This window comes from Budorcas taxicolor, chromosome 18 (assembly GCF_023091745.1).
Source record: "Budorcas taxicolor isolate Tak-1 chromosome 18, Takin1.1, whole genome shotgun sequence".
In the NCBI taxonomy this organism is placed as follows: Eukaryota; Metazoa; Chordata; class Mammalia; order Artiodactyla; family Bovidae; genus Budorcas; species Budorcas taxicolor.
The window spans coordinates 63,823,164-63,962,472 of NC_068927.1; the positions used below are offsets into that span (position 1 = coordinate 63,823,164).

At 51.9% G+C, this 139,309-nt stretch overlaps 6 protein-coding genes across 9 annotated transcripts in view; 5 read left to right on the forward strand and 1 right to left on the reverse strand.

The window, feature by feature from the left end:
• The first annotated feature begins 5,745 nt into the window (after positions 1 to 5,745).
• MYADM (myeloid associated differentiation marker) lies at positions 5,746 to 12,109 on the forward strand. Of its 3 annotated transcripts, none has more exons than XM_052655419.1 (3): positions 5,746 to 5,825; positions 7,818 to 7,895; positions 9,775 to 12,109. In XM_052655419.1, exon 3 carries the CDS (start codon positions 9,777 to 9,779, stop codon positions 10,743 to 10,745), a length of 969 nt encoding a protein of 322 aa, XP_052511379.1. In that variant the 5' UTR covers positions 5,746 to 5,825; positions 7,818 to 7,895; positions 9,775 to 9,776; the 3' UTR covers positions 10,746 to 12,109. The 3 variants fall into 3 exon arrangements, with proteins under 3 accessions (XP_052511379.1, XP_052511382.1, XP_052511380.1); XM_052655422.1 differs by lacking the exon at positions 5,746 to 5,825 and adding an exon at positions 5,935 to 5,972; XM_052655420.1 differs by lacking the exon at positions 5,746 to 5,825 and adding an exon at positions 7,556 to 7,602.
• A 5,611-nt stretch (positions 12,110 to 17,720) lies between these two features.
• PRKCG (protein kinase C gamma) lies at positions 17,721 to 36,262 on the forward strand. Its single transcript, XM_052655676.1, has 18 exons — positions 17,721 to 17,890; positions 18,267 to 18,298; positions 19,281 to 19,363; positions 23,516 to 23,627; positions 23,794 to 23,925; positions 24,689 to 24,845; positions 25,450 to 25,584; positions 25,890 to 25,977; positions 26,503 to 26,532; positions 29,968 to 30,120; positions 30,437 to 30,625; positions 31,620 to 31,711; positions 31,803 to 31,865; positions 32,001 to 32,139; positions 33,141 to 33,221; positions 34,346 to 34,453; positions 35,832 to 35,972; positions 36,074 to 36,262. The coding sequence occupies exons 1-18, from the start codon at positions 17,721 to 17,723 to the stop codon at positions 36,260 to 36,262; spliced, it is 2,094 nt and encodes a 697-aa protein (XP_052511636.1).
• Positions 36,263 to 41,196: 4,934 nt separating this feature from the next.
• Positions 41,197 to 55,985, forward strand: CACNG7 (calcium voltage-gated channel auxiliary subunit gamma 7). The gene is made up of 5 exons (XM_052656597.1): positions 41,197 to 41,392; positions 42,327 to 42,413; positions 42,964 to 43,104; positions 54,984 to 55,129; positions 55,728 to 55,985. The coding sequence occupies exons 1-5, from the start codon at positions 41,197 to 41,199 to the stop codon at positions 55,983 to 55,985; spliced, it is 828 nt and encodes a 275-aa protein (XP_052512557.1).
• A 15,316-nt stretch (positions 55,986 to 71,301) lies between these two features.
• CACNG8 (calcium voltage-gated channel auxiliary subunit gamma 8) lies at positions 71,302 to 85,482 on the forward strand. Its single transcript, XM_052656516.1, has 4 exons — positions 71,302 to 71,584; positions 81,646 to 81,729; positions 82,869 to 83,009; positions 84,716 to 85,482. The coding sequence occupies exons 1-4, from the start codon at positions 71,398 to 71,400 to the stop codon at positions 85,480 to 85,482; spliced, it is 1,179 nt and encodes a 392-aa protein (XP_052512476.1). The 5' UTR covers positions 71,302 to 71,397.
• Positions 85,483 to 91,783: 6,301 nt separating this feature from the next.
• CACNG6 (calcium voltage-gated channel auxiliary subunit gamma 6) lies at positions 91,784 to 107,156 on the forward strand. Of its 2 annotated transcripts, XM_052655573.1 has the most exons (4): positions 91,786 to 93,340; positions 97,885 to 97,959; positions 99,664 to 99,801; positions 106,744 to 107,156. In XM_052655573.1, exons 1-4 carry the CDS (start codon positions 93,007 to 93,009, stop codon positions 106,980 to 106,982), a joined length of 786 nt encoding a protein of 261 aa, XP_052511533.1. In that variant the 5' UTR covers positions 91,786 to 93,006; the 3' UTR covers positions 106,983 to 107,156. The 2 variants fall into 2 exon arrangements, with proteins under 2 accessions (XP_052511534.1, XP_052511533.1); XM_052655574.1 differs by lacking the exon at positions 99,664 to 99,801 and having other exon boundaries at positions 91,784 to 93,340.
• A 24,522-nt stretch (positions 107,157 to 131,678) lies between these two features.
• The window catches only part of LOC128064071 (V-set and transmembrane domain-containing protein 1-like), an 18,377-nt gene continuing 10,746 nt past the window's right edge, over positions 131,679 to 139,309 (reverse strand). Inside the window, exons 3-6 of the mRNA XM_052656880.1 lie at positions 134,936 to 135,028; positions 134,620 to 134,697; positions 134,483 to 134,514; positions 131,679 to 131,798 (exon numbers count right to left, since the gene is read on the reverse strand). Coding sequence (XP_052512840.1) covers positions 131,679 to 131,798; positions 134,483 to 134,514; positions 134,620 to 134,697; positions 134,936 to 135,028 — 323 coding nt within the window. The remainder of the gene's footprint in view (positions 131,799 to 134,482; positions 134,515 to 134,619; positions 134,698 to 134,935; positions 135,029 to 139,309) is intronic.

Here is a 139,309-nt window from a genome sequence, read left to right on the forward strand (position 1 = left end):
GCCTTCTTTGGAGGAATGTCTATTTAGATATTCTGTATTCTTTTTCAAGACTGGGGTAATAAAAAGACAGAATGGCAAAGGAGAGTTAAATATCCTAGTGTGAAAAGAGGGTCATTGAAATGATAGGCTGTGGAAGCATGTCTGAAGAGGAAAGCAAGGAAAGAGCATGCTGATGGACTGGGGGCTCCTATCAAGTTAAGACAATATCACAAGTGGCTATTGCTAAGGAAGTAGGATGGAAGGAGAAATCGTTGATGTCTGAGAGGCATGGAGAACCCAGTGGAGAGGTGGATGCTATGGTGTGGAGGGTGATGTTCGCATAGGTCTTCTAAGTCAGTGCCTCCCAAACATTGTCACATCGTGGGGCAAATAGAAACATGACATTATTTTCTGCAGCTCATGGAGATGAACAAGAGGAGCCTGGCAAGAGCCAGGGGCAACCAGGCCACTCTGAAGGCAAGGGGATCCGTGCAATCTGTTCATGGCGTATCTATCTAGAAGGATGCTCTTTAGAGAATTTCAGGAAACTATGTGGGAAATGAGCACAAGGGACCAAGAAGTCCAAAGACACCAAAAAGGTGATAGTTACGGCCAGAGAACAGACTAGGGGGAGATGTCGATCTCAGTAAAGGGAAGAAAGAATACAGACAGTCCCACACGTAGGATGGCTTGACTTAACTGTTCAGATTTATGATGGTGCAAAAGTGATTTGCACGCAGTAGACACTGTACTTCCAATTTCGATCTTCTCCCAAGCTAGAGATATGCTGTATGATAGTGCTCCAGAATCACCAAATTGTCCACCAACTTCTGCTTTCAGTGCGATATAGACTCTGTCCTGGCCCAATCGCAATGCTGAGAAGACCAGGAAAGCAGGAGACAACAGACAACATACTTCATATGTCTTACTAAAATACACATGCCAGAGCATGGGAGATAAAACCCCATAAAAACTGGAAAGTTTGTCACTCAGGAACTTTCCTGAGAATCCAACAGTCTGAGGACAGTGGGACTATCCCTTCCAAGTAAAGGAGTTATTACTCCTTGAACCCTTTCTGACGGTTTAGTTGCTCAGTCATGTCCAACCAACTCTGCGACCCCATGGACTGCAGCCCACCAAGCTCCTCTGTCCCTGGGATTGTCCTGGCAGAATACCGGAGTGGGTTGCCATTTCCTTCTTCAGGGGATCTTCCCAACCCTGGGATCGAACTGGCATCTCTTACGTCTCCTGCGTTGACAGGCGGGTTCTTTACCACTAGCACCATCTGGGAAGCCCTAGTTAGCTCTGAATGAGGGCTGGTTGCCCAAGGAACCAATTGTGTGATTGGGGATTGAAACTCTCAGCCTCACCTCCTGACCTCCAGACAGGCTCGGGAGATGGAGCTTGTGCACCGATGGTCAGTGATTTCACCAACCATGCTTCCATAATGGAGCTTCCATAAATACCCTGAATAACGGGATTCAGAGGGCTTCCAGGCGGGTAAATGCATCACGGTGCTGGGCGATGACATGCCCAGAGAGGGCCTGGGAGCCCTGCATCCCTTCCCCATATCCTCCCCTGCGTATCTCTCCTGTTTGGTTGTTCCCAAGTTGCACCCTTTACAATAAATCAGTAATACCCTGGTGGCTCAGATGGTAAAGAATCTGCCTGCAATGCAGGAGACTCGGGCTCAAAAGATCTCGGGGTCGGGAAGATCCCCTGGAGAAGCGCATGGCAACCCACTCCAATATTCTTGCCTGGAGAATTCCAAGGACAGAGGACCCTGGTGGGCTACAGTCCGTGGGGTCACAAAGAGTCGGACCCGACTGAGTCTGACTTGCACGTTCAGTACCAAGTGCCTCTTTGAGATCTGCAAGCCATTCTAGCAAATGATGGAAGCCAAATCCTGGGAACACCCCAATTTCTAGCCAGTCGGTCAGAAGCAGGGGAGGCCTGGGACTTGAGGCTGGAGTTTGAAATGGGAGCGGTCTTATGGGACTGAGCCTATTACTTGTGGGGTCTGACGATAATTGCAAGAGGTTAGTGTGCCCAGATTTGGAGAAGGCAATGGCACCCCACTCCAGTACTCTTGCCTGGACAATCCATGGACAGAGGAGCCTGGTAGGCTGCAGTCCATGGGGTCGCTAAGAATCGGACACGACTGAGCCACTTCACTTTCACTTTTCACTTTCATGCATTGGAGAAGGAAACGGCAGCTCACTCCAATGTTCTTGCCTGGAGACTCCCAGGGACGGGGGAGCCTAGAAGGCTGCCATCTGTGGGGTCGCACAGAGCTGGACACGACTGAAGCAACTTAGCAGCAGCAGCAGTGTGTCCAGATTCAGACACTCATCAGACACTCAGTTGCTGTCTGAAATTAGAGAATTAGTGGCTGATGTGGAAAACAAACACATGGGCGCTTGTCAGAGGTGTCAGGAGCAAGAACCAGCTCATAATCTGTCCCCAAGGGTTTCCTGGGTGGCTCAGTGGTAAAGAATCTGTGTGCCAGTGCAGGAGACACGGGTTCCATCCCTGGTCCGGGAAGATGCCACGTGCTGCAGAGCAAGTAGGCCCGTGTGCCACAACTATTGAGCTGGTGCTCTAAAGCCCAGGAGCTGAAACTACTGAGCCCACGAGCTTCCCTACCACCAGAGAAAAGCCTGAGCCGCAACGAAGACCCAACACAGCCTAAAGAAAGTTTGTTTGTTTTTTAAACCTGTACCCAGGTCTATTCTCCCCCCAAACCCTCCATTACAGACAGTGCTAGTAAGACTTAAGTAGACCGGATGACCACCCCGCGGCTCTCGGTCAGCTTCTCCCGATCCCCGCCACCCCCGTCTCCCCAGTGCCTGCCTAACGTTCACCAGTACCTGCTGATGGACAAAGCAGCCGTGGTGGTGGGCCTAACGTTCACCAGTACCTGCTGATGGACAAAGCAGCCGTGGTGGTGGGCCTAACGTTCACCAGTACCTGCTGATGGACAAAGCAGCCGTGGTGGTGGGCCTAACGTTCACCAGTACCTGCTGATGGACAAAGCAGCCGTGGTGGGCTACGCCTGGATCTGCCTCATCACAGCTACGGAGCTTCGTCACGGCTGGAGGCCCACCTTGCTGTCGTCAGCAAGCAGTGTTGGGCCCCCTGATGTGCCATGGTTCTCTCGGGAGATCAGCCAACACCTGGTCACCCGAGGAGCACCTTGGACCTCTTCCATCGCGGACTGGGTGCTGACCTTTTCCTGCCTGGAATAATGAACTCTGGGTTCTGTTTGCTTTCCTAGCCACCAGCAGCATCTGGGTACAAACTGAATGGCCCCATTCACCGGCAGGTTAACCCACGCAAGACTGCTCCTGATCAAAGGGCCAGGTTTGTTAGGAAGTTAGGGGGCGGGTCCACACCCCAGCAGCAGAAAGCAGCTGCTCTCACTAAGAGAGGCACAGCCTGCTGGAGGCTGGGTTTCAGTGCCCGGTGGCGTCTCTGGGGTCTGGGTGCTGTCCTGGCAGGATGTGGGTAAGCACTCTGAACCAGTGGCACATACCTTTTACCAGCTTACACAAGACCCAGGAGCCCTCCAGGGCCACGTCTCAGGATCGCACCTGATGACTCACTGTTTAAACGTTTGCTTCCTGTTCCTGCTACCCTGCACTCTGCTGTTTTGAGGTTTCAGTGTCTTAAAGGGGGGGGGGGGGGGGGAGTACAGTGCCACCGGAGAGCACACCGGCAGTAAACTGTGACCGGTGACGGCCTCTTTACTAATTGGCGGGCGCATCTCAGGAGTGCCCTGGTGGCTCAGACGGTAAAAGAATCCGCCTGCAACTCGAGAGACCCGGGTTCTATCCCTGGGTGGGGAAGATCCCCTGGAGTAGGAAATGGCAACCCACTCCAGTATTCTTGCCTGGAGAATCGCCACGGACAGAGGAGCCTGGCAGGCTACAGTCCATGGGGTCGCAGAGTTGGGCACCACTGAGCGACTGGCTTCATGGCTTAGAGTGCCACTTTGGGGTCAGGCAAAGATCTGGGCAAGAAAGGGGTAAGAGATGCTTCTTTACAGAGGGTCAAGGAGGTGCGTCCCTGGAGATCCTCCAACGAATACCTACCTTGTCCTGGCTTCCTGGACATCCCCACGCGGGGCTCCTAGAGACCGTTCCCCTATGCAGGGCACATAAAGACAGACAAGGTCTGCGGCCTTTGCAGGACACGAAAGGGGGCGTACAGGCTCCACAGCCTTTCAGCCCCCACCTCTCCCCTCCCCAGCTGCAAAGCGCACAGCGTTCAGGTGCCCCCCCAACCCCTCCCACCTCCGTAGAGCACGCAGCCCCGGGCTCCGAGCTCCAGCATCCTCTCGGACCCCTCCCTTCGCGACGCGCTCGGCTCCCACCCTAGAGCTCGGCCTCAAAGCCTCCTTCCTCAGTCGTCGGCCTGGAAGACACCCGGCGGCGGCGGCGCGGGCAGCGCCCAGGGTAGCGCGGCGTCGCGGAGCAGCCGCAGTCCCGCCGGGCCCCGCCCAGCGGCAGCCGCGAGCCAGGCCGCGCCGGGGACCAGTGCAGAGCGCGGTGAGTGAGCCGGGCCAGCAGGGAGGGACCCGGGAGTCCCGGTCTCCGCTCCGCCCCAGCCCCAGACCGAGCATCCCGACCTTCAGCTCCTGCTTGCTTCTGGCTCTGTCCTTTCGTTTCAGGGCCCCGAAGCGGACCCTAAAAAAGGACCCCGCGCTCCCCCAGCCGCCACACTGGGCCCCGGGCAGAGCACTCCCTTGGCCCCCTCCCTCCCTGCAGCAATCAGGAATCTGGCACCCCCAGCCCCCAGCCTCGCCCTTATTAAGCTTCTGAGCCCCTCCCTTATTCCAGGAGCCAGGAATGCAGGCCAAAAATATCTCCCGCTTCCAGATCCAAGAGGCCCGGCTTGCAACCCCATCTGCTCCGAAAACCCGGGAGTCAGCCGTAATTGCTCCTAGGAGCCAAGAATCTGGGCCCACAGCCTGGGGCTCCATGTCCCCGTCTCCCACCGCCTTGATCCCAGAAATCTTGCTACCAACAACCCCCACCGACACATGGGACTTTGGGGTCCGGCCCATCCGTCCCTTCTTGCGCGAACCGCATTATAGATAGAGGATTAGGAGGGCCCACTTTACTCCTCCCCAAAATTCCTTAAACACTGCAATCCAACCACTGTTCTTTTGGGGACCCAGGAACCCCCTAAAGTCTAGGGATCGGCACATTTCCGATTTCGGGGATCCGGGAGACCCTAGCAAACAGACCCCAGTAAAGAGAGGCCCGCTCTCCCCAGCCGCTTTGTGACCCAGATGTCCAAGATTTCATCCATCCTGGCAGAGGAGGGAGACGAGGAGGGAGGGGGCTGGAAGGGGAGAGGGAGAACAGACCGAGGTGAGACTGGGGTGGGGACCCGAACTGGGGGGGAGGCGGCTTTGCCCTAAACAAAGGCCAAACACACGGGTTGCCATGGCAACGGCCTTCCCGGGCCGGCCCTGGAGAGTTCTCCATCCAGCGCCGGGGTGAGGAGGGCAGCCCTTCTGAGCCCAGACCCCTCCAGCTGTTGTGTCTTCCTGTTTTGTCACCACGGAAACAGTGACCTCAGCCCTCCGCCCCACCGCTGGCGGGGCGGGACCACTGCGGCGCGGTTCTTCACCGGAGGGGGTGCGGCCTTGCCTCTGGCCCCGCCCTCGGGGCGGGACTGGGATAGCCCTGGCCAGGGAGTCCCTAATCCGGCTCGAGCCCGGAGTTCCGGCCCCGCCCACCCTCACTCCCCGGCCGGCCAACCCCACCCAGACCGCAGACCCTTCTAATCTGCAGCTGTCGCCTCTGCTTCAGCCGCTGCGGTCGCTGGCCTGTAAGGTGAGGCTGCGGGAACCCCCAAGGGTGGGCGCAGCGTCCAGGATTCTGGGTGCGGAGGGATTCCAGTTGTCTCAGTCCTGAGAAAGGTGGTTTGGGTCAGGACTCGGGTCCTGGAGAGGAGACGGCTGGGGGCCTGAACTCACACAGGTCGTACATCTGAAAAAGGAGGTGGGGTGGGGCCTGGACTCCTGGATCTGATGGAGGAAGGGCTGGGGGCCTGGACCTCTGGGTCTGGGGGAGAAGGGGCTGGGGGACTGGAGCCCTAGGTCTGAGGGAGGAGGGCTGCGGGTCTGGACCCCTGGATCTGAGGGAGGGGGGGCTGGAGTCCTAAACTCATACAGGTCTTACATCTTTAAAAGGAGGTGGAGTGGGGCCTGGACTCCTGGATCTGATAGGGCAGGGGGCTGGGGAGCTGGGAGGCTGGGGGTCTGGACTCCGGAGTCTGATGGGAGGGGGACCGGGATTCCTGAGTTTGAAGGAAGAAGGGCTGGGGACCTGGACCCCCCGGTCTGAGGAGGAGGGGCTGGGGACCTGGACCCCCAGGTCTGAGGAGGAGGGGCTGGGGACCTGGACCCCTGGGTCTGAGGGAGGAGGGGCTGTGCTCCTGGAAGAGCTCGGAGTTGGGAGTCCTGGGTTTGACAAGGAGAGTGGCTGGGGTCCAGAATTACGGACCTCCTCTCCATCCAGGGGGTAGAATCCGAACTTTGGACGCAAAAGGCCAGAGAGTGAGCTTCAGTACCCATGCTGCCAAAGTGAAGATGGAGCTGGTTCCCAGGGGGTTGAGAGGACAGGTTGGGGTTTCAGGGCACGATTCTGAATTTTGGAGTGATGGGGTGTGGTGTTCGGCGCGGAGGTGGGGACAGGACTGGGGCGTGGCCGGGGACGTCCTGAGCTGGGTTCGGAAGCCAACAGGGCGTTTCCTCTCCCTGCTTGGGTCTCCGGCAGCTCATTCCTGAGCTCTGACCTGGGGCCAAAGCTGGGGGTTCGGAGAGTGGGGACGGACCCCACTCCTCCAGGTGGTCCGCGCACTAACTCCCCTTCCCGGGGAGCCTCACCGAGGCCCCGCCCTCTGCCTCCTGGGCGCGCCCCACTTCCTCCTAACGGGTCAGGGGAACGGGAGGTGGCAGACTCCTGCGGGGCACCTCCCAGGTGGCCTGGGAGGCCCAGCTCCGGGCGGGGGAGACCAGCTTTCCGGGAGGTGGCGGGAGGTGTGGCCAGTGTCTCCGAACTGGCTTCCAGTACTGTGCAATTTCCCGCCCCCATCCCTACCCCGAGATGCGAGGCGTGCACAAGGCGAACCCAGGGGTCCAGGTACCCAGCCCCTCCTCCTGAGGCTCCGGGCTCCCGGCCCGCCTTTTAGGGACCCAGAATTCACATTTAGAAGGACCCAGGCATTCGACCTAGCAGCTTCTCCTCCCGGGACCTGGAGTCCGGGCTCCACACTACGCCCTCCGCCCCCAGCATCCCTCCTTCCCTTCACCCTTCCCCTCCCCCGCCAGAATCCCAGGAGCAGGGCGCGGGTCGCGGCGCCGCCTCCCGGTCCTCGCCACATTCCGAATGGCTGGGCCGACTTGCAGCCCTTATAAGGACGGAGACGCGGCGCTGCCCGGGCGGCCCGCCCCGGCAGCCGCCGCCCAGGGCCCCCCCGCCGCCGCCGGCCTCCCCCCAGCCCTCCCCTCGCGCGGCTCTCGGGCCGGAGCAGGATTAAGATCACAGCCCGCCCCCGCCCCGCGGGGCAGGCACTTTTCGCCGCTTCCCTCCATTCCCGCCCGCGCAGGTTTTTTGGGGGGGCGGGGGAGGGGAGGAAGGAAGGGGCGGGGCTTCCCTCGAGGTCACCGTCCGGGATTCCCCGGCCAAGTCCCCGCCCTGGCTGGGAGGCGCGCCCGGGGTCCACCACACCGCCTCGCCGCGTGCTCTGGGCCAGCCCGGGCGGCGGGTGGGCGGGGCAGGGTCTGAGCTGGCCGCTGACGTCTTCCTCCTCCCCTTGATCAGCCCTTTTCCAGGTATCTGACCCAATCCGCCTCCAGGGCCGGATCTCTTTCTGGTGGGGGTCCTCCGCCAAGACCGCTGGTGAGTGGGGCTGGGGGTCACAGACTCTTGGGTCCGAGCCGGGGAGGGGTTCAGGGATCTGGACTCCTGGATCTGAAGGAGGAGGGGCTGGGGAATTTGGCCGCCTAGATCCTGAGACCTGAGGAAGAAGTATGTTCAGGAACTGGTCTCCTGTGTCCCCAGGAAGCTATTGTGAGGGACAGCTGGGCTGTGACCCTGCCCTCCTACACTGGAAGGAGGAAGTTTTATTGCCCGGGAGTTGAGAGAGGCCTTTTGAGCTTGCAGGGGGTGCTTCCCTGGTGGCTCAGTGGCAAAGAATCCGCCTGCAATGCAGGAGACGTGAGACTGAGATTCTATCCCTTAATGGGGAAGATCCCTTGGAGGAGGGCACCGCAACCCACTCCAGTATTCTTGCCTGGAGAAGAATCCCATGGACAGAGGAGCCTGGCGGGCTACAGTCCATGGGGTCGCAAAGAGTCAGACGTGACTGAAGTGGCTGAGCAGCAGTAGCCGAGAGATTAAATATTTTAGGGCCTGAGTGAGGATCTGGACACCTGGTCAGGAGATTGAGGCTGGGCCTTCATTCCTGAGTCTTTGGGACAAGGACGCTGTCTTTCTGAACGAGAGAGACGCAGAAATTTCAGTGGCCTGGGTCAGGGGAGGGGGCTGAGGTTCCTGGAAGTTGGGGACTAGCTGGCTTGGTTCCTGGAGGGGCCTGGACCTTATGTTGGGGAAGGGGGAGAGGCAGGAGGAAACTTAACTTCCTTTGGGTTGAACTTCCCCAGGCTTCTTAGGTGGGTGCAAGTTCCCCAGGCTTCCCAGGTAGCGCTAGTGGTTAAGAACCCACCTGCCAGTGCAGTAGACCCCAGTTGTATCCCTGGGTTGGAAAGATCCTCTGGAGAAGGGCATGGCAACCCACTCCCGGGTTCTTGCCTGGAGAGTCCCATGGACAGAGGAGCCTGGCGGGCTACAGTCCATAGGGTCACAAAGACTTGGACACAACCGAAACGACTTAGCACACAGGCACCCCAGACCTAAATCCCTGTGGCCACAGGAGGCGTGCTGCTGACGCTGGTAATACCCAGTTCCAACTGGGGACAGACTACCCTTCAGTGAGAGGCGACAGGCTGGAAGATTGGGAGCTCTGATCAGATGTGAGTCCCTGAGAGGGTTCCTGAGTGATGGCTAGACTCTTGAATGTGTCTGGAGGCTGGAAATGTTTGTTAGATCAAAGAAAGTCCTGGCTGCAGATCCCTGGGTACCCAAAGGGAGGAAGTTGCAGCGGTGGGGTATTTAAGAGATCACAGAAGACAGGGTCTCTTCTGATGGGGGGTGGTGGGAAGGGCACAAGACCAGGAAACTTTAGAGCAAAATCTTTTTTTTTTTTTTTGGCTGTAACCCAAGGCATGTAGGATCTTGGTTCCCCAACTAGGGATTGCCCCCTGCATTGAAAGTGTGGAAAGTCTTAACCACTGGTCCACCAGGGTGGTCCATAGAGTAGAATCTTGAGTGGCTGGGTTGCTGAGTCCCTGGGGGAAGGAGAGCAGCTGTGTGTCTGGAGTGAAGGGGGGAAAAAGAGACGTGATTTTACAAGAGTTGGCTTTCAGGGCAAAGAAAGAAGGGTCCTGGGGAAAAAAGAGACAGGGTACCTACCCTCCTGAGCTCTGACATGAGGCTGAAGGTGGGGAGGGGCTAACATCTGGACCACCGGCATCCCTGTAGGCCTGGGACTGGGCCGGTTTGAAAACTGAAAGGCCCAAATCCTGGGTACCCCTCCAGCTAGAGTCCAGATTACACCGTCCACAACAGCCCCTCCAGGGAGGCAAGCGCCCCAGGGTAGGGGGCACCCTGGATCCTCAAATTTGAAATGTTCTTAGGATCTTCTCTCCCCTCCCCCCAGCCATGCCGGTGACGGTAACCCGCACCACCGTGACAACCACAATGTCGTCATCCTCCGGCCTGGGCTCCCCGACCATCGTGGGGTCCCCTCGGGTGCTGACCCAGCCGCTGGGCCTCCTCCGCCTGCTGCAGCTGGTCTCCACCTGCGTGGCCTTCTCGCTGGTGGCCAGCGTGGGCGCCTGGACGGGGCCCATGGGCAACTGGTCCATGTTCACCTGGTGCTTCTGCTTCTCCGTGACGCTCATCATCCTCATCGTGGAGCTGGGCGGGCTCCAGGTGCGCTTCCCGCTGTCTTGGCGCAACTTCCCCATCACCTACGCCTGCTACGCCGCCCTTTTCTGCCTCTCCTCCTCCATCATCTACCCCACCACCTACGTGCAGTTCTTGTCTCACGGGCGCTCCCGGGACCACGCCATCGCCGCCACAGCTTTCTCCTGCATCGCCTGCCTCGCCTACGCCACCGAGGTGGCCTGGACCCGGGCCCGGCCCGGCGAGATCACCGGCTACATGGCCACCGTGCCTGGGCTGCTCAAGGTGCTGGAGACCTTCGTGGCCTGTGTCATCTTTGCCTTCATTAGCGACCCGGGGCTGTACCAGAACCAGTCGGCCCTGGAGTGGTGCGTGGCCGTATATTCCATCTGCTTCATCCTGGCGGCCGTGGCCATCCTGCTGAACCTCGGCGACTGCACCAACGTCCTGCCCATCGCCTTCCCCACTTTCCTGTCAGGCCTGGCCCTGATCTCCGTTCTCGCCTACGCCACGGCGCTGGTCCTCTGGCCACTCTACCAGTTCGACCAGAAGCACGGCGGTCAGCCACGACGGCAGTTGGATCCCGGTTGCAGCAGAAGCCACGTCCACTACGTGTGTTTCTGGGACCGCCGGCTGGCCGTGGCCATCCTGACAGGCATCAACCTGCTGGCTTACCTGGCTGACCTGGTATACTCAGCCCGCCTGGTTTTTGTCAGGGTCTGAGCCTCGTCCCCGGGGTGGGGCTCTCCCTAACTCCCCCTTCTCGCTGGAGGCCCTTCGCAGAGCTCTGGGCGCCCCACCCCGGTGTGCTCTTCCCGGCCCTTCCTTCCCCCTTGTCTGTGTCCCTCGCGCCTCCTCCTGCATTGCCTCTCTTCCTGTTCTGTTCGGTTGCCACATCCTGTTTTACTTCTGCCTGCTGTCTTTTCCCACCTTCTCTGCTTTGAGGCTCTCTTCTCTTTTCATCCTGTGTGTTTCCACCTCTGCCTCCCTTCCTGACCCCTTGGGAGCTCTGAGCCTTCTTCCTTCTCAGCCCCACCAACCCCCCATCCCACCTCCAAAGGTGCTGAGCTCCACTTCACACACCCCCTTTTGCAGCTGTTCATACCCTGGGCCTCTGGAGGGGCCTCCTTGCCAAAGCATGCCTGCCCGCCCTGGCTGTGCCTTAGTTGATGTGTGTGTGTTATGTGTATGTGTGTGTCTGGCGGCGGGGGTCGGGTGGGTAGTTAGGAGTTGAACCCCCTTTCTCCTAGTGGGGATGGGGGTGTGTACAGTGTTCCTCCCCTTTAAGTTAAAAAAAAAAAAAACTCTGGAGGTCAATAATTTCCAGTGGGCTGGAGGCTTAAAGCATAGACCCTGGGTCCCTAGGCCCCGCCTGGTGCTCAGCCTCACCTGAGATTGGCTCCAGAATTTTTGCCAGGCTTATTAAAAACCCACTGCCTAGAGGCCATCTTAAAGGAAGCAAGAGATAGACGTATTCCATCCCAAAGACTCTTTGCAGAGTCTTTGCAGCAAAGAACCACAGGGTCTTGAAGACAACTGTCTCAGGTATTTGTGAGGGACAGGGATGTGGCCCTCCAGCTTCAGTGTTAAAAATAGCATCTCCTGCCTTTGCTAGGAAGAAAAGAAAATGGCCACTGCCAGCCTTCAAGGTGATGTTAGCCTGGGTTTGTTTGTTTTTTTTCCTGGTCACAAGGGCAACAATCACTGGTTGGCCCTGTTGTTAAAAGGGAAGTTTCTTAAAATTTTTTTTTTCCTGGAGGGTGGGGTGGGGGGATGGGAATTGCTACTATGCCATAGTCAGAGGAATCGCATTGCACTGCTTCAGTGTGTGTGGTGCACACACGTGTGTTTCTGTGTGCTAATTGCTTCCTGCTGCAGCTTCCTGCTTCTCTGGGACTCACGTGTATAACATGATCTATATAAATGTACAAATATATTTTTTATTTTTTTTTTAATTCCCCGGAGCTTCTAATTCCCATCGGCCCCTGCTGTCAGTCAGTCACGGGAGAGAAGCCTTGTCCCTTCTCCCACATCCATAATGTTCATTCTTTTTTTTTTTAAACCTCAATATAAAGATAAAAGAAAGACTTGTGCCTGCTTTATTCACGGGGAGGGCTCCAGGAGAGAGGGCAAGACCCAGATTTCTGGGACTGGTAGGAGAAAGAGGCTGGGATCACAACAACCTTGGCCTCATCAGAAAAGAAGTGAGTCTGGATCTTCCAAATTTATCCCTCAAATGAAGGGAGCTAATTAGGATAGACATGAACAAGATTTCTCCCTCTTTAGGATTTCCCTGATGGTTCAGTGGTGGGGAATCCACCTGCCAATGCAGGAGAAACAGGTTCTATCTCTCATCCGGGAAGATTCCACATGCCACAGAGCAACTAAGTCCCTCTGCCTTGACTACTGAGCCCGTGCTCTGCAGGGAGAGAGGCTCCTGCAGGGAGAAGCCCCTGCTCCCCACAACCAGAGAAACTGAGTGCAGCAACAAAGACCCAGCACACACAAAATAATTTGTAAAAAAGAATTTTTTACAAAAAAGGAACAAAGATCCTTCTTTGGAGTCCCACAAGCATCTGAGAAATACCATGTCTCATTCTGAGTGCAGCAGAACCCAGGCACCACTTCTTACCATCTCCCCTCTCAGTCATCACACAGTTCAGTTCAGTTCAGATGAGTCGCTCAGTCGTGTCCGACTCTTTGCAACCCCATGAATCGCAGCACACCAGGCCTCCCTGTCCATCACCAACTCCTGGAGTTCACCCAGACTCACGTCCCTCGAGTCTGTGATGCCATCCAGCCATCTCATCCTTGGTCCGTCCCCTTCTCCTGCCCGCAATCTCTCCCAGCATCAGAGTCTTTTCCAATGAGTCAACTCTTCCCATGAGATGGCCAAAGTACTGGAGTTTCAGCTTTAGCATCATTCCTTCCAAAGAAATCCCAGGGCTGATCTTCAGAATGGACTGGTTGGATTTCCTTGCAGTCCAAGGGACTCTCAAGAGTCTTCTCCAACACCACACTTCAAAAGCATCAATTCTTCGGCGCTCAGCCTTCTTCACAGTCCAACTCTCGCATCCATACGTGACTACTGGAAAAACCATAGCCTTGACTAGACGGACCTTAGTCAGCAAAGTAATGTCTCTGCTTTGGAATATACTATCTAGGTTGGTCATAACTTTTCTTCCAAGGAGTAAGCGTCTTTTAATTTCATGGCTGCAGTAACCATCTGCAGTGATTTTGGAGCCCCCCAAAAATAAAGTCTGACACTGTTTCCACTGTTTCCCCATCTATTTCCCATGAAGTGATGGGACCGGATGCCATGATCTTCGCTTTCTGAATGTTGACCTTTAAGCCAACTTTTTCACTTTCCTCTTTCATCAAGAGGCTTTTTAGTTCCTCTTCACTTTCTGCCATAAGGGTGGTGTCATCTGCATATCTGAGGTTAATGATATTTCTCCCAGCAATCTTGATTCCAGCTTGCGTTTCTTCCAGCCCAGCGTTTCTCATGATGTACTCTACATATAAGTTATATAAGCAGGGTGACAATATACAGCCTTGACGTCCTCCTTTTCCTATTTGGAACCAGTCTGTTGTTCCATGTCCACTTCTAACTGTTGCTTCCTGACCTGCATACAGATTTCTCAAGAGGCAGGTCAGGTGGTCTGGTAGTCCCATCTCTTTCAGAATTTTCCACAGTTTATTGTGATCCACACAGTCAAAGGCTTTGGCATAGTCAATAAAGCAGAAATAGATGTTTTTCTGGAACTCTCTTGCTTTTTCCATGATCCAGCGGATGTTGGCCATTTGATCTCTGGTTCCTCTGCCTTTTCTAAAATCAGCTTGAACATCAGGAAGTTCACAGTTCACGTATTGCTGAAGCCTGGCTTGGAGAATTTTGAGCATTACTTTCCTAGCATGTGAGATGAGTGCAATTGTGCAGTAGTTTGAGCCATTCTTTGGCATTGCCTTTCTTTGGGATTGGAATGAAACCTGACCTTTTCCAGTCCTGTGGCCACTGCTGAGTTTTCGAAATTTGCTGGCATATTGAGTGCAGCACTTTCACAGCATCATCTTTCAGGATTTGAAACAGCTCAACTGTTTTCAGGAGGAATTCCATTACCTCCACTAGCTTCGTTTGTAGTGATGCTTTCTAAGGCCCAATTGACTTCACATTCCAGGATGTCTGGCTCTAGATGAGTGATCACACCATCGTGATTATCTGGGTCATGAAGATGTTTTTTGTACAGTTCTTCTGTGTATTCTTGCCACCTCTTCTTAATATCTTCTGCTTCTGTTAGGTCCATACCATTTCTGTCCTTTATCGAGCCCATCTTTGCATGAAATTTTCCCTTGGAATCTCTAATTTTCTTGAAGAGATCTCTAGTCTTTCCCATTCTGTTCTTTTCCTCTATTTCTTTGCATTGATCACTGAAGAATCCTTTCTTATCTCTTCTTGCTATTCTCTGGAACTCTGCATTCAGATGCTTATATCTTTCCTTTTCTCCTTTGCTTTTCGCTTCTCTTCTTTTCACAGCTATTTGTAAGGCCTCCCCAGACAGCCATTTTGCTTTTTTGCATTTCTTTTCCATGGGGATGGTCTTGATCCCTGTCTCCTGTACAATGTCACAAACCTCATTCCATAGTTCATCAGGCACTCTATCTATCAGATCTAGGCCCTTAAATCTAATTCTCACTTCCACTGTATAATCATAAGGGATTTGATTTAGGTCATACCTGAATGGTCTAGTGGTTTTCCTTACTTTCTTCAATTTGAGTCTGAATTTGGCAATAAGGAGTTCATGATCTAAGCCACAGTCAGCTCCTGGTCTTGTTTTCGTTGACTGTATAGAGCTTCTCCATCTTTGGCTGCAAAGAATATAATCAATCACTGTATTCTTCCTAAATCCGACAGAGGATGAGATGGTTGGATGGCATCACTGACTCAAAGAACAGTTTGAGCCAACTCCTGGAGATGGTGAAGGACAGAAAAGCCTGGCAGGCTGCAGTTCATGGGGTCGCAAAGAGTCGGACGTGACTTAGCAACTGAACAACAAAATCCTGTTTATGTCTGTCTCATTCTCTAAGTTCCTTTAGTTTTGCTTCACCCAAGCTATTGTTCCAGCCTACTCCTTGGACTACCCTACCTGCAGCCCACCTTGACCCAGGAGGGTGCCTTGCTTTCAACATCTGGATCTGGTCCTGTCCTCCTGTGCTCAAATCCTTCCATATTCCGCTCCACATTGCCCAAAGGTAACACCAAAGCCCTTCCGTCAAGGCCTTCAGGATCTGACCCTGCCTTAATTCCCACTCTCAGCTCCATTTTACCCTTAGTGCTAAGCTGCCTGACACACATGGTCAACTGAAAACTTCCAAGAAGATCAAATGAATTACTCCTGCCACGAATCTCTATGCCACAGAAGGTCATCTTGTCAGGTTTCTCCAGTACGATCACAAATACATAAGTAGCATGATTTGGGGGAAAATTCAAGGATCGTGCAACCCATTTTTTCCACCTACAGCCGCAAAAGCAATTGGGAAGAGATACTGCCAAAAGGGGGAAGGGTCCTGTTGGAGGCGGGGGAGGGCTATCTAGAGCAGGCTTACGCCCTTTTGGGGAGGAGAAGCCTCCACTGTCCACCCCGGAATTCGGACCTAAATCAATCCCCGCCTTCTCGAACGGCGTCTCCCTCCCCACCCGACGCTTGGCCCTCTTCAGGAATGCATCAGAACAGCTGTAGGACTAAGGGTGCTATGCTGGCAATTCGAGAACCCAAGCCGAACTAGAACAGAGCGTGGTGGGGTTCCTAGGTCCGTTTTCGGGGCCACCCCCGCACCCTATCCTCTATCCTGGGGGACGGCGGACGCCTGGAAGCGGCTGGAAAGCCAGTGACCCCCACTTTTGGGGGTTTAATACTCGGATTCGCTGACTCCCCGACCCCCACGAGTCCCAGAGAACGTGCAGTGGGCATCTCGCGCCCCCGGCTCGCCGCAGCGCCACGCCCCATTTCGCGGAGCATGCCGGGAAAGAAAGTTCTCAGCCGCCATGCCAGAACAGCCGATCCGCAGGCCCAGACTACAAGTCCCAGAGTGCATTGCGCCTCGCAGTCCGGCCCGGCCGTGGTTGCCCTTGGTAACAGAACCTGCCTCTCCTCCCCTCCCACCCCCAAGGAGCCGGAACTGGGAAGTGCTTTGAAGCCGGGGGAGGGACAGACTGCCACCAGAGAGAGGCAGAGACTCCGGTGGGGAGACGGAGGGGAAGACAGGAGGAAACCTGACCGGGCCAAACGTTCGGAGAGACCCTCCCAACCCCCGGACGGCGATGCCCAGGGTATTTCAGAGCCGGCGGGGGGCGACAGACTGAATCAGTGAGACATGGAGGGAGGGAAAGACCTCCCACCCACCCCCTCGTCCCCGAGCTGAGAGGGATTCACAGAGACAGAGAGACATACAGAGTGGGTGAAGAAGGGACAAAAAGATAGAGCTGGAGAGGAGAGAAGGAAAAGGAGAGAGATCGGCTTAAATATTCAGAGAGAGACCCCCAGCAATGGATAGAGACTCACAGTCAGAGAGTGGTCAGAGAGAAACAAGCACAGAGGAACGGGGAGGGACAGAGAGAAAGCATCTGCAAAGACCAGGGGAGAGAAATGCAAAGAACCAGAAAGAAGAGAACATAGAGAATGAGACAGGGAGAGAGACACGGAGTAAAGCGGAAACAGAGCTCCACAGAGACAGAGACGGAGGGAGAAGAAGAGATTCAGGGAGACAGACTCGGAGTGAGAGAGAGACACACCAAGACCCAGGAGGGGGGTGGTCCACAGGAGGAGTGACAAACGTAGATGGAGACACACAGCGAAGAAGAGAGAGAAATAAAAACAGGAATTCTCAGAGACAAGAGAAGGAACCCAGACCCAGCCAGAGAGACAGAGAGAAAGCTAGGGATACAGGAACAGAGGCCGAGGGAAAGGGACACTCCCGGAGGGAGACACAGACGTACAAAAATCACAAGAAGCCCAGAGGGAGAACTCGAAACTTGGGTGATATCCGAAAAAGTGAGACGTCAAGACTCCCTCCTGCTCACCGTTGGATCTTAGCATCAATACAAAGTTTGTGCAATGAAACGGAGACACATCAGACGGAGATTCTAGCGGAGTTGCGGTGGGCTCACAGGAGTCGCCGCGGCACCCTGAAGGGGGTCGGGAAGGGGCCGCGCGCCAGATTGGGGAGGGGGCAGGACACAGCTCAGAGGATGCCTCCCCCCCTTCACCCGGCCTCCGGAGTGGGTGTGCGCACGTGTGTGTGTTGGAGACGTAGGGCATAGTCCCTGGGCTCTCCAGGAAGGTGGGGGGACGCCTTTAAGCCGAAACCCCGCCCCTCGGTCGTCATGGCAACGCCTCCCCCCGCCCGGGGCTCCCACATTTCAGCAGGTGCTGGAGCCGGAGCTCCCACCACCGCCGCCGCCCGTGCCTCCGGCTCCTCCACGCCCGTGCTCTCGGCTCTCGCTCCCCCTGGCGGAGCCGGCGCGCCCCGGGGCTCCGCTCCTGGCCCCGCGCGCTCGGCTCCTGGAGGTGCCTCGCCCCTCTCACTCCCACCGCGGCATCTCCCGCCGGCTCTTCTGTCCTGCCGAGCCTCCGGCTAGTCGCCCTTCCACCTGTTTCCCCAGACAGGCAGGATCCCGGTCCCTGCTACGTTCCGGGGGTCATGTCCGGCCTGGGCCCCGGCGGAGGCGATTCAGAGGGCGGACCCCGGCCCCTGTTTTGCAGAAAGGGGGCTCTGAGGCAGAAGGTGGTCCATGAGGTCAAGAGCCACAAGTTCACCGCTCGCTTCTTCAAGCAGCCGACCTTCTGCAGCCACTGCACTGACTTCATATGGTGAGGGAGGGGGCTGGGGCCCCGGGGGATGCGGACCCTTAATGAGCAGGAAAGAGGGGGCTGCGGCCCTGCCTCCTGGCCCCAGGCTGGGCACAGGTTAGGGGCCGGCACTCCTGGGTCAGAGAGAGGGAGGCGGGGGTCCTGGCCTTCCGGGTCCGAAGGAAGAGGCTGGGGGCCTGGGCTCCTGGGTCTGAGAGAAGAGGGACACGGACGAAGGGGGCAGGATTTTGGGGTCCTGAGAAGAGGAGGCTAGCTGGGGTTTAGACTCCTGGGTCCGACGGGAGGGGGTGGGAGTACGCGGGCCTCCCACGACCCGCAGAGGAGAGGGGGTCCAGCGCCCTTTTCTGCACTGACCTCAGATCCTTGACTCTCACAGGGGGATTGGAAAACAGGGTCTGCAGTGTCAAGGTAAGAGCAGGGGACCTGGACTCCTGGGACCCTCGGGAGGGTGGAGGCTGGGGACCCGCAGCCTAGGCTGCTTGGCACGCGCGTTCGCTGGTCCCCAGAGAGGCGCGGGGGAGCCCGGGGAGGGGGGTGTGGCAGAGACACTGCCTGCAGTGGGGGGGGGGAGCTCTGACGGCGGGGCCACCGCGGAGGTGGCACTGGGGGCCCCTCCCTCGGCCGGCTCCAGGTGGGGACAGATATTTGGAGAATCTGTTGCCATGGGAACAGGGAGATTTGGAAAAGGGGAGCTGAAGGGGGGCTGGAGATGCAAAGTCAGAGCCCCCCCCAGACTGCCGTTGCCATGACAACAACACCCGTCCTAGCAAGGGGCAGGCCGGGTGGGGTCACCGATGGGCGGGTGGGGGCTGGGTGGGGCCGGCAGATAGGGGGCTGGGGGAGGGGGGCGAGTCCTAAAGTGCCAGCTGCTACTGCTGAGAGCAGACTGAGTCAGGGAGCGGGGCGGCTCCGGCGTCGCCCCTAGACTCACTTCTGCCCAAGTTGATGCTCTCCCTCCGTTCTGTTGAAGGACCTGTCTGTCTCCTCCCTTCTAGTCTGCCTGCCTCTCTCTTCACTTTCTAATCTCTGTCCGTGGATCCTGCTTCCTCTCTGTCTCCATCTCTTGCCCTCTCTGTGTCTCCCTCTCTGTCTCTGCCCCTGTGTCTCTGTCTCGTCTTTGGCTGTGTGTAGGCACTGGGCGCTCTGTCTTTCTCTGTTTCCGTGATTCTCTGCATCTCTGTTTCTTTCCCTGGGTCCTCCTTTAGAATCTCTGTCTTTCGGTGTCTCTCTGTCTCTCTCTGCCTGTCAGGGTCTCTTTGATTTTCTCTGTGTTGAACCCTATGGAGATCCCTCTCTCCTGGGTTTCTTTCTGTCCGGGTCTCCCCTCTTTCTGATTTTCTGTCCACTGGGGTCTCTCTCCGCTCTGGGTTTCTATGATTTTCGCCTTCAGTCTGCAGTTTTGTGGTTCATCGACGATGCCACGAGTTTGTGACCTTCGAGTGTCCAGGCGCTGGGAAGGGCCCCCAGACGGACGTGAGTGCCCAGACACCCGGTTCTCCCTCCTCGGGCCGCGCCCCCGCCCTCACCCCCTCGGCGTCCGTCCCAATTTCTCCTGCTATTTTTAAGGCTGGGAGGGGAGGGGGGCTGGAGAGATAGGGAGAGCTAGTCTGGCCCAGATTCCCTGCCCTTGGCCTGGAAAGGGGGAGTGAGAGGGGACCGAGACTGGCTGGGGACCCAGGTAGGGGACAGAGAGGAGGCCGGGTGAGGGGACCTCGGCGCTGGAGGAGGTCGGCTGTGATCCAGGAGTCAAGAGATTTAGAAAACAGAAGGATGAGGGGCAGAGAGAGAGACAGAGAGAGGGAAATTGATGCAAGCACTGAGATCCTGAGATAGGACAGAGAGAGAACGCCCAGAGATGCAGAAAAAAAGAGACCCAGCCAGATTGGGGGAGGGGGGAGAAAGCAAGAGCAGTGGAACAGAGTCAGCAACATGGGAGGAAGGAAAAGGGAACCCAGAAAGACTGGGAGAGACAAACTCAGAGACGGAGGGGCAGACACTCAGAAAGGGAAACTAGGATAGAAAATGGTAGATACAGGAAACTGCTTAGCAGGTACTGAGAGAAGGAAGCCCAAGAGATCTTGTCATATACACGCACACACATATGTGCACTTATAGACGCCCCCTCTGGCACACACAGACACCCATGTGCACACACATATGGATGCATATTAGACCCCTGTGCACACACAGACACACACACAAATTCCCCCATGTTGCACACTCATATGTGCATGCACACGTCCCCCATATACACACACACAGATACAGACAACCATTCTCTCCCTCCTCTCCACCCCCAACATCAAGGGGCTAACAAGAACTGTCCACCCTCCATGCCCACCCCTGATCCCTCCTTCGCTCTCTGTCTGGCCCTGGGGCTTCTCTCTGTGAGCCTCAGTTTCACCCTCTGTAAAGTGGGGCTGTCCATCTAGTGCTGACCTGGAGAACTTTCCAGCGTGATGGAAGCATTCTGTATCTTTGTCGTCCAGCTGCCAACCACCATAGCTAGCGGCCGAGGGTCGGTAGTTTAAAATCCTGCTTGGTTTAGTCGCTAAGTCATGTCGGGCTCTTTGCGACCCCCTTGTACTGTAACCCGCCAGGCTTCTCTGTCCATGGGATTCTCCAGGCAAGAATACTGGAGTGGGTTGCCATTTTCTTCGCAAAAAAATCCTGCTTAATTTGAATTAATAAATAGCCACCTGTAGGATTTCCCTGATCCAATGGTTGACTCCACACTCCCACTGGAGATGGCGCAGGTTCAATCCCTGGTCAGGGAACTAAGATCCCACATGCCACGCAGAGCAGCCAAAAAAAGAGAAACAGCCGCCTATAGTTAGGGCTCCCGTGTGGGATAGGCATCAATCTAGACGCCCCCAGGCTTGTTTTGACAGTTTCGTGAAGTCAGGCAGCATGAGACTAGCCCAGGGTTTGACACAGAGTTGGAGATGGTTTTATGGTTAGCAGATGGAGAAAGAGGCGGATTGAGAAAGAGAGAGAGCACACCACGGAAGTCCATGAGGCATTTTGCCAGCTTGTCAGGTCAAGAAAACTGAAGTTTACAGGACGCGACTTCCAAGAACATAGATTGAGCTCCACTGTCTCCCAGCACCTACACGTATCATTTGCTGCCTTCACTGTCCACCTCCAGCACCACCAAACACTTCATCTGATTTACCCAGGGCTCATTGCATGCACTTAACAGGGATCTTGTATATAGCGTAAGAATGAATCTTCTCAGCAGCTTATAAAGTTAGGTATTGCTCCTGGCCCCATCTAACGGAGGCTCTTGGGCCGGGACACCTGGGCTTGAGTCCCACCTACATCGCTTGTTGGTTCTGTGGCCACCTACATCACGTGTTGGTTCTGTGGCCTTCCAGAAGCTAATTTACCTCTTTGCACCTCTGGAGTTCCTTGTCTGTAAAATGGGGTTTAATAACCATGCCCTTATCTGGTAGGATTGTTTTAAGGACCGAATAAGCCAACTCCTTGGGTATGAATACCTGGTATGTAGCAAAAGGCAAAATACTAATTTTTATCATTGTAAAATTGTTACTATTCTCGGTGAGGAAACGAAGGGAAATAGTGTGGACAAGGCCTTTCCTCTGAATCTGGCTTTCTTTTTTCTCTGTGAAGCATTAAGCTTTTATTCTTGTCAGCAACACAGATCAAGGGCTTAAGAAGTGCTCAGGGCTCAAGATGCATGATTGCATTCCGTTTGCACAAGAACCCTTTCAGGGAGGACTCACGGTCCCATTTTATGGGGAGGCTCCCTGAATTTCTCAAAAGGGTGGTGTGAGGGAAGATCACACAGCCGGGTCGTGGGCAGAGGCAAAATTTGAACCCTAATCTTCCTAATCGGAACCCCAGCACTGTCTCCTTTTTTATTAGCTACTTTCACCCTGAGAATAACCACAGCAGCTCCCATGTCAGGTACCCTGCTGGGAATTTTCAGCCACAGCATCTCATTTTGTGTGGCAGGAACACTGGGAGCTCGGGCCAGCTGAAGGTCTTTAGAGGTTCAGAGCACACAACTGCCAACACCTTTCCTCACCCAAGTACAATTCAATCCCCACTAAACTTCAAAATAAAATCCTAAGAAGATCTTGAATTTTCACCCTATAAAACTCTTGCAACGCACTCATAGAAAATCGAATCCGGGTCTCCTGCATTGCAGGCAGATTCTTTACCATCTGACCCACCAGGGAAGCCCCAAAGTGTTCATCACTCATTTGTGTCTGACTCTTTCCGACCCATGGATGGTAGCCCACCAGGCTCCTCTGTCCATGGGACTCTCCAGACAAGAATACTGGAGTAGGTAGCCATTGCTGTCTCCAAGGGATCTCCCCCACCCCGAAATCAAACCCAGGTCTCCCGCACTGCAGGCAGATTCTTTACCATCTGAGCCACCAGGGAAGCCCGCTTAGAAAAACGCAAATATCAAATTATTTCATACCCAGACATTGCTGAGGGTGGAAAGAGGAATGCTTTTCCTGGTGTCTTAAATTCATGCTTAATTGGAATTGAGCTATAAGCACTGCTTCAAGATACAGATTGTTTATTTCCATTAGGCAGATCAAGACACTGAGGCTCAAAACTGGGCATGTACGTGAAATCACACAACTGGGAAATGGCCCAGCTCTTGATTAAACCCAGGGCTATGTGGGGACCGCAATAAAATCGCTAGCAATAACCATGGCAGTAATGATGGTAGTAACACTACCAAGCACATTTAACCAGACCCTGCACATACCAGACCCTGCTGTGTGGTTTACACTTAATCTTTGGGATACCTGGGTCCCTAAAACTGACCGGGCATAGTCTGCATCCCACAAGGGGCTCAGAGAAGGCTGGTCATCATTGGGCAGACATTGAAAGAGGCTGACCGTGAATAATCCGGGGTTCATGGTGGCCCACAAGTCCTCAGAGAACCGCTTGTGGAAGACTATGGGGTAGGGACTGTGGGATCTTGGAAGCCTCCACTTCCTTCAGATTCTTCCCATATTCCACCTTGTTGGTACAACCTTCCTTGATCACTCTATTTCACATTTCAATCTCCCCCGCATCCCTGATAATGTGCATCCCTGCTCCATCTTTGTCCAGAGCACCTATATCCATACCTCACACTATATATTCTAAGATTTTTTTAATGGGGGCTATTTGTTAAAGTCTTTATGGAATTTTGTCACAATATTGCTTCTGTCTTGGGTTTTGATTTTTTGGCCCCAAGGCATGTGGGTCTTACCCCGCCTCCACCCCCCCCCCCCCCCCCCACCAGGGATGGAACAGGCACCCCCTGCACTGTAAGGCAGAGTCTTAACCACTGCACCGCCAGGGAAGGCCCTATATATTTTATTTGTCGTGTTCATTTTCTGTCTCCCTCCAGTAGAAAGTAAAGTCCACACAGACTGCAGTTTTTATTGGCTTTGCTCAGGGGCTGGGTCGTCGCACCAAGAAAAGTGCCAGGCACACAGTAGGTGCTCCATAAATACTGGAGAGTGAATGAGTGAAGCGGAACAGCAGGAAGCCTGGGAGAACAGGGCTGAAGAGTTGGAGGGGGGGTGCTTGTTCAGGACCCCCTCTGGCCCCCGCTTCTGACCGACTCCTCCCGACCTCCCCCAACGCCAGGATCCCCGGAACAAGCACAAGTTCCGTCTGCACAGCTACAGCAGCCCCACCTTCTGCGACCACTGTGGCTCCCTGCTCTACGGGCTGGTGCACCAGGGCATGAAGTGTTCTTGTGAGTCTGCGAGCCCCGCGCTTCGGGGCCCCTGCAAAGGCGCAGAGTCTGGGTCTCAGTAACGCGCGTGGTGGTGGGGGGAGTGGAGGAGGGGAAGTGGATTCTGGAGTTAAAGGCGAGACCCACAGTCCCACCTTCCAGTTCTGTCCCCGCCCACCCCAACCAGGCTGCGAGATGAACGTGCACCGGCGCTGTGTGCGCAGCGTGCCCTCTCTGTGCGGCGTGGACCACACGGAGCGCCGGGGGCGCCTGCAGCTGGAGATCCGGGCGCCCACTTCCGATGAGATCCACATTACGGGTGAGACCCCGCCTCCTCGCCTGGCCCCGCCCCTTTCTTCCCAGAGACTGGGTCGAGTCCACCCGAACTGTCTGCCCACTCTCACCGATCCAGGAAAGCCACGCCCCCTCGCGAAGGTCACGCCCACACTGCTGACCCCGCCTGCACAGGCTGAGCGCCACGCGGCCATGCCCCTTTCTGCTCGAGGCCCCTGGTCTCCAGCCTTGCCTCTCGTGATGGCTGTTCTAGGCATCACGGTCCTGGGGGTGGAGGCGGGTGCAGAGGAGTGAATAACTGGTCCCAAGTGAGGCTCCGGTTTACTATATGGCTTCCCAAGTGGTATGGGAGACACAAGAGTCCCGGGTTCCATCCCTGAGTTGAGAAGATCCCCTGGAGGAGGGCATGGCAACCCAATCCAGTATTCTTGCCTGGAGAAACTCACGGATAGAGAAGCCTGGCGGGCTACAGTCCTTGGGGTCGCAGAGTCAGACACTACTGAAGTAATTTAGCATGCATGCACTGGTGATAGGGCCAGGATCCTAAGGGAGCCAGGGGCTTTGGATTTGATTTCTGGGTCACTGGCTGGGGAAAGGGCTTCATACCCCATCTTCTGGGTGGAGAAGTAAAAGATTTTTTAAAAAAGAAAAAGAAAAGGAAACAAAACACATGGGTCACGGAAGAGGAAGTTGAGAGATTGGAATTGGTGACTGCTGGCCGGGGGGAAGGCTCCGGGGCCTCTCCCTGGATCTTAACCCCATCTGCCCTCCTTCACCTCCCCCCTCAGTTGGCGAGGCCCGGAACCTCATCCCAATGGACCCCAATGGTCTCTCCGATCCCTATGTGAAGCTGAAGCTCATCCCAGACCCTCGGAATTTGACCAAACAGAAGACCCGCACGGTGAAAGCCACGCTAAACCCTGTGTGGAACGAGACCTTTGTGTTGTGAGTCTCGGGTGCAGGGGAGGCCCGGTGATGACTAACAAAGAACGATCTGAGAGTCCTAGTGGCCCACAAGACTACAGAGGGCAGGTGTTAGGATAGGAGGAGTCCTGCAAAGGGAGAAGAAGGCGGTGGGCGGAGAAAATGAAGTGACTGAGGAAGAGGGATGAAGACACAGAAGGTGAGCTAAGACAGAGATCAGAGAGATTAGGCAGACCCTGAGACTCAGAGAAAGAAACATAAACCCAGGGAGAGACACAGACGGCATGGGGCGGGGTGTGATAGGTGGGCGGCAGGAAGAGAAAGAGAAGCCAGCTAAGGGAAAGACAGAAGGACGGTTCTGGAGGGAGAATAGGAGAGATCCGGAGAGAAAAGCCCAGAGGCAGGGATGCGGAAGACCAGGGAGGGGACTGAGAAAGCCGTCTAGGTTGACTTTGGCCCCAGGCAGGGAGAGGGAGCCTCTTCGGGAGGACCAGGGGTGGGAAGACACTCGGCAGAGCAGGAAAGGGGCCCCAGCTCAGGAGGTTCGCGGGCTCCTCCAGCATCCAGGATGCGGAGGTCGGAGAGCCACGAGCTGGCCCCTCACTGCGCCCCGCTCTCCCCGCAGCAACCTGAAGCCGGGGGACGTGGAGCGCCGGCTCAGCGTGGAGGTGTGGGACTGGGACCGGACCTCCCGAAACGACTTCATGGGCGCCATGTCCTTCGGCGTCTCGGAGCTGCTCAAGGCGCCGGTGGACGGCTGGTGAGGGGCGGACGGGGGCGGGGCTCGGCGCCGACATCCGCGCCTCCATCCCGGGGGTGTGGTCCCTCTCCGCCCAGACGCCATCATCTCGGCCTCCCTGGGCTGTTTTATCCTCCCCCCCCCCCGCCCCCCCGTCCCCCCGTCCCTCCTTTCTTATCTCACTGTTTCTTTAGCTATCTGCGTCTCTCCATCTCTTCCCCCCTTCTGATGTCTCTGCCTCTCCCTTGGGTGCCCCCCCCCCCCCGCCCCATCCGTCTTCCCAACCTCCCCCCTCCCTCCCGCTCTGGTCTCCGTCTGTATGTCAGGTACAAGTTACTGAACCAGGAGGAGGGCGAGTATTACAATGTGCCGGTGGCTGACGCCGACAACTGCAACCTCCTCCAGAAGTTCGAGGTACCCAGACCCCAGCTTCCCCAGCCTCCAAACCCCGGGGAGCGCAGCCTCCCACAGTTCAGAGCTGGCCTTCCCCAGACTCCATCACTGCTTGCCCACTGGTCCGGGGACGAAAATTCCCAGAAGACCCTGGAGTCCTTTCTGCTTTTCTAAGGGAGTGCTAGGAATTAGAATTCCTATCCATCCCCAGGACTTCCGGGTGGCGGGTGGCGGGTGGCGCTAGTGGTAAAGAACCCTCCTGCCAATGCAGGAAACAGGAGAGGCGGGTTCAATCCTGGGTCGGGAAGATCCCCTGGAGGAGGACATGGCAACCGACTCCAGTACTCTTGCCTGGGGAACCCCATGGACAGAAGAGCCTGGTGGGCTACAGTCCGTGGGGTCACTAGGAGTCGGACACGACTGAGCAACTAACACGCACACACATCTATCCCCATGGCTTGGGGGTCGGGGGGCCCCTCTCCCCTGCTTCAGGGCCGTCGCCTACCACTCCCAGGAGGCTCTGACTCTGACTTTCTTCTCCCTCAGGCCTGTAACTACCCGTTGGAACTATACGAGGTGAGAAGAGCCAGAGGCTTGGGTTGGAGGCAGCTTCAGTCCCGTGGTCTGTATCTCATCCCTCTCATATCTGTCTGCATTTCCACACGCGTGGGTGGAACGCATACCATACCTAGGTCTTGTGTTTGCTGAGTAATCGGAGCACTCTGGAGGTCAGTCTGACCCTCAGGCAACTCCCCAAGGTAGGGACAGCATCACAGATTCCTTAGATTCAAGGGCCCACAGTCCTGAGGCTCTGGGGCCCTGTAGCTATCAGTTCTGGGTCCTGTGTTTCTGGCATTCCATGGACTGTGGGGCCTGGCTCTGGAATTCTGTGGCCCGTCATTCTGGGCCTGTGGTTCTCGGATTCTGTGGCTACACTTCTGTTTCTTCCTGGCCCTGGAGGAGGAGCAGAGCTCTAGGGGATACAGATCCAAAATAGGGTCCTCTCTGCCACCTGCAGCTCCCAAGGCAAGTGTCTTTATGCCGATCGCATTGCAGTCTTCAGTGTTACTGTTGTGGGGGATGGTAGGAGCACAGCCAATGGGAGGATCCCGGTGACCCTGCTGCTACTAGTACCCTTGGGGAGCTTCCATCGTGCCCTGACTCCCCTCTGGGCTGAATCAACCTTGGGGAGCAAAGGTCAGGATCTTACCAAGGCCTTACCCAGCCTCTGTGACTCTGTGTCTAGTGACTTGTGTGGAACCATAGCATCCGGTGCTCTCTCAGCCAAGCCTTGTATGTATGAAGTGAAGTCTTCCAACTGGCCTTGGATGGGCCCACAATCCCCCAGCCCCCCACCCCACTGTGCACCTCTCCATGAGGCGGCCAGTAGCATCTGTCATTCCACCCTGGAAAGGTTCAGGAAAGGGGCTCTTGCAGACCCAGGCCCTTCTCTGTTCCTGACTTTGTGGGTGTGTCCCCCCGCGAGTGGCCCCTAAGGACCCTCTCTTGTTGGATGAGGACCGTGCAGGGCCACCCCCAGAACAGAATCAGCCTGTGAACTGGAAAAGCCAAAGGCGGCTGAGGAATTCCCAAGGGCATGGCCGAAAGAGCCTGGTGTGTCTGCGGGGCTTTCAGTTTCACAGGTTTCCTGCCCAGGACAATCCCTGGGTCGGGAAGATCTCCTGGAGCAGGAAATGGCAATCCACTCCAGTATTCTTGCCTGGAGAATCCCATGGACAGAGAAGGCCTGGCGGGCTACAGTCCCTGGGGTCGCAAGAGTCGGACACGACTTAGCGAGTAAACTACCAGGGCACCCAAGAAGCACAGAGGTTAACCCAGTCTGGCAGGGCCCAGGGGAGGTGATCAAGGAGGATTTTCCTGAGGAAGGGACACCTGAATTGCTCCTTGAGTTTTTCTGTCCATTTCTCACTGTGGCCTTTCTCTCCTCCATTGTTTTTTTTTTTTTTTTCACTTCCTGAACACCTATTTCCTGAAGTTTTACATAAGTCAAGCCCTATTCTGGGAGTAGAATCAGGCCATTCCCTGGGGAGCTCCTCTTTCAATGAAAGTTACAGATAGAGAAGGAATATATTCGATCATGGAGATGGCCTCGGGCACTGGGGACTCCTAAACCTCTGGCAAGACCTGAGAAAGTCAGAGAAAAACTTCATCAACGGGAAGTACAGGATTCCCAGGGTAAAGGAGAAGGAGGACAGATTTCCAGGCCAAGGAAGGAACACGTGCCCTCTCTCTCTCTTCCCTGGTCGCTCAGACAGTAAAGAGTCTGCCTTGCAGCTCAGGGGACGAAGGTTTGACCCCTGGTGGGAAAGATTCCCTGGAGAAGAGAAGGGCAAACCCACTCCAGTATTCTTGCCTGCAGAATTCCACAGACAGAGAAGTCTGGCAGGCTGCAGTCCACGGGGTCCCAAAGAATCGGCTATGACTGAGCGACTAACATTTTAACTCTGTCATTGCTTCTTTCAAAACAGCATATTTTTACTTGAGCCCTCTGTGTACCAGGCATGGTTCTAATCACTGGGGATATAGCAGCAAACAAGAAGAGAGGGGGGAAAAGAATACACTCCTGCTCTCCTGGGAGGAAGACATTAAACAAAATAAAGGCGTTGATGATCCTGTGTTAGACAATGATGAATGACTATGGAGAAAAACAAGCGCTAAAGATAGGGAGTGCTGTTCTGTGAGATTTTACAATAAGCGGGAAAGGCTTTACCGAGAAAGTGACCACTGGGCAAAGACATAAAGGAAATGAAACAGTGAGCCGTAAGGATAGCGGAGAGCGTTCCCAGTGGAGGGACAGTCACATGCAAAGGCCCTGAGGTGGGAGCAAGCCAGCAATGTCTGGGTTCAATCGCTAGTCGGGGAACTAGATCCCATGTGCCGCAGCTGAGACCTAGCACACCTAAATAAGTTCATTTTTTAAGTAATAAATAGACCGAGTGAGATGGGAGGCCACAAAAGGTGGCCCGAGATGGTTTTGGTTTGGACACAAGGACTGCCTCTGTGTCGAGAGCTGACGGGAGGAGGAGGAAGAAGGCGTCGTGGAGGTCGAGGTGAGTTCCTGGTGGCTTGGCCCAGGGAGGCAATTATGGTAAGCGTGTTCAGGTGCTGGATGTGCTCTGAAGTTAGAAGTACAGGACCTGCATTCAGCACTCGGCTCCAGACCCAAGCCACCTGCTGGGTGATGGTGGAGAAGCACAAAGGAGGGAGACAGTCGCTGGCATTAATGAGTTTTGATTGCTGGCTCTGCTTTTTACCTGCTGCGTGACTTTGGGCAAGTTACTTAGCTTCTCTAAGATGGGAGATCGGGTGGTGGTGCTGATGGGGAGGATTGATGGCATATAGTAAGCTGTCTAAGTGCTAGCTGAATACCAAACTCTCCAGGCAAGCGTGCTGAGTCTCTTCAGTTGTGTCTGACGCTTTGAGACTGAAGCCTGCCAGGCTCTTCTGTCCATGGGATTTCCCAGGCAAGAATCCTGGACCGGGTTGCCATGCCCTCCTCCAGGGGATCTTCCCGACCCAGGGATCGAACTCACATCTCTGATGTCTCCCACATTGTCAGGCAGATTCTTTACCACTAGTGCCACCTGGGAAGTCTAGTGTTAACTGTTCAGTCATGTCCAACTCTGCGAACCCATGGACTGTAGCTTGCCAGCCCCTTTTGTCCATGAGATTTTCCAGGCAAGAATACTGGAGTGGGTTGCCATTTCAGGGGATCTTCCTGACCTAGGGATCAAACCCAGGTCTCCTACATTGTAGGCAGATTCTTTACTGTCTGAGCCACAAAGAAAGCCCAATAAAACCTGCAGGCTATGGGAAGTCAGAAAAGTCCCTAAACCAAAGATGGGTGTGGAAACAGCATTTCTTCTTTCTCCATCTTTCCATTTGTCTCTCTCCCCTTCCCTTTTTTCCCTGGATGCTGTCTCTCTGAGGGGCACCCCCTTATCCCCTTCCGGGGTCTGACTAACTCTGCATGTCTCCCCTTTCTCGCAGAGGGTGCGGACGGGTCCCTCTTCGTCTCCTATCCCCTCCCCATCCCCCAGTCCCACCGACTCCAAGCGCTGTTTTTTTGGGGCCAGCCCTGGACGACTGCACATCTCCGACTTCAGCTTCCTCATGGTTCTAGGAAAAGGCAGTTTTGGGAAGGTTGGGTTCCTGGGGCTCTGGGGGAAGGGGTGGATGTCTGGGGGAGGGGTCAAGTTTCTTAGAGATGAAATCAGGGTTGGGGGGAAACTAGGCTTCTGAGCCCCAAAGATGGTTTGATGGGGCCTCTTGAGTTCCTGGAGAGAAAAGGCCTAAAGATGTGGATACTTGCCCTGAAGGAGTGGCTGACGACATCAGGTCACCTGGTCCCCCGAGAGTGAGAGGGGGCACCCGGGATTCTGTTTCTTTGTCTGCTTGAAAGGGAAGGCTAGGGACCAGCGCTCTGGGTTCCCAAGATGGACTAGGCCTCTGTCCCTAGGTGATGCTGGCCGAGCGCCGGGGCTCCGATGAGCTCTACGCCATCAAGATCCTGAAGAAAGACGTGATCGTCCAGGATGACGACGTGGACTGCACCCTGGTGGAGAAACGTGTGCTGGCCCTGGGGGGCCGAGGCCCCGGAGGCCGGCCGCACTTCCTCACCCAGCTTCACTCCACCTTCCAGACCCCGGTGCGAAAGGATAGGGCCCCAGGCTGGCTCAGGGGCCCTGCCTCATCTTCACCCCCCACCAGCCCCCTAGATGCATTCAGCACTGGATTTGAGAATCTTGAGTTTGGGGGAGGGCAGAAGAGCTCGGTGGACTCTGAAGGGGCGTGGCTGGCTCCTCAGTGGGTGTGGCCAGCACGCAAGGGGCGTGGAGGGCGTGGCCAGAGGTCTGGGAGCCTGAGGGGGCGTGGCCTGAACTCCCTAGGGGTTGAGTGGGTGTTTCTGGAGTAAAGGAGTGCGTGGAGAACGTCTCCTGAGTGAGCTTGCCTACAACTGGGCTCTGCGTGATGAGGCTGTCACTCGTGGGTTCTTAGTTAAGGAGTCATCAGAAATAAGGCGTTTCCGAAGACTGAAATGGGACAACAAGTCAAAACTGTCAGAGGTTAGAGAGGGCGTGACTCTACTTTGAAGAGCTCTGAGTGGGCGTAGCCAGCTTCCTGGATTTTTTTTTATTTTAATTAGTATTGGGAATTCCTTTCTGGTCTAGTGGTTAGGACTCCATACTTCCACTGCAGGGGGCCTGGGTTCGATCCCTGGTTGGAGAATTAAGATCCCTGCAAGCCGGCAAGGTGCAGCCAAAAATTAAAAAATAATTTAAAAATTAGTATCATTCGCAAGTGAAGCCTGAACAGCTTTGGTCCCTAGCAGGTGGCCAAGACTGCATGTGTGAGTGAGTGGATATGGAAAGAGGTTTCAGTTTCTCTGAAATTTCAAGCAAACGGTGGACCTCAATCTTAAATCCGGGAAAGGGAGGAGGGGAACACCCGACAGTTCAGAGTAACAGAGGATGGAGTGGGTGGACATTCTGTGATGGCGGGTAGGCGTGGACAGTTGCTCTGGAATTCTGATTGCATGGGCCCAGAGCCTTCCACGTTGGTCTGGAGTGGGCAGTAATGGACGTTTCCCTCCCCTGGTGGGCGTGCCCTTGCCTCTAAGCCCCCGTCCACCCCCTCCCCAGGATCGCCTGTATTTTGTGATGGAGTATGTCACCGGGGGCGACTTGATGTACCACATTCAACAGCTGGGCAAGTTTAAGGAACCCCACGCAGCGTAAGTCTTGGCCAAGAGAGGTGGGTGGGGGTAAAGCGGAAGGGAGCGGTGTCCTGCCTCTAGCCTCCTGACCCCCCGTCCCCTCGTCCAGGTTCTACGCCGCAGAAATCGCCATCGGCCTCTTCTTCCTCCATAACCAGGGCATTATCTATCGGTGAGCAGTTCCCGGGTTTTCAGTGGAGGGAATCAGACCCCCTAGAAGGGAAGGGATTCGAACTTCACGGCTCCAGGCTGCTGAACTCTTCCCCTTCCTGCAATTCCTACCCACTCCACCCCAACCCACCCGCAGGGATCTGAAACTGGACAATGTGATGCTGGATGCCGAAGGGCACATCAAAATCACCGACTTCGGCATGTGTAAGGAGAACGTCTTTCCTGGGAGCACCACGCGCACCTTCTGCGGGACCCCGGACTACATAGCCCCCGAGGTAGCCCCACCTCCGCTGCTCTTAGCGCTTTCCACGCTCGCTGCGTGGATAATGCCTGGGGGGCTAGTGTTCGTAATGTGGGGAACTGACCCCGGGGTCTCCACGGGAGTCATGGACTGTTCCAACTGTGTGAGTGTTGTAAGTGGGCAGGGCTGGGTCTCTAAATAGGCAAAGTGGGCAGGACTTGTGGGTGAATGTTCTGAAAGAGCAGGACCCCCTTTAGGGATTCTGGAGAACAGGACCTATTACTGGACCGTTCTAAGAAGCTGGGGGAAGAGTCCCAGTGTACTCTGAGGGGGTGGGGCCCATCCCACTAGAACATGAGGCTTGTGGAGGCTGCCCCCTGAATATTTCAAGTGGGCAAGAATCTGCTCGTTGTTGGGGGGTGGAGCTAATGGTCTGACTGTATATAAGCAGAGGAAGAGCAGGTCCCGACTTTTCTCCCTGGGAGAGGTGGGGTTGATGTTGGTGTCTCTGATCTTTCCTGGTGACTCGGTGCTACTGCCTGAGTAACCAGTGCCAATGGTCTCAAAACATAGCTGCTGATCAGCATCACCTGGGAAGATTTTGAAAAATACACACACCTTCCTGCCTCTGACTCTGGTCTGTTGTGGCTGGAATTCTTCAGGGCTGGCAACAACTATCTTTAAACAGTCAAGAATCTGGTATGTGTCCAGATTTAAGACTCTGGTCTCTGAAGCTCTGTGCTGTGCACCTGACATTGTAAGGAGAGAGTTCAATTATCTAGATATTCTAGAGGGTGGGCGGAACTTGCAACTTAGTGCTTAAATCGTCTTTATATTGGAACCAGAGGAATGTTCTGAGTAGGTAGAATCTGCTTCTCAAACGTTCCAAAGGATGGAGCCAAAGCATTCTGAGTGGGAAAAGTTTGTGCTGAAACCATTTAAAGTTGGGTAGGGTTTCCAGGTGGTGATGCTAGAGGGGCCCACTTGTGTTTCTTAAAACATGAATGACAGTTTCTCACCTTCCTCCCTTTCTAGATCATTGCCTACCAACCCTACGGGAAGTCTGTTGATTGGTGGTCCTTTGGGGTTCTGCTCTATGAGATGTTGGCGGGACAGGTAAGAGACGCTGGGGAGAGGCTGGTTTGGCTAAAGGCAACACGGAAGGGTGCCGCCTGTTACATGGCCTATCTCAGCAGGAGCAGGTCAGGAAGGGATGTCTTTAGGCTGAGTGTAGGAAGCCATGGGGAAGGCCGTCAAATAGAAGAGAGCTCTCCATGGTTCTGAAACAGTAACTTTCCACAGGCTAGGGGTTCTTTCCCCCTTTTGTGTCTTGGATCTTTCTCAGAACAGTGCTTTTAAATACATGAAATAAGACAATAGCATTACATAAGAAGTCAATGATATTGAAATCTGGCTATCAAAATGTTAAAGGCTTAAATGAATCTAATTTAACCACGTAAATGAATTTAACTTAAATGTGTATGGTTGTCTAAGGGTATTAGAATATGGACTTACATGTGATTTCCTACTAATGACTTAAATGGTATTAAATAGTAATATCTCACAGGAATAGGAAGTGGAAGGCCTGTCAGTAATTTTAAAGTAGAAATGACTGGTTGTTTTTTTTTTTTTTTTTTTGAGATATCTGCAACTCTTATATGATAAGAAAATATCAGTGATTTCCATCAGTGATAAAGTCACAACTACTACTGCTGGGGTTTCTTTCCTACATTTATAAGGCTGAATTTCAATTTTAGATTCCAAAAAATAAGGATGCGCGTTTTTTTCCCATCCAAATTCAAGGACGCCCCACTCAGTTGTAGAAACAGACTACCTAGACCCCACATTAGAATCTGTGTCTGGATACTGCTTTTCCAAATCCGAGAAGACTGGAGGCCACTCATCCAGCCAAGAAAGTGCTTTTACAGCTTTTTCCTACAGTTTTTCTCTCTTCTATTTAAATGACACATTGCCTAATTAACACCTTGCTGATTTACATAGCAGATGAAGAGAGGCAGACCATCAAAGAGGTGCAGGGAGCTGAAGCATCTGAGATAGAAAACAAGAGCCTCTGAGAGTGGGAAAGACATAGCTTTGGCGGTCTGGTCACCTTTTTCTCTAGCAATTGCCCCCCCCCACCCCCCCGCCCGGGGCAGGCTCTGCTTGTGGTGGGCAGTGAGGGCAAGAAGGTGGGGCCGGGTAGTCAGGCCTCTGACGCTTTAACGCCTCTACTTTCTTAGCCCCCCTTTGATGGAGAAGACGAGGAGGAGCTGTTTCAGGCAATCATGGAACAAACTGTCACCTACCCCAAGTCGCTTTCCCGGGAAGCTGTGGCCATCTGCAAGGGGGTGAGAGCCCCCTGACTTCCAGATTCTCCAGGCCCAGCACCCACACACCCCACGGCTGCCATTCAGGACTGCCCACGCAGTGTCTCTGCACATTAGGAGAAGGCTCCCACTCCTCAAGTCGTTTTACTCCCATCTGCTGAAAAAGCTTATATAGCACACCGATCTTGTTAGAACAATCACACCCTGCCTTGCTGCCCCAGGCAGTCCAAGGGAGGCCTCTACCCTGTCCTGTGTTTCCCCCCGCCGCCCCACAGCTCGGGGCAGGCAGCGCTGAGCCAAGCGGATCAGTCGAACCTAACTCCTGCCACGTTTCCTCCTGTGGGATCTGGGGCAAGTCACCGAAACTCTGGGAGCCACCGTCTCCTCCTCCGGGGTTGGGGCGCTAAGGCAGGGGAAGGAACCTAGCCTACAGCAGATGTTAGCAGGCTTCTGCTTCGAGCTCCTGTCTCCACGTCTCGCTGACCACATCTCTCTCTCGGCTTTTGTCCCATTCCCCTGCCTCCATCTGCACATGATGGGGCTTTCTGTGTTATTGCCTTGTTTTTTTCTTTTTCTGTGTCTTTCGGGATCTCTGTTCACCTTTTCCATCTTCGCCCTCTTCTTTCTGGGACTCTATTACCTTCTCAACAAACCCCCTTCACACACACACACACACACACACACACATACACACACACACAACCCTCCTTCTGGGTCTCTCTCGTCTTCTTTCTCTGGGTCTCCATCTTCCCCTTTCTCTGAGTCTCCTCCTTCATATGGGGTCTTCATCCCTCTCTCTGGGTGCTTGTTTCCTGGGTCTCCACCCTCCTCTCTTTGTGGGCTTCCGTCTCCCCCACACCTTCCCATCTTCTCCCTTCTCTCTCCTCCTATCTCCTCCTTCCTTCTCTGTTCTCCCCGCTGAGTCTTTCCCCTCTTTCTGGGTCTCTGTTCCCCCTTTTCTCTGGGTCTTCTCTCTCCCACCTTCTCCTTCTCTGCCGCTTTCCCTCTGGGATGTTTTCCGGATCGTCTTCCTCTCTTTCTGGGTTTCTCTGCCGCTCACACCTTCACACCCCGATCTTGCTCCTTTCTTTGTCTGTCCCTGGGTCTCTGGGTTTGAGTTTCATCTACCCCATCTCATCTATCCCCCCTTCTCCTCTTTCTCTCTCCCTCTCTCCATCCCACCCCATCTCTGCACCCTCCCCCCCCATCTCTGCACCCTCCCACCGCCCGCCCGCCCCCCCCCCCCCCCACTGTTGGTTCTTCTCTTTCTGGAACTCTGTGCTTGTCTCTCCCTATTCCTCCTTCCTGGTCTTCCCCCCCTCCTCCACCCCCGTCTTTCTCTGGGCCTCCTTGTCTGGGACACTGTCTGTCTGTCCGTCTCTCTCTGTGTTCCCTGCAGTTCCTCACCAAGCACCCGGCCAAGCGCCTGGGCTCAGGCCCCGATGGAGAGCCCACCATCCGTGCTCACGGCTTTTTCCGCTGGATCGACTGGGACAGGCTGGAACGATTAGAGATCGCGCCTCCGTTCAGACCCCGCCCGGTCAGTCCCCTCCCGGGAACACCACGCTGGCCCCTAAGAGGGTGGATCAGCCACGCATTGCGTTCTGACTCTTCATGTTTCCCTCCCGGTGTTTCCCACAGTGTGGCCGCAGCGGCGAGAACTTCGACAAGTTCTTCACTCGGGCGGCCCCGGCGCTGACCCCCCCTGACCGCCTGGTTCTGGCCAGCATCGACCAGGCCGAGTTCCAGGGCTTCACCTATGTCAACCCCGATTTCGTGCACCCGGATGCCCGCAGCCCTATCAGCCCAACGCCTGTGCCAGTCATGTAATCCCACCTGCCGCCACCAGGCGTCCCCACGGCTCCCTCCTCCACCCCGGCCTTGGCCTTCGCCTCACCATGCCACCCCCCTTTCCAATTCTAGATCTGGCTCCCCGGCGTTCTGGCCTCTGCCCCACCCCCCGGGTTTTAGCCGCCCCGCACAAGCGTTCCTGGCATTCCGTACTCCCAATGCGATCTCTAGAGCCTTACCGTGTGCTAGATTCTGCTGCTGTTGAGCCCTAGATTCTGACCTGCCTGAGCGTCCTGGACTCTGTTTCATCAACTTACAGAACCGTCAACACCATCCCAATTCTCCTTTTTCTGTTTCGTTTTGTTTTTCCTTCTTCTTCCTGGGAAATAGTCTCATGGGGTGGGCTGTTCTAGACTAGGATTCCAGAACATCCCCCCACCTCCGAGGCCCCACCCACCTCCGCTCCAGTTCCGGAGTAAGTGGGAGGCTGTGCCCCCTTGCTCCAGTGCTCCTGTCCTGCGCTCTAGGGATTCCTGGGACGTATGGAAGATATTCCCCGCCCCTGTTCTCCGTCAGCTTTTGTCCTAGGCTCCCCCACCCCTAGACCCATCACCATCACCGCATGGCTCCTCCAGTCCTGCTCGGAACCCCACCTCTACCCAAATGCCTGCCACTCTCGGGACTCTCCGTGCCCCTTCTTCCGCCCGGCCACAGCTGCTGGAGAATAAACTTGGGATGCTGATGCTCAAGTGTTTGGATGTTTTTCTTCTAAGCTTGGAGAGTGAAGGGGGATGGAGGTGGGTCAATGACTGTACATAGAAACACACACACAGAGAGAGAGGCTGAGTAGAGGGCTGCAGGGGGGGGGGGGGTGGGAAACGCAGAGGCCCATCAAGTGAGAGAAGACACAGCATGTCAGCAAACAGCAGAGACCCAGAGAGAGGACCAAAGTGGACACGTGAAGGAGCAGGCAGTTGTACGCACAGACAACCGAGCGTGTCAGGCAGAGACACAGGCACGCACCCATTTGCCCAGAGCAAGGTAAAGCTCCCAGGCACACACAGGACACGCTGAGACTCAGAGGCCGGGAAGTCAGAAGAGGGAGGAGGAAAGGCAGCCCTGCCATTGAGAGACCTTACGACAGAGAAACCTGTCAGCTTAAGGATCCGCGACGTGAGGAGAAGGGCGGACGGACGCACCCTGAGGGCCTCTTTCCCTTGACCCACTTGCGAGTGAGGGGCGTGGAGAGGACAGTCCCAATAGACTACACTTCCCAGCAGACCCTGTGGCAGACCCTACCCCCCAGGCGCGGCCTCCGCCGCCGCCAGGACTGATGGGAACTGTAGTTCCTGGATGGGGACAGGCCCGCGGAACGGTGTGCTTCTGTCTGCGTCTGGAGAGGACTGAGCGCCAAAGCTTCACAGGCTCCCTCGGGGTGCTCCGGTGTCTCCTCGTCCCCGCAGACTCCTGGGTTCCCGAGACTCGGTCTAGCTGGATGCTGAGGCTCCCCCGGACTCCCCCCCAGCACAGCCGCGGGGCCCCCATCCGTGCCCGCGGCCCCCAACCCTTGCTCCGACCCTCGGCGGGCGGCCTGCCCCTTTAAGAGTGGCCCCGCTGACATCACGGCGGGGGTGGGGGGGTGCTGGCCCGGCTCCCGGCTCCGCGGCGGCTGCAGGACGCGGCTCCGCTCTGCGCCCGCCCGCTGCTCAGGGGACCCCCGGCCCGGGACGCCCCCTCCCGTCTCCTCCAGCCGCCCAGACCCCAGGCTGCGCCCCCACGCCTGGCCAGAGCCCCAGTCTTCTCAAGGGACCCCCAGGACCACCCCTGCTGTCTATCCGTCTCAGGGTCTCTCCTCTCTTTCTCTGCCCCTCTCTCTCTCCCTCCCTGTCTCTCTCTCTCTCTACCTCAAGGTCTCTGGGTCTCAGCATCTCTCAGCCCAAAGGCCTTTGACAGTCTGCCTGTCTCTCTCTGTGACCTCTCCACTTCCAGGAGCCCAGAATCTCTGAGCCTGGGGGAAGAGGGGGCCTGCCTAGATCCGCTTTCTGCCTCTCCATCTGTCTGTCTCTTCCAGGCCATCTCTGTGTCTCCTCTAGTCTCCAGACCCGGGAGTCTCAGAATTTCACAGCCTCCGGGTTTCAGTTCTGGGCAGCCTCTCTGCCTCCCCGTGCGCCCCTGCCCCTCTCGGGCTCCCCTGCCTCTGTTTCTATTCTCTCTCGCTCTCTGCCTCCCCCATTCTCAAGGCCCATCTCCCTCCCTCCCCGCATCCTATCCCCCCTCCTCCTTTCCTGCCCCTCCCCTCCTCCGCAGTAGCCAATGAGCGACCGCCGGTCCCAGCTCCCGGCGTCGTCCGCCGAGTGAGGCCGCGGGCGCGGGGGGGTGGGGGGTGGGAGGCCGGGAGGGGGCCGGGACGCCGGGCTCCGGGGCGGGGGCGGGGGGCGCGGGCACCGGCGACCCCGGTGGCGGCGGCGGCGGCGGCGGCCGGGGGAAGCCGCGGGGCCGGTCATGCGGCTGCGGGGCCCGCGGCCCGGAGCGTCCGCCAAGCCCTGAGCGAGGTGAGCTCGAGGGGAGAGTCCGGGAACCAGATTGCGGCGGGCGGGGGGCGGTCCTCCTGAGGCGGCCGGGGGTCTGGACTAAACGGGGCTGAGTGGCTCCTGGGGATGAGATGCCCGCGATCGGACGCCCGAGTTCGGGGGGCAGTGGGCGATGGAGGGGCGTTTAGGCCTGAGGAACCCCGGGGGTACGGGGTCCGAGGGTCCCAGAACGGGGCAACCATACTCTCAGTGTCCGAACCTCGGAGACCGTGGGCACGGGAGAGGGTGAGGGCCGGATCCTCGAGGGAGGCGGTCCTGGATGAGGGGGGAGGGCCCAGGACCGGTAAGGGCCGGCCGTGAGTCTGAGAAGGGGGTCCCCGGAAAGAGAGCGCACGTCTCCCCAAGATTGAGGGCCTATGGAGTTTGGACTTGGGGCTTGGATAATGGGGACCCCCGCGGATCCAAAAGCCTATATCCAGGAAAGGCGGGGATAAAGAAGGATAAGAAGGTTTTGGGCCTGGAGAAGGAGGGGGGGGGGGGGGTCCCAAAGGAGGAAGGGTTGGCGGTTGGAGGAGAATGAGGAGATCTGGGCGGGCCGCTGAGAGTGTGGAGGAACCGAGTGAGGAGGGAGGGGCGCCCCAAAGCGGGAGTGAGAAGGGTGCCGGTGGGCCACGTCCGATCGGAGGAGCCAGTGGGGGGAGCTGAGGTCAGCTACCTGGGATGGAGGCAGCCCGGGAGACGGGGGTTCTGACGCTGGTTTCTGAGATGAGCGGACTGGAAGGAAAGCAGGCAGCTTGCAGTCAAGCCCTGGAGCCATGGGCCGGGGGATGGGAGCAAGCGGGGTCCGGAGCTCTGCCAGTCTCAGACTCCTGAATCCCTCAGGAGGCGGGGAGCAGGGCAGGTGGGGTGGAGGCCCTAGAGGCTGGGGTTGGGGGCGTCGCTCAGACAGGGATGAAGGTCGTCTCAAGCTCCAGGGTTCTTATTGAGGTGGTGTCGAGTTTCCAGAATTTCAATTTCAAGGCTCCAGGAATTCTGGTCAAGGAGAGTGGGGGCTCAAGTCTTGACTGCATTGTTGGTGGTGGGAGGGAGTGCGGGTTAGGGGGTCTTAACTGTCACTGTTAAAAAGGTGATGAAGATCGTGGTATTCAGGTAGGTTGAGGGCTCCGGTTGAGATAAGATGGAGATCCCAGTTTGAGTCCCCCAGATCATGAGACTGTGTGGTTTAGGGAGTTCTCAGGAAAGGGTGAGTGTGGTGGCTAAGGGATTAGGAGCACCCTGGAAGGAAATCTCCAGATTTAAGATTGGAATTTTGGAGGCCACAGCCATGAACTTGGGAGCTCTCTTGTTTTGAAGGTCCAGTGTTAGGGGGATCCGGGTTCCAGGTTGGAGGTTGAAGAGGGTCTATGATTAGAGGTCTTAGCTGGGGGAGCTGGAGTCCAGACTCTCTGGGAGGGGATTTGGGGATCTTGTAACGAGAATAGGGATTGCAGACTTCCTGATGTGGGTTTTAGAGTTCAGAGCCCTGATTCCTATTGAAGACGGTCACTTGCTCTGAATAGGATACTGAGAGGTGTGGGGGGTGGGGCGGGGGTGGGATTCCCAGATCATGGTTTGGACATTCTGAAGTCTCTAGCCAAAACCCTGCTCCAGGTCTCTAGGCCCCAATATCCTGGGAGCCAGCGGCCTGTGATGGAGTTCTAGCACCCCAGGTTCAGAGGCTTGCAAGGATTTGGGATGGGGGTGGTTAATGTTCTGGAATCTTGAATCTGGGTCGTGGTCCACGATTTCAGATTAGGATGCCAAATTGAGGTCAAGGCACCATACCAGGGTTAGAAAGTCAAGGTCTTGCATTAGAATTGGACATTAAGTGTCAAGAGAAGAGTCCAGGGACTTCTCTGGTGGTCCAGTGGCTAAGACTCTGTGCTTCCAGTGCAGGGGGCCTGGGTTCAATCCCTGGTCAGGGAACTAGATCCCACGTGCCACAACTAAGTAGTTTGCAAGCTGCAACTAAGACCTAGGTCAGTCAAATATATATATATATATATATATATTTAAAGAGTCCAACTAGATATGGGAGGCTTGAAGTCAAGGCCAAGGTACAGGGTTAGGGTCCTTGGTTAACGACCCACTTGGGGCATTTCTGGTTCCCATTAAAAGCTCAAAAGAAAGGGGTCAGGGTGTCAGGTCTGGGCATGGAGTCGGGATTGGTGGCCTAGGTTAGGATTTCTAGACAAGTTACTGGTCCAAATCCAGGCTGGAGTCACGGGTCAGGACCTAGGGGGCAGATAGGAGAGAGTTCCGTTCGGGGGGTTGCTGGTTCTGGCCCAGGGCCGGTGTCCCCCGTGGCTGTATGCTGTCTGGGGGACCCCAGCAGCCCCAGCGGGGCTCTCCACTGGAGCTCCCGGTCCCTCAGGCCCCGCAGGGCGCCCCCCGCCGCTGAGGATGAGTCACTGCAGCAGCCGCGCCCTGACCCTGCTGAGCAGCGTGTTTGGTGCGTGCGGCCTGCTCCTCGTGGGCATTGCCGTCAGCACAGACTACTGGCTGTACATGGAGGAGGGAACCGTGCTGCCGCAGAACCAGACCACCGAGGTCAAGATGGCGCTGCACGCTGGCCTGTGGCGCGTCTGCTTCTTTGCAGGTACAGGCCTCACCTGCCCACCAGTCAATTGTCCCTGCCTTTGCATGGCACCCGAGAGTCTTCATCCATAGTTCCCTCCCATGGGTGCCCGAAACCCAGAAATCAACCCCGTTTCTCTCCTGGACAGTCACATGTCTACCTGGAGATTCCATTTCTAAGTTTTGCCCGGTGGCTGCATTGCGGAAAGAATCCGCCCGCCAGTGCAGGAAGACGCAAGAGACGTGGATTTGATCCCTGGGTCGGGAAGGCCCCCTGGAGAAGGAAATGATAACCCACTCCAGGATTCTTGCCTGGAGAATCCCATGGACAGAGGAGCCTGGAGGGCTACAGTCCACAGGGTTGCAAAGAATCAGACACGACTAAGCAGTGGAGTCGTGTGTGGACACGTGTCCACACACACACACACACACACATTCAATTTCTAGTGCTTTAGTCCCTGGATCTAAGAACCCCAATGATCACACAATCTCCAGGTCCCTAATCCCCAGCAACCCCCTGGAGCTCCCAGACCCAGAGAAACACTAATCCTAGTTCAGAACTTGTCTCCTGGACAGTTCCAGTGTTGAATGGGAAGGATAAACAATATCTATGCCTCCCAGCTACTACGGACAGCGCTCCTTCTAGGAATCCTTTCCCACCTCAACCCCCAGACCTTTCCCTCTTTAGGGATCCAGGAGACCTGGCCCATAACCCCTTCTTACTTGAGACTCTGGCTTCCAGCTTGTCTTCCTCCATCCAACGGTCTCTAGGGCAACTTGCAATAGGAGCTGATAGACTCCTGCCCATACCCTTCTGTAACCCACTAAGAGGAGCACAAACATAGTACAGAGTAATACAGAGTAGACAGACACTAATCCCCGGGACATTCCCATCCTGGAGTCTCTTGACTGTGCGTCCTGCCCCTGACCGCCCTGCCTTCTTATCTTCCCCCCAGGCCGGGAAAAGGGTCGCTGCGTGGCCTCAGAATATTTCCTTGAACCAGAGATCAACTTGGTGACGGAAAACACAGAGAATATTCTGAGTGAGGGGAAGCATGGGGCTGGGAGGGTTAGGCAACCAAGGGGCAGGGTGACAGGGCAGGTCCTGGGGAAAAGGGCAGGCCAGTTGGCGGTAGTGGTAAAGAACTCGCCTGCCAATGCAGGAGACTTAAAGAGATGTGGGTTCATTCCCTGGATAGGGAAGATCCCCTGGAGGAGGAAATCGCAACCTGCTTCAGTATTCTTGCCTGGGAAATCCTTTGGACGGAGAAGCCTGGCGGGCTACAGCCCATGGGGTCACATAGAGTGGTGCACACAAGACAAGGGATGGAGTGGAAGGGAAGGAGTGCAGGCTTGAAAGCAGAGTGGGCGCGTGAGGAGGTGGGGCCAGGTCGAAGGGGCGGAGCCCGAGAGTGGGTGGAGTCAGGAGCTAAGGGGTGGGGTCACACAAAGGGGGTGTGGCCTGGGTGAGGGGGCGGGGCCAGCAGTGGAAGTTTCAGAAAAGGGCGTGGGGGTGCAGAGATGAGGAGGATTCAGAGGCAACCCCCAGAGAGTACCCCCTCACCTCCGTCTTTCTTCCTACCTTTCCCCCAGAGACAGTGCGCACAGCCACCCCTTTCCCCATGGTCAGCCTCTTCCTCGTGTTCACCGCCTTCGTCATCAGCAACATTGGCCACATCCGCCCGCAGAGGACCATTCTGGCCTTCGTGTCCGGCATCTTCTTCATCCTCTCGGGTAAGCCCAAGGAAAGGACTGACAGGCTGCAGGACCATTTCAGGTGCCAGGAACCTGGGGCTCTTCCTCCAATAAGACCACTACTTCCTTGCTGGGTAATCCTGAAGGAATTGCAGAACCTCTCCCAGCCCCACTTTGCTGCTCTGTGGAATGGAGCATTTCTCAGCGAGCTCTTCTTGGGTGCTAACTGGGTGCCAGGCTCTGTTCTGATACAACAACCTTGTGAGGCTATTAATAACCCCATTTTACAGTTATGGAAACAAACACTCAACGGATTGAAGTTAGGGCCATACAACCAGTGAGAGGCAGAGATGGGACTCAACCACACACATTTCGCCTCCAGAGGCTGTATTTTTAACCACTCCTGATATTTTAGCAATTAACAGTTTGCAAGGCTCTTTATGTTCTGTGCAACGTATTACTGGAACATTTTTCAAACAGAAAACTCGAAAGAACCCTGTACCCGCCACTTAGAGTTGATCATTACCATATCACGGGATTTGCTTTATTCTGTTTCTGTCCATCTATCTATCTTTCTACACATCCATCCATCTATTTTATTATCATTTAAAAATGAATTTCCGAGCAAGCTGCAGGCATCAGTACACTTGACTCTAGATTCTTTACCATGCCTGTCATTAGCTAGAGTTCAATGTTTCTTTATAGTTACCTTTTCTTTTGAGATTTAAGTCTCTTTAGCATGAGCAATCTCGTAAACTTCTCATAACATCTCTACCCGGGAGTTATTATTAGAACTAATTTGATAAAATAGGGATACCGGGTCTCGAAATTGTGCAGGGAGTTGCCTGAGATACCAGTGTAAGCTGGTTCCCCAGAGACTCAAGTGTCCTGAGCTCCAGAGGAGAGCTCTTTCTGAATTGTTCCCCTCCTCCAAATTTTAGTTCAGTCCAGTCCAATTCAGTCCAACTCAGCTCAGGTCAGGTCACCTCTGCTCTGACATACTTAACTCCATCAATCTGGCCCAACTGACCCCAATCTATTCTGACTCAGTTCTTCAGTTCAATTCGAATTACTTCAACATGATTTAATTAAACTCCATTGGGGCCCTTTTAATTCAGTAGATATCTTATGAACAGAGCCCGCTGTACGTCTCGCTCCCGTTACATCCCCTGGGGCCTGCACTCGGCCACCTCTTTGGAGTCTGCTCTGCAGATGACTGGAGATGGGTCTTCAAAAATCCCCTCCCCCAGTCTCCTCCCCGCCCCTCACCCAGCTTTCTCTGGGCTAAACCTCCCCCATGCCTCCAACCTAACCTGACAAACCTCTTCCCCAGGAAAGCAGGGTGCAACCTCCGTGCAAACTTGAATCACAGCATGCAGAGCCAGACACCAAGCTAAAATAAGACATGTATCATATCACCATTTCAGAGTGTCAGATGGAAAAATTGTAGCCTAGAGAGACAGAAAGTGGGGCAAGGGTAGGGAGCATGGGGACTTTGATTCAACCCACCTGAAATGTTCGAAGGAAAATCCTATTGTTTGTGATTTACAGAAGTGAAAACCAAAGAGGCGATAAAGCTGATAAATGAGTGCTGAGAACACTCAAGGGTGTTCTCATCCCAAAAGCCATTCTTATACCAATGCATTAGGACCTGACTTCCCAAGGTCAAGTTAAGTATCAGCTGGTGCGGTCAGGGCTGGAAATCAGGCCTCTGATGTAACAATAGAGTAATTTAGGGGGATTGAACCCCACTTCCTGAACTTCATTTCATAAACTATGGTCTATGCACCCTACGCAAGGTAGCCAACGTTGCAGCCTGTAGTGGCTGAAGGTTCATGCTGCTATGAACCTAGAAAGACCTGGGTTAAAATCCTGCCACTTACTGTGTGAGCTTCAGCCTTCCTTTCTGGAGCTGTTGACTGGGCAACCTTGGTCAGGGGTGGGAAAACTTTTTGCTCAGGGCCAGAAAGTAAATAGTCTAGGCTTTGTTGGAGTGCCAAAGCAACCAGAGGGGAAGCAGTGGGCCTAGCTGTGTTCCAATAATCCTATTTAAGGAGCCTGAAATTTGAATTCAATCTAGTTTTCATGGACCATGAGATTTTATTCTTCTTTTGCCTTTTTTTTTTTCCTGACCATTAAAAAAAAATGTAAAAACCACACTTAGTTTGCAAACTGTACAAAAACAGGCAGTGGGACCAATAGTAGTTTTCTGACCCCTGGTCTAGATCATGGATGTGAAGGCCCAACCCAGGGCCTGGTTTATAGCAGTAAGTGCTCAGCACGTGGTCATTTTAAATAAATAAATGCCTGCTCCCATATGTCCATGAATAGTAGTAGTAGCGACAGCAACCATAATAGAAAACAGTTAATTGAGTGCCACAGTTTGGGGAAGTTCTAAGTGCTTTGTGCAAATTAAGTTATTTCTTTTTTTTCACCTCCTAAGGCAGATGCTATTTTTATTCCCATTTTCCATTTGAGGAAACGGAAAGCACTCAGAAGTTGAGCTGCTCCACAGTAGAAGCAGGATTCCAGACTGGTCTTTCACTCTGGCCTTCTACTGCCCCACCACAATTAAAAGTCATAAAGACAAAGGGGATTAAGAGAGGAGAGGCTGGGGACTTCCCTGGTGGTCCAGTGGCTAAGACTCTACAGTCCCAGTGCTGGGGGCCTGGGGTTCCATCCCTGGTCAGGGAACTAGATCCCACGTGCCAGCAATGAAGATCAAAGATCCCACATGTACATCTAAGACCCAGCTAGCCAAAAGAAAGAAAGAAAGGAAAGGGTGGAAATAGTACCAGTTGGAGTGGAATGCAGTAGTGCAACCACCTCATGTTCCCAGTGAGGAAACTGAGACTTAGAAAGAGACAAGGGTTGACCGAGGTCTGGTAAATGGTGAGGTTGACATTCAGTTTTGGAGAAAGTGGCGGGAGGGCTGGGGAAGGAAAGGGATAGGGTGTTGATGATCCCTCAGGGACCTGTGTTGGGAATGGACTAAAAGGAGAGATTGGAAAGGGAGGAGGCTTATGCATTGGCCCAGGCAGGAGCGGATAAGGTTCTAGCTGGGGAGGGAGACGGGAGGATAAAGGTGACTGGATGGCTTTGAGAAAGAAGGATGTTGACAGAAGAATCAATAGAACCAGATGACTGGGTATGATTGGTGAGAGTAGGGGGAGGAGGCTGGAGTGACATTGGTTTCCTTTTTCCAGGTCAGATGAGGCAAGCTTCCCGTGCCTGGCTCATATTAACCCCTGCTCCTCAAACATGTTCCATGTGTCTGCTCCTTCATTCATTCACTCATCAAACAGTTGCAGAACCATCTTCTATGCCATGTCTTTACTGAGCACTGGTGACATGCTGAATCTTAAATGGCAATCTTCATGCAGTCAGCCACAAAACAGCTCCCAGCTGCATGCCCATCAATGCTGGTCACACAACACTTAAATCCCTTCAGTGTCTCAATGCATTTCCGTTGCACTTAGAATACATCCCAACTCCTCACGCTGACTTACAATGTCTTACATGATTTGACTACTGCTCAGACTTCTGGTCTCATTTTTTGTAACTCACTAACACTCTCTCCATTGCTGCACCACCTTTGAAAATGTTAATGTCAACCTCACTTTTACAATCATTAACCCTCCATGCTTGGAAGTCTCTTTCTCCTAATTCCCCAACTTTCCCTCTTCAGATTTTCTTTCTCTGACAATGGTACCCAATGTTTCTTTGCCCCCACTGTACTACCCATCATCTTCCCTATTTGATATTTGCTTCATAGCACTTATTGCTAGTGTCACCTTATTCATTTTCTGCCTCCTTCTTCCAGAATGTAAACTCCAAAAGGCAGGAAGGGACTTTCCTGGTGATCCAGCGGCTAAGACGTTACACTCCTGGTGCACGGGGCCTAGGTTTGATCCTTGTCCAGGGAACTAGATCTCACAAGCTGCAACTAAGAGTTCACCAGCTGTAACTAAGGAAAGAGCCCACGTGCCACCAGTAAGACCCAGCGCAGCCAAATGAATAGATAAATAAAAGGCAGAGACGTGCCCATGCTTGTATCTTCAGAGCCTAGGTGAGTTGCTGGTACAAAGTCCACAATGAAATATTTGTAGAAGAGATCCCTGATAAAGAAAGTTCAAGGCATCCTGAGAAAAGGGAAGATGCTTTAAGCAGACAGAGTAGGGTGCTGGAGAGGGTGGGAGTGACCAGAATTTCAAGAGCAGGTGACATCTAAATTGATGCAGAAAGGGCGAGGGGGAGTTTTTCAAGTAAAGAGAGAAAAGTGCCTGGTACAGACATGAAATTCACAGCGTGTGTTAAGACTCTAGAAAGCGGTAAGACTGAGGGAGCCGCCCATGTAGCTCTCCATGGTCCTGAAATTCTTTGTTCTAAATCCAGGTTGTTCCTATTCAGCTTGGAATGTAGGTGATTCTTGCCTTCTGTGCTCTAAGAATTCTGAAGCAGATGTAGTGGAGTGGGGAGGGAGAAGACTGGATTACAGAGAAAGAATGAGGGGCGGGAGAGAGAAAAAAAAGGGGGAGGAGAAAAAGGGCAAAGAAGGTTATTTTTAGAGAACCAGAGTCACCCTAAAATGCCCAGGAAGGAGAAATAATGACAAGAACAGCTTCTGACATTGTGTTTAGATAACTTTCAATCACTAAAAACAAGAGCAAAAGCAACAACAAAAAGCTCCTTCTCTTCAGAAGCATTTGTTCCCTTCTCATCAACCCTGCTCCTGACTCTCTGTAGGGAGAATGTTTGTCTTATAGAACTGAAATGTGAAACAAGGGACTTGAGGTGAGGCAGGAGTGGTTGGCACGTTTTCAGATCAAAACAGCTTGGATAATCAGACTGAGGAATGAATACTTTCTCCCATGGTTACCGGGGCACCGAGAAAGGATTTTGACAAGAGATGGACAGAGTCTGATATGGGTTTTATTTATTTAGGCCAGGGATGGAACCCAGGCAACTTGCAGTGGTAGGGCAGAATCCTAACTACTGGACTGCTAGGGACCTCCCTGGTATGGGTTTCTAGAAAGAGCCAGTATCTGAAACAAAACAAAAACGTACAGGACTTCCCTGGTGGTCCAGAGGTTAAGACTCCACTTCCCAGTGCAAGGCGTGTGGGATCAATCCCTAGTTGGAGAACTAAGATCTCACATGCCTTGAAGTGTGCCAAAAATAAGAAAAGAAAGAAACAACAGTTTCTAAAATAGGAAGACAGGTTTGAAGGCAACAGGACAGGCACAGGGAATAAGCCTCAGCTGTATTAGAGGACTTGGGGACAAGAAAGGGATTTTAGATTTATGAGAGATTCGGGAAGGAAAATAGACATGACTTGATAACTGACCATCCTTCTTGGATGAGGGGAGTGGGATTAAAAGCACTCCCCTGGGCTTCGCCAGTGGCGCTAGTGGTAAAGAACCCACAGATGGAAGAGGCGCATGTTCAATCCATGGGTCAGGAAGATCCCCTGGAGAAGGAAATGGCAACCCAGTCCAGTATTCTTGCCTGGAGAATCGCAGGGACAGAGGAACCTGGTGGGCTACAGTCCGTGGGGTCTCACCGAGTTGGATATGACTGTAGCAACTGAGCACACAAGCCCTTTGTTTGCTTTAACTTTACCATTTGAAAGGAAGTTGCAGGCATCACTAAGCCTTTTAATATGCATCTCTTAGGAGTAATGCCATTTTTCTACATAACTACAAGACCGTTATTAAACCTAGAAATTTTACAGTAAGTCCATAATACAATCCATTCCATTTTCAAACTGTCCTAGTCATTCTAAGAATGCCTTTTATAGCTTTTCCCCCAGAACCAGGATTCCATCTAAGTTTATGCATCGCATTTAGTTAATTTCCCTTTTAGTCTAGACTAGTTCTCATACTATATTTTTTACAACACTGACTTTTAAAATATATTTCATTATGAAAATGTAGAAAGGGTAGTATAGTGTGCCATGTACCCTTCACTCAGTTTCAACAATTATCAACATATGGTGAGTCTTTTTTTAGTCAAACTTGCCATATCTCCCTGCTGCACTTCACTACAGAATTTTAAAGTCAATCTCCAGCATTAAATCATCTTCTCCACTAATATTTCAGCACATCTCTGAGAAATTAGTACTTTGTTATTTAACAGAACCACAGTGCCATTATCTGCCCAAATAATGAAGAATAGCCGCTTCATATAAATTAATTTCTAGCCAGAGTTCAACTTCCCCATTTGTCTCATAAATGCCTTTAAACAAATTTTTACAATTAGTGTGCTGGAAACCAGGATCCAAATTCCACTTGTGCCTTTAGTTGATAGATCTCTGAAGCCTCTTTTAATCTCTAATAGTCCCTTTCCTTCTGTTTTTTTCTTGCCATTCATTTGAAGACATCTAGTCATTTGCCTTATATAATCTCCACACTTTTGATCTTTCTCTTGTGTCTTTGTGTTGTGATTATAATATGTCCATCCACTGTGTGTTTTCCTGTAAAATTGTAGATCAGATGCAGGTTTGACTTTGGGAGTGGGGGGCAAAAATACCTCATAGATAGGCGGTGTTATTAAGTCCTATTGCATTGCCTCAGGAGACATAATACTATCTGTTTGCCTCTCTTTTTGAGATGTTAAGATCAATCACTGGCTTAAGTATTATAACTTGGCTCGTAACATTGTCCTTTTGAAATCTATGAGACAGGATGTCCTGTCTACACCCCACATCCTGCAATCTGTTTGCTTGTTTCCTTGGGGCATCATTTGACTTCTTCCCCTTCCTTTGTATTTTCTGTAACCGGCAATTATGCCCAAGGTAGAGACTTGATTAGATTCTAGTTAAATAGGTTTGGTAAGATTTAGAAGTGGTGCCGTATTCTTTATAGCCCATCACTTCAGGTAGCAAATAATATCAAGTTGTTCCCACCAGGAGTGGGAAAATGTTTGACCCCTTGGTAAAGGGGGTGATCATTAGTGCTCTCCATTGGGAAGGCACATTTTTCTCTTTACCATGAATAAACCATTTGCAGGGTAACACTTTTGAATCTTCGGGGGGTGGAATTCCTGTTTGGGGATGCCTATTTTATTTAAAGTTTGTTGTTTTGGCAAATTTTTAAACGTACAGAAAAGTTGCAAGAACAGCACAAAGAATTCTCACGTTTTTCACCTGGACCAGTTTTTAACACTTTGCCACTTTGTCTTTTTCTCTGTATTATGTGTATATCAGTCAGTTCGGTTCAGTCACTCAATCATGTCCAACTCTTTGCAACCCCATGGACTGCAGCACACCAGGCTTCCCTGTCCATCACCAACTCCCGGAGTTTACTCAAACTCACATCCATGGAGTCTGTGATGCCATCCAGCAATCTCATCCTCTGTCCTCCCCTTCTCCTCCTGTCCTCAGTCTTTCCCAGCATCAGGGTCTTTTCCAGTGAGTCAGTTCTTTGCATCAGGTGGCCAAAGTATTAGAGTATATGTGTGTATATGGGTATATATCTATATATTATTAATACATTATATTACCATAGATAACCACTTGAACATAAATTGCAAACACCTCACCCTTTTACATTTTTTTAAATTTTTGCAATGTTGTGTTGGTTTCTGCCATACAACAATGACAATCAGCCATAATTATACACATATCCCCTCCCTTCTGAGCTTCCCTCCTCTCCCCTCATCCCACCCCTCTAGGTCATCCCAGAGCACCAGGCTGGGCCCCCTGTACCACACAGCATCTTCTCACCAACTATCCATTTTACACACACTAGAAACACTTCACTCTTAAATAAATCAGCATCAGATATCTCCTAAGGACAAATATATTTCCTTTCCTAAGCATAGCTGCTGCTGCTGCTAAGTCACTTCAGTCGTGTCCGACTCTGTGTGACCCCATAGATGGCAGCCCACCAGGCTCCCCTGTCCCTGGGATTCTCCAAGCAAGAACACTGGAGTGGGTTGCCATTTCCTTCTCCAGTGCATGAAACTGAAAAGTGAAAGTAAAGTCGCTCAGTCGTGTCCGACTCTTCGCGACCTCATGGACTGTAGCCCACCAGGCTCCTCCATCCATGGGATTTTCCAGGCAAGAGTACTGGAGTGGGGTGCCATCACCTTCTCTGCCTAAGCATAGCACCATCATCCAATTCAGGAAGTTGAACATTAATACAGTTTTACAGCTAACTTCAAATTTTATCAATTGTCTGCACACTGCCCATTTTGATATTTTAAACATTTTTGGCTTCTCTCAGTCTTGGTTGCCGCTGGAAGGCTTTCTCTAGCTGTGGCAAGCCGGGGCTCCTCGCTAGGTGCGGTGCACAGGCCTCTCAGTGCCGGGGCTTCGGAGCATGCGCTCTAGGCTCTCCGGCTTCAGTAGTTGTGACGCACAGGCTTAGTTGCCCCACAGCACCCACACTGCCTTTTTTTCCCCCACTGGCTCCACCCCGGGGCCTGTGGGACCCCAGTTCCCTGACCAGGGATCGAACCCAAGCTCCCTGCAGTGGAAGCACAGAGTCTTAGCCACTGGACCATCAGGGAAGTCCCCACACTGCCTTTTATAGTCCGTTTTTCCCCTGATTCGGGATCCAGGCTAGGATTCCCCTCTGCATTTCCTTGATGTGTCTCTTTCGTCTCCTTTCATCTTTTATATAGTTCCTATGCCTTAAAAAAAAATCTTTCATGTTGACGTTTATTTTTGAAGAATGCAGCCGGTGTTTGTAAAACGCCCCACATTTTCTCCTGGAGTGGATCCAGGTTACACATTTCCAGCAGGGACACTGCATAAATGAAATAGTGGCGCGATCCCATCAGGAGGTCGGGGTGTCCGTTTGTCCCACTGTTGGTGATGTTAGCTTCAGGTACTTGGTTCAAACGGTGTCTTTCAGGCTCCTTTATTATATTTCCCAAGTATCTTTGTAACGAATAGATATTCCACGAGAAGATTCTGTCGTTCAGTGTTTTAACGACCGCTTGATGATGCTTGCCTGCATCCTAATATCATTGTGCCCGTGTGTGCTAAGTCGCGTCAGTCTGTCTGACTCTTGGGGACCCTATGGGCTGCAGCTGTTGCTGGGCACAGGCTTTCACTAGTTGCAATGAGTGGGTGCTCCGCTCCAGCTGTGGTGCTCAGGCTTGTCACAGCGGTGGTTTCTCTGGTGCAGAGCACGCACTCTGGGGCCTGGACTCAGTAGTCACGGCACACAGGCTTTGTTGCCCCGTGGCATGTGGAATCTTCCCAGGTCAGGGACCAAACCTGTGTCACCTGCATGGGCAGGTGGATTCTTCACCACTAAGCCACCAGGGAAGTCCTGATCTACTTTCTCTGTCTACGGATTTGTCTATTTTGGACATTTCCTATAAATGGAAGCGTACAATATGTGGTCTTCTGCATCTAGCTTCTTTCACTTAGCATATTTTCTAGGTTCCACCATGTGGCAGTATAAATCAGCACTTCATTCCTTTTTTTGGCTGAATACTATTCCTTTATATGGCTATACCACATTTTGTTTATCCATGCAGTTGATAGACGTTTGGGTTGTTTCCACGTTTTGGCTATTATGAATAATGCTGCCGCAAACATTCCTGCACAAGTTTTTGTGTGAGCATATGTTTCCAGTTCTCTCGGCTAAATACCTAGGAGTGGAACTGCTGGGTCATATGGTAATTCTATCTTTAACGCTTTGAGGAACTGCCAAATGAAATTCCGATACTTTTTACGTGCCTCAAAATACTCTTCTTTCGATTTTTTTTCAACCACTTAATCATGTAAAAGTGATTCTTAGCTAGTAGACCATACAGAAACAGGAGGTGGGCTGAATTTAGCCCTGGGTAGGGGGGTCGTTTTTTTTGCTAACCCCTTTCATAGGCAATGGAAGGAATTCAGATTTATTCTGGGTGTGATGGGCACACAGATGTTTGTTTGTGTAATAGGATTCTAGGGGAAGGTGCTAATGAGGATTACGGAGATTAATTTAGGGCTGGGGATTTTACTGCCTCCGTAAGCCACCTTTAACAGATTCCTATGTGGGACAGCAGTAAAGAATCCACCTGCCAAGGCAGGAAACACAGGAGACACGAGTTCAATCCCTGGGTCAGGAAGATCCCCTGGAAATGGCAACCCATTCCAGCATTCTTGCCTGGAAAATCCCACGGACAGAGGAGCCTGGTGGGCTACAGGGTTGCCAAGAGCCAGATACAACTGAGCACACACCCATTGCAAGCCACCCTTGTATGGCTACTGTTTAAAAGAAAGTTCACCTTGGGGCTTCCCTGGTGGTCAAATGGTTGACTCCAAGTTCCGATGTACAGGGCATGGGTTCAATCCCTGGTCAGGGAACTAAGATCCCCCATGCCGCTCATATAATATATATATGTTTATTTTATACACATATATATGTTAGAAAAAGAAAGTTCAGCTTGAGGAAGTAATACTTGCCTTTTAAAAATTCTCAAATGAGACTTCTTCTCTCCATTTTCTCCCTGTACCTCTGTATCCTCAACTCTAAACAGAGATAAAAATGGTACCTACTTGAAAGTGTATTGTGAAGTTTGAATGAGTTAATGCATATAAGACACTCAGAATGGTGCCTGGCACAGAGCAAGACCTACGCAAGCAGCTGGCATTATTGTTGTTGATGTTATTATCTATACAGCCTTAGTTCTGCTTCATCCTCCCCTGCCTTGGGCCTATCACAGCTCCAGCATTTCTTCCCTCCAGTCCCTTCCCACAACCCATCAGCCCCCAAAGGATCTTCCAACACTGCAGTCTGGCCTTGCCCTCCCTCTGTTCCCAACATTCCATGGCTCCCTAGTGCCCTTGCCATCAATGCCAAGCGCATCAGACTGGCATTTGAGGCTCATCATGGCAATGCCCCTGCCCAACCTTCTCTGGCATTGTTTCTGGTGGCTGTGGGCCATGTTTTTGAGCTGCATGGATGGGTCAGTTCCGCGTTCCCCCTCCAATTCTGGCTGGAACAATGCTAGTCCCCCTGCCCTGCCTGGGGTGGTGTCAAGGTATTCCTGCATTCTTCCCTGGGCCTCATCCTTGGGGATTTAGGACAAAATCCAGCTTCCAGGAAACTTTCCTTGACTCCTCCACCCCTGCCCCCAGGCGGCTTTGGTGCCTTTTCTGGACCCATGGAACTTTATGCTACTATTTCATCTGCAAATTTTTTTTTAAATTAATTTTTCTGGTGCACCACACAGTATGTGAGATCTTTGTTCCCTGACCAGGGATCAAACCAGCAACCCCCTGCAATGGAAGTTCGGAGTCTTAACCACTGGGCTGCTAGGGAAGTCCCTGTGCCACCATTTCCCTTACGGTACTGTCACCATGGATGTGACTGCTGACCAGTGTCCATATTTGCCTTCCGCAACTGCACTGTGAGCCCCTGGATGGCAGATTAGGGATGCAGGGGTGGGGGGAGGGAGGAGGAGGCTGTTGATTTATCTCTAGACTCCCTGCACCCAGCCCAGGACCAGCCCACAAGGGACTTCAATTGATGGGAGCTTCCCAGGTAGCTCAGACTGTAAAGAATCCACCTGCTGTGCAGGAGACCCCGGCTCAAGAAATTCCTCTGGAGAAGGGATAGGCTACCCACTCCAGTAGTCTTGGGCTTCCCTGGTGGTTCAGACAGTAAAGAATCCACCTGCAATGTGGGAGACCTGGATTTCATCCCTGAGTTGGGATGATCCTCTGGAGTGGGGCATGGCAACCCACTCCAGTATTCTTGTCTGGAGAATCCCCATGGACAGAGGAGCCTGGCGGGCTACAGTCCCTGGGGTCACAGAGTTGGACACAACTGAGTGACTAAGCACAGCAGAGTCCAGGATAGAATGGGATGGGGGTTGGGAGGAGAAGATGGCAGCGGGATTCAGGGGGCCTGGGGCTGGGGCAAGGGGTCCACTGCCAGTGGACCAAGGCCATCCCTCTACTCCCCCAGGCCTCTCCTTGGTGGTGGGCTTGGTTCTTTACATTTCCAGCATCAACGACGAGGTCATGAACAGGCCCAGCAGCTCGGAGCAGTATTTCCACTATCGCTACGGGTGGTCTTTTGCCTTCGCAGCATCCTCCTTCCTACTCAAAGAGGTGATGTCTGTGGGGCCCAGACTTCAGAGTTTTGAATGGGGACCGATGGCAGGGGCGTGCGTGATTCCTGGGTCCAGGAGGAAGAGGAGGCTGTGGGTTAGACTGTGGATTAAAAGGAGGTGGTGGCTGAGGTCCTAGCCCCCAGGTCCTGGAGGAGGAGGAGGGTCTGGGAGCTCCAACTCTTGAGGTCCCAGGGGAGAAGGGGCGGCCTGGACTCCCAGATCTCTGGAAGGATGAAGCGGGGGACTCTGACTCCTGGGGTGGGGGACAGTGGGAAGGGAGGAGGAGGCCGGGCCCCTAGTCCCCGGCTTCTGGGAAAGGAGGAAGCTGGAGGCCTGGACTCCCAGGTCCTGGGACAGCGGGGCTTGCGGGCCTTGGCGGGAGGGGGAGGGGGGAGGGGGGTGCGCCCGGGGCCAGCCGCGGGGACTCTGGTCTTGCACTCCCGGGTCCTGGGAGGGCGGGGCCTCGCCTTGGGGGCGGGGCCCGGGGCCAGCCGCGGGGACTCTGGTCTTGCACTCCCGGGTCCTGGGAGGGCGGGGCCTCGCCTTGGGGGCGGGGCCCGGGGCCAGCCGCGGGGACTCTGGTCTTGCCTTGGCAGGGAGCCGGCGTGATGTCCGTGTACCTATTCACCAAGCGCTACGCGGAGGAGGAGATGTACCGCCCGCACCCCGCCTTCTACCGCCCGCGTCTCAGCGACTGCTCCGATTACTCGGGCCAGTTTCTGCAGCCCGAGGCGTGGCGTCGGGGCCGCAGCCCCTCCGACATCTCCAGCGACGTGTCCATACAGATGACACAGAACTACCCTCCCGCCATCAAGTACCCCGACCACCTCCACATCTCCACCTCGCCCTGCTGAGGCCCCGCCCCGGAGCGCCCTGCCCCTCCTCCACCTCCTCCTCCTCCTTCTCCTCCACCTCCTCCTCCTCCTTCTCGTCCTCTTCCTCCTCACGGGTCTCGTCGCCACCGCGCGGCTCCAGCGCAAGTCCCGGGGACACCTGGTCCCACGGGGAGGAAACTGCGCGCGAGTTAGCCCCGCCCCGCCGCCATAGCCCCGCCCTCTTTCCACGTCCAGACTCCTCCTCCTGGAAGACACGCCCCTTTCCCTGGGCCCCGCCCCCAGTCAAAAGACTCCCAGGTTCGCGGGTTCTTCGCGCGCAGCGGCCGAGGGCGCCCACCTCCAAGCAAACCGCCCCAGTTACCTTTCACCTCGGCCGGGGGCTCTGGGCTGGAGAGTAGGTTCTGGCAGCCGCCAGGAATGCCAAACATCCTCTTCTCCTCTCTGCCTCGGCTAGCCTCTTACTCGGCCCAGTCTCACCTCCAGACCTTCGTGGTCCTTGCGTGCAGTGAGTGCAGCGGGGGAGGCCCTTCTTACTCCACCCCACACCCTCACCCCATCTCTAGGGTGGGGTGGGGGGCTGGAGGCCCCGGGTATGGTTAACCTGGCCTCCCCCGCCCCCCCTCCCCACACACGGGAGACCCCGTTCTGTCTCACCTGCTGGACACGTCTAGGCCTTCTGAAGGCTACCTGCCTTTTCAAGGGCGCTCTTTAACGGATTTTCTAGCTCGCTCTCTCTCAACTGACCTTGGCTTCTTTTTCCTTCCTCTTCCTCCCCTGTCTCCCGGCCTCCTCACCACCCGCTCATCCAAAGCCCTCCTAGGAGTATCCAGCCCCCCCACACCACGAGACAAGAATGGAGACCCTAGGGTGGAGGAAAGTCCTCCACGCCAATTCCACGCCTGTGCTCGCCTCTCGCCCCTCGAGGCCCCGTCGTGGGAGGGAGAGGCAGTAGCGGGGGTCGACACCCCCCAAACCTCGAAGTCTTCCATTTTCTGGCACCTCCCCCTTCATTGAAGTCCCCCTCCCCATCTCAGATCCCCCAACTCTGGCCTTTTTCAAGGGTCCGTCCGCCTCCTAGGACAGACTGGGATGGGGGGTGTGGGTTCACCAGAAACTCACCCACTCCCTTATTAGGGGCGGAGGGGCGAGGTAGCACAGTGTTGTACACGGAACCAGAAAGGCCCCCTGGGTGGGGGGAGGGGGGCAGGGGAGGGATGGGGGGTTTTTAGTTTGCATCTTAGGGGGGAGGGGGGAGGGGGACCGCAGCAGCTAACCTGTCTTTACGCAGCGATTTTTAACGAGGCTGGGGGGAGGGGGGCTTTGGAGATGGGGGAGGGGTGGGGGGGCCTGGCTCTGTTATCTACCGTGTATCATATGTAAATACCGACAGAAACGTCAATAAACTTTATTTCAAACACGTGTCTGGCTGTCGGGGGTGGGGACGTTGGACACAGAGGACAAGTCGAGGTCTCTAGAGGGTACACCTGTGTGTGCGGGCGGGCGGGGGGCTGCTACAGAATCAAGTTAGTTGTTTTCTAAACTGCTTAATCGTCACAGTTATTAACAGCCGCACTTTATAATTCAGTCCATGTAAAGCGTGTAGGACAGCAAATGACACAGGTCAGGATCAGTACAAGTTAACTCTTGATGTCACTGGCCAGGGCTTCCCAGGTGGCTAAGTGGTGAAGAATTCACCTGCCAATGCAGGAGCTTCAGGAGCCATGGATTTAATCCCTGGATTGGGAAGATCCCCTGAAGGAGGGCATGGCAACCCACTTCAGTATTCTTGCCTGGAGATTCTCATGGACAGAGGAACCTGGTGGGCTATAGTCCACGGGTTGCACAGAGTCAGACACGACTGAGCACACAGCACACGTGATAGCGACCACTTACAGAACTGTTACTATTACTCACTTTTCTTGCTTCGTTTTTAAAAGGTTGTTCTTTTCTTTTGGTTGTGCCCCAGTGCATGGGGGCATCTTAGTTCTCCACCAGGACATGCTCTCTGCAGTGCCCTGACCAGCAGATGGCCAGCCAGAGCATTCCCTGCTTCATTTAATTTCCTCCCCAAGCTTGCACATTGGGTTTATTGGATTCCTTTTGCAGCTGGGTCCATAGAGGTGAAATGATTCACCCAGGGTCACACAGGTGGAAACTGGCAGAGCCGTGAGTTGGAACTAGGTTCATCTGGTTCCAAAAATTAAGCTTCCTTCCTTTTGCACCAAGGAGCAGGGGCTTTTCCTAATGCTTGGTGACGCTATTGAGAGATAACCACTATCATTTGTTGTATCTACTCTCTATGGAAAACCACATACTTTGCTGTCATCCCTGATCTCAGGAGACATTCCCAGCAGCCCTTTAGGTAGGGCACAGACACACAGACACTCACATTTTACAGGTGATGGAGGGAGGCTCAAAGTGGGCTCCAAGGTCTGTGATCCCACCTACTACACTGAGGGATTGAAAATAGCCTAAATGCTTGATAAGCTTATTCTTGAAATGCACTGAAAAAGAAACACAGTTCTAGCACTTGGATTCCTCAGCTCGCCTACATTTAGCCTCTAGGAGATAATCAGAACAACTTCTGCAGCCTCTACCATATCCTATAGTGGCCACGACCCCATTGATCAAGCTACCATTAGGTGTCAGATGCTGTGCGGAGCCTTTTCATTTATCAGCTCATTGGTTTCTCCCAGACATCCTCTAAGTGAGGCATTCCAAAGAGCCCCATTTTGAGGATGGGGAAACTGAGACTCTGAGAGGTAAGGTCACCCAGCTGGAAGGATGCGAGGGAGCATTCACACCCAGTTCTGCCAAATTCCAGCATCTACTCTCGAAGCTGCTATATTTTACTTCAAATTTGATGCAAACTCATTCTGTGACCTTGAGCGAGTCTTTTAATCTCTTGGGCTTCGGTTTCTTTTTCTGTTTAAAAAAAAAAAAAAAAAAAAGAGGAGTAGGGGTGGGGTAGCAGAACTCCAAATCCCAAAATCCCTCGGGAACAGAGACAGTGGTGGGAGTAGGTTAGCAGGAGAGACTTAAGAGTCAGCAGGATCAGACTCCCCGAGGGAAATACTCTGAGTCATTTTCAATGATTTCAGGAATTTCTGGAGGTCATGCTCAAGAACTGGGAACGGCAAATGCGTTTTGGCTTCTTCGTCAAGATGAGTTGATTCCTAATGGCCACTTGGAAGCACAGTGTTGAGAAGGATTTGCCCAGTGGGAAAGACTGACCCCCATCGATTGGTGCTGTCTGCCATCCTGTTCGTTTCGTGCTGTCTGTCTTGCGTGCAGGATTAGCCGTTGTGGTGCAAGCGCTGAGGTATCTGCTGAGTTTTGTCTGGAACTTAACAACAACAAGTCCACGTTCGTTAAAATAAAAAACTAAGCTAATGTTTTTAGTGGTTCAAATTTGACATTTGAAAAATACAATAGGACTCCATAAAGATTTATTTTTTTGAAAGGAATACTGTGAAAAGTCTGTCCTACTTCTGACTTCTTGACATCCAGAAATACCCTTCGCCCTAAGGTATTATCATCTCTTACTGTGTAATTTCAAGAATACTATATGCATATTTAAGCATATATATCGTTGTTGCTGTCTAGTTGCTCAGTCATGTCTGACTTTTTTGTGACACCATGAGCTGCAGGCTGCCAGCTTCATCTATCCATAGGATTTCCCAGGCAAGAATACCAGAGCAGGTTGCCATTTCCTTCTCCAGGAGAATCCTCCTGACCCAGGGATTGAACCGGCATCTCCTGCTTTGCAGGCAGATTCTTTACCACTGAGCCACGAGGCGGTGTTTGAGTCCTCATACAGGTGAATCTGTGGGCCAGTGGCAAAGAACCCGCCTGCCAATGCAGGAGACCAAAGAGACATGGGCTCAATCCCTGGGTGGAGAAGATTCCCTGGAGTTGGAAATGGCAACCCACTCCAGTATGCTTGCCTGGAAAATTACAGGGACACAGGAGCCTGGCGGGCTACAGTCCATGTGGTTGCAAAGGCTCGGATACAGCTGGGCTGAGTGAACGCAAGTATTCATGATAGTTATTTTTCACTAAAGTAAGTTTGTTTATGCTAGCATGCAATGAATTTATTATTTTACTTAAACAATACATACTTTAAAATCTTTTGAACTTGAATTTTGAATATGCTAAGTGTTGATAGACACAAACAAAATTTTTCTTCAGTGTCTGCTACAATTTTTAAGGGTAGAAAGGGGTTTTGAGGGCAAAAGTTTTCATCATTGTTGCTGTATGCCATGGAGGCAATATATCAGATGCAGAGACTGGCCTTTTTTTTTTTTTTCAAAGGCTGTGCAGTGGTCCCTTGAATGGAGGTAATTTACTTTAACAATAAACTCATTTTTATTACAAATGTAATACTTAGTCATGATTTTCAAATTTAAAGAGCCAGAGAAGGATAGAAAGAAAAAAGAATTACTTTCTTCTGATTTTTCTCAATCCCAGTTTTGATCCCCAGGGGGAACAATTTTTATCAGTTTCTTCTAGATCAGCGGTTCCCTGCTCAGGGTGATTTTGCCTCCAGGGAGCATCCGGCAATGTCTGGGGACATTTTTGGATGTCACAACTGGGGAGTGGGTGTCATTGGCATATCGTGGGACCAAGGATGCTGGTAAATGGCCTACAATGCACAGGACAGCCCCACCCCACCCCCCCCACCCCACCAACAAAGAATGATCTGGTCCAAGAAGGAACTAGTGCTGGGGTGGAGAAAAGCCTTCTTTAGACATTATTTGTTTATATGTTCTCTCCTGCTTTTTTTTCCTAACCTTCATTTTTATTAACACAAATGATATTTTGCTAAATCAATTTTTAAAAGTGACTCAACTCATAGGGGATTAGGGATCCCTTGGAACACCAGATAAACCCCCCAGAAAGCAATATCCATATTTACAATGTTTTGTACATAATTTCAGGAGCTTCACAGTCACTAAATGAGCCCTGCCCGAATCCCCTGGGTGTGGGATTTTTGCTTGCTTCTTTGTCTGTTTTTTAAAGATGTACTTGCTCATGTATTTTTGGCTGCACTGGGTCTTTGTTGCTGTGTTTGGGCTTTCCCTAGTGGTGGCGAGCAGGGGCTACTCTCTGCTTGGGGTCCTCGGGCTTCTCACTGCGGTGGCTTCTCTCGTTCCCGAGCACAGACTCTAGGGCATGTGAGCTTCAGCAGTTGCAGTGTGCAGGCTCAGTAGTTTTGGCTCCTCGGCTCAAGAGCAGAGGCTCAGTAATTGTGGTGCTTGGGCTTAGTTGCTCCGTGGCGTGTGGGATCTTCCTGGACCAGGGATCGAACCCATGTCCCCTGCTTTCGATTCTTAACCTCTAGACTACCAGAGAAGCCCCAGCTTTTATTTTCTGGCCATGCCATGCGGCATGTGGGATCTGAGTTTCCCCACCATGGATAGAGTCCTGCACCCCCTGCGGTGGAAAGGCAGAGTCGTAGCCACTGGACCACCAAGGAGGTCCCCAAGGATGTGTGATTTTCAAATCCCAGCCTTAGAGCACCCCATCCAGAGAGAGAGATCACTAACTTTGCACCCCTCAATCCCTTCTTAGACAAGAGGACAAAGGGGCAGAGAGAGCAATAATTTGGTTCTGGGTCCTTTAGGGAGGCAAGGCAAAGCAAAGATTGGAACTCAGGCCACCTGACTCCCCAGCGCTGGAATATTTCCACTTCACCCTGAATGAGGACGTTTTAGAAACGCTGATCTTCTCTTCCTGGTACAGCGGGGAAACACGCCACCAGCACTCTGTTCCTCTTGAGAAAACACAAAAGGCCCAGCTGTTGTTGATGAGAAACACTCAGGCACCTGGGAAAAAGCACACTCAGGATGTGAGGCGGGGGAGAGGGCTTGGGCAGGGACTGCTAGGGGGGTAAGGGACCCTGAAATATGCAGCCACTCGCTCCCTGAGTCATTCAGTCTTTCCTTCATCCATCCATTCATTCTGCATCTGGGAACTGCAGCTTCCCGTCGACCAGGGCTGGGTTCTGGGGGACACCAGAGTGAACTAGACCCCTGCTTGTCCTGAACAGCTCCTTGCTGTACTTGGGGAGCCCGACTGTTGGACCAGTCACAATGCAGGGTGACTGTGCTCTAATGGGAACACTACCAGGTGTGGAGGAAGTGTGGTTGTAACACTTGATGCAGCCTTGAGAGGTCAGGGAAGGCTTCCTGGAGGAAGAGGCAACTCAGCTGAATCTTTAGGAGCAAGTAGAGGGTTTGTCATACGGATGAGTGATGGAAAGGGAGTCTGGAAAAGGGAGCCACACTCAGAAAACTTGCAAGCGTGAAGGAGCTGGACACGGTAGGGAAAAACAGCTCCAGCTTGCAGGAGGCATTGGGGAGTTTCCTGGTGGTGCAATGGTTAGGAGTCTGTGCTTTCACTGCTGAGGGCACGGGTTCAATCCCTAGTCAGGGAACTAAGATCCTGCAAGCCTTGCAGCATGGCCAATAAAATAAAAAGGCTCCCTTGTAGGAGGCAGCAGTGGGGTGGCATAAGATGAGACGGGTGACCTTGGCAGAAGGACACAGGTGAGGAGCTGAGCTTTCTCCCCTGAGGGTAAGAGGGGGCCATCGGAGAATTCTGAGCAGAGGAAGAACAGGACAGTTCTGAATGTTAGAAAGGGGCCAAGTGGAAACTGGACTTCGGGAGAAGGGAACCAGTGGTAGGAGCTGATGGTAGTCTGCCCAGGAGCAGGTCAGAGAGGAGGAAGGGGGAGCAAAAGGGACTCCGGAGGGAGACGAGTCCACGTGCAGGGTTGTGGCTGGTTGTGAGGAGCAGGGGAGGGAAGACACTGAGGAGGCCCCCTGTGAGTTTCACGGTGCAGTGATTTACAAGGCATACTAGTTATCTGTGCTGCATAACAAGTTACCACATGCACGGGGGCTTAAAACAACACGTGTTTACTATCTCATAGTTTACCGTGGAATCTCGTACAGTTCAACAGGGGTCTTACAAGCCTGAAACCAAGAAGTCGGCTGGCTGGGTCCTCATCTGGAGGTTCAGTTAGGAAGAGATCCACTTCCGCTCCCTCAGGTTGAATAAAATTCATTTCCTGAGGTTGTGTGACTGAAGTTCCTGTAGCAAGTTTTTTGGGTTTTTTTTTTTTTTGCCTTGTGATCTTTTCGGAACCTTAGTTCCCTGACCAGGGGTTGAACCCAGGCAGGGCAATGAAACTGCTGTGTCCTAACTGCTGGACTGCTAGGGAACTCCTTCATGTTTTGATTATTGGCTATAGCTGTGCTATGAACATTGGAGTGCACGTATATTTTTGACTTGGCATTTTCGCTGGATATGTGCCCAGGAGTGGGATTACTGGATCATATGATAATTCTGCTTTTAGTTTTTCAAGAAACCTCCGTGCTGTTCTCCAGAGTGGCTGCATCAACTGACATTCCCACCAACATTCTAGGAGGGCTCCCCCTTCCCCACACCCTCTCCAGCATTTCCATTCTAACTAGCGTGAGCTGATTCTTGACTCTTTCTAAAAGAGACCACCTGCCTGGGTCAGGCCCACCCAGGATAATCTTCCTTTTGACTAACTTCAAATCAACTGATTAGGGACCTTAATTACACATGCAAAATCCCTCCCTCTTACATATAACATAATCTAACCACGGGGATGGCACCACATCCTATTTTATAATCCTGCCCACATTCAAGAGGAGAGAATTCTACAGGGGTGTGTGCACCTGGTGGTGGGAATATTGAGGGTCATTTTGGAGTTCTGTGTGCCATATGAGACCAGGGGGTGTAAGGCTGGAGGACCTGCTCAAGGTTAGGGGCTTGGCAGACCTATCTCTGAGCCTACAGCTTCTAGGTCTCTAGGTTAATTCCGTGGGAGACTGCGGTTAATGCAAGATGAATTCAGGAGCAAACTTAGAAATGAGAGCTGAAAGGGTCCATTTTCTGCAACACCCCTTTGAAGAGTCCTTCCAGGAGCTGAAGGCTCGTTCAGTGGGTCTAACATTTCTAGGATGCAGAATGAAATTCAGAGATGCTGGACTTTATTTCTTCAAAGGATAAACATGTGATCCAGACATTCCACCCCTAGCTATATGTACATCCAAAGTGAAAGTGCACACTGCTGGGTCGTGTCCGACTCTTTGCGACCCCATGGACTATACAGTCCATGGAATTATCCAGGCCAGAATCCTGGAGTGGGTAGCATTTCCCTTCTCCAGGGGATCTTCCCAACCCAGGGATCGAACCCAGGTCTCTCGCACTGCAGGCGGATTCTTTACCAGCTGAGCCACCAGGGAAACCTGCTGTACATCCAAGAGACATGAAAAAATGTTGCCACAAAAAAGTGTACACAAATGTTCACAGTAGCGTTACTCAAGTGCCCAAATCCAGAACTAACCCAAATATCCAATAGACAAATGTGGTGTATCCATACAACGGAATATTATCCTGCAATAAAAGGAAATGGAGTACTGATACAACATGAATGAACCTTGAAGACATGCTGCTGAGGGAAAGAAGCCCATCACGAATGAACAGATATGATTCCCTTTATATGAAATGTCTAGAACCGGCAAATCTATCCAGACAGAAAGTAGACTAATGATTGCCTAGGGCTGGGTAGGGTATGTGGGGAGATGGAGGGTGGTGGCTGGCCGAGGGGCGTGTGACATCTCCTTGGAATAATGAGAATGTTCTTAAGTGTGTCCAAGGTGGATGCATGCCCTATTTTATAAGTATAGTTAAAAGCCCTTGAACTGCACACTTGAAGTGGGTGAATTGCATGGCATGTGTGTTCTAGCTCAATAAAGTTGCCAAAAAAAGAGAGAGAGAAAAGATATGCCCTCCGAAAGAAGAAATCATAAGCGTAGTACTTACCGCCACAAAATTCTTCTACCCAACAGAAGAATTAAAAATACTTCTAGGGAGGAAAATGAGGTCTACATGAGTTAAAGCCTAATCTATCAGAGTGAAGAATCTATGAGGTATAATGTTGCTGCATCCAGAAGACCATTATTTAGGGATGTAAAGGCAAATAAGAGAAGAAATAGTTGACAATGGTAAAAGACTTCCAATAAGAAGCAAGATTCGAGGTGGAACAGACTGCATTTCTTTTATTTATGATCTTCTGCTACTGACGCCTAGTGAGTAGAGTCCCCTGGATGCTGGGTAGCCCCCTCCCCCCCATCCATCACAGAGAATCATCCAGCCCAAATGTCAGTAGTTCTGAGGTTTAGAAACCCTGGCTTATTTTATCATCTTCATGTTGTTTTCACCCTTTCAAAGAATCTATTTTTGCTTATTCATAGTTCCCCCAGTTAGGATATAAACATCTCCCCCATACTCCAGCCAAAGAACCAAGAAAAAGCAGTGAAAAATATCACAGTTTCTGGAATCTGAAGACTTGACTCAGTGTTTCCATTGTTACCGCTTCCAATTTGCAGGCTGTGTTTACCTCTCAGCCTCAGTTTTCACGTCTTTAAAATGGGAGCTAAAAAGAGACCCCAGAAGACCTAGCCCATGCCTGCCAGTCATTTAGAATCTGGAACCTTCAGCAGTCAATTCATATCTATTACCATTGCTGTCCACGTCTCTCTCCTCCTCCCTGACGAAAGAACCGAGGCTGAACAAATGTTTCTCAGATGGGTGAGTTCCAGGCCCCTTCCCTGGAGGCTGGTGTTTCTTTGCTTCTAAATCAAGGATGTCAGAATGCCCCTCTAATAGCCCTTTCCCCTGTGGGGCACAGTGAAGATTCAGTAAACTTACCTGTGAAATTCCAGTGGAAATCTGAGATGCTGCTTTGGGGGAGGTAGTCGGATGTGTGCGGAGCACAGGGTTTCTCTGTCTTCTGCCAGCCCTCCCACCCCCACCCCACCAGCAGGGAGGAACTGACACGGGAAGAACACAGGAATGGTTAAGCGGCTCTGAAGTTCACCACCTTTTGCTGACCAGTCACAGCAACTCCCTGCAAAGAGGCTGCTTCATCTCCAGACCTGACTCTGTATTTCCTGGGGAATCATGGGAAAATCACTGCACATCTCCAAGCCTCAGTTTGTTCATCTTCGATATGGGAACATCAGCGCCCACGCTGCAAGTACTCAGCAAGGATTCCATGAGACAGTATGCAAACTCGCTAGCCCAAGTCTGTGGCTAGGGCTAGCTTTTAGTTTTTGAGTTTTTGTTTTGTTTTCTTAATTGGGGTACTGTTGCTTTTCAGTGTTGTGTTAATTTTTGCTGCACAAAGAAGTTAATCAGCTATATGTACACATATATCCCTCCCTTTCGGACCTTGCTCCCATCAAATTGACATTTCTCCAAAGAAGACATTCAAGAGGCTCGTGAAAAAATGCTCAACTTAACTAATTATTAGAGAAAGGCAGATCAAAACTACAATGAGGTATCACCTCACACCAGTCAGAATGAGAGATCATCAAAGTATCTACAAACAAGAGCTTTTAGCTTTTGATTCCATTTCCGTGAACACACAGTCTTGAAACACTGCTTGTCTAGAGCAGCCTATAGAGGCCTCTTCTCACCAGTGTTCCTGTTTAATTGCAGGTGAGTTTTTGCTCCCATTATAACTGAGTCTAGAAGAGAGGAAATGTTTTGCCCAAGGTCACACAGTGGCTACAGGCAGCTCTGAGGTTTGAATCCCCAAACCAAACTTTCTGACCCTCATCTCAGATCTTCTACCTCGAGTTGTCCCACCTTCTACCCACTGGCTAGTTCTAGAACTTGCAAATCCACGCATCTCAATACTGTTACATAGCCCTCCAACCCAACCCCAGACAGACTTCTTTAAAACTTATTTCCACTCAAGCTTCAAACATCCTACTTTTCTCCTCACTCCCCTATCTTAAGGGGAATCTAACTCTTTGAACTAGGGGTGGGTAGGGGGTAAGAAGAAAAATATATATATTGGTGAAACTCAAAAGGCTTCCGATCCTGGCAAATTGAATATAATTTTATTTTCAGTGGCTCTTTGCCCTTGCCACTTGGTGGGAGGTGAATAGTGGGGAGACTCGGGGAGGTGGAGCTTTTCCTTGGGTTTGGGGAAAGGGGAGAGCTCCTGGGGTCCTTTTTAAAAGGCCCTCCCCTCATTTCCGGCCGCTGCTGCCAGCCTTGGCTGGGCGCCTGGATCCTGTTGCTATGACGACAGGAAGAGGCGGTGGCGGCGGCAAGCGATGCTGTGGAGAGATGGAGGCTAGTGGGGGTGGGGTGGTGGCTTTGAAATGGGGATGGGGGTAGGGAGCGGAGGCTGGGGCCGCGGGCGGGGGCGGGGGCAGGGGGAGCCTTTCTCTCTGACCTCCTCCGTTCGTCGGAGCCTGGCCCCTCTGTTTTCCTCCAGCTTGTTTTGGATGCCTCTTCCGTCTCTACCTCTGTCTCCGGTTCCCTGGATCTCTCGCTCCCCCAGCCCCAGTCTATCCCCATCTGTCTCCCTCTCTGGGTCTCTCTCTTCCCTTCTGCACCTGCCTTTCTGTCTCCAGGCACTTTCTGCCACTCAGCTCCCGCCTGCCTAAATTTCTTTCGTGTTCTCTCTCTCCTCTCTCTAGCGTTCTTCTCTCTATTGGGACTGTTGCCCCCAGCCCCAATTTCTCTCCCTGCTTCATCTCTCCCTTTCTCTCCCCCTCTCTCTCCCCCATGCTCTCAGTCTCTCTCTGTCTGTCTCCCCCCATCTGTCTCTCCTCCCCCTCTCTGGATGACTCCCTCTGTCTCTTCTTTCCTCCTGCTACCCAGATCCTGACCCCCCATCCTCTCCCTCGCCAAAATCTTTCCCCACCCCCATCTCTCCCCCGTCTCTGGCTTTCTCTCTTTCCGTCTCTGCCTCTGTCCCCTTCTTTCTCTGGGTATTTCGCTCTCTCTGTGTGTGTCTCCCTCTTCAACTTCCTTCTGCTACCAGCCGCTGCCTCCCCCAATTTTCTCCCTCCCCCATTTCTGTTTCCCCGACTCCGGGTCTCTCTCTTTCCGCTTCTCCTGGCTTCGTCTCTCTGCCTCCCTCTCTGGGTCTCTCTCTTCTTCCTCAGCTTCCTCCTGCCACGCAGACCCTTCCCCCCACCACTTCCCTCCCCCCCCCCATCCATCTCCTCTCCGTGGCTCCCCCATCCTCGGCAGCTCCCCTCCCCCCTCCCTCCTCCTTCCCTCTCTCGTCCTCCAGCTCCGCACTTTACCCGGCGACACGAGAACCAAATTGTCTCCTCACCTTTTTTTTTTTCCCCCCATCCCGACCCCCTCTCCCTCGGGGGCCCGAGCTCAGAGCTGCCCCCCAGCCTCCCCTCCCAGCTCAACACCCCCATTCCCCGCTGTCCACCTGCTCATCACCGCCCCCGACCAGGTCGGACGCCTGGGTCCCTCGCTGCTGGGGGAGGGGGAGCAGTGAGAATTGGGAGCCCCAAGGGCTGTTCTGGGGGGGTTGCCGAGAAGGGGGCTCAACGTCCCCTCCCCAGTGCATCGGAGAGTTGACCTATCGTTAACAGAGGTGAGACAGATCTTTTTATTAATCGGAGGTGGGTGGATGTGTAGAAGGAAGGCTCTGTGACACCCCCCCACCACCACCACCAATTCTGGAGGAAGGAGCTGGTCCCCTTCCGAGGGAGAGGGGAAGATGACCCCTCTCATATACCGGAGCTTTCGAATTGGGGGGGTCCCCTGCTCCCTCCTTTGCTGCCGCTGACAGGGGGATGAAAGGGAGAACCCCTAAAACCAAGCAAATTGCCCCCCAAATCGACAAAATGAAAAGATCTTCCGATCTTGATTAGATGGAGAATTTCGCTCAGGGGCCTCCTCTTTCCATCCCTTCCTTATCCCAGGGATGGTGGCTTTAGGGGGCCCCCGCAGGGGCAGGGGTGCATCCCGGGGTCACAGCCTCACCCCAGGTGGAGGCAGGAATTTGCTAGGACAGTGGAGGTGATGCTGCCAGCGGTGAGGGGCACAGATGCGGAGAGAAGAGGCCGAGAGGTGGACAGGAGGGTAAACTCAGCATCTTTCTAGAGAGGAGAGAGGGGAAGGGTCCAGAAGTGAGGAGAAGTGGTGGTGGGGGGGAGGTGTCTGGGGATGTCAGCGTCCAGGGCACTGATGAATCGGGCCGGGCCAGGGGCCGCGCGTGGGCAGGCAGGAGTGGAGGGGAGGAGAGAACACACGTGTGGGGCCCCGGTTGCCATGGAGACACCCCCCCATAGACAACCTTTCCAACACCCCTCCTTGGAGCAAACCCAGTGAGGGCCAGCTGATGGGGGCGGAAGAGGCCAAGGTCACCCTGATATGGGACCCAGTATGGGGTTGGTTCCCCCCCCTCCCCTAAGGCTTCCAGGTTCTTAACTGGAATAGGGGTTTGGGGGAAGAAGTGTAGGAAAGTGAGTGGTGGGAGCAGGTAAGGGATATATGCCTGGAATGGGATGGAAGAAGCAGGGCCAGGGGGGCATGGTGGTGGGGTGCTGTGGGAGAGGAACGTGAAGGGACACTTGGGGGGGTGCTGAGTGGGAAATTATTCCTGCTTTAAAAGAGTTGTAATCTTGGGGATCAGATTTTTCTGAGTGGCACCATCTATGGAGGGGAGCTTTTTAAATTTGGAAGAAAAATGAATGTACAACGTACGTTGCTGCACAGATGAAAGAGTAGGGGGAGGTCTGGGGGTGTTCCCAAGAAGGGGAGTTGGGGGGTTGCTGGAGAGCCACGAAGGGGATTCTCTTGAGCAGAAGAGATGTTGGGAGCCAGAGTGAGTGGAGCAGGATGGCAGGAGTTTATGGGATTGACTCTTCACGATGTGAAAGTCAGGGTAGAGGTGAGGGGAGGAGGTTCTTGTAAGTTCAAGAGAGAGTGGGAGGTCAAAGTGAGCGAGGGAGATCTGGAGTTGATGGATGGGGCTTATCCTCCTGGGTGACAGATAGGGCTCGGAAGTAGTGGGGAGCTGGTGGGGGGTGGCAGGGTAATAGGGGAGGGGGATGCCCGGCAGGGGCTGGGGGATTTCGTTCCACCGCTGAGAGTTCACAGGCCCAAGCGTGGCAGATTTCTGAATGGCGAAGAGTTTGGGGTCTGGAGAAAGGGATTCCTCTGAGTAGAAAATGCCATGCAACTCACGGAGGAAATTTTTCTTAATGGAGGAGAAAGCGATGGCTATGATGAGTTTGTCTAAGTTGAATCCGTTTCGGAAGACTCCCATAAGGAAACGAGAGAGTGGGGGGTTTTCCTTGAGTCCAATACATGGTAGGGGATGGGAGGATGGTCGGAGGGAGTCAGGTGGGGGCAGTTAGAGGGGATGTTAATGGAGATGCGGGCCATTCTTCTAAACCAGAGAGTCCAACACTGTTGGATTGTTTAAAAGAATCGCCTGGGGAGCTTCTAAAAACCTAGATGCTCAGGGCTACATACACCCCAGGCTGGTGAAACTGGAGTTTCTCAAGCATCAGTGTCTTTCAAGGTCCTCTGGTGGTTTCAAGGTGCCATCAAGGTTGAGAACTCTGGTCCAGAGACCAAGTCCTGGGGTTGGGGGTGGGGTGGGGGGGTAGGGGGATTCCCATAGAGAGGAGACTCTGGAGGTGAGATGGTGATAGCTGTGTTTTTCCGAGTTGTGCAAACAGTGAGGATCAGTTGGGGAGATTTAGGTTCTGTTGTGCTGTTGGCTTTTTTCTCTCCAGCTAAGGAGAGATTGGGAGATTTCTTTTTCCTTAGTAGAAGCCATGGTAGGTGAAGAGGTGGGCCTTGCAGGGGAAGATAGGGAAGGGGGAGAACTTTATGAGAACATTTTGTAAGAAATGAGGAGCAGGACAGGGGTTCCTTGGGAGGAGGAGGCTCTGGGGGCTGGGAGTGAGGGATGGTTTCCCTGTGTGTGTGTGTTGGGGGTGGGGGACAGTGAGACCAGGGGGCGGAGTCAGGGGGGCCTGGAAGAGTGTCCTACCCACTGGCAGGGATGCAGTGGGGTGGCTTTTTCTCAGAAGGAGGTTAGTAGGAAGACTATTGGACACAGGGAAATGTTTTTCAGAGCGAGGGAGGCAGAGGTAAGCATCGTGGAAGGCGTTTCTTCAACCTAGGAAACAGTAGGGGTATATATATATATTTAGCATGGGGAGGGGTGCAGGTGCGGCGGTATCCAGGCGAGCCCCTGTCTAATCCTTCTCTCGCCTTACCCCTGCCCTCCACTCGCAGGCGACCATGGCGGCCCTCTGACCCCGTCCCCGGCCTGCAGCCTCCTCCTCGCCGGCCCCCTCCCCAGCCGCCCCCCCTCCCCGGCCCTCCGCCTCGGGGGGGCCCCCCACTTCTGCCTGCGCTGTGCCCCCCACCAGCCGCCGGCACGGCCCCGCCCCCGCTGCCCCGGTGGTGGCCCGCGGCCCCCCGGCTGCCCGTGGTCAAGCTGGAGTCGCTGAAGCGCTGGAACGAGGAGCGGGGCCTCTGGTGCGAGAAGGGGGTGCAGGTGCTGCTGACGACGGTGGGCGCCTTCGCGGCCTTCGGCCTCATGACCATCGCCATCAGCACCGACTATTGGCTCTACACGCGCGCCTTCATCTGCAACACCACCAACCTCACGGCGGGCGCCGGCGGCGACGACGGGCCCCCCCAGCGCGGGGGCGGCGGCGCCGCGGAGAAGAAGGACCCCGGCGGCCTCACGCACTCGGGCCTCTGGAGGATCTGCTGCCTGGAAGGTAGGGCCCCGCGCCCCCGCCCCCAAGTCTCCCGGGTCTCCCGCGGCCTCCACCCTGGGTGGCTCTTCGTGCCCCGCTGCTCCTGCCTGGCCACCGCCCCCCCCGCCCCCCTCACCCTTGGCCCCCCACCCTTCCCACCCTTCTCTGGGTCCTGACCCTCGCCTGAACCCCGCCCCCCCGGCTCGCCTCTCCATCACTCAGCAGCGCCCCTTGAGCCTTTTCCTCTTCCCTCCCTTCGCGGGGAAAGCGCCCGCTCCTCTCTCCCTCCCACCCCTCCGGGGGTCCGGCCTCCCTCTACCAGGGGACCCCCTCAGCCTGGACCCCAACGCTGGCACCCTCTGCCTTCCCGCCCTCCTGCCCTCTCACCCCTGATCTCGAGGCTGCTCCTCCTTGCCCGCGGCATCGTCGCTCCCCGCGTCCTGGCTCTGAGCTCCCCGACCTCGGATGACCCCGTTTCCAGCGCCTTCCTCATCCCCTTTGACCCTCTGGCCCCACGTGGGCCGTTTGTCCCCTCAAACATCACGCCCCGTCGGACCGGAACTCGTGGTCCCCTCCTCGTTGCTTTTGGGGGCTTGTCTTCCGGGAGTTTTGTCCTGGCTTCCTCTCCCCACCTCCGCCCCTGGTCCTTGTCTTTCCTGGCCCTTTCTGGGGCTCTGCTTCCCATTGTGTCCACTCAGCCTCCCTTTGGCCTCTTCCTCTCGCAGCGGAGGCACTGCCTCTTCCAGTCTCCGTCTCCGCTCTTTCTCTGGTCCTGCTCTTTCCCTCTTGCAGCCTCCCTCCCAGTCGGTTGCCTCTGCCTCCCACCTACCCCGACTGTCCCCCTGGGCCAGCCCTCTTCCTCTTAGCAACCCCTCCGTCCCATTCTCAGTTTTGCCATTTCTTTCCACATGGCATGGAGGTGCTGGGGCGCAGGACACCTGAGTCCCAGTCCTCTCGTGCGTCGGTCCCCCCTCCCCTGTGTGGCCGCTACCTGCTCACCTCCCCAGCCTCACCAACCCTGGTGTGCAACGCGAAGAAGGAACCAGCCAATCCCCAATTTCCCCCTACAGGACCCAAAAGATCACAATTTGTCACTTCTCTTTTTTTAATCCTTCTCTTTTCCCCATCGTTTCCTCCTCCGTTTTGCTGGGTGCTCTCAATAGGCCAGAAATGTTATCCTCTTATTTAATCCCCTGGCGGGGGCAGGATGCTATCTTCTGGTTGGGGATGAGGAAACTGAGGCTCAGAGAAGTTAAGCCACTCGCCCAAGGTCACCCAGCTGTGGCTGGGGGCAGAGCCAAGAGAACTCGGGTCTGAAGGATGGGATTTACAGATATGCTTTGTCTGGCGTGCGGAGCGTTTAAAACCGAAACCACAATCGGAATCGGTTGCCAACATTTAAAAATAGGGAGGCTGCACATTGAGAATCCGATCTCCAGCTTCTTTTGAACTAGTGGGAGATCTGATAACATGGGGCTGGCATTGTCCAGCAGTCCTGGTCGGCCAGGTCCCAGTAGCAGCTGCTTCTTCAGATCACTCACGTGGGTCTCCTTTTCCCCAGTCACCTCTGCTCCCTATTGCCTCACACCCATCCAATTTCCCCATGATGTTACTCTCTTCCTCGTGCGGGCATCTGACTTCATCTTCATTCCCTGGTCTGACCGAGCATCAGGCACAGAGCCATGTGCGGGGACTTGCCTCTTGGAACCCCCAGGACAATGTACTGTGAATCATAATATTTCCATGTTTTCATCCCCTCCTTCAAAAGCACTGTTTATTGAGTTTCTACTATGTGCCAGGCACCATTCTTGATACTGGAGCTACAGCTCAGTGCAAGGAAAAACAGCAACAACAAACATCCCTGTTGTTATGTGTCTTACATTCTAGAAGGAGAGACAGATGAGAAGAGAGATGAGTAAATACAACATCTAGGGTGTTCGATGGAGCTGAGTGCTAAGGAGGAAAAAGAGCAAAGGAGGGGACGGGAAGTGTTAGGGGCAAGAGTGTGAAGCTGTAGAAACTGGAGATAAAGGAGACCGAGCGGCTGACATCCGAAGGGTGGGCTGAATGGACCCCGAGATGGAGCCATGTGGCTTCTGGAGGGAAATGCTTTAGGCTGTAGAACCCGGCTCATCAATGGGAATGTGCCTCGTGTCTGACTGCCAGGGGAGGCCCACCACCCGGCCAGGGCAGAGCTGGTGAAGGAGGAACGCGGTAGCAGGTGCCAGCAAGGTGCACGAACTTTCAGGTCCTGGGATGTGATCTGCTTTTCCCGTCGTAGGCTCCTGGGCAGAGGAGTGATAGGAGCTGGCTGAAAGGTTAAGGGGATCGCTGTGCTGTGTCTCTGAGAGGGAGGTGGGAGGGAAAAGGGAAAACAGGAGCTGGCTTATCTGGGGTGGGAGACGCAGAATTAGGGTTTGAATTGAGAGCGCTTTCTGCAGCTACAGCGGGCAGGCAGGAACTGCTGATGGGGACAGTGGCAGGATGTGAGAGAAAGGAGTCTGATGTCTTGAAAGCAGGGTTTTCCAACCTCAGCCTTGTTGGCCTTTTGGGGGATGGATAATTCCGCATTACAGTGGCCGGTGGTGGTGGTGGGTGGCAGGTGGAAGGAAGGTCCTCTGTGTTGTAGGAGGTTTAGCAATATTCCCGGGCTCTACCTCCAAAGACCAGCAGCATCCATCAGCGTGGCCACCAAAATCGCCAGCTGTCTCTGGACTAGGAATAAAACTGCCCCTAGTGAGAGTCACTGCTCGAAGTCTATGGCCTGAGCCCCGGACAGTGTGGTAGGGGTGGAGGCAGGGGGTATTTATCAGTTGAAACAGTTGGTATTTTATGTATTTGTCTTACTTTCTCTCAGTTGTTTAGTCGCTCAGTCACGCCCGACTCTTTGTAACGCCATGGTCTGTAGCCCACCAGGCTCCTCTGTCCATGGGATTCTCCAGGCAAGAATACTGGAGTGGGCAGCCTTTCCCTTCTTTCTCTAGGGGATCTTCAGGACCCAGGGATCGAACCCGTGTCTCCCGCATCGGTAGGCAGATTCTTTACCATCTGAGCCGCCAGGGAAGCCCTAATTTATCGTAAGGAGGGTTATCATGAGCTCAGGTTTGGAAATGTTAAATTGGGGGTGCCTGCTGGTCATAATGTCTAAGACAGGAGTCCGCATAGGAGAGGCCCCACAAAGCGCCGCACAGTCGATCTTTTAGGCTTCGTGGGGCGCGTGATCTCTGTCACCGCTACTCCTAAAAACAACCAGAGACAATGCATGAGTGGATGAGTGTGGCTGGGTTCCAATTAAACTTCCTTTACGGGCACTGACATTTGAATTCTATATCGTTTTCTCATACCACGAGAGTCTTCCTTGACAGTTTTTCAATCTTTTTTTTTTTTTAATAAGTAAAACCTACTCTTCACTGGGTTTGGCCGTTGGGTCGTAGTTTGCTAACCTCCCCCGCCCCCGATCTAAGACATTAGCGATAAGACGTATGAGGCCAGAGTTCAGGAGGATGTCTGGGCTCGGGGGGCGGTGGGTCATGGCATGTGGGTGGATGAGCAGAGGCGGAAACACACACAAAGAGTAGCTGAAGGGCCAATGACTGAGCTAGTTCAGTATTCAAAGACAATCAGACAGATGAGAAGAGCCAGCGAAGGGAGCTAAGAAAGGGGAGACCACAGAGGTTGGGGGGAAATAACGGGCTAAGTGGGGTCCCCAGAGACAAAGGAAGTGACTTAAGGACGGGTTAAAGGCAGGTCGGCTTTATTGTTGCTTGATCATCATTCGTGTGCCACTGGAGTCTCACAGTAACCCTGTGCACTGTTTACGACCAAAAGCTTAGGGCTCAGAGAAGGGAAGCAACTTTCCCAAGGTCACACAGCTAACAGGCCATCGAGTCCGCGCTGGAGTTTTGTTTCCTAAGTCAGCACATCCACCAGCCTCCATCCTATCCAAGGATCCAGGAGTGTAGAAACTGTTCCCCTGGGGCCACGGTCCCCAGAAGGTGCTGTCCCCCAGGGAATTCTTGGGTCTTATCCTGTCTCCTTCCAAGTGTCTCTGAGAAACGCAGTAGGAAGTGGTGTTGGAGACCCAGACTCTGGAACAGAACTCACTGGGTTACCTCCTGCCTGCCAGGCACTGAAACGTGACCTTGAGCCATATGTTCAACATCTCTGCTTCTTTTCACCATCAGTGAGCTGGGCGTTATAATAACCCCTAGCCTACAGAGCTACGGAGGGAGCCGAGTGAGCTATTCCATTCAGAAGGCCAGTAGACACAGCGTAAAGGCTGGACTGTGTGGCTTCCATTCTGTTCTTATTATTAGGAATTTGGGTGACCCATCCCTGAATCTCCCCTCCTCGATAACCAGGGAGTCCCATCCCTGCAACCAGCGCTGCCCAACAGAAACATCACACAAGCTGCCTCTCTGACGTAAATGTTTCTGTGTTGTGTGCTTGGCTGACTTGCTCAGTCGTGTCCGACTCTTTGCCACCCCGTGGACTGTAGCTTTCTACTAGTGACATTAAAGGGCTTCCCTAGTGGTTCAGTGGTAAAGAATCTGCCTGCCAATGTAGGAGACGTGGGTTCAGTCCCTGGGGTGGGAAAATCCTCTAGAGGAGAAAACGGCCACACACGCTAGTATTCTTGACTGGAGAAGCCCGCAGACAGAGGATCCTGCCGGTCTACAGTCCACGGGGTCGCAAAGAGTCGGGCACGACTGAGTGATTCAATGACACCACTAAGTGACGTTAAAACAAGTGAAAAGGGAAGGTTCAACGGATCTAATTTAATAAATGCAATTAGACAATATAGTATATTAATATAAAGGTTAGTAACCGATTGTATTTAACCAAGCAGAGCCAAAATGTTATTTTAGTATGTGAGCAATATAAGAAATATTAATGAAATATGATGCTTTCTTCTTCAAAATGAATCTGAAATCCGCTGCATATTTTAAGCTCACCCTTCATCTCAACTGCCACCTTTCAGAACCAACCTCCTGGGGCTGGGTCTAGCCCCCTCTCAGGAATCTCAGCGCCCAGAATTTGGACCTACAGCCCAATTTACTCTAGCAGCCTGTTGAAAGCCCCTGTGCTCAGCACTTAGCAGGCCTTATTATCTCATTGAATCCTCCCAATTGCTCCAGGAGGGAAGGTATTATTATCACGAGAGTTTGTCAGAGCAGGAAGCTGATGGCCAGAAAGGGGAAGTGAGTCAGCTACAAGGCCACCCAACATGCGGGGGGCAGTAGGCGCGTCTGCACGGGCCTTCACCCCCACGCCCGCCGGGGTCTGTGCTCTGCCGGCCCTCAGGGACGCGCCGGTTTGGATCACCACCATTCCTGCACTCACAGAGCTCCCAGCTCAGGCAGTTGGATAATATGCAGAGGCAAGCTGCATAACCCCCAGGTTTTCTGCTCTTTAACTCCTGTGTTTCACGGCGTGTGCGTGCTAAGTCGCTTCAGTGTGTCCAGCTCTTTGCGACCCGGTCAGCTGTAGCCCACCAGGCTCCTCTTTTCATGGGATTCTCCAGGCCAGGATACTGCAGTGAGTTGCCTTGCCCGCCTCCAGGGGATCTTCCCCACTCACGGATCGAACCTGCATCTCTTATGTCTCCTGCATTGGCAGACGGTTCTTTAACCATGGCGCCAGGTGGGAAGCCCCACACGTACGCGGAGTGAGCACTTGTCAAACCTTATCTGGTCATATCACCATCCTCATTTTCCAAGCCAGGAAGCTGAAGCTCAGAGGTATTCAAAACCCCAAAGCCACACAACTGGGAAGTTACTGTCCTGGTATGCAGAGCCAGAGAATACACTTTCAAAGCCTGAGCTTGTGGCTACCATAACCACTGGGTTCTGCTTCCCTAAAGACACTCCGTTCTGGGAATTCCCTGGCCGTGCAGTGGTTAGGACTCCCTGCTTCTACTGCAGGGGACACGGGTTCGATCCTTGGTTGGGGAACTAAGATCCCACAAGCTGCACAGTGTAGCCCAAACAAATGAACAAGCAGAAAGCTCACCTCTGAGGTCCAAACTCTCCTCCTCATGATTTAACTTCTACATGGGATTGAGCAACTTACGCCTCAGTTTCCTCACCTATAATGCAGTGAAGTGAAGTCGCTCAGTCGTGTCCCACTCTTTGAGACCGCATGGACTATAGCCTACCATGCTCCTCCGTCTGTGGGATTCTACAGGCAAGAATACTGGAGTGGGTTGCCATTTCCTTCTCCAGGAGATCTTCCCAACCCAGGGATCGAACCCGGGTCTCCCACATTGCACGCAGACGCTTTACCATCTGAGCCACCAGGGAAGCTCAAGAATACTGGAGTGGGTTGCCATTCCCTTCTCCAGGGGATCTTCCTGACCCAGGGATTGAACCCGGGTCTCCCGCATTGTAGGCAGACACTTTACTGTCTGAGCGACCAGGGAAATTTGCAGGAGTGCTATTATTTCCTGGTATCCTTAGGGCTGGTCATCCATGCTGAGGGTATTATTCAGTCGCCAAGTTGCGTACGACCCTTTGTGACCCCATGGACTGCAGCACGCCAGACCTCCCCGTCCCTCACCATCTCTCAGAGTTTGCCCAAGTTCAAGTCCATTGAATCAGTGATGCCATCCAGTCCTCTTCTGAGAGTGTTAACACCTGTCAGATGCTTGGAGTGGTGTCTGGTGTGTGGTTAGCCCTCAGTGAGTTTTATACTAGTTAAGTGGACCTCCCAGGTGATTCAGTGGTTAAGAATCCACCTGTAATCCAGGAGATACGGGTTCCATCCCTGGGTCAGGAAGATCCCCTGGAGAAGGGAATGGCAACCCACTCCAGTATTCTTGCCTGGGAAATCCCTCGGACAGAGGAGCCTGGTGGGTACAGTCCATGGGGTTGCAAGGAGTCAGCCATGACTTAGTGATTAAATAACAATAAAGTGCTAGTTATTATTACTTACAGCATGAGTAGTCTGTGGAGAGAGTCTTCATGCTGTCTACCTTCCATGCTCAATCTCACCGAATTATCATTCATATTTTGAGAAAGGCACTATGATCCCATTCAAGAAAGAGAGAGCTTGAACCCACCTACCAGACCATAGCGGATGTGCTGTTGGGTAAGCATTTGCTCCCACAAGATGTATCTTCATTCATTCACTCAATTGCTTTTTTTTTTTAAGCGTAGTAAAATGCACATAACATAAAATATATCATCTTAACCCATTTTAAAAGCACAGTTCAGCAGTGTTAAGTATATTTACATTGTGTATCAAGCTCCAAAACACTTTTCATTGTGCAGAATTGAAACTCTACCCATGCTTCCCCACTCCCAGCCCGTGGCAACCATCATTCTTTCTGTTTCTGTGAATTTGACCGCTATAGACACCTCATATGAGTGGGATCATACAGTGTTTGTATTCGTGTGACTGACTTATTACACTTTGCATGTCTTCAAGGTTCATCCAGGTTGTGGCATGTCTTAGAATTCCATTGTTTTTAAAAGGCTGGATAATATTCTGTTCTATCCACATGCCACACTTTGTTTATCGGTTCATGCGTTGATGGACCCTTAGGTTGCTTTTGGCTGTTGTGAATAATGCTGCTACAAAAATGGATATATTTGTATATTTCTTAGAGACCTTGCTCTCAATTCTTTTTCGTATATACTCAGAGGTGGAATTGCAGCTAAGGTCCCCCACATGCCTCCTGGCCAAATAAACCAAAACCTAAAACTGAAGAATTATGGGATTCCCTGGTGGCTCAGCGGGTAAAGAGTCTGCCTGCAATGTGGGAGACCTGAGTTCAATCCCTGGGTCCGGAAGATCCCCTCGAGAGGAAAATGGCAACCCACTCCAGTATTCTTGCCTGGAAAACCCCATGGACGGAGGGGCCTGGAGGGCTACAGTCCATGGGGTCGCAAAGACGGAGTGACTTCACTATCATAGTAATTTTGTTTTTAATTTTTTGAGGCCCCTCCATCCTATTGTCCATAGAAACCAAACCAGTTTACTTTCCCACCAACAGTGCGGACAGGTCCCAATTTCTCCACATCCTCACCAACACTGGTTATTTTCTGTTTTGTTTTGTTTGTTTATAGTAGCCGTCTGAATGGGATGGTATCTCATATCTATGAGATAGTATTTCATTGTTGTTTTCACTTGCATTTCCCTAATGATTAGTTTATATGGACCATCTTTTCATGCACTTCTTGCCCATTCAACCATTCTTATATACAAATATCAAGCATTTCCAATGCTCTAGGCATTGTTCTAGATGTTGGGACACCTACAGGCTTAGATTCCAGTGGGAGCAAACTGCTGTGTGTTTGAATTCTGCTTCCACCACCCATCAGCTGTGAATCAATGAACCCTTTGTATGCCTCTATTTCCTCATCTGGACAATGGGTGTATGACGTGGTATCAGTGTTCCCAGCAAAGTGCTAAATCTCTGTACCTGGATTCAACCCTCGTAAAACCAGGGATGTGCATCCTAGTATCCCCCATGTTATAGGAAAAGGGACAGAAGCAAACTAGTCCAAATAAGGCCAACAAGGATGTGGTGTAAGGACATGATGGATTCAGGCTTCATTATCAAACCGTGCGACTCCAGTTCTTAACGTTCGGCCACTGCACGACACCAATACCATTATCTATTTCATGGGTCTCCTGGGAGCTCTGGGTGAGTTAATCTACCTCAGAAGCACTTAACAAATGTTAGCGCTTAGTGGAATTATTCACTGCCTTATAGTCCTTCTTTCCAATCCTTTCCTTTACCCGCATTTCTTTCCCTGTCATCTTCTGCCTCAAACCTCCCTTTCTGCTGTCCTTATGGTTCATAATCTAATTCTTTCAACACTTATTTCTTGACGCCTCCTTTGGTGCCAGGCAATGCTAGAGACACACGAAGGAATCAGACCCCATGCCCCACCACCCCATTCAGGAACTCCCAGCGTGCTGAAGAAGATCATAGAGCAACCCAATGCATGCTTAAAAAAGAAAAAAGAGCGGCTACCCCACCCAGAATGGGTGGGAGGGGTCTCTGTGAGGGAAAACTTCCTCAAGCAGGTGCCCGGGCGCTGCTCTCTTGCAAGGGTTAAGTTCTTCTCCAGGAAGAAAGTGAGCTGAGTGTTCCAAAGCACTGGGCAGAGGCCTGGAGATGGGAAGGCGCCTGGAGAATTGAGGAAACGAAGTGTCTTTATACTGATTTATATGCCAGTCTCCAGCTAAGTAAGGATGCATGTTCTGGGAGGGAGGAGTGGGCTGTGACTGCAGGACCCCTGGAGGCATACTTCACCCCTAGCTTGCCTTGGCTTGTTCCAACCGCTCCATCGCCTCCCTGAGGACTGCAGGTGCTGGGCGCCGAAAGAGGGGGAAGCCTACTCCCCAAACAGAGGATTGAAGAGACGACAACCCCACTGACCCACTGGGGCTGCTCTCTCCTCCACGGGGACTCAAGGCTTCATAGGGCCTCATGGGAGGTGGCTCAGACGGTAAAGCGTCTGCCTGCAATGCGGGAGATCTGGGTTCGATCCCTGGTTTGGGAAGATCCCTGGAGAAGGAAATGGCAGCCCGCTCCAGTATTCTTGCCTGGAGAATCCCAAGGACCAAGGAGCCTGGTAGGTTATAGTACATGGGGTCGCAAAGAGTCGGACACGACTAAGTGACTAGCATACACACATACACAGGGGAAATGGAGTCCTTTTCGTCGTCTGTTGCCTCTCCGTCTTCCCACGTGTTTTCAACGGGTTTCGAGTTGAAGGGTCCTTGACATCACTGAAACCAACACCTTCTTTCTTACAGAGGGGGAGACGGAGCCTGGAGAGACTGTACCCGTCCAGGTTACAGGGCAAAGGTCCTTGTGGCCTTTTAGCGAGTGTTGGATGTTTTCCTTTGTCCTTGTTTTAAAACCTGGTCGGGAAACTGAGGCCAGGGAGTTTGAAAGTTTGTCCCAGGTGCGCAGACGTGTTCAGGAGCCAGTATTTCCTGTCTCCCAATCAGCCCAGAAAGAGAAGGGGTTTGAGGAAAAGGGGGGAGGTGTCTTTTCTCACCCAGAGTTCCCCAACTGTTAAGTGCCCACCACCATCACCCCCCTCCCCCCAATTCCCCTCCAGGGTTGAAAAGAGGCGTCTGCGTGAAGATCAACCATTTCCCGGAGGACACGGACTACGACCATGACAGCGCGGAGTATCTGCTCCGTACGTGAGGGTCTGGGGCGGAGTTGGGGCGATGCTGCTGGGCTCGGACACGTGGGAGGGGAGAGGGGGCTGTGCTCCCGCGCTTAGATCGACGCGCCGAGATGAGCTTGTCAGCCAATCCAAGCCAAGATACCGAGATCCTCTGGCCTCCGATTGGGTCACTGGGCCCTCTCCCGCCCCCTCCTCTCACCTCGGGGCGGGCAGACGGGGGATCCCCAGAGCTGATTGGCTGCCGTGCCGGCCTGGGTACTCCGGGCCGTGACTGGTTGTCCCTCTCCGGGCCGGGATTGGCCAACCGCACCCTGGGCCCGAGAGGCAATCTGCGGCGCGGCCTGGCCACTCCCGGGAGCTGGCTGGGGAAGCCCGCGGTGCGATTGGTAGCTACCCCGAGAACGCGGCAAACCCCGAGTTGGGATTGGCTGTGGCCTCAGCCGGGCTCAGAAATCGCAGAATCTGGTTGCCTGGGGTTTGGGGGAGAGTGGAAAGGACTGCAGAGAGAGAGAGAGAGAGGAGAAAGGGGGAAAGAGAAGGGAAACCCAGAGCTACGGATGAAGCAAGGCAGAAAAGGGAGGAGAAAAAGAAGAGAGCGGGAGAGGGAGCGATGGAGAGGGCAGGGGAAGAGAGACCCGGAGAGACAGGTGAAGCCAGGCGGACGGGGGGTGGGAGGGACAGCGGGATTTAGAGATGTGATAGAAAGAAGGATCTGGAGAAAGGGGGAAAGGCGCAGAAGGGAGGAAGGGAACGCGCGTGCGAGAAGGAAAAAGAGAGGGGATGGTCCACAAAGGAAATAGAGGCGTTCAGAGGCGGGGTGGGTGGAGTGGAAGAGAGGGAGAATGGTTAGAAAAATTAAAGGGCAGAAAAAATATGCCAGGAGAAACACGGAGGAAGAAAGAAAAGGACGAAGAAAAAGAGAGAGGAGGGCCATCAGATCGCGAAAGAGAGAAATTTTAAAGAGGAGAGAAAGTGAGACAAAAAAAAAAAAAAGAACCAGAACACGGGCAGAGGGGAGGAATGGGAGAACCAGCGAGAGAGAAGGGGGACAAGGCACAGAGGAGGCGCGGGGCCCCAGGGGCGCAGGCGGCTGTGACTGACGCCCTGGTTCCCTCCCCACTCCCCGCCCGTCTCCGGTCTCTCTCCAGGGGTCGTCCGGGCCTCCAGCATCTTCCCCATCCTCAGCGCCATCCTGCTGTTGCTCGGGGGCGTGTGCGTGGCGGCCTCCCGCGTCTACAAGTCCAAGAGGAACATCATCCTGGGAGCAGGGATCCTGTTCGTGGCAGCAGGTGAGAGGCAGAGGGAGGGGGCGACCCACCTGCGCGCGCACGTGTGTCTGTGTGTGCGCGCGCGGGCGCGCCTGCAAAGCCACCTTGCCGGGGCGCTCCCTGGGGCCCGGAGCCTTCCTAGGCTCTATCCCAAGCTCCATCGCCACCCGCTGGGCGAGGGAGGTGTAGCCTTCCCGCCGTCTTCTCGGGGAATGAACCCAGCTCAGACAGGTGTCTACCGCGTAATCCGGGATTCCAGGAGTTCAGATTCCAAAGCCGGCGGTCCAGGAGATGGAAGGGAAGGAACCTGGAAGAGGGGGGCTTGAGGCTGAACTAAGGTCTTGAGGATCGGGAGGACCTGGAGGAAGGACCTGAACGCAGTTGGAGAGGAGCCTGCCCTAGGGGGCAGGACCTTGTGGTCTCCGGTGTATCCAAGAAGGGGCGGGTCCTGAGAAAGTTTCCAGGCCAACTCGGTAGTGAGGCACGGCTTTTTACTACTCGATGTTAGTAGTACTGGGCAATTCCGGAACTTAGAGTCTTCTCAAAGCGGTGGAATCCTGAAGAGGAGGAGGGTTCAGCATAAATAGCAGGGGAAGCTTTCGGAGAAGGATGTGACCTGCAGGGGTGGGGCTTGGAGGATTTGAAAGGCAGGGGTAACTACAAACTGGGCCTAGGGAAGTCTGGCCTCGATCCTCAGGGGGCGGGGCTTAGCAAGCTGGAGGTGGGGCTTAGACTAGAAGATTATCTCGTTCCTAACTTGTGTCCCCCTCTTTCCTGCTCTAATTAGGCTACCAAGAGGAAAGCCTAGAATAGATGATAATCATGAGAGAGTTCAGATCAACCAGAGTTGGGGTCTAGAGAGTCAACGGGATTACTTTATTAACAGACTTAAAACGAGTCGAGGGTGAAGCCAAGATTCATAAAGTTAGGGGGGAGTTAGACCAATCAGTATAGGGCCTGGGTCATCTTATCAAGGGCAGAGTTTAGGCCAGCCAGGGAAGGGCCTGGACCATCTGGGCAGGAGTTAAGACTGTCTAGGGCAGGGCTTGGGTCTTCCCGGAGGGATCTGGACCACTAAGGGTGAACCTGAACCATCTAGGGTGGGCCCTGGACCAACTAGGGCAGCGTTTAGATCAGCTAGAGTGACCTGAATTAGCCAGGGATAGTGGACCATCCGAAGCAAGATCTGAGGCCGTTTAAGGTGGGGCCTGAGCCAGCTGGGGAGGAATTTAGGCCATCTGGAAAGGGCTTGGACCATGTCAGGTCGAGCATAGATCAACACGGGTTGGGGCCTAAATGCTCAGTGTGGTATATGGACCATCTGGGGTGGGATCTAGATCATAGTGGGTGGAGCTTAGACCAGAGCGGGGTGACGACTAGACCATCATGGGTGGAGCTTAGGCCAGAGTAGGACGCGGCCTAGACCATCAGGGGTGGAGCTTAGACCACATGGGCGGGGCCTAGGCCACCATGGGTGGAGCTTAGGCCAAAGCAGGGCGGGGCATAGACCATCAGGAGTGAAACTTAGACCAGAGGGTCGGGGCCTGGGCAAGTCCGGGCTGGGTAGGGACCATTTGAGGCGGGGCCTAGGCCATCTTGGGCGGAGCTTAAGCCAGAGCAGGGCGGGGCCTAGACCATCGGGGCGGAGCCTAGACCGGGGGCGGGGCCCCGGGCGGGGGCGGGGCCAGGGACGGCCTCGAGGCTCCCGTCTGACCGTCCCCGCCCAGGCCTGAGCAACATCATCGGGGTGATCGTGTACATCTCGGCCAACGCGGGCGAGCCGGGCCCGAAGCGGGACGAGGAGAAGAAGAACCACTACTCATACGGCTGGTCTTTCTACTTCGGCGGGCTGTCGTTCATCCTGGCCGAGGTGATCGGCGTGCTGGCCGTCAACATTTACATCGAGCGAAGCCGCGAGGCGCACTGCCAGTCTCGCTCGGACCTGCTCAAGGCCGGCGGGGGCGCGGGCGGCAGTGGCGGGAGCGGCCCCTCGGCCATCCTCCGTCTGCCCAGTTACCGCTTCCGCTACCGCCGCCGCTCCCGCTCTAGCTCCCGCTCCAGCGAGCCGTCGCCTTCGCGGGACGCGTCTCCCGGCGGCGCCGGGGGCCCGGGCTTCGCCTCCACGGACATCTCCATGTACACGCTCAGCCGCGACCCGTCCAAGGGCAGCGTGGCCGCGGGGCTGGCAAGCGCCGGTGCCGGAGGCGGGGCGTACGGCGGGGCGGCCGGGGGCGCGGGGGGCGCGGGGGGAGGCGGCGGCGGTGGCGGCGGGGCGGGCGCGGAGCGGGACCGCGCGGGGGCGCCCGGCTTCCTCACGCTGCACAACGCCTTCCCCAAGGAGGCGGGCGGCGGCGTCACGGTCACGGTCACCGGGCCGCCAGCCGCGCCCGCGCCCGCCCCGCCCGCCCCCGCCGCGCCCGCGCCCGGGACCCTAGCCAAGGAGGCCGGCGCCTCCAACACCAACACGCTCAACAGGAAAACCACGCCCGTGTAGGGGCGCGCCTGGGGGCGCGGAGGGGGGCGTGTCCGGGGCGCGTGCGCGGGCGCGCGTGCAACGAGGCTGCCGGGGGTCGGGGGCGCCCCCCTCCTTCCCCGTGAGCGCGCTGGAGACTGCTCGGCCTTCCCCCGCGCCCCCTCCCCGCCCTGTCCCCGCCCACCCGGCTGTGGGGAAACATCCCCCCACTCTCTGAATCAGGGACCCTGAGGGAGGGGGAAGGGAAGGGAAGGGAGGGGGCCGTTGGGAGCGAGCGTTGTGTTTTATTTTTTTGTGGGGTTGGGGGGGAGGGGGGAGGGCTGTGGTGTTTTTTGCAGTTTTGAGATGTTTTCTTTTTAATGTTTTGTTGTGTGCATGTGGGGGCGGGGCGCAGGGAGGGACTCCCAGCCCAGCCCAACTCCTGGAGAGGGGCGCATAACACACGAATATAGAGTTATACCTACAAACTATATATATATGCTCTATATAAAGAGACAGAAAGACCAAAGGGATGCAGAGAGGCACAATGAGGTGGGATGGGCGTGGGCATTCATTCACTTCTTCGTTCATCATTCCGCAAGGTTTTCAAAAGCACCTGCTATGTACCAGGATGGTGGCTTGGCAGGAAACATAAACAGGCCCAGAGACAGACTCCGTCATTCATTCCCAGCAATTTATTTGTGTACTTCAGTGCCAAACATTGTGCTGAATGCTGAGTCTACAGAAGGGAGGAAGTCAGACTTCCCCAACGTCTTCACAGAGTTTACATCTTGTGCATGAGACAGGCACTAATCAAAGAATTGCATACACAACAATAAGTTACAGTTGGAGCAAAAGAGAAACCCGAAGTGCTACAAAATCCTCCGGCAGGGAGGCTAACCCAGTTTAAAAGGAAAGGATAAACCAGGTAACACTGAAAGGATGATAAGAAGCCAGTCAGGTGAAGCTGGAGGGAAGTGTCCTAGCCAGAGAACAACATATGCAAAGGCCCTGGGGCAGGAAGAGCTTCCAGAAAAGGCTAACATGTATATACTGAGCCAGATGGAGGTGGAACAAGATGAGACTGGAGATGCAGACAGGGCCAGACTGCCCCGGGACTTTGTAGGTTAGGTCAAGAGTTTAGATTTTTTTTTTAATATTTAAAAATTTATTTTAAACTATTTATGGAAAAGGATGAATTTGTTCTCCTGTGGCCAAAATTTGCAAAGTTTGGTGGTGGTTCATTTGCTAGGTCGTGTCCAGCTCTTGCGACCCCGTGGACTGTAGCCCACCAGGCCCCTCTGTCCATGGGATTCTCCAGGCAAGAATGCTGGAATGGGGTGCCATTTTCTTCTCCAGGGAAGAGCTTAAATTTTAACCCGAGGGCAGCGGGGAACCACAGAGTGGCTTTGAACAGGATCATAACGTGAACGATGGGAGGCAAGAACTCGGAGATGAGAGTGAGAGGCAGAGATGTGCCGAAATAAGGATCAAAGATAGGCACTGACCCTTCAGACTCGCAGTGCTGGGAGGGAGCAGATAATCACGCAGACTGAAGCACAAGCCTGGTGTTTGGTGGGCAGGAAAAACACTAGGACTTAGAGATGCATGTTTCACTCATTCACTAATTCAGCCATCATTCACTCCTTGACATTCCCGGACCAGGCAGTGTGCTAGAATCAGGATCCCCAGAGCTGCTCTCGAGGAGGAGTCAAAAGCCAGACTCCAAGTAGGGTGCAGTAACAGGGACCAGGATGGGCACCTTGACCAGAGAAGAAGAGAGAGTGACCAAGTGTCAGGAGTGGGCAGTCCTCAGGGAAACTTCCTGGAGAACCTCAGGCCCAGCCTGGGTTTCCAAAGGATGAGTAAGGATGGCTTTCACGGCAGAATAACTCAAGTGGGGTCGGGGTGGGGTGGGGGATTGAAAGAGCATGAAGTTCTGGGGTCAGGACTCCTCCTTTTAGGGTGCAAAAGGTCAGGGTAGGGGTGGGCGGTGAGACTAGAGAAACAGCTAGAAGCCAGAGTAAATGCGCTAGGGCTCTGGGCTGGTGAGTCTGGACTTTATTCTGAGAGTGCCGGGAAACACAGGAGAGTTTGGAGCAAGTGAAGAGCAGGTTGAGACGGGAGTGTCAGAAGGAACCACCTGGGACGTGGGAAAGGAGTGGATAGGATGTCAATGCTGTGAAGTAGATGAGACAGGATGGCAGTTGAGCTGGGAAAGGGCTCGGGGTAGAGAAGGTGGAAGGCTGGATTTGAAGGTCACTGAGGACACAGAAGGGAGAGCGCTCACTGCATTTCCCTTCATTTGCTCAGCAAGTATTTCCCAAGACCCGCCCGCCCCCCCGCCCCCGGCTTCCCTGTGTGGCAGGTTCTGTGCTCAGCAATACTGGGGGAAGCAGGGAGGATTCAGAGTCTGCCCTGTCCTCCAGGGGCTCCCAGCCTGGTGGCAAGACAGACCTGGACACAGATGAGGGGGAAGTGGTTGGCAACGTGCCAGGCTCCACCAGCTTCTCTGCAGACGACCTGGAGCCGCAGAAACCAGGCAGAACAGAGGAGGGATGGGACGACAGCTGGGTATTGGGGAGTTCCCTCTGGGGTCCCTGTGGTGGACAAGAAAGACCGATGGGCAGGGGACCAGGGAGGAACTGGACGAGGGCAGTGTTGGAAAGAGATTCTGGGAAACGGGGGGAAAGGAATACAACTCACAGGACAGAGGGGCACTGACTGTACGGATGATAAACGGAGAGGACTGGAAGCGGTGGCATTAAAAGAGACAGATTTGGTAGGAGAAGGGGAGCAGAGCTGGCTAGAGGAGACTGGATTCTAGTGTTCAAAAGCCAAACATAAAGCAAGACAGAGGTGGAGCATGGGCAGAAGGGAGAGAGATGGCCGGGGGTGGGGGAGATCAGGGCAACAGAGGCCAAAGCTGAGTGAGTTACAGGGGCAGAGGAAACAAAGACAGTGATCCAGAAAGGAGAGGAGGAGGGGCTGACACAGCAATGCACAAGTCAGGACAGAGGAGGCTCAGAGAAGCAAATATATGTATATATATATATATATATATATATATATATATATATATGCACACACACACACAGATGGAGGGAGAAAGATGCAGGGATGTGCCCAGAAAGAAAGGTGGGGCTTCAGAAGCACGCTTAGGGTGTAGGGGCAATCCATTTTTTTGGTTTGTTTCAGTATTCAAGAAATAGTTATTGAGTGCCCGCCTCTTCTAGGCCAGTCTAGGTGCAGGGAATGTGCAAGTGAACAGATGGCCAGGCTTTTACTGTCCTGGAACTCACAAGAGAGACACACAAGAAACAATAAGAAATTTCAGTTACGGCAAAGTGTTTCCAAAATGAAGCCGGAAAGAGAATTCCCTGGTGGTCCAGTGGTTAGGATTCCAAGCTTTCAACACCATGGCCAGGGATCAATCCCTGGTCAGAGAACTGAGATTCCCACAAGCCACAACGTGTGTCTTAAAAAAAAAAAAAAAATGTGAAGCGGGCCGTGGTGACTTCAGATGAGGAACCTCAGGAACAACCCACTGCAAAGGTAACAAGGGTTGTGAGAAGGAAAGGAGCTCACCAAACATTCCGGCCAAGCAGTGACGCAGAGTTCTGAGAAAGCTACCCATTTTCAAGGAGACCCCGGGGAGGGCAGAGGAAGAAGGGTGAGCAAATTAGGCTGAGCTTGGAAGCATGGGCTGGGGGCCGTCGTGTAGGGCCTTGTAGCTCTGGGAGGAAATCTGAATTTTACTCTAGATTCAGTGGGATGAGCATAAGAATGATAGCCCCTATTTTTATTTAAAAATGAAGTAACAGAACCACATTGCTGTGCTGAGAAGAGATTTAGGAGTGAAGGTGGAAGGCAGGAGTTAAGAGGGTGTCATCCTTTTCCAGTTGAGGCTGATGGTGGCCTGGACCAATGTGGAGGAACAGGGCGTGGGACTGTGGAGGCAGGGTCTATGGTGGTGGCTGTGAACTGGGTGTAACAGAAGAGGGAAAGAAAAACCAAAGAGAAAGAGAAAGAGGGGAACTCTTTTAACTGATCTGTGAAGCCTGGGCGGTGCTGTTCTGTGCTGCCTGGAAGGGGGTCACTGGGGGAGAAGGGATTATGCAGAATCCAAGCAACCTCCTTGGGACAAGACAATCGGAGATGCCTATGAGACATCCAAGCTGAGGTATCAGGTAGACAGTTGGATATTTGAGACTGAAGCTTGGGGGAGAAGTCGTGGTTGGAAATCTAAGTTTTGGAAATGTCAGCAGAGAGGAGACAGCATGTTTAAAGCCCCAGGACTGGATGAGGTGACCTAAGAGATGAGTGTGGAGGACACAGAAAGGACCCTGGCCAGGGCCTTAGGGTGGGGGGACATCTCCATGGGGGTAGGAGGGAGGAGGATGTAGTTAAAGAGGCGAAGAGTGACTGTGAATTAGGCAGAGACTGTGAAGTTGGCAACCAGCCAAATGCTACTGAGAACCAGGAGAGGATTTGTGGAGCAAAGTGGCTATGGGTTAGATAACATGGCCTTGACCTTGACATGCGGTCATTACCATGCAGTGGTGAGGACTGGAGTCCTGCTTGAGGGAGGGGAAGGAAGAGACTCACCGGGGGCGGGGGTGGGAGGGGTGGGGGGTGGGGGTGGGGAGATGGGGGGAGGTGGAGAGAATCGGAGGCGAGGTATCCTTTTGGTATGACATTGTCAAGAACTTTCCCGCCCAAGAAAGCTCATATCCTTTCTGTGAAAGGAGAAGTAGGAAGGGTGGCAGACGGGCAGATGGAAGGGAGACAAATGCACGCTGAAAGGACGGAGCCATGGCGAGAATGAACGACGGGGAGACCCGGGGCTGGGAGGGGAGCACAGAGGCAGGGCAGAGATGCTGCAAGAGGGTGTCCGATTTCTCAGAATGGAGACACCGGTGGGTGTCACCCAGCCCAGCTCCCATCTCACGTCGCCGCCAGCACCGAGCACCTTCTCGGGTTCCCCTCTGGGTCCTGCCAAGGCCTGGGAATACCCGTGAGGTGAAGGAAAGAACAAGCTTCACTCATTCATTTAAGAAACAGTCCCTGAGGCCTTCCAGGCACCAGGCCGCACAGTCTCAGTGCTGGGAGCTCAGATCCACAGACAGGCAGTGCGATCCATCGAGTGCAGGGGGAGGTGTGCTCTGAAGTCGGGGGGCTTCCCTTCACCCGTCCCTCTGCTCATTCATTCATTCAGATGCACATTTCCTAAGGCTTCCCGTGGGCGCAGTTTGGGCTGCGCGGTGCTGAGGATGGCGAGATGGTTCCTCTGGCACTCGAGCCCTGTCGAAGGCTCGGACACACATGCCCACGATCGGAATCACATCCCAGGGCGATGGGTGCCCCAACAGAAGCGGTACAGGGTGGACAGAGAGGCTGAGGGTGCACGGGGCCGGAGGGAGGCGCCAGCCAGGGGCGAAGGAGCTGGGGAGAGATGGGTCTCACTGGGCGGTCCTCGAGGGGCTGAGTTGGGGGGAGTGGGGTGATGATCCGGCCCTGCTGCCACTCCACACGGCTGTCCCGTCCTGTCCCTGGGGGAGCCGGAACTGCATGGACGGTCCCCCGGGGGTGCCCCGTCTAATAAACTCGGTGAAGAGGACTGCGACTCTGGATCCCTTGCCCCGGGCACCAGCTTCTGCCTGAGGCCTGCCCCTTCTCCCTCCCGGGGAGCCGAGGCCCCCAGCGTGGGGCGCTGTGCTTCCTTCCTTCAAGATGCAAGGGATTGGGGGCCCGGCCCCTCCTCCCTCAGACCCCGGGGTCCAGGCCCCCAGCCCCTCGCCCCTCAGACCCCGGGGTCCAGGCCCCCAGCCCCTCGCCCCTCAGACCCCGGGGGTCCAGTCCCCTCGCTCCCTCTCTCAGCCTCAGGAGTCAAAGTCCCCAGGTTTCTTCTCTTTCAGGGAACCGAGAACCCTGGCCGCAGCTTTCTTGGTCTCCCTCAGACCCAACAGTTGGGTTTCCAGGCGGGCGCGCTCGGTTCCGGTTCCCCGCCCGTTCCCCGCCCGCCGGCCCCCGGGAGACGGGATCCGCCGCTCCCGCCCGCGCCCCTTAAGGAAGCAGACGGCCCTGCGGGCTCCTCTGGGGTCGGGACCCGCCCCCAGCCCCTCCTCCGCGGGCAGCCTTCCTCCTCCCGCCCCTCGTCCCCTTAAAATACCCGGGGTCCCTATGGCAACGGGCGCGGGCAACAGGTGCGGGTGTTATTTACGGGTTGAGCCCGAAATAGCCGGCGAGGGTGCAGAGGGCGGCGGATGGGGCGAGGCCGGGAGTGCGCGGAGCGGCCGGTCCGGCGGGCGGCGGCGCGCGGAGCCGGCGGTTCGGAGGCCTCGCGGAGCTGGGGGCGGCGCGGCGCGGAGGCAGGAGAGCCCGCGGGGTCCCTGCCCGGGAGCCGGGGGTGGGAGGCCCGAGGGAGGCGCCCGGCCTGGAGCGGGCCCATCCCGGCCGGCCTTGGGAGCCCGGGGGAGGGAGGCGAGCGATCGCAAAGGGACACCCAGCCCGTTCCGGGCCCCAGCCGCCCTTCGAACCGCGGCGGGACGTGGTCCCCACTTCCTGAGCCACAGTGCGGACCACAACCCCTTCATCTGAGCCCCAGTGCGGACCCCGAGCTGCCCTCGCGAGTCTCGGGGTGGCGGGTATCCCTCAGGCCCCTTCTCTGGGCCCCACGGTCCCCTCAGCCCCCGGTCCCCTCGCAGCCCCGGGCAGACCTTTTCCGCTCTCCTCTCTGAATGGCCAGGGAGAACACCCCCGCCCCCCACTTTCCGGAATTCCAGCAGGTCCCCAGCTTCCTTGTTCTGAACCCCAGTCAGGACTTTGCTGATCCCTCTCTGTTAAAGCTGGGGGTGGGAGGCTGTGGTTCCTACTGCCTCTCTGAGACTCAGAAGTAATTCTGACCTCCCATTCGAAACCCCTGCACCCCAGTTTTTCCTCTTCTGAACCCCAGAGGGGACCCAGCTCCTTCTCAGACTCTGAGCCCGAAAGAAGCCAGGAAGCATCCCCCTCGCCACCCACACACAGGACGACCTCAGCTCCCCTTCCTGAGGACCCCAAACTCTGAGCCTTAGGGGGAAGCTCGGATCCTTCCCCCCGCCCCAGGAACACAGTTTCCCTGTGGAAACACAGGTTCCTCCCAGTGGGGACCCCAGAGCAGCCCCTCAGAGCTTCCGCAGACCGTCACTTCCTTCTTCTGTAGCCCTCCCACCTCCGCTCCAGGGTACCCAGGTTCTAGCCCTGAGGCTGGGGGAACTTTGCCTTTCTCTGGTCCCATCTTCTTTGCTGAGCTTCTCTGGGTACCTGCCCCCCGGGAATCTCAGAGGCTTCTCAGCTCAGGATCTAGTATTTTCTCTGTATAGTATATTATCTAGTATATTAAGACTCGGAGGTGACCTCGACTTCCCCACCTGAGGTTCCTGGGGGGACTCAGACCTTCCCTTTTCCGAGCCCCTCACCCCCGCTGCCAGACCCCAGGCGCGCCCCTCCCCCCCGCACCCACCCCCAGGAGCCCGCCTCAGCTCTGCCCTCTCGGGCCCTGAGCCCCACCGCCCGCCAGGCGCGATGATGATGTGGTCCAACTTCTTCCTGCAAGAGGAGAACCGCCGGCGGGGCGCCGCGGCCCGGCGGCGGGCTCGCGGGCAGCCCAACGCCCAGATGACCCCGGAGCGCGAGGGCAAGATCAAGCTGGCGCTGCTGCTGACTTCCGTGGGCGCCACGCTGGCCGTGCTGGCCGTCGGCACCGAGTTCTGGGTGGAGCTCAACACCTACCGGGACAACGGCAGCGCCGTCTGCGACGCGGCGCACTTGGGCCTCTGGAAGATGTGCACCAAGCGACTGTGGCAGGCGGACGTGCCCGCGGGCAGAGACACCTGCGGGCCCGCGGAGCTGCCCGGAGGTGAGGCCGGCGCCCGCCCCCGCGCGGGGGCTGGGACCCCCGCAGGCCGCCGAGAGGCGGCTGTCTGAGAAAGCCTAGCCCCAGAGAGAGCCTGCCGCGCCCCTCGCCCCCATCGCCCCCAGGAGAGCGAGCTTGCACCCTCAGAATGCGCCCCCTACCCTGCCAACCTCAGCCTGTGCTTCCGGGAATAACTGCCCCAGGCGCACCCCGTGCGGAGAGGGAGTCTGTATCGCCAAACTAGCCTGGGTCTCCAGGCCAGCCCCAGACTATCCCAGGACCTCCAAAGCTCTGCACCTCCAGCACAACCCATGATCCCAGACATCTGTGTGCCCCTGGACCAGTCTGTACCCCCAGAGAACCTATAAGATAGATAGAAAGGTAAATAATTGTCTGACTCTTTGCGACCCCATGGACTGTAGCACACCAGGCTCCTCTGTCCCTGGGATTTTCCAGGCAAAAATACTGGAGTGGCCATGCCTCCCTCCAGGGGATCTTCCCCACCCAGGGATCCAACTCGGCTCTCCTGGATTGCAGGCAGATCCTCGACTGTCCGAGCCACCAGGGAAGCCCCAGAGAGCCCGTGTCCCTAGAGAAACCTTGCGTCTCTGCCCACAGCCTGGAGCCCGAGACCCAGATGGTGACTCTGGACACAGTTGGTGCCTCAGACAGCCTGTGTCCCCACAGAAACGCCCCCGCCCCCCTGAGACAGTCTGCTCCCTTAGAGAAAGACTCTGGGTTCCTGGTGTCAGCTTGCTCTTCCCACTCTGGAGACAGCCTGCGGCCCGACCCTGCAGGCCCTGGGGAGACAGCCCGGCTTGACACCTACCCCAGAGTACAATCTGCTGTTCCCTCCTACCGAGTCCACCAAGACAGAACTCTCAGGAGACACCTCCCACATCCCAGGGCAGCCCTCCTGCTTCCTGGAAAATCTTCTTCCTCTCCGTTTCACCTCACGTCCTCAGACTGGACACTCCAGCCCCCCTCGCTGTCTCTTCCAGACACTCCCACAGCCTTCACCTTTCCAGAGAGTGGCTCTTTCACCCCCAGCCCTGCCAGAGAGCTATCCCATACCTCTCACTCTCCCAGACGGGCCATGCCATGCCCTAAACTTACACCAGTGGGACACCCTATACCCCCTGGGAACGGAGACGAGATCTCACTCCACCTCTACTGACCCAAGGAAACTACCTGACACCCCTCAGAGCCCATTTAGGATGTCGCATGCTTGATTGCCCGCATGGCATCGCCAGCCCTCCTCTTTCCTCTCCAAAGGATGTCTTATCATCTCGTGTGTGTGTTCCACTGCTTCAGTTGTGTTCAACTCTCTGCAACCCTATGGACAGTAGCCTGCCAGACCCCTCTGTCCATGGAATTCTCCAGGCCAGAATACTGGAGTGGGTTGCCATTCCCTTCTCCAGGCCAGGATACTGGAGTGGGTTGCCATTCCCTTCTCCAGGGGATATTCCTGACCCAGGGATCAAACCCAGGTCTCCCGCATTGCAGGCAGATTCTTTACACACACCCTTGATAGCAAAATGGGGTGCCACGCACCCTTGACCTGAGATACCCACACACTCAGTGTGCAGATGGACTCATGCTCACCCCTCAGAGCCTCAAGCAGATGTTCCCAAATTTTTGAGAAATGGGATGCTCTGGTGAAAAAAAAAAACAGTGTTAGATGTTGTAAATTAAGTATGCTCTAATAAAACATTTTAATAGAGATAAAGTCAGAAATATGTATTAGATGCTTATGTAGTGCCTGGCTCGGTCCTAAGTATTTCATCTGCATTAACTTATCAATCTTCATAGCAACCCTGTAAGTAGTTGTTATCATCCCCAAAACGAAGAGCAAGAAGTGAATATAAATGGATCTGGACTGCTGTGGTGGTCCAGTGGTTAAGAGTCCACACTGCCAATGCAGGGGGCATGGCTTCCATCCCTGTTTGGGGAACCAAGATCCCACATGCTACTGTGCTGCTGTTGCTGCTGCTGCTGCTGCTGCTGCTAAGTCGCTTCAGTCGTGTCCGACTCTGTGCGACCCCATAGACGGCAGCCCACCAGACTCCCCGTCCCTGGGATTCTCCAGGCAAGAACACTGGAGTGGGTTGCCATTTCCTTCTCCAATGCATGAAAGTGAAAAGTGAAAGTGAAGTCGCTCAGTCGTATCCGACTCTTCGCGACCCCATGGACTGCAGCCTACCAGGCTCCTCCGTCCCTGGGATTTTCCAGGCAAGAGCACTGGAGTGGGGTGCAACTGCCTTCTCCACAGGCCACTGTAATGCAGCAAAAAAAAAAAAGTTAAGTATATGCAATTTGAAAAGAACTGAAGTTTTTTTTAAAAGAGAAAGAAAGAAATATGAATGGCTCTGTCTAAGCACCCAGGCTAGTCACATGGGGCTTGAACCCTGGTCATCTCATTCTTAACAACTATAACATACTGCATCTCATTAATGTGTAAATATGCCCCAGAGGTCCTCACTGCACTGGACGGGATGTCCCATCTCCCCTAACTGCATACTCTTGTCCTTCTAATGATCAGAAAGGGCTTCAGCTTTCTTAAAGGACCATCCCCATTAGCCCACAGTCCTGACCCTTCAGAGAACATCTCCCAGCTTTCAAGGTTTTAGAAATATCCCACCCATCTCATGGCCCATAAAAGGACATCCCCAAGCGGGGGTGACCCATATCCCACTCTTTTTCCAAATGAGATGTAGCACATCCTCTGAGATAAGAGACAAGATAACCTAAATCATTAGCAGCCAAAACGGGGTGCCAGATACCACACACCCTCTCAGAAAGATGTACCACGGCCTCTCACTCTCTTGATGAGACTTTCCGTTTCCCTTGCGGAGGAAGACCGCGTTCCTCCCCCAGCCACTACAGACAGCATCCTCGTCCTTTGCTCCACTGCACGAAGCATCTTTTGCTTCTTACCGCTGCAGAATCAGGACTCACTGCCCCTGCCGGGATACGTCATGCCCTTCTCCTTCCCTCTGAGTACCAGGTGGAGTGTCCACATCCAAGTACCACCTGGCTCAGGAGCTTACCTCTTGTCCTTCAGCACCCCTCTTCACTTTGGAAAGTTCCTACCACTTCCCAAGACCACCTGACCTCACTTCTGTCTCCTTTCCCCTCTTGCTCGCAACCTCTCTCCTCCCCTTTTATCACTCTTCTCAGTTGCCCCATCTGTGGAATGAGAAAGCTGATTCTAGGTGTCTTCTATGGGAAATTCTGGCTTTAAAATGCAATTTAGAAAGCATCTCCCCTCCCCCAAAGTGTGGGGTTCCTTAAACTTCAAGTACACAGAGTTAGATGAATCATAACTTTTCAGCTTGTGTCACAAAATCATTACCAGCCTTAGCTGGTTCTTTCTTGTGCATTATTTTCCATTAAAAAAAATTATTTTTCCTAATTCATCTCTTTAATGCATTGGATATATTTTTTAACTTGGAAAATATACAGTGTTATTTTTATATATGTATTTTAATTTACATAAATGATATCACGCTCTAGATTTTTTTTTTTTTTTGCTCAGTGGTGTGTTTCTCACATCTTTCCAGTCTACTTTCTGTTATTCTAGTTCGTGGCTACTGTGTGCTGCAGAAGCTTGCCTGGGGAGCATCCATCACGTTTACTTGACTATTCCCATAGAGATGAGCACCAGGTTGATTATTCTGACTCCATGTTTTTATAAACAGTGTTGCAATGAACATCAGGCAATACATATATTTTCCTGCATGTGGTTTTTTTCTGGATGTATACCCAGAAGTAAAATTGCTGGGTTATAGGGTATAAACATACTTCATTTCATAAAGTACTCCAGAGTGCTTTCCAAAAAAGACTAGTACCTGTTATACCCCCAGATGTTTCCTCTTATCCTTCCAAGTGCTTAATATTATGCTTTTAATATTTGCCAATCCAATTGATCTAAAGTGGCATCTCCCTGCTGATTTAAGTTGCATTTCTTTGATCCCCGGTGAGATGGAGCATCTCTTTATGTTCTTGTGAGTAATCCGGGCTTCTTCTCCTATGAACTGACTATTCATCTCCTTTGCCCATTTTTCAACTGGGTTATCTCTCTTTTCTTGGTGATCAGCAGGAGTTTTTTGTGTAGACAGGAACCCTTTCTGAGATAAAGAATCTCTTCTGAATGTGTTAACCTTCTGCCTGGATCTTGGTGTGCTCTGTTGAATAAAGCGGTTATCCGTTTCTAATCTCATTTGACCCTAAACAAGTCCATATAACAGAGTCAGGGAAGAGACTATTAACTCACTTTATAGAGGAAGAGTCAGAAGCTCAGAAAGGTCAATAGCCCTCTCACGGCCACAGATCTGGACTTCTCAGCTCTGGATTGGAGTCCCAGCTCCTGGATAGCTGTGTGATAGCAGGTGGCTTTCCTTTTCGGGACATCATTTCTCTCTATCAGGGATGCTAATGTCATATTTCTGGGTTATTGTGAGCTATGCTAAATGTCCAACCCTGAGCTTACACTAGGGAGCTCCATGTCATTACCTCTCTTTTTCTCTCCCCTGCTCCTTCTACAGAAGCAAATTGCACTTACTTTAAATTCTTCACCACGGGAGAGAATGCACACATCTTCCACAGAACCACAAAGAAAGGTAAGAACATTTCACCCGGGAGAGGGGATGGGCTGACCATGCCAAAGGAATTCTTTTCTTCCTTTTTAAACTGACATAGAGTTTGTTTACAATATTGTGTTGGTTTCAGGGATACAGTGAATTGATTCCATTATTTTTTTCGGATGATATTCCCTTATTTATTAGAAGGTATTGATTAAGCTTCTCCATGCTAGACAATAAGTCCTTGTTGGTTATCTACTTTACGTACAGTAGTTTGTATCTGTTAGTGCCAGAGGAGTTCCTGATAGCATCATGCTCTTCTCTGCTTTGCCGCAGGATGGGCTCAAGCTCCTAAGCCTTGGGAGGGCTCACCTTTGGGGAGAGGTGGCTCTTCAGGGCCCTCTGTCCAGCGTTCCTGCCCCAGGTGTGCCTTTCCCACATGCTGTGCTATTCTGGGCACGCCCCAGCCCCTCTCTGTGGGAAGTACGATCACATCTCACAAGTGTGCATTTCCCACATGCTAAGCACAGCCCTGAGAGTTTCCTTTATAAGACTTCCAGTCCTTTCCATGACTCTGCAGGGCAGGGCCTTTATCTTAATCTACCAGATGAGAAAACGGAAGCCCATAAAAGATTTCTTTTCCCAGGAAGTGGCAGAGAGGCACAATTTAAACCCAAATAATTCCGACTCCAACTCAGCGCTCTTCTATAAACCATGCTGCGGACATGGAAATGTTTCTGAATCTGCACTAACTAGTATGGCAGGCACTGACCAAATGTGGCTGGTGCAACTAAGACACTGAGTTTTCCATTTTGTTCCATTTAAATCCATTTCAAATGAAAACACCATCTGTGGTTAGTGGCTACATACTAAACAATGAAACTCTTAAGACTTTACCCTTTCTACCCTAACCACAGTTTTTCCACCACCCCAGCACCTCAGTATCCTCACCAGTAAAGCAACTGTGATCGTGTCGTCAACCTCATCTAGTCTTTATAAGGGTTTAATGAGATGGTACAGCTAAAACACACAGTATGGTGCCTGCACATAGTAGGTCCTCATTAAACAGTGGTTTCCTATCTTCTCCACTCCTTTCTTCCTTACCTTGGTGCTAAGTGGCCTTGGGCAAGCCATTGTTTTCCCCCGCCCCCAGCCCCAGGATAGTAAAACACTCTCAGGGCATAGCTACGGACCAAGTGCTGTGCGCCACATTGTGCACTGGGCACATTACATGTGTGATTTCTAATCCTCACAGTGGACCAAATAGGGACTTCTGTCTTGATTTTTCTGGAAGAGGAAAGTGAGGCTCAGAGAAGTTCAGTGGCTTTAGTAGAATCTCGCAGCTAGGAAGTAGCTAGGGAGAATTCCAACTTGGATCATCCCATTGTAATGTACTGCCTTCTCTGTTGTCTCACACACACACACACACACACAACCCACTGCCTCAGTCTCCCCACTAGTAAACAAACGGTGACCAGATCATAAATAATAATCGGTAGTTCCTATCTCCTTCTAATCCTGGCTCTGCCCATTCTTGGCTCTGTGACCTTAGGCAAATAACTGGCCCTTTCTGAGTCTCAGTTCCTGGAACAGTATAAGGGAAATATTGGACTGGATGGTCTGCGACTTGAAAATTCTTCTCTGGTCCTGAACCTCTCATACTCCTGGTTCTGAGTCCCTAGGGGGGAGTTCTCGCCGCTTCCTGCACCCAGGGTCCTCTATTTCCCCTTCTCCTCCTCACAGAGGTGAATCAGGCAGCTGCAGTGATAGCAGTGCTAGGCTTGGCACTTATGGCCCTGGGGTGCCTCTGTATCATCATGGTGCTCAGCAAAGGTGCAGAGTTCCTGCTCCGGGTTGGAGCCGTCTGCTTTGGCCTCTCAGGTGAGGGTTGAGAGCCTGCAGACTAAGGACACTGCATGTTAGGAGATCTGAATTTCAACCCCTCTTGCATGCTGGGAGGCCAGGTCTTGAAGCCCTGTTGCATGGTGGGAAGTCGGGTCTCCAAGCTGCACTGCATGCTGGGAGGTTGGGTCTTAAAGCCCTGTTGCATGCTGGGAAGTTGTGTTTCCAAGTACTGTTGCATGCTGGGAGGTCGAGGGAGATCTCTGAGCACTGTTGCACGTTGAGAGATCAGGTCTCCAAGCACTGTTGTGTGCTAGGAGTTGGCAGAAGCTCAAGTGCTATAGAACTCTCAGAGATGGGAGAGTTCTAAGTTCTGCTGCTGAATCAAACACTTTTTTGGGATTGGAATCTAGGGTCTCCAAGCACTGTTGCCTGCTCACAGGGTGAGGGAGAGCCCCATGGGCTGTTGCATGCTGGGAGGCTGAAGAAGTTAAGCACTGGTTGCATGCTGGGAAGCACAAGGGCTATAGTAGTCTCAAATATGAGAAAATTCTAAGCGCTGTTGTTGGCCAAGAATTGAAGGTTCTCTAGACACTCTTTTAGATTTGCACTTGGAGTCTGTAAGAACTGTTGCATTTTTGGAGCTGACGGTTCCAAAAGTCTGCATCTTGTGAAATGTAGCCCTCATTTGATCAGATGCTTTCTAAGGTGGATAGATAGGTCATTCATTATAAAAGTTTCACTTATCTTTCATGGATCTACTGAGCACCTACTATGTTCCAGGCATTAGGCTAAAGGCTGGAGATATAAGATTCATAAGACAGACACTGTGTCTGCCCTCATAAAGCCTAGATTCTGACAGAAATAGACAGTAACCAGCAATTCAACTATAGTTGTGATGAGAGTTATGATAAAGCATATAAGGGGTATACACTGGGGTGGGAGGTATGTCAGGGAAAATTTGAGAAAGTGGTATTAAAGCTAATAATCAGATGAGGAACAGAAATTACCCAGAGTATGGTGTTGACGGTAGTGGCAGCCGTGTTGGTGGTGATTGTGTGGTGGTGGTGATGCTGGTAATGTGGTAATAGTGATTATAAACAGGATATGTGAAGTGTGTGAAATATTGGGCAAGTTTGAGGAGTAGAATGAAGATCAGAGCATAAAGCAGGGCAAAATTTGCACGAAGGTACAAGGTAACCTTAATCCACAGATGAAGTAGAGGCTTGGTGAAAAATGAGGCAAGTGAGATACAAATGGTCAAGAGCACACTCAAACAGAAATGATCAATAATCACATTCTTTTAAAAAAGCATTTATTCACTCACTGGCTGTGTCGGGTCATGGTTGTGGCGCCGGGGATCTTTCACTGCAGCTCATGGACGCTCTAGCTGTGGCGTTCAGGCTTAGTTGCTCCGCAGCAAATGGGGTCTTAGTTCCCCAACCAAGAGTCAAATCCATATCCCCTGCATTGCAAGGCAGACAACCAGGGAAGTCCCAGTAATCACATTCTTATTCTTGTTTTGTGCCTTAGAGAGCTTCCTAGATAAAGGGGAGAAGGTCAGTCACTCCCTTTCCTTTGTTTCATTTATCCATTAGTTCACTTAAATCACTGCTATGCACACAGACCCATTACACTATGTATACGTGTGAACATGTGTGTCATAGTAAGACTATGCAAGACAGAAAGGTTTAGGGAATTATCATCTGGCTAAGGACATAGAAATGATACAGATATCACACGGTTATAAGTGGCAGTAAGTAGAGTCCTGTGAGGGTGCCTAATGTGGGCACTTGATTTAAAGCAGAATTAGAGAAGGCCTCTTGGAGGAGGTGACACTTACACCATCAAATTATGCGTAACCAAGCTAGAAAACGTTTGGTGAATTTCAGGTCCTGAAAGACAGCCAGTGAGGTTGGAGCATGGAGAGTGAGGATACTGGTGTAAAAGACAAACCAGGAGGGATTTTCCTGGTGGTCCCGTGGTTAAGATTCCATAATCCCAATGCAGGGGACCTGGGTTTGATCTCTGGTCAGGGAACTGGATCCCACATGCCACAGCTAAGGTTTCATGTGCCACAACTAAAGAGCCCGTATGCCACAACTGAAGACCCAGCACAGGCAAGTAACTAAGAGATGAGTGACCTTGGGGAAATTGCTCTCCTTCTCTGAGGTTAAATTTCATGTTTATGAACTCATGCATTCAAGTATCTGTCTATCAAGTACCTATCCTGTCCATCCATCCATCTTTGCACTGATCCCTCAGTCATCTCCCTCCCCGCTGCTTTTTCTTCCTTCCTTTTCCCCCCATTTTTCTGCTTCTTCCATTCATATATTCATCTGTCTGTCCACCCATCCATTCATTCAATGATACGGTGTGTCTTTAATATCTAGTAAGTGCTGGATGCTGTGTTAGGTACTACTGGGGACAGAATGAAGACCAGATTAAGATGGTTTCTGCTGTCATGGAATTTTTAGCTTGGTAGGAATTTGGTGTTGGTGTTATTCTTGAACTCATGCCTGTGTTATTCCTGAGGGTGCCACGAAAGTGCGGACATTAAAGTGTTTTATGAAAGTTTCGGGCACAAAAATGCTCTGCAGATCGTACAACCAAATGAAGGTGAAGGGTAGATCTGATTCCATAGTTATTTTTCTTATACTGGATATCAGGGCAGGTGGGGGTTTCCAGGTCTCTCTAGACCTCAAACATGTTCAGGTTATATTGTTTTTGTCCATAAAGTATATGTGTCAGGTGCCCTATGTTTTAGGGATATGAAACAAACAAGTTCCTGGCCCTCACAGGTTTATACTCTATTGGGAGAGATAGAAACCAGGCAAATAAATAACACTTCTATAAATTAATGTAAGTCAATAATTACCAATTGTGATTAATGCTATAGATGAAAAGTAAAGGGTTTAATGGAAACCTGAAACTGAGTAGACCCAACAGAGACTTAAGTGGTGGTGGTCAGGGAAGGCTTCTCGGAAGAAATGTAACTACAGTAGGGATGTAGGGAAGGAGCATGTGTAATGTAGGCTTAGGGAGGGGTAAGCAGTTATTCCAAGCACCATAAAGGTCTCCACGCTTGAACAAATTGGGTGCATTCAAGTCCTGAAAGAAATCTTATACCATGCCACTGTAGGGCGGGAAGGGCAGCTTGAGACGAGGCTGAAGAAGTAGGCTGGGTCCGGGTCCCATGGGCCCCTCTAGGTCATATGAGAGAGGCCTTGCTTCTGCCCAGAGCCACTACCCCTGAGTTCTGTGCACGGCTGGCTTCTTTTCATCCATCTGGGTCTCAGCTCGAGTGGGGGAGTCCCAGCCCCCGCCCCTGGATGCCACGCCCCTTCCCATCACTCTGTTTTTATCTCTTTCCTAGCGTGCATCACGGTCTGAAATTACCCCATCTTCTCATGTGTTTACTTTGAGAGTCACAGCCTGGCTGCCCACAGGCCAGCAACAGCCCGTAAATGTACTTTGTTTGGCAGGCAGTGTATAGAGGTTTCTCTGAGCCAATGTTTAAACTCACCCAATATTTTGGGTGAATGCCCCCCAAGAAATAATAATCGGTTTTGAAAATTCCAGCTGTTCTTGGAAAACCAGGAAATCTAGTCCGTTAAGTCCCTGCTTCTGATGAGCTGCCCTTGGCTGAAGCTGGGTCTGGGCCACCCTTTGTCACTGTCCCCACCACACCTGCCTGCTCATCTGTTTGTACTTTCTCATTGTCCCCTGGAGGCCTCTGAGTTTTGCAAGCCTGGGTTTATTTGTTTACCGTCTGTCTTGTCCAAGTAGAACATAGGTTCTGTGAGGGTCTCCCTTTCTTTTTTCTTTTTGTAATCCAATTGCATTACAACTTGCCTGATCGTCTTTTCATCTTGTAATCTGCCATCACTGTTTTTTCCTTTCAGCTTCATTGGCATGTGAGTGACAAGCATAAATTGTGTGCATATATACATATACACACTTATATATGGGCTTCCGTGATGGCTCAGACAGTAAAGAATCTGCCTGCAATGCCAGAGACGTGGGTTCAATCCCTGGGTCAGGAAGATCCCCTGGAGGAAGGCATGGCAACCCACTGCAGTAGTCTTGCCTGGAGAATCCCCACGGACAGAGGAGTCTGGTGGGCTACAGTCCAAGGGGTCGCAAAGAGTCAGACACGGCTGAGCACACAACACGGCACATGCCTATATATACACACTGCTGTATATAAGGTGTGCACTTGATGTTGTCGGGTTTTCGTTTCTTCGTTTTGTTTTCTGGCCACACTGTGTGACTTGCAGGATCTCCGTTCCCTGCCCAGGGATTGAACCCAGGCCATGGCAGTGGAAGCGCCAAGTTCTCACCACCACGCCGCCAAGGAGCTCCCCTACCACTTGATGTTTCAATATGTTTTGATACACATGATACAATGGTCATGACAATCTAACTAGCTGACACATTTTCATGACCTCACGTACTAATCGTTTTTTTTTTTTTTTTTTTTGGTAGCAAGAACATTTAAGGTCTACTCTCTTGGCAAGTTTTATGTATATGGTATATTAACTGTAATCACCGTGTGCTATGCTTACTTGCTCAGTCGTGTCTGACTCTTTGCAACCCCATGGACTCTACAGTCCTTGGAATTCTCCAGGCCAGAATACCGGAGTGGCTAGCCTTTCCCTTCTCTGGGAGATCTTCCCAACCCAGGGATTGAACTCAGTCTCCCGCATTGCAGGCAGATTCTTTACCATCTGAGCCACCAGGGAAGCCTGTGGTCACCATACTGTACAGCAGACCTCCAGAACTGATTCCTCTTGCCGCCGGACGTCTGAACCCTCTGATTAGCATCTCCTCATTTCCCCCTCCCCTCAGTCCCGGGCAACCACCTTTCTGCTCTCTGCATCAGTGGCTTCAACTGAGTTAGATTCCATCATCACTCTTTACTAAAGCCTTGATGGAGTCTCTCCTTTTAAAAATTATTTGTACTCGTTTATTTATTTGGCAAAAGGAGAAGGGGGCAGTAGAGGATAAGATGGTTGGATGGCATCACCGACTCAATGGACATGAATTTGAGCAAGCTCCAGGAGATAGTGAAGGACAGGGGAGCCTGGCGTGCTGCAGTCCACAGGGTCGCAAAGAATCGGACACGACTTGGCGGCTGAACAACAATGACAACATTTATTTGGCTGCGACAGGTCTTAGTTGCAGCATGTGGGATCCAGTTTCCTAACCAGGAATCCAACTCCAGGCACCCTGCACTGGGAGTGTGGAGTCTTAACCACTGGACCAGCAGGGAAGTCCCCTGATGGAGTCTTAATTTGCCTTTTATGATTCTTGATTCCTTGGTTTGCTTTATTCTTTTTTTTTTAAGCAGTGAAAGAGATATAAAAGTTACCATTTGAACCCTTTTTTATAAACACCTTTATTTTATATTTTGACCATGCAATGCAGCATGGAGGATCTTATTTCTCTGACCAGGGATCAAACCCATGCCCCCTGAATTGAAAACGTGAGTCTTAACCATTGAACTACCAGGGAACCTTGCACCGTTTTAAGTGCCCCCTTCTGTGGCGTTAAGTTCATTCACACAGTCATGCAACCATCCCCATCACCCCTCTCCAGCACTTCAACATCTTCTCCAGTTAAAACTCTCTCCCCATTAAACACCAACTCTCTGCTCACCCTTTCTCTCTCCCGGCACCCACCTTTTACTCTGTCTTTGTGAATTTGGGTCTTGTTCTTTCTCTCGGGCTTCCGAAATTGTGCCTGCTAGAGAGCAGGTGCTTAGTAAGCGATCGTTGAAGGGATGCTGGTGAAAGCACAGAATATGTCTCGGGTGAGGCGGCGGCGGGGCGGGGGGGGGGGGGGGCTCTGGGAGGCTCCAGTCCTTGATATCTCAGCACAGAAGGAATTCAGTGAGAGGCAAAGTGATGGATAAGAAGTGATCTATTAGAATAGCACGCTTGTAAGTGGTCAGGTGAGAGGGTGCCGTACTGGGCACTTAGTGGGCTGCAGTTTTATAAACAAGAGTAAAGTGGGGAGGGGAAGAGGATCCCCTGCTCTCTCATTCTTAAGTCCGCATCCAGCTTCCATCATCAGCAACTCCTCCGTGTCAGGCGGGGAGTTTTCTTGTCCCCATGGTCAAACCCTGGGTGGGGATGATCCCCTGGAGGAGGGCATGGCAACCCCCTCCAGTATTCTTGCCTGGAGAATCCCATGGACAGTGGAGCCTGGCAGACTAGAGTCCATGGAGTTGCAAAGAGTCAGACACGACTGAGCGACGCACGCACACACACACACACACACACACACACACACACACACACACACGGTCAAGCTAGGACGGTCACAGTGCAATGGAAATGAGCAAAAAGGTGGTAACATAAAATAACTAAGATAAGGAAAACCCTCTCAGGTTTCAGCATGGCGTCCGCTTTTCCTTATATCTTTGTTTTAGTGCGCATGCCCGGAGAAGCGTGTCCTAGGGGTCATTCCCTTACTGAGCCCACTGGGCAGGATGTGGGGCTCATGCCATCACTGTTTCGTTGTGTGAGGGCAGGTCTCACGCTGCATGGTTTGATTGCTAAGCAAGCTGTTTGGTTTTGGTTCTGTAGTTAAGCAAACCTGCTTTTTGGGGGGGTGGTGTGCCATACAGCGCACAAGGATCTTAGTTCCCCGACCAGGGATTGAACCCCAGCTCCCTGCAGTGGCAGCATGGAGTCCTAACCACTGGCTCGCCAAGGAATTCCCTGGCATGTCTTCTGGAATGGTCGTTAACTTACAGGGGTCTCCCGAACATTTTCCTTTACTCCTGACCCCCTGGCGGGATTACCTGTTTAAATCACCTCCTTTGTCCCTTCGCTCCACCCCGTCACCAGGAGGGGCCTCTCAGGTTTCCGGCTTGAGGAAGCATGTTTGGGGGGCTGTACTGGGGTAGGTGCTCAGACCTCAGTGGGGGACCCCCGCGGCCTGAGGACCACATCTGTTCTCCTCTCCCCGCAGGCCTGCTGGTCCTCGTCAGCCTGGAGGTCTTCCGGCATTCCGTGCGAGCCTTGATGCAGAGGGTCAGCCCCGAGCCCCCTGAGGCCCCGGCCCTGACCTACGAGTACTCCTGGTCCCTGGGCTGTGGCGTGGGGGCCGGCCTGATCCTGATGCTGGGAGGTGGCTGCTTTCTGCTGCTCACCCTGCCTCCCGGACCCTGGAGTCCCCTCTGTCCCAAGTGGGGCCAGCGGGCCCCCTAGCGCCACCGTCCTGCGTTCTCTCAGCAACTTCCCAACGCTACTCTGCCCTCCCCACCATCCCCTTTGCATCTTTCACTCCGTGCCCCAGAGAGACTGTGTTCTCTGGACTCTGGGGCCCACGCTGTTTGCACAAACCTGCCCCTCCCCCTCGTAAATACCTTTTTCCTCTGTAAATATGTTTTTTTTTTCTCTCCATGGCTGGATTTGGGTTGCTTGGGGGTGGGGTGGGGAGAAGATTTTTTTGCAAACGAGGGTCCCCAGGGAAGACTGCTGGGGACCTGATGGGGTAACTAGCGGGTGGGGGTGGGTGGGCGAGGTCAGGGGGTCTTAGGAGGAAATTGGACCTTCTCATTGCCCAGATTGGGATGTATTCAGCTGTGGGAGAGAGTTCTTCTGGGAAGAGGGGGGAGGGGAGAATCTCTGGGTCTGACCTGGCTGCGGTCTGATTTGGGATTAAAGGTTTGGAAATTTAACAACTTTGGAGTCTGCTGTGATGTGGGTTGTGTATTCCAGGGTAGGGAAAAGGGGTCACTGTGCTCTTCAGAAAACCTCTGCCTGCTGCTCAGTCAGCCCCAAAGTCACGTGGCAATGAACCCATAGTGAGCAATGGAAAACCCAGTATGGTACACAGACACTGTCACGGGTTGAATGGGGACCCTGCGGGAAGTATGTGCGGGGTCGGAACCACCAGGACCTCAGAATGTGACCGCGTTTGGAGACGGAGCCTTGCGGAGGTGATCCAGTGAACAAGGGGTCACTAGTCCGAGCCCCAGTCCAGCAGGTGCTTGCGCGCAGTCCCTCAGTGGTGCCTGACTCCCTACGACCCCGCGGCCCGTAGCCCGCCAGGCTCCTCCATCCTTGGGCTTCTCCAGGCAAGAACACTGGAGCGGGTGGCCATGCCCTCCTCCAGGGAATCTTCCTGACACAGGATCGAACCCAGGTCTCCCACACGGCAGGCAGCTTCTTTACCACTGAGCCTCCTGGAAAGTCGCCTGGTGTCCTCGTGTGGGGAGGAGACTGGGACTCTGAGAGCGGACAGCGGGCAGGCGAGGTGAAGACGACCGTCTCCAAGCCTAGGAGGGCTGCCTGTAAGAGACGCCCGCCTCAGCCCTGCAGACGCCCTGACCTCAGGCCTCCAGTCTCCAGCACCCCGAGACAGACCATTTCAGGGTCTAAGCCCGCAGTCTGGGGGCTTTGTCAGGGCTGCCCAGCAAGCTGGCACACCCGTCAGTGCCTGGTAGGGGCTTCAGCTGTAACAAACGCCCACAAATGTACAAGTGGCTTTGGAAGTGGGGATGGGCAGCAGCTGGAGGTGCTTTGAGGTGCATTCTAGAATCAGGCTAAATTGCCTTGATGAGACCGTTGGTAGGAATACGATGTGAAAGGAATTCTGAGGAGGACTCTGGAAGAGGGGAAGAGAGCTGTGGAGAAAGCATCCACCATCTCAGAGAACACCCGGATCATCACAAGCGGAATGTTGGTGGAAGACGGTCCCCCGCAGCTCTCAGGGAGCAGGCCAGGAGACCCGGTATCACATTCAAGCCCTTCAGCCCGAGGGCCCAGCCTCTTCCCGGGAGGACCAGTGTGCACCTTTCAACTCAGAAATCTCAACTCAAGAACGAAGGATGAATTCTTCAATTAGGTAGGAATCGCTGAAGCTGAGCTCAGAGGCCAAAGTCTCTTAAATTTAAGTTTAAAAATATTTAAATATGGAATATGTGCTGGCTTATGGCTACAAATGTTTAAATATTGTGAGTGTGAGTCTCTTAAGTGCTTCTGTATTTAAGAATAAATTATAATGTGATTATCTATAATATATGTATTACATAAAACATTATATATAATTTAAAGTATTTACTATAAGTTCAGTTCAATATATTAGCAGTATATATTTTATATGTATGCTGCTGCTGCTGCTGCTGCTAAGTCACTTCAGTTGTGTCCAACTCTGTGCGACCCCACAGACGGCAGCCCTCCAGGCTCCCCCGTCCCTGGGAGTCTCCAGGCAAGAACACTGGAGTGGGTTGCCATTTCCTTGTCCAATGCATGAAAGTGAAAAGTGAAAGTGAAGTCGCTCAGTCGTGTCCAACCCTCGGTGACCCCATGGACTGCAGCCTTCCAGGCTCCTCCGTCCATGGGATTTTCCAGGCAAGAGTACTGGAGTGGGGTGATAAATATATATAATTACAGTAATATTGTAAATTAAATATTTTAATATAAACAGAAAATAATATAATATAAAATTCTAACAATATAAAATTATATATAATATATACCAGTATTATATATGATTATATCATAATAAGCAGATTGTTATATTAATATTATGGATATCATGACATATTTTATATTCATATAAGTGTTTCTATAATTATAGATTATAAATACAATTGTGTTATATAATCATACATAATTATAACATAATTTTAGATAAATATATTAATATTCTGTCATACAAATAGAGCATTCAGAAGATACATATATGTAACAGTATTTCCACAACATAATGTATTATATAAATAATGTAATATATATGTAACATGTGTAACTTATATGAATATATTACTTATATTTATAATGTTATTTATACAATATAACCTATATACATATAATACCTATATATGACATGATATTTATATGATGTAGTCTATACACATATAACACATATATGTACCATGATAATTAAACTGCCTAAGTCTTATAATGTTCATAATGTTGTTATGACTTGTCCCAGGGCTGGAAGCCGCTTCTTCAACAAGGAGATCGCTTCTCATCCAGGAGGGGCAGGGTAGCTCTTTCTGGACTAACTGCTGCTGCGCCCCGCTCGGCTAGTTCTCCGCATTCCTTATGCGCTGAACTCAGGCCGTGCTAAGGGTACTGGGTGCAAAGCCGGGCAGGTGAGGCCCCTTCCTGTTGGAGGAGCAGCAGAAGCGCTGGGCTGTGTCTGAGAGTGGGGCGCTGGGCCCCGACTGTCCGGTGTGATACCTGGCCCCCCCTTCACGGCTGGAACGGCTTGCTCACCCTCTGTGTCTCAGCTCCTGCACGCTCGTGTCCGTGCGTGTCTCCTAGAGTGCCTGTGAGGAGAGAACGCCGCAGTCATCCCTGCAAAGCCCCTGGAAGACCGCCTGGCTTGGGGTCACAACTCCATCAGTCTTGCCGTTGCTACTGTCTATCGAGTGGCGCTTCGGCTGGGCGTACAGTAGAGAGCAAAAAGGGCCCCCCGTTGGGCTGACAGTCCAGCGATGGAAACAGACATTAATCACGTAATCACACTAATGAATGTGTAATTATAAACTGAGATAAGTGCTGGGAAAAGAGATCGTGAATAGTGGGGTTTTTTTCCTACTTGGTGATGTGCCCAGAGGGCTCAGGGAAGCCCAGAGAAGTCTGCCCTCAGGGCGGAGTCTTCAGGTCTCGGCGAATGACTGTCCAGTGGGCTGTGCACCCTCTTCACCCTCTTCCCACCTGGGGTCTTTGTGGCTTTTCTAAAAGTGAGAGAAGGAAATAGACAAATACCTGGAATCACATTATACTGTGGGATAATTTATCAAACCGTTCACTTGCATCTGATCATCACCTCATCTGCTTTGAAATGAAGGGAAATAGACGTTTCTTGAAGTCTACCACCTTTTCTGTCCTTTTTGTTTACATTTGTTTATGCTGACTTTTTGGAACACAATTTCAAGCTTCCAGAGACGTTGCAAGAATCAAAATAGTGCCTGTGTGTGCTCAGTCGTGTCTGACTCTTGGCGACCCCATGGACCATAGCCCGCCAGGGTCTTCTGTCCATGGGATTCTCCAGGCAAGAATACTGGAGTCGGTTGCCATTTTCTCCTCCAGGGGATCTCCTCGCCCCAGGGACTGAACCTGCATCTCTTGGATCTCCTGCTTTAGCAGATGGAGTCTTTACCACTGCACCACCTGGGAAGACCCCTAGAGACAAATACTCTTTACTCAGATTCGCCTATTGCTAACATTTTACCCTACGTCCAAATGTGTGGGGTTTGTGTGTGTTGGGGGGGAGTGATTTTTTTTTATTCAGCAAGCATTTATTTTTAAATGTGAAGTGCACTATATATGTGCTGACTTATGAATACAAATAAATGAAAAGTCTGAGTTTGATTCTCTTAAATGCAGACTTAATATTCCATAGAAAGAATTAAAATTTAAAAAAAACGCCTACTAGGGGACTTCCCTGGCAGTCCACTGGTTAGAACTCTGTGCTCCCGCACCAGAGGGCACAGGTTTGATCCCTGGTCAAGGAACTGTTGGAGAAGGCAATGGCACCCCACTCCAGTACTCTTGCCTGGAAAATCCCATGGACGGAGGAGCCTGGTAGGCTTCGGTCTATGGGGTCGCTATGAGTCGGACACGACTAAGCGTCTTCACTTTCCCTTTTCACTTTCATGCATTGGAGAAGGAAATGGCAACCCATTCCAGTGTTCTTGCCTGGAGAATCCCAGGGACAGGGGAGCCTGGTGGGCTGCCGTCTGTGGGGTCGCACAGAGTTGGACACGACTGAAGTGACTTAGCAGCAGCAGCAGCAAGGAACTGCTCATCTCAGAACCCAGGCTGAGAAAAAGAGCTAGTCTCTTGGAAACTGCTGGTATTTCCTCACTAACATCTCCCCTTCAAGGCACACGTCTCATAGGTAAACAAGCACAACTTGAATTTTGACTAAATCATTTCTTGACTTTTCTTTATAGTTTGACAAGCCAAAATTCTATTATTTTTTAAAAGGTGTCGTTACATTTTACGTAGGTTTGAACTTTATGTAAATGGAATCATTTTATATGTATTTCTCTGTGTAATTGTCTGGTTTGTTTTTTTTTTTTTTAGACCCAAAGAAGAGGATTCAAACTTATGGCCAAAAGGCTTTATAAGCCCCACAGAAGCATTTTATTTAGCCTTCAGAATGTTTACAAAGTTTTTTATTTACAACCAACTGCAGTTGCAAAACCCTCTGGCGGGGGGCGGTGGAGGGGGGAAATTCCAGAGTTCCAAAAAGCAAGACTTGCATTTGCCAAGGCAGGCAAGTATTTACATACCATTTACATTGTATTTACAACTCTTTACATAGTATTTACACGGTGTCAAGTAATAATAAGTAATCTAAGGATTATTTAAAGGATAAGGGAGGATTTGGGTAGGTTTTGTGTGAATACCGTGCCGTGCAGTTTGAATGAGAGACTTGCGCGTCCGTGCGCTTCGCTGTCCGTGGTGGGTCCAGGCCCTCTCAGACAGTGGTGAGTAAAGTGGAGGACCCCGCCCCAGTCTCATGAAGCAGCCTGGCTTCCTGGCTGTGCGTGCTCAGGCAAGTCGCTTCGCTTCATTGTGCCCAGTCTTCTCATCTGATAAGTAGGGCTAATAGTGTTACCTACTTCATGGGGCTGTTGGCAAGATTAGTGAGTTAATCCATGTAAAGTTTTTTGTTGTTGTTTTTGGTCACGTGGCTTGTGGGATCTTAGTTCTCTGGCAGTGAAAGTGCAGAGTCTTACCCACTGGACCTCCCTCCTGGGAATCCCTTCCTTGTAAAGTTTTGAAGATCCCTGGAGAAGAAAATGGCAACCCACGCCAGTATTCTTGCCTGGAGAATCCCATGGATGGAGGAGCCTGGAGGGCTACAGTCCACGGGGTCGCAAAGAGTCGGACACGACTGAGCGACTTCACTTTCACTTTTCTCAGATAGTAAGTGCTCAATAATTGTTAACTTTTTCCTCTTTTTAGTATTTTGGCCACGATGCACAACAGATAGGATCTCAGTTCCCTGACTGGGTATCGAACCTGCATCCCGTACAGTGGAAGCGCAGAGTCCTAACCGCTGGACCACTAGGGAAGTCCCAATAGGTGTTAACCGTTGACGGTGGTAATGCATAGTGCTGTATATAAGTGTGTAAGCAGTAGCTTTTTTTGTGTCATAGTCCATCGTTTAATCTCTCTTTGCACACCTCATCCTCTGAGGGTTCTTGCAGGCTCCAGACTCTAACTTTAGCCACGGTTGGACAGAGGCCCACTGATCCGTGAGAGCTGAGCGCTTCGGACGTAGTAGAGGGTTTCCTAGCAACAGAGGAGTTCGGGTGGACAGCCGCAAATCCCTGAGTGGTTCCCTAAGAGGAGGAATGTAGGCTCGGTTGAATCTATTTGAGGCAAAACAGGAGGAGATTGGCAAGGGCCAACCGGAGTGTCGGCTTCTGAGGACGTCGCAGTCCTGCTCCCAGAGCTCCTGGACACGGCCCATCACGCTCTCCTCTCTTCTGCCTCTCACCCTCTCTGCTTCTCCCTTTCTTTCCTCCTCCCTCCTCCTTCCCTCTTCCCCATCCTTCTTCCTCTTCCCTTACTATTATCACTGAAAATAGTAACAGCTAAACCTGCGCTGAGTGCCTTGCCCGTGCCAGGCACTGTCCCTAGTATTCTGCATGAACGCATCTAAGCCGCACCACCCTGGGAGATGCTCCTCCTATTATCCCACTGAGCAGATGAGGAAAACCGAGGCACAGCCAATTCAAGGAAGCCCAGCTGAGAATGGCCAGAACCACACCTCAGGGTTATCCAGAGATTCTTGTCATCTCAAGCAGACATTGCTGGAGACCCATGAATGCTAACCCTAACTGGAGAGTCTGACCTTCAGGAACCTCCTCCAGGGCCCCGCCCTGCCTTGCCCAGCGCTTCTGGCATCACAGGACCCTGAGTTGCCACCACTTCCTCACAATGTAATTCCTGGTCTGATGGGGAAGAGAACCTCGGGACCTTGCAAGAGTGAGGCTGTACAAGAACCAGAGCCAGTTCAACTTCCTGATGATTCTGGACAATTTTGAGAGCCGGTATTCCCTACCCTTAGTATCCCCTGCTCCTTAGCCTTTCCCTCTGCTTGCTGATAAGCCCCAAAGGCCCAGGCATGAATGATTCACCTGAACCAGTCATCACAGCTTCCATATCCTTTTCAATGTCTAGGAGTGGCTCAAACGAACACGTGTACACACATTCATAGCAGCACTATTCACGATAGCCAAAGGTGGAAACACCCCTAACACCCATCGACTAATGAATGGGTAGTCCGAGTGTGGTCTGGTCATAGAGTGGAATGTTATACAGTTGTGAAAAGACTGAGGTGCTCATACACGCTACCATATGGGCTACAGACACAAGATGCTCAGAGAAAGGAGCAGACACAAAGGCACCCGTAGCGTCCGGTTCCGGTTATTTATTTGTTTATGGTTTTGGCTGTACTGGGTCTTTGTTGCATCATGCTGGCTTCCCTAGTTGTAGAGAGCGGGCTCAGTTGCCCCGTAGCATGTGGGGTCTTAGTTCCCTGACCAGGGGTCAAACCCAAGCCACCGGCATGGGAAGGCTGATTCTTAACCACTGGGCCAGCGGGGAAGTCCCCCATATGGTTCCGGTTAGATGAAATACCCAGAATAAGTCGATCCACAGAGACAAAAACCCAGAGTGGTTGCCAGAACTGGGGGAAGGGGAGAATTGGGCATGCTCGCTGAATGGTTCTGCGGTTTCCTTTGGCGGTGATGAAAAATATCTGGGGCTAGAGAGCGGTGATGGCTGCATAGCATTGCGAATGTTCTTCTAGCATCACTGGCTTGTAGGTTTTTACATGGCTGAAGTGGCGGATTTTATGGGTGATTCTATCACAATAAGAATAAAGTCTGAGGATAGGCTAAGGGCAGTACGGCCAGGGTGAGACAGAAAGAAGGCAGCCGGGGTTCTGGGGTGGACATCACTCCCTGCTGAGAACACAGAAGGCGAGTTGGGATGGTACTTTACTCTCGAGTGTGTTTGTGCCAGGAAAAGATGCTCGGAGCTGCCCCAGACATAATGCGATCTGGAGGCCGCAAGCCAAACATTGAGGATGTCAGGGCAGTAAAACAGTGTCCTCATGGGCACACTCGAGCGTTGGTACAAAACCTTCCTGTTGGGCAAGATGATTAAAGATCTTCGTTGCTCAAGCCAGCATTAGGTAATCGGTTCCTTGCCACTGAGCTTATCTTAGCTGATGGAATGATCCTGCCAAGGGACGGGACTTGGTGAGGAACCAAAGCCCATGAGGATGCCTCTGAGAAGACTGTTTAATTTGCCACACTCCTCTTTTGATAGCTTAGAGTCTTATTAGAGAGGGGAGAGGCTCAGAGAGGGGTAAAAGTGTGAGATGCCTCCTTTCAGTGCAGGGCACTTGAATGGGCAGAAGTTGACTGGGGGACTAGGGTCTTCTCTAGGGCTCTGTAGCTGGAGAGACCATGTGTCCCAACAATTACTTTTTGCAGGTGGAAGAAGGTAGATGCTTTCATATCCTCCTCATCTCCCCAGGTGCAGGTTTCCTTCCAGCATTCCTCACCACACTCTCCTTGTCTCCTTGGATGAGCCCTGAGATGGCGACACAGGAGCAAGTGAATATCCAGTTTCTTACTTCCTGTCTGACTGTAGACCCTCAGCGGGTGCCACTCCTCGGCTCAGCACCTGGAGGGAAGATCAGTGATGTCAAGTGTCACCAACGCCATCCTTAGCAGAACCTGTAGGTCGGCTCACTCGACCCCCATGCACAGCTGTTATCTCCTTGATAGTTCTCTATTGTAGAAGCTAGAAAGTGCAAGTAAGAAAAGGGTTAGGAAAGCTGCAGGCCCTTCCCTGGCAGTCCAGTGGCTAGGACTTTGCACTTCCACTGCAGAGGGCACAAGTTCAATCCTTGGTAGGAGGTGTTCCTCAAGTTCAGCAATGTGGCAGAAAAAGAAAAAAATGCAAAGAAGGGAAGATCAGAATTACTGGAGTGTGTGGCAAATTTCAGTAAGATAGTGTACAAACTTCTGATTGCTAACTGATAGGGACAGAATGAAGAAACAAAATAGGTGATAAAATAGTTTATCCCACCCGGGGATTGTAGGTAGGAAAGATATGGGAGACCCCTGGAAGTTAATGATGACTCCAGAAAGCAGGTTTGCTTAGCCAAGCAGGTCAAAGCCATTCAGCAGAAGGAGGAGACCTGCCCCTACCAATAAAACAGTGGTGGCGTGAGCCCCACATCCTGCCCTGTGAGCTCGGGAACTTAATGATCCATGGGACATGCTCTCTGCACACATAAACAAACAACAAACTATAATTTGTGGACCTAGCTTCACCATGTTGGAGAAGGCAATGGCACCCCACTCCAGTACTCTTGCCTGGAAAATCCCATGGACGGAGGAGCCTGGTAGGCTGCAGTCCATGGGGTCGAAAAGAGTTGGACATGACTGAGCGATTTCACTTTCACTTTTCACTTTCATGCACTGGAGAAGGAAATGGCAATCCACTCCAGTGTTCTTGCCTGGAGAATCCCAGGGGGACAGGAAGCCTGGTGGGCTGCCATCTATGGGGTCGCACAGAGTCAGACATGACTGAAGCGACTTAGCAGCAGCAGCAGCTTCACCATGTAGGAACAAGAATACTCCCCTGCTCAACCTGAAGTAGGCTGATGATGGAAACGTCACACCTACTCAAGAAAGACAAGATAGGTCTTCTGCCCCTCCCCACTTTTCCTTTGATTATAAAACTGAAGCCCAGAAAGTTCTTGGGGGCAACACCCCTTTGTCTGGCTGCTTGAAAGCCCCACACGCGTCCTAGTCTAATAAACCTCTTCTTATCTATCTCTTGGCTCTCACTGAATTCTTCTCTGCACTGAGACAGGAAGGACTATGGTACCAGAGCTCTTCGGAGCCCCCCTGAAATGACAGCAGTCGGCCTCTCTGCTGTAGCAGAGACATACTCAGTGACTCAAAGCAGCACAGATTTACCATCTTCCAGTTCTAGAGGGCATCAGTCCAAAGTGGGTCCCGCTGGGCTAAGATCACAGTGTTGGCAGGCTGTGATCCCTCCTGGAGGCTCAAGCGGAGAATCCACTCCTTGCCTTTTCTCAGCTTTTCTGGAGACAGCTGGCACCCCTTGCCTCCTAAAAACCAAGTCACTCTGAAACCTCTTGATGTCATATCTCCTTCTCTGACTCCAACACACGTGCCTCTGTCTTACAAGGACCCCTGCAACTGCCACGGGCCCTTCGGGATCATCCAGAACAATGGTCTCATCTCGGGATTCTTCACCAATCACGGCTGCAGAGTCCCATTTACCATGCGAAGGTCATGTATTCACAGGTTCTGGCGAAAAGGCGGTGGACAGCTTTGAGGGACTCTTCTGCCTACCACCAGCAGGAAGAGTGAGTCCCATTAAGAAGGAATATGTTCATGTAAATTCCTGTGCGCAGTGCACAGTGAGGTCAAACACACCGGAACGTCAGAGCTTAGAGCAGAAAAAGGTTAACTACAGGTTCAGGCAAGGAGAAGGGGTGGCTCATGCCCTGAGAAGCCCTGAGCTCTGAAAGGGTTTCAGCAAAGCTTTTTGTTTATTCAAGTTAGAATACTTTGAGAAAGATCTTTAGCTGCTTTGGTGGTGGTTTAAGTGCTAAGTCGTGTGCACCTCTTGCAACCCCATGGACTGCAGTCTGCAGAACTGTAGTTGCTTTACACAGCAATAAAAATTAGCATGCTCAATTGTGTCTGACTCTTTGTGACCCCAGGGACTGTAGCCTTCCAGGCTCCTCTGTCCATGGGATTTTCCAGACAAGAATCCTGGAGTGGGTTCAGCAAATCTTTTTAAAAAGCCAGGTGAGGGGGGTGGGTCACGGGGTGTGTGACCAGCTCCTGCACAATTCTCTGACTGGCTGATGGTGAGGTCACAGGGCGGTGTCGCCGGGGTTCACTTTATTAGTCCTCGGGCTTCAGGAGGCCTGGAGTTCTGTGCTCATGGCCATCAAGCAATGAACATCTTCCACTTGGCGGAGGGTTTTCACATCTGCAAAACAGCTCGGGAAGTGTACGTCAAGGACTGTTATCTGGCAACTTCAGAGTGGAGCTGAAGCAGAGGTTATGGGGGAAAGCCTGTCTTCGCCTCCCCGCACACAAGGTCCCACAGCTCACTCGTTGGTTACAATATCTGAGCAAAGACTTGAAGGAAGTGAGAAAGTTATTAAGAGTTATGCCTGTATCTGGAGGCCGGGCATTTTAGAAAGAGGAAACAGCCACTTCAAAGACCTGAGGCGGAAAACACCTTGTGTGTTTGAGGAGTACACCTGGGAGAAGTGTGGTTGGAGAAGCAGTAGAAGATGAGGTTATAAGAAAGAAAGTGGGGAATGGGGCTTCTTAAGATGCCTTTTATTCATTCTGAGGACTTAGGGCTGCTCTTTTTCTTTGAGTAAAATAGGAAGCTGTTTCAAAATTCGGGGTGTGCTCTGACTCAGGTGTTAACACAAAGTTGCCCTGGGACTTCCACGGTGGTCCAGTGGTTGAGAATCTACCTTCCAACACAGGTGACGAGGGGTCAATCCCTGGTCAGGGAACGAAGATCCCACCTGCTTTGGGGGCAGTTAAGCCCCCCTGCTGCAACCAAGACCCATTGCAGCCAAAAATAAATTTAAAAAATAGGGTTGGCCAATTAAATACAGGCTTCCCAGTTAATTTTGAATTTCAGATAAACAAATAATTTTTTTTTTTTTAGTATTAAGTATCTCCCTGAAACTGCGAGAGACACGCTTATGCTAAAAAGTGTTTGTTGTTGTTGATCTGAAATTTCAATTTAACTGGGTATTCTGAGTTTTAATTTGCTAAATCTGGCAACTCTATTTTTAAAGACTCTCTCTGCTGTGTTGAGACCACGTGGTTGAGGTGGTGAGTGAGGCAGAAACAGGGTAATCATTTCGGAGGCCATCGTGATAATCTGGGTGAGGAATTTCGGTGGCTCAGGCTGGAGGATACCTGTAGAGGCTTAAGACTACCCTACCCCCACCCCGCCCAGCCCTGCCCTTCCCCTTGCTTTAATGGCTGTTGCACAATCTTAGTGAAGAGGAGGAAACACACAGCAGGATCCAACAAGGGCAGCTGTAATAAGAAATGTTCCTTGCCCACTCATTTTCACGTGCAAGGAAAAACACTGAAATGTGAGATGTGAAAAGTCACAGGATAAGACGGGCTTCGGAATTTGCATAGCCCCCTTATCGCTGTTATGCTGCACTTCTTTTGCCCCTTAGATAAAAATGCAAATTTCTCAGCGTGGCTTGCCCTGGCCCTCTTCTCGTGCTAAGCTCCTTTTTTTAAAAAAATATTTCTGTTGTAGTTGATTTACCATATTGTGCCAGTTTCCGGGAAACAAACTCACTCAGAAGGCCAGTGCAGGTAGTGGAGTGCAGTTTATTACGCCGGCGGGCCCAAAGCAGAGTCTCCTCTTAGCCAAGGACCCCGACCAGTTTTTGTGAAAACCTTATATACCTTAAGTGTTCTTGCTCACACCCACCTCCCCAAATTCCCTAAAACTAGTCTGGACAAGGTAAAAGAGAGACACGATCAAAGTTAACCCATGATTCATGTGTCACAAGATAGATAAACAGTGGACATTTATCAATAGGCCTGTGGTCATATCCCGATGAACATAATGGAATTTACCCCTTTGTTCTGCTACAGAGATAACTAGCATATTCTTTTAGGCAACGGAGAGTCCAAGTACAAGTCCGGGGGCTCTTTTATCCGGGGGTCTGGTTTCCCACTGGTCTATAGACGCCGGACACAAAGTTCAGAGTCCGCTGGGAGGGTGACTGTGCGTGCAGCCCAATGTTCGCAGCCTGGCCTAGGATGGAGACCAGCTCTGCCTGTTTCCTCCCTCATCTGCTGCACAGCAAAGTGACCCAGCCATACATATACGTGGATTTCTCGGGTGGCTTTAGTGGTGCAGCAGATGAGAGAGACGCAGGGTTGACCCCTGGGTCAAGAAGATCCCCTGGAGAAAAAATTGGCAACCCACTCCAGTATTCTTGTCTGGAGAACCCCATGGACAGAAGAGCCTGGTGGACTATGGTTCATAGGGTTGCAAAGAGTCGGACGTGACTGGAGGCAGCTTAGCACACACACATACACATATCCGTTCTCTTGTGTTAGGTTCTGAGCTCTCTGCTCCAGCCACATTGGCTGGACCTAGAATGCACCAAGCACTAGAATTTTAGGACTAGAATGTGCCAAGAACTAGAAGTTTAGGACTGGAATGTGACAAGCTCGCCTCTGCCTCAGGGCCTTTGCACTGACTGTATCTTCTGCCTGAGATGTCATCCCACTTACATTTCTCATGGCTAGATAGATCACGGGCTTTTTTTTTTTTTTTTTTGCTGTGTTGGGTCTCTGTTGTGATGTGTAGGCTCCAGAGCGCACAGGCTCAATAGTTGCCATGTGCAGGTTTAGCTGCCCCATGGCACATGAGATCTTAATTCCCAGACCAGGAACAAAACCCACATCCCCTACATTGGCAGGCAGATTCTTAACCCCTGGACCACCGGGGAAGTCCCAGTTCACGGCCTTTAATTCTCAGTCGAAACAGATTTTCTTCAAAGGCCTCCTTGAACTTCCCTGGTAGCCCCCGCTCGCAACTAGAAAAACCCAATGAGCAGCAAGAAAAATCCAGTGCAGCCAGAAATAAAATTAATTAATTAGTTTTAAAAAGAAACAGCACACCCACGCAATTAAGAGAAGAAATTACTCAAGTTCCCCACCTTTGTCAACATTTTGATGGAGTTCGCCTTACATTTTCATGTGCATTTATTCATGAATTCTTTTTTTTAAGAAACTTTTTTTCATTTTTAAAGTTTTTATTAAGTTTCTTTTGTTGTTGGTACCACATGGTTTCAGTTTCACATTTCAGGTTTTTGACTGTGAGGCATGTGGGGTCTTAGCTCCCCAACCAGGGATCGAGCCTGCACCCCTTTCCTTGAGAGGAAGGAGTCTTAGCCACTGGACCACAAGGGAAGTCCCAATTCATGAATTCTTGTGTGTGTGGCCCTTGCGCAATATTTGCAAAGTGTTTGCACACAACAACAACAGCAGAACTGAACATTCAAGCAGAATCATTAGAAACTCAGTTTCTGCTCAAAGACTACAGGTGTCAGTGAGGCCAGAATCCAAAGTAGGACCATCCATTTATGACTTAAGCTAGAAAGCTGATTTCCCCACCCTTGGTTCCTTGTCCACCTGGTGGTAAAATTATGAGACTTTTTTTTCTGACCGAAGAGACTCAGCATGCATGCACCAGGGGCATGTGGGCTCTTAGTTCCTGACTGGGCTCGGAAGCCACACTCCCCATGTTGGGAGCCCAGAGTCTCAACCCCTGGACCACCAGGGAAGTCCCTGGAAGAGTTGCCTTGTCTTGTTTTCACGTGTTCGTTTACAAGAGCTCTTGGCAGAGCTGTGGGTTACTCATTTCAAGCTTCAAGCGGGGAAAAGCTTCACCTGGATCATTCAGAGCACTGAATACTGGAAGAGGCTCAGAACCCAGAGAAGAATGGGATCTCGTTCATGTCTGAACTATCTGAGGGGCTCCAGAGTGTGCTAACGGCCTGGAAAGCGTTCAGGGGGAACAGCCGCCTGGAGAAGAGGGAAGGGAAGGGAAGAGGCGGCGAGGGGAAGGAGAGAGAATATAAACTGGGGGTCTTATAGCCTTCACAGGAGCGCCACCTGGAGGTGAGAGGTGAACTCTGCAGAGACAGGCTGGAAACGCAACGGCGGACGCCCCCCCAACCTTCCCCGCCAAGACCGAGGGTTTCCTCCCTGGAGGAGATGCACCCACAGACGTCAGACGAGGAAACTGCAGCCTCAAGAGAGAGCGAGGAGGAAGAGGAGCAGAAGCTCCAGGTAGGGACGTAAAGAAAAAGCTGACCATGCCCGCGGGAGCTGCAGGCAACTTGCCAAATGCATTGCGGTGACTGAACTGACACCAATTTTTCCTTGCATGTGAGTTTAAAAAAAAAAAAGACTGAAAGTCTTTATCATCTAAGATGACTGTAAAAGTCATGAGATTTGTTTTAGATGTCTCTCAATGGCAATCCACTCTACATTCTTGCCTGGAGAATCCCAGGGACAGAGGAGCCTGGTGGACTGCCGTCTATGGGGTCGCACAGAGTTGGACACGACTGAAGTGACTTAGCAGCAGCAAGGACACAGATAAAAAAATTAGACCCGGGAGGTGGGTGCTGTAGGGGAACAAGAGGAAGAGGGGGAAAGCTGTTCTCTGAGTCAGTGTGATTGTCACACCTGCATCTTTACAAGGCCGTGTACTTACAACTGTTCCCTGATAGCTTGGTTGGTAAAGAATCCACCTGCAAGGCAGGAGACCCGGCTTTGATCCCTGGATTGGGAAGATCCCCTGGAGAAGGGGACGGCTTCCCACTCTAGATTTCTGGCCTGGAGAATCCCATGGACTATGGGGTGACAAAGAGTCAGATACAACTGAGTAACCGTCACTTGCATACTTACAACCAGGGTGACCAACTCCGATTTGCCTGGGAATTTCTCGGTTTTAACCCTGAAATTTTCATGTCCTAGGAGATGTCTCATTCCCACCCCGACTCCTCCACCCACCCCCTGCCCCGCAACCTGTTCCAGGAAACCTGGGTTGGCTAATCCTGCTATTTACCACTCTTTGTCTGTATGATGAAGTCACAGAGCCCTGGAGACTTTTTTAAAAATTCTGACTCAGATTTTTACTGTTTTATTTTTGATAGATAGGAAGTGGATTTTTTCAGATACAGAGAGAAGCACACTCCACAGAGTGTGGGCCATCGCAGAGGGTGAGTGCCAGATTTTTTATTTCTTTAATTGAACTAAATTTGGGCTTCCTAGGTGGCCCCTAGTGGGAAAGAACCCACCTGCCAATTCAGGAGACATAAGAGACATGGGTTCCATCTCTGACTCAGGAAGATCTGGAGGAGGGCACGGCAACCCCCTCCAGTATTCTTGCCTGGAGAATCCCATGCATGGAGGAGCCTGGAGGGCTACCGTCCATGGGTTTGCAGAGTCGGACAAGACTGAAGTGACTGAGCACACATGCATAGTTGATTTACGATATTGTGTCAGGTTCAGGAATACACGAGAGTGATTCGGTTATTTTTTTTTTTTCAGACTATATTTCATTGTTCTTGCATCCCTGTGTGTGTGCTCAGCCAGGTCTGACTCTGCGACCCCATGGACTGTAACCCACCAGGCTCCTCTGTCCATGGGATTTTCCAGGCAAGAATACTGGAATGGGTTGCCTTTCCCTTCTTCAGGGGATCTTCGCAACCCAGGGGTTGAACCAAAGTCTCCTGCACTGCAGGCAGATTCTTTACCGTCTGAGCTACCAGGGAAGCCCATATTCCATTGCAGTTTATTATAAAATATTGAGTATAATTCTCTGTGTGTGCACACTAAGTCGCTTCAGGCCTGTCCAACTCTGCTACCCTGTGGACTATAGCCTGCCAGGCTTCTCCAGGCAGGAACACTGGAGTGGGTTCCCATGCCCTCCTCCAGGGGATCTTCCCTACCCACGGATCGAACTCGCGTCCCTCTTGCTTCTTCTGCCTTGACAGTCAGATTCTTTATTACCCTCACCACCTGAAGAGCCTCACGGTTCCCTGGGTTACACAGGAAATCCTTATTGCTTATCAGTTTTGTGTACAGTAGCTTATTTTTTTATGTGGACCATTTTTAAAACCTTGATTGAATTTGTTGCAATATGGCTTCTATTTTATGTTTTGGGTTTTTGGCACCAAGGCACGTGGTATCTTAGCTCCCCGACCACAGATGGAACCTGTGCCCCCTGAATCTTGGCCTCTTCTTCAGCGTGTCCCACACGGAAGATGCGAGTTAAGAAAACAAAACTGGACTACACTTGCTACGGCATTTGTGATCCCGGAAAATAAAAGGTCAGGGATCACTCCATTTAAATTAAAGACTGGTGGCCCAGATGGTAAAGAAAGTGCCTGCAGTGCAGGAGACTCAGATTCGATCCCTGGGTGGGGAAGACGCCCTGGAGAAGGGAACGGCCACCCACTCCAGCATTCTGGCCTGGAGGATCCCGTGAATAAGGAGACTAGTGGGCCACAGTCCAGAGTCCGGGTGGCAGAGTCAGACATGACTGAATGACTAAGGACACCCGGAAATTTAAGGAGGATGAATACCAGAGCAGATGTCCGTAAAAGATGTCTATTACGGTCACTGATTTCTTCTTGTTTTAATTGGAGGGTAATTGCTTTACAATGTTGTGTTGGTTTCTGCTGCCCAGCAAAGTGAATCAGCCACGAGTACGAATATATCCCCTCCCTCGGCAACCTGCCTCCCATCCCCTGCTCCAGGGTCACTGATTTTAATAATATTTGTCAAGATTCTTTGATCAAAACAACAGTCCCTTCTCAGACTAGCTTAGATGCAAAGGACTGTTCTGGGTTGTTTGGGTTTTTCTCGGTTTCGGTGTTGGCTCAGAAGGCTCCCAGAATGGTTGAACAACAAAGCAGTAAGGAGGGAAGCAATGTTGAGTTTTGAAAGCCATCCAAAGCCAGATACATAATTGAAGGCACAATCGCTCCGTCTCCTTTTTCCAAAGTTCTCTGAATCATCTTCATGTTTCTCATTAGAGATGGGCTTCCTCCACATGCTGAGACAGATGGTCCCCCAGAGCTCCCAGGTTTCAGAGAGGATGGCTTTGGGGGCAAGAGGAACAGGGAGGCACTCCCCACCTCCATCACGATTGTCCCTGCTGTGACTTCAGCACCTGGGCACCCAGGGGCTGGGTGGCTCAGTGGGGAGGGGAGCCGAGTGAGTTCTTCAGATGAACCATCGATGGAGGTTGAAGCTGAGATGCTCACAGGGCCAGCTTTCAGGGCAAAAGGGGACCTCGCATTCAGAAGGTGACCTGCGCTTGGGTCCTGACACTCTGCATTCACAATCGTGTTCTTTTTTAAAATATTTTAAATAGTTATTTATTTGGCTGTACCAGGTCTTGGCTACAGCATGTGGGGTTTAGTTCCCTGAAAGTGTTAGTCGATCCGTCATGTCCGACTCTCTGTGACCCCATAGGCTGTAGCTCACCTGGCTCCTCTGTCCATGGGATTTCCCAGGCAAGAATACTGGAGTGGGTTGCCATGCCCTCCTCCAGGGGATCTTTCCGACCCTGGGATCAAACCTGGGTCCTTGTTCTCTGACCAGAGGTCAAACCCTGACCCCCTGCATTGGGAGCATGGAGTCTTAGCCGCTGGACCACTAGCGAAGTCCCGGCCATCGTGAAGTTCTTCTTCTTATGCTGCTTTTTTAAAAAAATATATATACTAGTCAATCCTGAAGGAAACCAACCCAGAATATTCACAGGAAGGACTGATGCTGAAGCTGAAGTTCCAATACTTTGGCCACCTGATGCGAAGAGATGACTCATTGGAAAAGACCCTGATGCTGGGAAAGATTGAAGACAGGAGGAGAAGGGGATGACAGAGGATGAGATGGTTGGATGGCATCACCGACTCGATGGACATGAGTTTGAGCAAGTTGCAGGAGCTGATGAAGGACAGGGAACCCTGCATGAGGCAGTTCATGGAGTCGGAAAGAGTCGGACACGACTGAGCGCCTGAACTGAACTGCACGTGTATTCATCTGTTTGGCTGTGTTGGGTCTGAGCTGTGGCCCGTGGGATCCTCGCCGAGTCAAGCAGGATCTTCTGCTCTGGCACACGAACTCTCCAGTTGTGGCATGCGGGCTCAGGAGTTGCACCTCGAGGTCTTAGCTGCTTCGCTAGCATGCAGGATCTCAGTTCCCACTCCTGGGATCGAACCGGCGTCGCCTGAATTGCTGTCGATTCTTAACCCCTGGACCACCGAGGGAGTCCGATGGGGAAGTTCTTAATCATAGGTCTCTGTGCTTCGTGGGCGGGCTCCGATGGGACCGTGGAGCATATGCTGAGAGCTTCCGCATCCCCTAGCCTCCGCAGCCTCCCCGCTTCCCTGTATTCAGGCTGCTTTAGCAAAATGCCACAGAGTGGGGAGGCTGGAACGACAGACGTCTGTTCTCTCACAGTTCTGAGGACAGAAGTCCGAAGTCAAGATGTGGGCAGGCTTGGTTCCTCGTGTTCTGTTCGCCTCTCTCTCGCCGTCTGGTGGGTCCCGGGGGGGAGTGTTGGCGTTTCTTGGCTCCTAGACACATCCCCGAGACCTCTGCCTTCATCGTCACATGGCGGTCTCTGCCGGGGTGCGTAAGTGTCCCGGGTTCCCCTTTGACGAGGACATGGTCATACAGGTTGAAGGCTCACCCTACTCCAGGATGAGCTCATCCTCTTATTGATGTGCAGTGACCCCTCTGCAAGCAAGGCCACATCTGAGCTACGGGGGCCTTGGGACTTAAAGGTGTGGGTTCAGGGGGTAGACAAAATTCAGCCCGTGACAGTGTGCTCTGGTGTGTGGTTGTGTGTGTAGAGGCTCTGTGTGGCTCTCTCGGTGGAGGTCTGTATAGAAGAGTGTGTTTGGAAAGCTCTATTTTTTATGTTTCTCCCTTCTGTCTTACAGAGAACGTAAACCAACGAGCTTTTTATTTATTTTCTTCCTTTTCAAAAGCAAAGTCATAGTTTGGATATAGTGAACAGGGCAAGTCCATACAAAAAAAGTCTTCTATTTGTAATTTATGAAAGCCCTGTGTTTGAATTTTTCTTAATGAAACCCTTTGGCAAGCCTTATTGTTATGCCCGCTGTTGTTATTTTTATATGGCGACAATTATAACATCAAATGTTGTAATTTGACTGATGCTGAAGCTCTAACACTTGGTCCACCTGATGCAAAGAACCAACTCGTTGGAAAAGACCCTGATGCTGGGGAAAATGGAGGGCAAAAGGAGAAGGGGACAACAGGGGATGCTATAGACGGATGGCATCACTGACTCATGGATGTGAGTCTGAGCAAACTCTGGGAGACAGTGAAGGACAGGGAAGCCTGGCGTGCTGCAGTCCATGGGGTCACAGAGAGTCGGACATGACTTAGCCACTAAACAACAATAACATCAAAATACTGTAGGGTGATTACAGTTCAGTACTTTCTAATCCATTTGTATTTCAGTTACTTATTAGAGATAGGTGCGTGTGTGCTTGCTAAGTTGCCTGTGAAAAAAAGAAAAAGTGAAGTCGCTCAGTCGTGCCCGACTCTTTGCAACCCCATGGACAGTAGCCTGCACCAGGCTCCTCCGTCCATGGCATTTTCAAGGCAAGAAGTACTGGAGTCGGTTGCCATTTCCTTCTCCAGGGAATCTTCCCAACCCAGGGATGGAACCCAGGTCTCTCGCATTGTAGACAGACGCTTTACCGTCTGAGCCGCCAAGGAAGTCCTAAGTTGCTTGAGTCGTGTCCAACTCTTTGTCACCCTATAGACCATAGCCCGCCAGGCTCCTCTGTCCTTGGGATTCTCCAGGCAAGAACACTGGAGTGGGTTGCTGTGCCCTCCTCCAGGATCTTCCCCCCGGGGATTGAACCCATGTTTCTTACGTCTCCAACAGTGGCAACTTTAAACCAGAGCCACCGCTGCCATCGGTGCTTCTCTGAAAAAGACACATCCCTTTGACTCTGACCATCTGATATCCCTTCTGCTCCATCTCTGGATATTCTGCCTATCACATAGCTACCGTTTCTGGACAGAAAGATGCTAACTGCATCCTCTGTTATTATACCTGATAACTGGCCATGCAGTAACCAAAGATAAGGCTTGGGGGTTTTCTCCTTTATGTATTAGCTGTAGTGACTGCATGAGCAGGATCTCAGCTTCTTCATCTGTTTGGTTTTCCTGAGGTACAGGTTATAAATGAAAGGCAGGAGAAATGCTTGCTTTCTCTCTTTGGCATTTAAAAATTTTTTAAGTTGTGTTTCTAGCATCTTCCAAAGATAGCCAGTAATATCTTTTTCTAAATTGATCCAGTAAGTAGGAGCCCTTTCCCCGCCCCCACCGCCAGCCCTTACCTCTTTGGCTGAAAGTCTGCAAGGCTGTGAGCCTAGACTCGTCACTATCAATTCCAGACGCATAGGGACAGCTGGTATGAATAATAATGATAACACAGAAATAGAATAGATGAGAGACGTAAGGGAAAAAATAGCATTTGGGTATGTGCATCTAGTTGTCTGAGGATATCTCTAGCTGTCTTTCCCTTAGTTTGGTTACGTGACTCAGTTTCTTCCCTCCCTCTTTCCTTCCTGCCTTCCTTTTCTCCTTCTTTCCTCCTCTCGTTATTGTTTTAAAGTCTTTCCATTTTAAAGGTTTTCCATTTTGTCATTTCCATCCAAGTATCTGAGCTATGCTGGCAATGGAAGGTGGTGCAGATGGAACAGAAATGGTCATATTTCATCAAATTGAAAGCACAGCTGGAACAAAAAGAAGCAAGCCTTTCAATAAGGGCTCCTGGGGGCCACGTCCCTCCTTTTAGTAAAGGATCCTGGGGGATTTCCCTAGCGGTCCAGGGGTTAAGACTCTGCACTTTCACTGCTGGTTGAGCTCGTTTGGTTCCTGGTGGGGGAGCTAAGATCCTACGTGCTGTGCAGTGCATCCAAAAATCTAAAATAAATGAAAAATAACAAGACATACTGGGACAGTTGATTATCCAGACGGAAAAATTAGACCTTTACCCCAGTCCTTGGCAAAAGTTAATTTCAGATGGATTAAACATGAGAAACAAGCTTTTGAACATTTAAATTTAGAAGAACATGAAAGAGAGTATTGGAAAAGGAAATGGCAACCCGCTCCAGTATTCTTGCCTGGGAAATCCCACAGACAGAGGAGCTTGGTGGGCTACCGTCTATGCAGTCGTGAGAGTCGGACACAACTTAGTGACTAAACCACCACCACCATAAGAGAGGATATTCTCGAATGAAGCTTCCAGACGCAAAGAAGCCTCTCAAAATATAAATAAAAAGATGAATTACTCAGAGTAACTAATACTAAAAAATACAAAGAAGAATGAAAATATGAGTCAGATTTAAAGGAGAGTATTTGCAATGTGTAGCTTATCAAGGACAGGTGTGCCAACTGTGTAATTACGCCCTTTAAGTCAGTGAGGAAAATATTAATACCAGCTGTTCAATAGAAGAGTGAAGTAATGGCTAGATATCATCAATTCACAGCAGAGAAACCCCAAATGGTCAATAGTCCTCATTCATAATCAGGAAAATGCAAATTAAAGCAACAATGAGGTATCTTAATAGAAGCAGCTTAACATAGGTGCGTTGTTGTTCCGGCCCTCAGTCGTGTTTGACTCTTTGTGACCCCATGGAGTGCAGCACGCCAGGCTTCCCTGTCCTTCACTGTCTCCCAGAGCTTGCTCAAACTCATGTTCATTGAGGCGGTGATGCCATCCAGCCATCTCATCTGTTGTCGTCCCCTTCTCCTCCTGCCCTCAATCTTTCCCAGCATCAGGATCTTTTCCAATGAGTCAGTTCTTTGCATCAGGTGGCCAAAGTATAGGTTACCAGTTCACATATTTTAATCAGCAAAAATTACAAAGTTGTGTGTGTGTGTGTGTGTGTGTATGTGTGTGTGTGTGTGTGCGCGCGAACTGGTAGTGACTCAAGGAATTGGAAGCTTATACATCCTTGGTGGAAGGATAAATGGGGGAACCACCTTAGCTATCAATTTGCCTTTTCCAGTGGGATGAAAGTTGTGGACGTCACAGAAGACAGATTTTACTCCTAAATATAAGCCTCGAGAGATCACACATGTGAGCGAGAAGGCAGGTTCCAAAGATGTTTAACTGCAGCATTTTGCCGACAGCAAAGCAGGAAGACAACCCGAATATCTAGCAGTCCAGGAAAGAACAAAGAGAACCATGGCTTGTACACACAACCAAGTGCTTTTTCACATTTTCTTTTATTGACATGGAATCACACACCATAAAATCTAAGCTTCTAGGGTGTGCAGTTCAGTGGTCTTTATTCACAAGGCTGAGCAACCATCACCACTGACTAATTCCACCACCTTGTCATCAACCCAAGAAGATACCCATACCCGTTTCTAGTCACTCCCCGTTTCTCCTTCTCCCCAGTTAATGGCAACCGTTATCGGCAGCCATTAATCCACCTTCTCAGGATCTGTCCTTTCTGGGTATTTCATATAAATAAAATGCTATGGTGCACAGCTTTCTGGGTCTTAGCATAATGTTTCCAAGCTTCATTCAGGTCATGGCATGTACCAGCACTTCATTCTTTTTGGGGGCTGAGTAATATTCCATGGTATGGTTAACAGCTGAATTCTGTGCAGCAAACAAGGAAAGAAATCTTCAAAAATCACCTGGATGAATTTCGAAAGCATAATGTTGATGGCAATAAAAAAAGGTGACAGAATTGTAATGATGATTCCCTATGTTTGTAGAATGTAATAACAATGAAATATAATATATTGACTGTGGATAGATGCTTGAGGAGCAAAAGTATGAGAAAACCCATCAGTATAATATACACTACTCTGAGTAATGTTGCCCAGAAAAAGAAGGAGGGAAATAGTCTGGGAGGGGTAGAATAAAAACACAGCAAAGTGTTCGTGGTTTGAAAATAAGGTCAGTGTGCTTATTTCCACTTATATTTTGGGATGTTTTTCTTTATGACAGAAATATTTCATAATAAAAAATTTAAAAAAAGTTATCTAGGGAATTCCCTGGCAGTCCAGTGGTTAGGACTCCAGGCTTTCCCTGCTGAGGGCCTGGGTTCAATCCCTGGTAGGGGGGCTAAGATCCTGCAAGCTGCAGGCACGTCCAAAAAAAAGAAAAAAGGTATCCCAGTGTCTGCTACTGAGTGAAGAATATTTATATACACATTCCAAATATTCATACTTTCATCCATTCATATATTTTAAAATGACTTGCAAACCTGACTGAGTGACGTAACTTTGGAAGCAAAGCTCATATACCCGTGCTTATACCGAAGCGGTCATTCGGTACCACTATCACCTACACAAAAAAGTCCACATTCAGAAAAACATCCTTAAAATGCTGTGTTCACATGAGTTAACTAAGTTACGGGTGCCAAGCGACAGAATCCACACAGATTCTGTAAGTCTAACCTTATTGCAGCCTTTGATTTTAATAATAAGAATAAAAACAGAAATATGATGGCGGTAAGGAAACGCGTTCATTCTTATCAGAGAGGAAACTGGGCTTGAGACTAGAGGCTTGAAAGAATCGGGAACCAAATACTTTCAGCTGCTTTCCTAGGCGTGTGCTACTTAGGGACGCTTTTTGTTAATTCACGAGTGCCTCCCTTCACGGCCTATAATTTTTCTGCTCCTTTTGTGAAATCCCTGTGTCTGCAGGGTCACAGAAGAGCCTGTGTCTCGGGCTCTTCAGTAGTAGTCTTCTCTGAGTAACATTTTCTATTTGCATGATGTCGTCCTTAACTCCCTAAGTGAATATTCCCAGTCCCACCAGCCTATAGATACAGTACGTATTCTTAGCCTATGATTTCATTCAAACCCTCCCCGGTGGCTCAGAGGGTAAAGAATCCGCCTGCAATGCAGGAGACCCGGATCAATCCCCTGGGTCTGGAAGATTCCCTTGGGGTAGGAAATGGCAACCTACTCCAGTATTCTTGCCTGGGAAATCCCATGGACAGAGGATCCTAGGGCTACAGTCCACGGGGTCACAAAGAGTCAACACGACTGAGCGATTAACACTTTCATACTAAAGGCGCAGTCCAAGTCTTGTGAAAACTCACCCTGTAATTTTTGAGAGGAGGGGAAGCAAGAAGAGAAAAGCAATTCTATTCTTATGAGTAAATGAGCCAAGGACACAGAGTCACCTGGATTTTCCCAAGTCCGGTCATCCCGGCCATGTTAATCCATACTCTCTTCCCAGAGAAAAGCTCTTCTCTTAGCCCTACACCTTGACCGTTGTGTAGTCGCAAGAACTCGGGGTCTCCTCGGCGGGGACAGAAGCTGCCCTGGACAGTGCGGTGGTGTTTAGCTGGGCGTAGGTCACCCCCTCGGGCTCTTCAGGCTTTGGGGAGAAGAGAGACAGGCTTGTAGAGCTGAGCTGTGCAGTAGGGTAGCCACGAGCCACACATGGCCATTCGACTTCAGACAAATGTCAACTAAATTCAAACTGAGGTCCTCAGTCTCACCAGATGCATTTCAGATGCAGCCGGAGGCTGTGACATGCATGGGACAGTACAGCTATAGACTGTTGCCCTCGTTGCAGGAAGCTCTGTTGGACAGCACGTTCTAGGATGGCTGTGCTTTCGACTCTCATAACAGGATACCAGCAATCAGTGGTAACTTGTGCTTATTAAAAATCAGTTGCAAACGTATGGTTTTCAGATTAAGACTTGCCCTCCTATATGCATACCTACTGATGACATAGTATTGTATTTTAAAAAGTATTTTTGCTGATATATAATGTATATACCATAAAATTCCCCTGGGATAAGTGTACAGTTCTATGACTTTTAGTGAATTTGTAGAACAATGCAACCATCACCACTGTACAGTGGGATAATATCCGTCACCCCCTAAAAGTTCCCTGGGCTTTTTTGCAGTTAACCCTTGCTCTCTCTGCCCTCCACCCCCACCCCAGCCATAAGCAACTGCTAATTTGCCTTTCCTGGAAATTTTATGTAAATAGAACAATTTTATATATAGTTTTTTGTATTTGACTTTTTTCACCTGTTTTTGAGGTGCAGTCACTTCTCACCTATACCTGTAACTTCTTTCTTTTACTGCTGAATAATATTCTATTGTGTGGAGGTATTCCATCACAACATGACATTATCATAATATTATAATTATCAACAATGTGCTAATCAAGGTCATTAAGCCAACACTTAAAATAGCCCAGATTTAATCACAGCATTTATTTTGTGATAAACTATGCCTTTCCATAACTTAATATTTCTATGTATCTAAGTGAATGCAAAGTACCTAAATATCGCTTTAAATGCAACAATGTTTAAATCTTTTACTAATGCTTTCTTTTTTGGCCAGTAGCTTGCAGAATCTTACTTGTCTGACCAGGTATTGAACCTAGGCCCTCGACAGTGAAAGCACCAAGTCTTAACCACTGGACCACCGAGGAATTCCCTGCTAATGCTCTTATTTAACTTGGTTTGGCTTCAAGAATGAGCCAGTGAACGTCTGTGCCCTGTGGGAAAAGGTATGAGTTTTACTTGCTATTGCTCTTAGATGTTATAATGCTCATTAATATTAAATCACAAATAAGCAGTATTTTAGGGGCTTCCCAGTGGCTCAGCAGTAAAGAATCCACCTGTAATGCAGGTGACACAGGAGACGCCAGTTCGATCCCAGGGTCTGGAAGATCCCCTGGAGGAGGAAATGACAACCCCCTCCAGTATTCTTTGCCTGGAAAATCCCATGGAGAGAGGAACCTGGTGGGCTACAGTCCATGGGGTCACAAAGAGCTGGACATGCCTGACTGGCTGAGTATGCACCCAACAGGCAGTATTTTAAACAGAAGAAATTGATGAGTGTAAATTGATTAATATGTGTTAAATGATGCTTTCATCCACCCATTTGACACTTAAAATTTGCCAGAAACACCAATAAACCCTTTACGTTTATGACATCATTAGACTCTCACAGCCTTTTAACTGGGGATTTGGATTCTCCTTAGATATAGGAGGAAAGAAGTGAAGAAGTGTTAGTCACTCAGTCATGTCCGACTCTCTGTGACCCCGTGGGCTGTAGCCCACCAGGCTCCTCTGTCTGTGGAGAGGAGTGGGTTGCCTTTCCCTTTTCTAGGGCATCTTCCTGACCCAGGGACTGAACCCGGGTCTCCTGCATTGCAGGCAGATTCTCTACCATCCCGGCCACCAGGGAAGGAAAGGTCCAAATTATGCGGGCTTGTGTCTTGCTTGCTGAATTCCTATTGGAGTATAGGGGGCTTACAGTGTGTGTTTCAGGTACACAGTGAAGTGAATCAGTTGTACATATACATGTATCCCCTCTCATGGGGGTTTTGTGATTCGTCTCAGACCACATGGTAATAAATAGTAGCCACTGGGAGCTGGAATCCAGCTACTGTGAAATTCAAAGCACCTGTTGTTTTGTTTGTTTGTTTGAGATGTAACTGATATATAACCCTCTGCAACTTTAAGGTATACTCATGTTCGTGTGGAAAAGGCAATGGCAACCCACTCCAGTGTTCTTGCCTGGAGAATCCCAGGGACGGGGGAGCCTGGTGGGCTGCCGTCCATGGAGTCGCACGGAGTCGGACACGACTGAGGTGCCTCAGCAGCAGCAGCATGGTGATGTGATACACGGATATAATGTACCCCTTGGTAACACCTCCATCCTGTCACGTAATTATCATTTCTTTGTCACGATGAGAACAATTATGACCTACCTCCTAGCATCTTTGACGTATACGATACAGTATTGCTGACTATAATCCCCAAGCTGTGCATTAGATTCCCAGAACTTATTCATCTACAAGTTGCCAGTTTGTCCCTTAAATGTCATCTTCCCAGGTCCCCTACCTGCCCACACCCCCCCCCAGCCCCTGTTAGCCTCCTATCTACTCTCTTTTAATGGGTTCCTCAGATGTTTTTAAACTCAATATCAAATGGCCGCATGAATATAACCAGCGTTTGAGCTAAGCCAAGAAGCAGACAGACCAGCCTCTGGTGGTACGTGAGCTCTTGGGTTATTCCATAGGGGAGAACTCACCGACTCAGAAATCCTTTCCAGCATGGGTACATCTGCATGTGAGTACAAGGAGACAAAACTCAGTTCTCAGACGGCAAGAGTCAGATTGCAGTCTTTCCATCCCAAGGCTCCTCGTGGTTTCACCCCGGATCACTTACCTGCCTCCTTCTGCTTGTGCACTTTGGAATGGCAGGTTCTGCGAAAGAGAAACGTGTTAGAGTATGGGATCTGGAGGTCTAGGGGAGGGGGTAGGGCTGACAGAGGCGGGGCGGGGCCTTAGAGTCGCTGATGTGCGGTGGAGTGGGAGATATCTCAGGGCGTGAGGTCTGCAAGTGTATCTACCTCTTGATGGATTCTTCCTCTGATGAATCTATTTAAAAAAAAAAACAAACAAGGAGGAATGTATCGCCCTAAAGAATCCTTCACGTTAGTCCCCTTCCTCAGAGTGTGAAACCCGTGGTGCTCTGAACTCACCTTGCTGAGTGCACCTGTAGATGAAGAAGACGGCAAGGAAGAGGAGAAAGAGGGAAAGACAGCTGAAGGTGGCCCCGAAGACGATCCTGGTGTCTGGAGGGAGAAGGACGGGGCCAGGAGTCAGGCTGGCTCCAGGAACGCACTGAGAGCTTCACAGAAGAGCTACCCGGAGCCAGACAGCCTGGCTTCAAGACTCGGAGCTGCCACTCCCCAGCTGGGCTGTCCAATCACTTGAGGGAACTTGTGCCATCTCCCTGAGCTTTGTTTTCCTGATCAAAGCAAGGACAGCAACTGTGGCTGCGTTACTGGTTGCTCGAGAGAAGGAGTGGGTCAGTGCCTACAGAGAAGGCTAGCACAGTGCCTGGCAGATGGCAAACACCCAGTAAACGTTTCCTCCCCAGGAATAATACTTATTAACTAGGAGCCATTAACACTCACAAGTGTTTTCTCATTAAAACATTTTTTTTGTATTAAAAAAATTTTTTTTTCCATGAAGCTTGCAAGAGCTTGGTTCCCCAACCAGGGACTGAACTCAGGCCTTTAACATGAAAGCCTGGGGTCCTGACGCTGGACCACCAGGGAATTCCCTGTTCTTTCTTGTCTTGACGATAAGTACACAAGGTAAGTGTGCCATCCCCATTTCATTCATACATAAACCAAGTACCTGGAATTAAACTGAGCTCCCCAGAGTCACATGGCCAGGATGGGCTTTGGATGCTGCTATGTCTAACCTTTCTGGCCAGTCTGCCCCAAGGTCGGGGTAGCTCTGTGCTGACCCCAGGTGTGGACATTCCAAGAGAAGTGACATTCTGAACCTTTTCCAGGGAAGTCATAATCTGGTGAGAAACACATTTACCCAGACTAACTGTGATGCTATGGAAGTGAAGACAAGCCCAGCAACAGACGGATCAAAGTCCAAGAATCATTTTCCCAAGGTAAGGAAGCAACCTCAGTGTCCGTCGATAGATGAACAGATAAAGAAGGTGTGGTATATGTACATATGCACTCCCGATGCCGGGGGTCTGAGTTCAATCCCCGGTCAGGGAACCAGATCCCACAAGCTGCAACTAAGATCTGGTGCAGCCAAATAAATAAATGTTTTAAAAAACAAAAATAAGCTCATAAAAACAGAGAGTAAAACAGTGATTGCTAGAGGCTTGGGGGTGGGGTACATGGGGAGAAGTTGGTCAAAGAGCACAAACAAGTTTCAGATGACTGAGGTCTGAGGATCTAACGGACAGCGTGAACCATAGTTGGTGGCACTGTAGTGTATAGTGAAATTTACTAACAGAGTAGATCTTAAGCGTTCTCACACACAAAAAAGCAAACATATGACATGAGGTGAAAGTTTCAGTTTCAGAGCAAGCCGCTCAGTTGTGCCTGACTCTTTGCGACCCCATGGGCTATACAGTCTGTGGAATTCTCCAGGCCAGAGTACTGGAGTGGGCAGCCTTTCCCTTCTCCAGGGGATCTTCCCAACCCAGGGATCGAACCCAGGTCTCCTGCACTGCAGGCGGATTCTTTACCAACTGAGCTACCAGGGAAGCCGCTATCCTGTATCAAATCATCCCATTGTACACTTTCAGTATCTGACCGCTTTATGTGTCAGTGACAGCTTCATGATACTGGTGGGGAGGGGAAGGAGGCGTGGGAAAGGGAGGTGAGGAGCGCTCCCTTGAAGAGAGCAGTGATGATGAAAAACCCTGACTCGGAAGCGCTCAGTGCAGACTCTGACTCACGGTGCCGGCTGAGGAGGTTGCAGGGATCAGGATCAATCTCTCACACGGCACCCCACCCCCACCCACCTCCCTCTGTGACAGATGCCGTCAGCGCTCCTCCGCCCGCGGTCCCCCAGATTCTTTGCCATTCTTAGGCGTGCTCAGTCATGGTTTGTCCCCCTTCCCAACGTGAGCACATTGGTGCCTTTGTTGGTGGTGGTGGTGGGGTACTGTCCAGAAAATGCCTTGGGAATCTAAGGGGCCCGGGGACACCCCTTTTCCAACAGCTGACATTTGTGGAAGCCGCGCATCCCCATGGGCTTGGAAAAGTGGGGCAGAAACACCCGTTCCTGGATGGCAGCGAAGGAACATCAGCCTCGCCTTATGCTCTCAACCCTCCCCTTGATGACCCTACAGTTTATCTCATGGTGCAGTTCGCTAGAAACGAGAAGTGAACGATTGCGAGACTGCCCACTGCCTGCTGAACTGGGTTTGCCCTGAGATGGCCACATATCGTGGCCAAATTTCACATGGACTGTTTACACATTGCCAAAATTAACTTGCAGAAGGTCTGTGATACTGATCTAAGGCATCTGACTGAGCAGTGGGATACAGCTTGACACAGGGCATGAAGTCCCCGAAAGGAAGCCTGGCCTTGTGGCAAAGTTAGGGCACGAACTCCATCATAGTCTCCGCCCAGGATTAGAGTAGAGGGTTCCTTTCCAGTAGCCTGGAGGCGCGTGTATGGAGGCTGGAGACAGCCTCTTGTTGTTGTTGTTTAGCCACTAAGTTGTGTCTGACTCTTGCAACGCCCATGGACTGTAGCCCACCAGGATCCTCTGTCCACAGGATTTCCCTGGCAGGAATACTGGAGCGGGTTGCCATTTCCTTCTCCAGAGATAGCATGTCTGTGCTTAAAGACGTCTTACTCTGTTTAGCATTGCGGTGGTGTAAATGTGAGCTCTGAGAGTGCATTTTAAGAAACAACATACAGGGACTTCTCAGGTGGGCCAGTGGCTGAGACTCAGGGCTCCCAATGCAGGGCTCTCCCGATTGGAGAGCTAAGGTCACAGTGCCGCTTGTTGTGGCCAAAAAACAGGAAATGATATACATGCCCACCATGTTGGCTATAGTAAAATAAAAGGAAAACAACAAGTGTCGGCAAGGATGTGGAGACACTGGAGCCTACATAAATTACTGACAGGCAGGTGAAATGGGCACAGTCACACTGGAAAACAGTTTGGCAGTTGCTCAAAAAGTCAAATACAAACTTGCCCTGTGTCCCAGCGGTTTTACTCCTGCGTAGTAGATACCTGACTAGGGGCTTCCCTGGTGGCCCAGATGGTGAAGAATCTGCCTGCAGTGCGGGAGACCCAGGGTCAACCCCTGGGTCGGGAAGATCCCCTGGAGTGGGAAATGACAACCCACTCCAGTACTCTTGCCTGGGGAATCCCATGGACAGAATCCCACAGCGGGCTACAGTCCATAAGGTCGCTAAGAGTCAACATGACCGAGTGACTAAGACTTTCTCCTTTCAAATACCTGACGGAAAGCAGAGGCTCAGATATACGTACACCTATATTCACGGCAGCATTACTCACGATAGCCAAAAGGTACAAACCACCCAAACATCCATCAGCTGATGAATGGATAAACAAAATGTGGTCTGTCCATATGATGGAACGTTATTCAGCCATGGAAAGAATGGAAGTACTGATACGTGTTGCAACATAGGTGAAACCTGAAGACACCGTGCTAAGTGAAAGAAGCCAGTCTCCAGACCTCAGTGTGGGGCTGCGTTTTACATGAAACGTCCACAACAGGCAAAACCATAGAGTCAGCAAACAGTTTGGCAGGGCGTGTCGGGAGAGCAGGGAGCAAAGACCGGCTGCTTAATGGAACTTCATCTGGGGAACCAGCATAGTGGTGATGGTACAGCCCTGTGAATGTGCCAAGCGCCTCTGCCTTGTAAACTTTAAAAGCGTGATCTTATGGGATGTGAATAATATACCAACTAAAAAAGAAAAGAAATGACGGAAGAGCTAAAAACACGAACGCTTCGACTTTCCATCTCCCGTTTCTGGCACTTCCAACCTCTCCGACTCTTATCAGATTTCACATCTCCCCAAGAAGCCGTGGCACGCATTGTGTTCACAGAGCCAGAGTAGCAGTCATCAGCCTGCTAATACTGAATAAAAATGTTTCGAAGACAAATACGTATTTTTCAAGGACAGGATGCCGGCCACGCCACGCACATGGGATGGAACCAGTGCCCCCTGCAATGGAAGTGCGGGGTCCCAACCCCTGGGCCACCGGAGAATTTCCAAGGATGTCTTTTTAAAAATTATTTCTATTATACTTGCACAGACTCTAATGACGACCTTGAACAATTTTGATCCTTTGGAGCAGATTACAGGAAGGTTATGAGTTGCTGAAAGAAAAAATGGTTAAGCATCTAGGTAAATTCCCTGTTTGTCCTGTGGTTAGGACTTGCAGCTTCCACTGCCAGAGGCCTGGGTTCGGTCCCTGGTCAGGGAATCCTGTGTTTGTGCTCGACTGAGCACCAAGTTGCATCCGACTCTTTGCAACCCCGAGGACTGTAGCCCACTAGGCTTCTCTGTCCTCGGAATTTCCCAGGAAAAGAATACCGGAGTGG

Excerpts from the sequence above, each read along its gene's own strand:
- MYADM (XM_052655419.1), top strand. The coding sequence starts at position 9,777 with ATGCCGGTGACGGTAACCCGCACCACCGTGACAACCACAATGTCGTCA.
- PRKCG (XM_052655676.1), top strand. The coding sequence starts at position 17,721 with ATGTCCGGCCTGGGCCCCGGCGGAGGCGATTCAGAGGGCGGACCCCGG. Across the intron at positions 24,846-25,449 it reads TGGAACGAGACCTTTGTGTT|CAACCTGAAGCCGGGGGACG; the intron begins GTGAGTCTCGGG and ends CTCTCCCCGCAG. Across the intron at positions 30,626-31,619 it reads ACTCCACCTTCCAGACCCCG|GATCGCCTGTATTTTGTGAT; the intron begins GTGCGAAAGGAT and ends CCCCCTCCCCAG.
- CACNG7 (XM_052656597.1), top strand. The coding sequence starts at position 41,197 with ATGAGTCACTGCAGCAGCCGCGCCCTGACCCTGCTGAGCAGCGTGTTT. Across the intron at positions 41,393-42,326 it reads GCGCGTCTGCTTCTTTGCAG|GCCGGGAAAAGGGTCGCTGC; the intron begins GTACAGGCCTCA and ends TCTTCCCCCCAG. Across the intron at positions 55,130-55,727 it reads CCTCCTTCCTACTCAAAGAG|GGAGCCGGCGTGATGTCCGT; the intron begins GTGATGTCTGTG and ends TTGCCTTGGCAG.
- CACNG6 (XM_052655573.1), top strand. The coding sequence starts at position 93,007 with ATGATGATGTGGTCCAACTTCTTCCTGCAAGAGGAGAACCGCCGGCGG. Across the intron at positions 93,341-97,884 it reads GCCCGCGGAGCTGCCCGGAG|AAGCAAATTGCACTTACTTT; the intron begins GTGAGGCCGGCG and ends CTCCTTCTACAG. Across the intron at positions 97,960-99,663 it reads CCACAGAACCACAAAGAAAG|AGGTGAATCAGGCAGCTGCA; the intron begins GTAAGAACATTT and ends TCCTCCTCACAG.
- CACNG8 (XM_052656516.1), top strand. The coding sequence starts at position 71,398 with ATGACCATCGCCATCAGCACCGACTATTGGCTCTACACGCGCGCCTTC. Across the intron at positions 81,730-82,868 it reads CAGCGCGGAGTATCTGCTCC|GGGTCGTCCGGGCCTCCAGC; the intron begins GTACGTGAGGGT and ends GTCTCTCTCCAG. Across the intron at positions 83,010-84,715 it reads GATCCTGTTCGTGGCAGCAG|GCCTGAGCAACATCATCGGG; the intron begins GTGAGAGGCAGA and ends GTCCCCGCCCAG.